This window comes from Neolamprologus multifasciatus, chromosome 10 (genome assembly GCF_963576455.1).
Source record: "Neolamprologus multifasciatus chromosome 10, fNeoMul1.2, whole genome shotgun sequence".
Taxonomy (NCBI): Eukaryota; Metazoa; Chordata; class Actinopteri; order Cichliformes; family Cichlidae; genus Neolamprologus; species Neolamprologus multifasciatus.
This window is the reverse complement of record NC_140448.1, coordinates 6,821,203-6,943,098: the sequence shown is the minus strand read 5'-3', so window position 1 is coordinate 6,943,098 and position 121,896 is coordinate 6,821,203. Positions and strand designations below refer to the sequence as shown.

Genomic DNA, 121,896 nt, shown 5'->3' with positions numbered 1-121,896 from the left:
AGAATTAATTAATGGCAGGACTTCTTTGAGCAGTTTTGTAGGAATGGGGTCTAAAAGACACGTTGATGGTTTGGAGAAAGTAATTATTGAAGTTAACTCAGAAAGATCAATTGGAGAAAAAGAGTCTAACTTAACATCAATGGTACTAAGAGTAGCTGTAGATAATATTACATTATTGGTATTTTTTTCTCTAATGATTAAAATGATAAAAATGTTATTAGTGAAGAAGTTCATGAAGTCATCACTAGTTAACGTTAAAGGGATGGTTGGCTCAACAGAGCTCTGACTGTTTGTCAGCCTGGCTACAGAGCTGAAGAGAAACCTGGGGTTGTTCTTATTTTCTTCAATCAGTGACGAATAGTAAGATGTTCTGGCTTTGCGGAGGGCTTTCTTATAAAGCAACAAATTATTTCTCCAGGCTAAATGATGATCCTCTAAATTTGTGACACGCCATTTCCTCTCCAGATTACGAGTCATCTGCTTTAGGGTACGTGTTTGAGAATTATACCACGGGGTTAGGTACTTCTGATTAGAGACCTTAGTTTTCACTGGAGCTACAGTATCCAGAGTCGTACGTAGTGAGGAGGTGAAATTATTAACAAGATAATCGACCTCTGTTGGAGTAGCGTTCAGATAGCTGCTCTGCTCTGTGTTGGTACAGGGCATTGAAGATGATAACAGTGGGTGGATTATATTCTTAAACTTAGTTACAGCGCTTTCAGAAAGACATCTACTTTGATAAAGTCTACTCTCCACTGCTGCGTAATCAATTATTGTAAATGTAAATGTTATCAGGAAATGATCAGACAGGAGAGGGTTTTCAGGAAACACTGTTAAATGTTCAGTTTCTATGCCATATGTTAAAACAAGATCTAGAGTGTGATTAAAGTGGTGGGTGGGTTCTTTTACATTTTGAGAGAAACCAATTGAGTCTAACAACAGATTAAATGCCATGTTGAGGCTGTCATTTTTAGCATCAACATGGATGTTAAAATCACCCACAATAATTATTTTATCTGAGCTCAGAACTAAATTAGATATAAAGTCTGAGAAATCAGAGAGAAACTCTGTGTAAGGCCCAGGTGGACGATAGATGATAACAAGTAAGACTGGTTTCTGAGTTTCACAGCTGGGGTGGACAATGTTAAGCATCAGGCTTTCAAATGAATTGAAGTCTGTCTTGGTCTTTCGTTTCGTTTCGGCTGCACCAGCTACAGGGGCCTGGCTAGCTATGGGTGCGAATCCGAGTCTCCAGTTCAGTAATCCTGGCCTCCAGAGCTGCAAATATGCTACATTTGTTACAAGTATCACTACTACAAAAGGAGGCTGAGGAGTAACTAAACATCTGACACAATGAGCAGGAAAGTGCAGGAGGGACAGGTGAAGAGGCAGTGCTGCTAGCGAGTCGGCTACAACCTAAGCTAAGCTAGCGAAACAGTAAAGACACGGTGAGTGAATACTTTGGCTATAAATTAGGTAGTGAGTACACAGAAAGTGTGCTTCGGAGGAAGCACGTGAAGATTATGCTACTTCAAAAACACCACTGTGTTTGAGCAGGAACAGGAAGTGATACTCTAGAGAGAGAGCGAACACCAAGTGACCTTCTTGTTGCTCCAAACTTCTCCAAGACTTTTAAGAGTGGGGTTAGAGCAGGTCATCTATTAATTAGAAAGTTGGAAGGTTGATCCCTGGCAGCTCAAGTTTTCATGCCAAATATCCTTAGGCAAGAAACTAACCACAAATTGCTCTCTGATACCTCCAGTGGAGTTGGACTGTTAGACAGAAAGCACTTAAGCATAGAACAAAGTGCTTGTGTGAACGTATGAATGAGGCATGTTGTATAAAGCGCTTTGAGTGATCAGACAGAGGAAAAAAGCGCTATATAATAACAAGCCTTAGCGTAGTCTTTAGTATTTAGGGTAGTAGCTCATTCTTTATGAATAGAGGCACCATTACCTCAAACACACTCATTGGTATAGAAATGCTTAATCATAGAATAACCTGTTAGCCCTGTAAAACCACATCCACTTAAAGAGTGCCTGGTCCCAGACCACCAAAAAAAGAGAACAATATAGTACCCAAATAGTAAAAACTGTGACTATTAAACATTAAGTCTTTCTCTCTTCTAAGTTCTTGTTAGTACATGAATTAATAAATGATAGACATACTGATTTACTCTGCCTTATGGAAACCTGGTTAGAGCAGGATGATTATGTGATGATTATGTTAGTTTAAATTAATCGACACTCCTGTGTTTAATCTAATTAGACAGAATTAGACTAAGTTTGTTTTTCTCAAATTGTAAAAGAACCCACCACTCTAGATCTTGTTCTGACATATTTAACAGTATTCCCCAAAAACACATCATCCAACATGCAATCAACATGAACCTACATGAAACTACAAGATTAGCATAGCAGTGAAGAAAATGACACAGCATTGATCAAACATCTGTTAACAACATCAACCAGTAGTCATGAGCACAAAGAAAATCTGCGCCTATAATCGGCACAGAGCTTGCAACAATCACAAAGTTCAACTGGAAGTCACGGTAATGAAAACAAACGGTCACCAACTTTTCACCAAATGTTTTGATGGGGGAGCCATTAGCCGCCGCTAGTAGCTGCACACAGCCCTTAGCTAGCCTGTCAGAACCAGCCGAGGGCAGGAGGGGAGCAGCCATTCCTGGTCACGTCTGCTACAGACCACTGGCGGGCTCATTTCCCTGGGTCTTAAATCTTCACTTTGGCGCCGAAACGTCGTGCCGTGATCCCAGCCACTGTCACTGAGCCAGAGGCCTCTGGGACAATCAGTGTGGGTGCCAGCCTGCACAGAAGCGGACAGTTGTCGGAGATAACCATGTGTGAAGAGGAACTCTATGTCATCCATCCCCAGTAAGCACAGCGTGTTCTCCATGAGCTTGAAAGTGGTACCATCACCTTAGCCTGAGAGAGAGGAGTTTCTTTTCTCTGTGTTGGAGTGGGAGTGGCGCCGCAGCAGCAGCGCCTTGAGAGCGGTGTATTTCCTTTGGCCAGGGGGATTCTGGAGGAGGGTCATTGGACAGCGGAGTCCAATGAGGCCAATGAGGCCACCACATGTTTGTCATGTCGTCAGATAAAATTCCATGAAGAGCAAACTGAGCTTCGACATGCACGAACCATGAAGGAGGGTCGTGAAGCCAAAAGTCCTGTACTTTAACTACCAAAGCAAACGCAGGTGCAGGCAGAGGTGGGAGTCTGGTCGCCACAGATGCTTCTGGGAAAGGGCCGGTTTCCTCTTCGGGCCTCAGCATGTTCGTCTCAGGGGTCACCAATGTGGAAGTACGTAAGGATGACACAAGACCTCATCACGTTTTACTCCAACTTTAATTTCAGCTTCACACAACTGAACTCACAAGGCAGCAAACACCTCCTACAACCCAAAAACATTACCCCTCCCTCTTCCCTTCTCGCTGGATGTGAGTGGAGTCCCCTGGTGGTCCCACACAAAGCAAACAAAAACAACTCTCAGACGGAAGTTTTTAGGTCCTGTGACTTATGCAAGCACTACTACATAGTTCTTTCTGCAGTGGATCTTGATCCAACTAAAAAATACAATATTTAACGTCCATGGCCACAAATTAGTTTGTGGCCAACAGTATTTTACAAACTGCAATCAGACTGTGTTGCAGGTATTTTTGCATTTTCATGTAAAAGTGAACAATGGTAAGAACTGGTCCATGAACCTGAATTAAAAATTTTCAATAAGTACCTCTGAGACTGTGCATCATATCCAAATCTGTAAAAACCTAAACTTTTGTCAGAAAGTAAAACTACAGGTGTTAACAGATGTATGTGAGATTGTTAGGTTGTTAAAAGTATACTGAAATATACTTTTAACAACCTAAAAATCTCTCTCTCAAACCTACAGAGGTGACTGTGTACAAATAAATGACACCAGAACAAAACTGTTTTTATATTGCAGAAATTCTTCAAGAGTTAAGTTGCTGAAAGTTTTTTGTCACAGTGTGAATGAAGTAAGTTGAGGAACTGGATTTTTCTTCTACACGGCTTGGAAGGCCCTGGTTTGAGCTGGTTTGATCCTAACAGCAGTGACTGGGTTTGGAGTGAGAGGTAGACATGGAAGTGGGTGCAAAAGATGTTCAGGGATCTTGGGAATCTTCTGATGGCATTCAGGTGGAGACTGTGGGAAAGCCTGGCAGTTCTCGTTAAGGGCAGCCACAGCAGGAACAAAGGCACGCTGACATTGAGGTCCCATGTTGTGCACCATGGACTGGGTGGAGGAGGTGCCCGAATGGGAACTGCCAGAGCGAGATGAGGAGAGGGAGTTGGGCTTCACTAGTTTGGATTTGGGGGCTTCTGCATCCTCCCTGAAATGAGAACATAGCTGCATGATTTACTGGCAGGACAAAACTGAAATTGATCATGAAAGTTTAGCTTTAGTAAAGTAGAAAGTATACTTTTAGTAGAAAAGTACCAGTCAAAAGTTTTAAAACACCCCAATTTTTCCAGTTTTTTATTGAACATTATGAAGTTTACTGTCACATTGCACTCTGTAATGAAGCATAGTACAAATAAGCAACTTGAGTCAAAAGAAAAAATTCATGGAATAAATTTGTAGACCAAAATGTGTTCTAAACCAGCGGTCCCCAACCTTTTTTGCGCCACGGACCAGTTTATGTCCACCAACATTTTCACTGACCGGACTTTAAGGTGTCATGGATAAATTCACCAAAATAAAACCAGTACCGGTACCAAAAAAATACGATTTATTCATAACACACGGGAAAAGACCCAGGGAAACCAAGTTAATGATAAAAATGATTTAAAAAAAGAATGATAAAAACCGATAAAAATGCCTAAAACCATAAATTTCACACCCAAGCCTCAAATCTCGCCGCCCAGTACCGAAAGACTCACGGGCCAGTACCGCTGTTCTAAAATTTTGACTCATCAGAGTGGCCTCCTTTGGCAGATATAACAGCTGAACACACTCGTGTTATTCTTTCTACAATAGAAATCAAATATCCTCCCATATCTGTAGCAGAAGTTCCCATAAATGTGGACCTTGTAGGTTGCTTTACTTTCACTCTTCTGTCCAGTTCATCTCAGACCAACTCAATGGGGTTTAAGTCTGGAGACTGTGCTGGACACTCCATGTTTTCAAGTTTTGGGTCATCATCTTGCTGTAGGATGAACTCCTGACCAGCTAGGTCCATACCAGAGGCTACTGCATGGCGCTGCAGAGTGCTGTGGTAGCTGTTTTGGTTCAGGGTGCCTCTCACTTTGTACAAGTTACCGACCCTGGATCCAGCAAAAAATATTGCTCTTGAACACCCTTAAGCTGTCGTGCTAGCAACATACCAGGTTTATCCCCAAACTCAAAATGCTTTTGTCGCAAATTCCAGAGTAAATTGCTGACTAGGCCACTCATAATGCCATTATATTCATATTTTAATTTCAGTATCTCTTTATAATCCATAGACGATTTAGAGGTTTGATACATTCTTTCCAGGACAGGAAAGCTATTGATTTCTGACAGATGTTTCTCTCTTTCTCTTTTAAGAGCTGAAGTGTAAGAAATTATCTCACCCCTCAAAACAGTCTTCAGTGCTTCCCATAAAGTACAGGGTGGGCCATTTATATGGATACACTGTAATAACATGGGAATGGTTGGTGATATTAAAGTCCTGTTTGTGGCACATTAGTATATGTGAGGTGGCAAACTCCTCAAGATGGGTGGTGACCATGGTGGCCATTTAGAAGTCGGCCATCTTGGATACAACTTTAGTTTTTTCAATAGGAAGAGGGCCATGTGACACATCAAACTTATTGGTAATGTCACAAGAAAAACAATGGTGTGCTAGTCACGTGGAGGATCTATCTAAGAAGGGGTCAAGATAACAGTTAAGGTCTCCAGCCACTATTATATTAGAATCGTTTTTATTAGTGATGGGATTTCCGGCTCTTTTTAGAGATCCGGCTCTTTCGGCTCACAACCGGCTCTTCAGGTTGTTTTGTTGTTTTAATTAATTTATTATTAACAACAATATAAAATTATGCACAAAAGGAATTACTAATGTAAAAAATAAAACGTGGTTTTATTTATATATGTTTATATATAAATATATACGGTGGCCCCTGGAGACAAAGCACGTACAAACTCCAAAACACATGTCTAGCGTTAACTGAACTTCCAAAACAGAGCTACCTAGATCACTTAAATTACACAATTGAAAGTATATGTGTATTGTTTGTGTATTTGTACACAAGCACTCAGATATATTCAAATAATTTAAGAAAAAATGTTCATTTACCTGTTACTACCACACACCAAATCTGGTCGTTGGTACTTCCTGGCTTGTAAATATACTTTTATTTATTCACTCCACATAAAATGTAATAAATAAATCATATAATACAAAAACCAACTATTCACATTTCAACTTTTAACTATTTAAATTTCCAGCTTTTCCCTTTTAAACAAATTTAAAGTGAAACAACACAAAACACTGAAAACCACAACACAATTAAATATAAATTAAAATATGAAAACAAAAAATATGCACATTCTCTGTCATATGGGCCTGCATGAATAAACTTTCTGAATCCTTTATCATCCGTATCATCCGGGCATTGTGATTCCTTTAAGTGAGGTTCACAATTTGCCCAGCAGCCGCAGTTTGGTTTACTAGGGGATAGATGCATGTCATTTTCGGGAGCAGCGGGGTGGGCGGGTGATAGGCGCTGGGGTATTGTTTTGTTTTGTGGCTCAGATGCGTGTATTCTATTTGTATTCTATTGCATTTACTTAACTAATATAATTATATATATAACTATGACACATTACCAGATGATCTTACTGAACTATGTGCTTTCTGGAAAAGCTGATCGGTGCCAGTTTGTATGCAAACTGTGGATTGACAGTTAGCATACAGATAAAGAAAACAAAACATTTTTTAAAAAGTCAGAAATTAGGAGCAACACAGTGCAGTCTGTTTGATAGTCCACAGCGTGAGGCACAACACAAACTAAAAGCTCGCTCACCTTATTACACAAAAAGAGAGAAAAAAAAGAAAAAAGAAGACATGCAATCACAGCTGATACGTAAGTTACTCCTTCTCTGTAGCACTATATTTCTAACGCTGGCGAGCCACCTCTGCTTGTTCTGGATCACTGAAAACCTCCGGAACATCCTCATCTTTCCAGTGCACACACAGCTTCGTTGGGTACCATAGCTGGAATTTAATTCCATCTTCTCTCAGGGCTTGCATCACATTCCGTGCTAGCTCACTACTTCGCTGGTGTAGTCTGGGAAGATCAGAACTTTATTCCCCTTGTACTCCATCGGTTGCATCCTGGCAAGGCATAGAATAAGCTCTTTCGTCTGAAAGTGATGTATTCGGGCGATGGTGGTATGCGGTTTCTCTCCCGCTGCCAGCCTAGGCCATAGGCATCGATGAGCGTGGTCGACCTTAAGTGGATGTGGGAAGTGTTGCTTACCCAATAATTGGGGATGAGGATGAGGTTGGAAATAAACTCCTTCGGCCTTCCTATCTTCTGAGCGCTGTTTTATGCCAACAATTTTTATATTAAGTCTCCGAGTACAGGCCTCCAAGTCCAATAGTTTGGGTTGAATCTTTACAAGCCTTGCCAGGTCCTCACATTTGGCTTCAAGCGTTCCCATTCACTATTCCCGGGGCGTTGACCGCTAATTTCCTGACCTCCCATGCGGTTCTGTAAGTCAGTCTGTACGGATAGCACCAACTGGAACTTGGCCTCAAAAGCATCAAACTGCTCATCAAGTTTTTCCAGGATTGATTCAGATATTGTCTTACATATTTCCTGGCATATCTTATACATTTCACTTTTGTCATCCGGAGTGACAACTTTAGGCTCAGCCAAAGCCCCGCTGGTGCAACTATCATTAGCATCAAGCTCGATGCTCGACCATTTGTCGATGGTCTTATTCTTGCCTAGGTTCGAGGCTTTCTTTGGCGGTGACATTTCAGATATGCTGGGCAACGATTAAGCCAAAGGTACAAGTCGATTATTTCAGCTCCTGAATGGTTTTATCATGGTATCTTGCGTTTTGTGGAAACTGGGGTGTTTCTGAGTGTCTTTGATGGTGAAGGAAACTGTACTCACTGACACCTTGACTTTCTTTGCAGTTTCTCTGTAGGACAGACCTACATTTATAAGTGTTATGATGGTCTGTCTCTATTCCATTGTTAATTGCATTTTTCTCACCATTTCCGTACAACACACTACTTTCTGCAGTACAGTACTGTTCAAGTGATGCTCACGAGGGTACATCAGTGTGCTCCACCACTGCTTTTATGCAGACAGAGGGGGCTGGAAGTAATCCAGAGAAGTTGGATCACCTGTAGGAATTAGTAGCACCAGCTTTCAAGGCTGGATCAACCTCCATTGTTGCAGAACAGATTTAAATTGTTAAAACCATGTTGTGTTCCCTGAAAAAGGCCATTTTTCTGAAATGTACATTATTTTTTAGTGTTGGGTAACCTTACCTTTTTTTAACCTCTGGCAGTTTGACACTTACCTTTGTACCATTTCAAGATATTCATTGGATTTGAATGACTTGAATTGCAATAAATAACTGGAAGAATTAGAGTGTTCTAAGTCTTCTGATCAGTAGTGAATACTTTCAACTTTCTTGTTCTGTAACTGGTTAATTAATAGAAAAATTCCACAACAGTCTGAATTATTGCAATTCAAACTAATACAATCAGTTTGTGTAAAAAGTGAGAAAAAGTAACTGCTGTTATAACCAATACAGCCATAAATTGAAACTATCATTTTGGGATTCATCTATTTGAAGTTTTAATTTCATGCAGAAACATTGATGGATCAGAAAGGCAGTCCTACAGGTATACAGGTAATACATACATATTTCAGTGATTCTGGTAATGAGATGGCTGAAACGATGAAATGAATGATTGTATAACGCGCAGCAATTATATTCATATATTGAATAAAACTGTAAAAGTAAAGTTTTTTGTCATGGGTAGTTATCATGTGCAAAGAAATATTCTAGGCATTGTCTACCTGATTTCATTGGGCGTCTCCTCTTCTTCGTTTTTTTCCATGTCCTTTTTGCAGAATACCAACCAGATGATGAGTAAGATAAGCAGAATGGCGAAGGACACACCAACCACTACACCTGCTACCACACCAATTCCCTTCACATCTACCAAAAATAACAAAAAACATTGATGTAAGACACACTATTATGTTATTGCTACAACCACCAATGCATCAAATTCACCATTGCTATTTTTCAGTTGCATGCAAGTTTAAATAAAATACTTGTCTCCCCCTCTTTATCATTTTCAGAGACCTATATAACACACCCCAGTATTATAAAAGCTAAAGCCAGATTAAAAAAAACCTAATTTATCCCTTCAGCTATTATATATTATAGCTATACTATAAAATAATTGAACCTTGAAAATCAATACATTTTAAAATTGTTTTAAATAATGTTATTCCAGAAGTTCCAAGTTGTCGATTTTAGTATTGTGCGAAAGTCTTGAGTCATCACTTTTTATTGTTCTTGAAAAGTTGGAAATATGTTCAGTGATTTACTGAAGTATGTGCAAATATAAATGCAAATACTTATTCTAAGGGGTGGTTGTGGCTCAGGAGGAAGAGTGCATTGTCTACCAATTGGAAAGTTTGTAGTTTGTTAAAGGCCTGCCACCTCTTTTGTCTTCCACTTGTCCAGTTTCCCTTAAATTATTTTAAAGACACACGGCACACCATATTGAGCTGTAACAGATTTTTGGCTGTCTTTTTAAATCACCTTGTTGTTGATTCAAGGTGTGTTTTGCACCAGGCTGCTAGTAACAAGGTGTCTAAAGATTCCATTTAAAATGGGTTCTTTGATAAATTGTTTGGCTGGCACTGGTTCTGTCCCCGTGTCTCTCTGGCTGGCTCACGCTGGCTACAGGTTTTGTTGTTGTTGTTCTTTTTTGTTTTTGTTTTCTTTGTCTCTCCTCCTCCTCTCTGCCTGGGTGGAGCTCGTTACGGGCTCTCGCTCTTGGCCCACGCACCTGTGTGATTGTCTCCACCTGCTGCTGATCTGGCTGATTTCCCCAGCTGCTATTTAAGGCAGTGGCACAGAGCAGCTCACCGCTGGAACATTGAACCTCCTGAGTTCGTGCTCTCGACATTATCAAAAGAATCCCCTGTGTGTATTTTGCTGTGGAACTAACGTTGAAATTCTGTGTGTAGACATCCCTCTTCTGGACCAAACCACGGGACCTGCCCGGGTGTGGCAGCGTGTGTAGAGTTTTGGAGCGAGTGCGGCTGAAGAGGAGTCCGTGTGTGCGGAGGAGCTGTGGCGGTGACTGTGTGGAAGAGGAAGCGTGTGTGGATTCCCCCCTTCTCTCCATGGAGCCCTGGCTGCAAGTCTGCTGATGGCTCCCCCCCCCCCCCCCCCCCCCCCCCAACTCACTGTGTGTGTGTGTGTGTGTGTATGTATATATATATATATATATATATATATATATATATATATATATATATATATATATATATCTATCACTGAGGTGATCCCTGTTGTAAATAAATAATGTCCTTTTGTTCTCAAAGAAAGAACTGTCTGCGCGTGAGTCCGTCCAGTAGCCATGACAGGTTCATCCCTAGAGTAGGGTACATTTTTTTTTTATACTTGAATGATTCAAGCATAAAACACAAAGGCTCAAAAAATATTAAACAGATATGCTCTCTTCCATTTGCACAATATCTAAAATGAGAAAAATCCAGTCTTAAAATGATGCTAAAAATCCTGTTCATCCAGTTAGATCTTCTAGACTGGATTACTTCTTCATTATTATCAGGTTGTTCTAAAAACTGACTGAAAAGCCGTCACTTGATCTAAAATGCTGCAGCAGGAGTACTGACAGCGACTAGAAAGAGAGAGCAGATTTCTCCTATATTGTCTGATGAGCTTGGAAAAGAACGAAACTGGACTTTTTAAAGTTTCTTGAAGACACTTCACCTCTCATCTGAAAGCTTCTTCAGTTCTAAAACCAAATGGTGGAAAGTCTCAGATATTTAAGCCCTAGTGGGGGTTGTCCATTAAGAAGGTCGTTGAACCACTATTGATGATGTGCCTTGTCACATGAGCCAAGATGTTAAAAAAGCTGTAAGTCATTAACAGCAGAGTTCATCAGCAGAACAAACCTTCCCTCACCCTATCATGTGACCCATTGAGATCAACTGACGCAAGATGTGAGTAGGGCTTGAGGCACCTTGGGAAGGGATCTCAAAACGGCATTGTAGGTGTCAAGCAGTTGGTGTGATAAGCCACCTCCTCTGTTGAAAGATGGCTGTTCACAGTGGACATAGAAGGCCTCTTTCACTTCTCTCTCAAACTATCTGTCTTCTCTGTCTAAAATGTGGACACTGACATCCTTGAAAGAGTGATCTTTATCCTTTAGATCGGGGTGTCCAAATCCAGGCCTCGAGGGCCGGTGTCCTGCAGGGTTTAGATCTCACCCTGGATCAACACTCCTGAATCAAATGATTAGTTCATTACCAGGCCTCCGGAGAACTTCAAGACATGTTGAGGAGGTCATGTAAATCAGATCTCACAGGTATAGGAATGCTTGGCACTATACAAGGCTTAAAGTACACTAGTAATGTTCCTTAGGAACTCAGTGCACTGGAAGACAATACTGGAGACCAGAGATGGACAGTAACACATAATCCAATTACTTTTTAATGTAAGGGATTGCTATTGCAAAAAGGTAATTAGATTACTGTTACTTTCCAACGTCCATGGCACCAACAGACACATGTGTAGATCAAGAATAGAAAACATGGAGCGCGGGATAGAGCAGCACCATGCAGCATTTAATGCTGGGAAATAATGACATTACTTTGAGTTTGACTCTTTAAAAAGTGACTAAGTAACTAATTACTTTATTCAAGTAACTTGAACAACACTGCTGGAGACCAACTCCAGGCTACTGCACAAGCCACTGTCAAGCGTGTAATATACGCAGGACAAATATGTCCCACAGATGACAGTGCTGACTCAAAGTCAGAGGGAGTACTGGGAGAGTTTATGTCCTGTGCCAGAACATTTCCCATGTGGCCACTGAGGGTTTTTTATTATGTTCAAATCAAAAGAGCTGCATTGCTAGTGGTATGAGGGAAAAGAAAGGATTGGTACAGCGGATCCGGGAAAGTACTGACAAGCGCTTAAGTAGTTCCAGGTTTTCTCACAATATTCATATTCACAATGGATGAAATTCATTTTTTACCTCAAATATCTACACACAATATCTCAAGAGGAAAAAGGGAAAATATAACATGTACATAAGTATTCACAGCCTTTGCACCTATAAAAAGGCTGTGAATACTAACTTGAAAAGACTTAAAATCTTTTGAGGCCTCAAGTCGAGGATTTTTGACGCCCCCCCCCCCCCCCCCCCTTTCCTGTTTCTGCCCATAGTTATTCCCTCATTGTCTTCAGTTGTGTTTTGATCCCTGTCTGCTCCAGTCTGCATGCCAAATGTTCTTGGGCAAGATACTAACCCCATGTTGCTCTCCGAAGTAGGATTTAGATAGAAAGCATTTACATAGAAAGAGCATAGAAAAGCACTGTTTAAGAATAAGTCCATTTGCATTACATTAAATTTTGAGGGAGGCTTTGTCACACCAAAGCCCCAGCCAATCTAAATTTAAACCACTAATGCAAGGTGATAGGGTGAACCAATGCACCACCTTTCCACTCAGAATCAACAACAAAACACGATCATATATGGAGTCTAGTGTTAATTGATGGATCTGATCAATAATGAGTGTAGAAAGCCCCTTCAAGTATGAGTTTACAATGCTAAAAGAAAAATGATCAATGATTTTAGGAAAATAACTGAGAATCCACTTAAGAAGCAGTGAACTTAAGGTTGAGAAGCACAGACAGACCACAAATTTTGAGAGATGTTGTGATCTGCAATTTAAAAGAATGTCACGTTCACCTACAGTTTCACTATAGCACTTCAGGCAGTGTGTATGAAAATAATTTGCAGATGAGCTCTACAATGACATGAAGAGGGGAAAACATTTTATTCTGCAAATCAAAAGCAACAATTTTTAACTGAACAGTGTTCAAAAAAAGTTCTTCACTCACAGTGTATCTTGACTTCCACTATACAGCTCTCTTCTCCCACATCATTGCTGGCTGTGCATTTGTAGAGTCCGGCATTGTCCTTGGTCAAATTCCTCAGTGCCACAATCTCTGGGGTTTTGAAATCTGATGTACCAAGAATGACAAGACAGCATCTAAGAGTGCACTACTGTTTTATGGTGTTGTTTGAAAAAGAGTTGATTTCTATTGAAATAAATTTACCTAAAGATGAGTTCACATAAAGAAATAGCCATTGTACAAATCTTTGCTGTTTTTAAAAAGTAAATACTTTTGACAGATTCTTTATGCAAGCTAAATGTACTTGGAAAAGATAAAAGGAGAACAGAATAACTTAGATTAGTCAGAAGTCTTAATTTCTTTAAGAGCTGAAACATGACTATGCAGTAAAACGAGTATGTAATCGGTTCTGTTTGTTTGTCTTTATGTTAGCATGCACAGCATCTAGTGTCCACAGTTTAGCATTTTTCAGATTGTGCATCATGGTGGATTTTTTGAAAATTGGTTGAAGGTCAGTAACACCAAATGTGAAAATCATTAAACAGTTTATATTACCTGCAATTTTTTATAAATCATCTTCAAATTCCAGAACAATACACCTGACCTTGGGGGACGTGAGTACCGAGGTTGGATAAACAAAGGTCAAAGTTGACCAGATCGAGGTATATCCCTGCCGGAGGTTTCTTCCTGTTAAAAGGGAGGTTTTCCTTCCCACTGTCGCCAAAGTGCTTGCTCAGAGGGGGTCATATGATTGTTGGGTTTTTCTCTGTATCTATGAAGCGTCTTAAGGCGACTTTTGTTGTGATTTGGCGCTATATAAATAAAATTTAATTGAATATATATTTTGGGCATGGAGAGAGCTGTACAACACACTTTTTATGTTTTCATTATGATGCCCTACCACATCACAATGATGTGTGTTTTGTTCTTTTTTGCTTCGTTTCAAGGTTTAAATGTTTGTTTTAAAAAGCCCTAGGTACATCTGACAGACTTACCTATCAGTGTCAGTGGAGGCAGCTTGTCTACATATTTGCCTTCGTCCTGTACTTTTTCCCATTTGTAATGGATAGGATCAGAGCCATCAGCGGACTTGCAGCTCATCTTAACATCACTGCCTTCCAAGAATTTGCCCTCCATCCAGCACTGTGGCTTAGATGGCTTCACTGTGGACAGACAGTCAGACAGACACACAGACATTCTCAAAATGCTGTTGAGTCATGTGGCAGGGTGTGGTTTGTGGCTCAGCTGCAGGGGAGGGGTGGAGCAGAGGGTTCAGGGTGCGGAGTCAGCCTCAGGTGTGAGGCTGACTCAAACCTGAGCTCCATCATCTAGTCATGCCTCCTCGATAAAAGATGTGCTGGGACCTGAGGTGGGATCTAGGGTACAAGCAGGGCAGATGAAAAGTTGTCCAGTTAAAAACAGTGCAAATAAAAACGTGTGCAACTGCAAACGCTGTTGGCGGGTACATCATTTCCAGAGTGGTGCCAAAACCCAGTGCCTCCACTGGCAGAACCAAGACCGGCCCAGCCAGTGGAGGCGCTGGCCTGGATGGTGGCTGAGCTGGCGGGTATGCAGTAGGAGCAGGAGGTGGTGTTTAGCCACCAGCTGGAACAACTGCAGGACCAATCTGAGCACTGGATGGGGCTTTTGGGAAGTCTGGTAGCTTGGGCTGGCCCCCGCCAGTGTCCCTCTACTGTATGGGGGAGGGAGACGACCCCCACCCCCCCCGCCTTCCTGGAGGTCTTTTGGGCCATGGCGGTGGTGTACCATTAGTTGGAGGAGGAGTAAGTGCTGATTCTGCTCCCGCTGCTGTCTGGCAAAGCCCATGCAGTGGCTCTCAGCCTGCCCGCGTGTGAGCAGCAGCTTCGCAGATGTCCAACAGGGCCTTGCACCACAGGACTATCGCTGGCGGTTCTAGGAGGGTCGGATGGGGCCGAAGGACTAGCCTTTCCCCTACGCTAGTCAACTCAGCGAGGCTGTGGCTGTAACCCAGGCCTGCTCAAGGGGAGGCTCGCATCATGGAGCAGGAGATCCTGGAACTGTTCATTGCGGGCTGCCCATGGAGACCACAGGATGGATCTGCTGCCATCGCCCAGGCAGCTTGAGCGCAACCGTGACCCTGACTGAAGGATTCCTCGATTTATCTCTGCACAGCTGGGGGAGGCGGCAGGGCAGCCCCCTATGCCACCTAGTAGCTGGCCTGTTCCAGCTCCAAGAAGGAGGCTCCGGGATGCTTCACCACCGCAGCTTGCAGCCTCTGAAGAGCAGCTGCATCTAAACACTCACTCGCTTCCCCCTGCCCTCTCCACAAGTTCCGGCTCCAACAGGCACTGCACCTAACCTGCCGGGAGCCACACGAGTGCCAGGGCAGTCATGTTGGAGGTGCGGTTGGCTAGGGCATGTCAGATGGAGGGGGGACAGGTGTTCCATGTCGCCAACCCTCCAACAACTTCCCTCAGTCCGAGAGGGACGTACAATGTGCCAGTAAGGTGCCAAGGGGGTATACGTGAGGCCTTGGTGGACAGACTCTGCTTGCAGACTCTGATTCACCAAGCCCTGATTCGACCCAGGGCATTGTTGGAGGCAGAGTGGGTGGAGGTTAGATGTGTACATGGGGATATTCACGAACATGCCATAGTGCAGCTTCAAATTCAATACAAGGGCAAAAAGCATAGAGTAAAGGTTGCAGTCAGCTCGTGCCTGAGGCATCCCTTAATTCTGGGAACGAATTGGCCGGGGTTTAATAACCTGTTGGAGCATTCTTTCACGTTTTTTTCAGTGCACTCTCTGAACACTTACATGGCACACTTGTTCTTGGAGGCGACCTCAACCTTGGACTAAATGAAGAAATGGATAGGCTCAATACAGCAGGAACTCAGCGTAATTGGCAGTCCACAAATATAATCAAACAGTTTATGAGCGACTTTGGTCTTTGCGATGCATGGCGCTCCCTTCACCCCACCAGTAAGGAATATACTTTCTTCTCACATGTTCATCACTCCTACTCTCGTCTGGATTATTTTTTGGTCAGCAGCTCACTGCTGAGTGACGTTTCAGACACTGAGATTCACCCTATAGCTGTCAGCGATCATGCTCCTGTATCTTTAACACTAATGCACAAGAATAATACTACGCCAAGTAAAAACTGGAGATTTAATACATCACTGCTTAAAGATGAAGACTTTATTAAACATTTTAAAAAAGACTGGACTTCATATTTAGACTTTAATGACACTCCTGGAACATCAGCTTCTATTCTATGGGAAGCAGGGAAAGCTGTGATGAGAGGTAAAATAATTTCTTTCTCATCACATAAAAAGAAAGAAGAAAACAAAAATATTCAGGAATTAGAAAAAACCATCAAATCCCTAGAAGAAGCCTACGCGTCCCACCAAGATCAGGAAACATTGAACAAAATACGCAAAACAAAACTAGAATTAAATGAGATAATTGTTAAAAAACAAAATTCTTAGTACAAAGACTACGCTTACAAAATTATGAACATGGTAATAAATCCGGTCAATTTCTAGCAAACCAGCTAAAAATAAATAAATAAAAAACAACTATGTGTGCTGTTCAAGATTCATCTGGGAACACAATATACAGTATGAACCAAAACAAATAAACAACATTTTCAGGGATTTCTATAAAACTTTATATTCACCACAAATAAACCCATCTAAAAACAAAATTGATCAGTTTTTGGACAACATAACTCCTCCAAAATTATTAGACGCTCAAGCAATGGCACTGGATTCGCCACTGACACCAGGTGAACTCCAGGAAGCTCTGATAAGTATGCCCAATAATAAGGCTCCAGGTCCAGATGGCTTTCCTGCAGAATTCTACAAAGAATTCTGGACCATTCTAGCACCAGTTTTTTACAGAACGTTGTTGGAAATCAAAGAAAAGGGCAGACTTCCATCAAATATGAATTCTGCAAACATTAATCTCCTGCTAAAACCAGGCAAAAAGACCCTGTAAATCCCTCAAGCTATCGTCAAATATCCCTTATACATGTAGACCACTTCCCCTATTTCTACGGGGTTTGGACTCAGTGGAGACCTTCAAAAAGCAGCTAAAGACATTTTTATTTCAAAAAGCTTTTAATTAGACCAGGGTTTTCATGGTGTATTTTATGACTGTATTATGTTTTTACCTTGTAAAGCACTTTGTGACATATGTCTGTGAAAGGTGCTATATAAATAAAGTTTACTTACTTACTTAGACCTTAAAAAAATCTGCAAAGCTCTCTCAAAGAGACTGGAGAAAATAACCCCCCTCTTAATTCATCCTGACCAAACTGGTTTTATAAAAGGTAGGCACTCATCAACAAATACGCGTAGATTACTTAATTTGATAGACTACTCATACAGTAAAAACATCGAAACTACAATATTTTCTTTAGATGCAGAGAAAGCGTTTGACAGAGTTAACTGGAAATTTCTATTTGCAACTTTACACAAATTTGGTTTTGGATCCTCTTTCATTAACTGGTTAAAAATATTATACAATTCCCCAACAGCTTGTGTCAAAACAAATGACCAGACATCCTCCAGCTTCTGTCTCCTGAGGGGCACCAGGCAGGGATGCCCACTTTCCCCTTCACTGTTTACAATTTTTATTGAACCACTAGCAGCAGCAATTAGGCAGAATTCAGTAATTAAGGGCATAAAATGTAAGAACGTGGAACATAAAATCAGCGTTTATATGGATGGTGTGTTACTTTTTCTCCAAAACTCACAAACCAAAATCTCTGGGGTAATTGCATTGATAAACTCTTTTGCAAGAATATCAGATTACTCAATTAACTGGTCAAAATCTACAGTCCTTCCGATTAATTGCTCCTTCCATAATTCTTCTTCTACACCACTGCAATCTGGAAATATAAAATATTTAGGTATTAATGTTTCTCCCAAGCTTGCAGATCTAACTAAATTAAACCATATCCCACTTTTAAAGAAGGTAGAAGGTCATCTGGCTAGATGGAAATGTCTACCCATATCACTCATGGGAAGGGTTGCCTCTATAAAAATGATGGTCTTACCAAAAATATATTATTTATTCTCAATGATCCCAACTAAACCACCACAAGATTGGTTCAGATCTCTAGATTCATATATGTCCAAATTCCTTTGGAAAGATAAACCCCCACGTATAAGCTTAAAAACACAAAAGACCAAGGATAAAGGAGGATTAGAACTACCTAACTTTCAGCACTACTTCTTAGCCAACAGGCTTCAGTTTATCTCAGAATGGCTAAAACATACCTTCTTAGATGAACCTTGGCTAGATGTAGAACAAGCACTTTGCAATAATCTAGAGATTTCAGACCTACCATTTATCAGCTCAAACATCCAACGACATGAATGCTTCAAAAGCATCAACATCAGCTCTTCTCTGACAGCATGGTGGGAGTTTCTGAAGTTGACAGTGTCTTCATTAATCCCATGCAAACGTACACCTATCTGGAACAACCCTGACATATTACAAAACAATAATATGATCAACTTTCCAGATTGGAGTGGTAAAGGAATCAAATATTTAGAACATATATTAGAAGGAACAGAATTTATTCCATTTGACAGACTAGTTACACAATATGGGATCAACAAGAAAAGATTTTTAGAATATCAACAAATTAAATCCATAGTAAAAAAGAAATTTAAACCGCGTCAAGTTGAACTACAAACACCACCAAGTGTGGTTCAATTTCTTACTCTTAAAACCCCCAAATTACTATCCAAAATATACAGAATGCTTTCTAAAACAGATGAATCAATATCACTTCCTATTGCAAAATGGGAAGCGGATTTATCAGTTAACTTAGACCAAAACTTCTGGTCTCAGATTTGCTTAAAAACCTTTCATCTAATTAGAAATCCCAGTCTTCAATTAATTCAATACAAAATACTACATAGAGTGCACTATACAGGTCATCGGATGTTCAAGATGGGCTTTATGTCTACCAACAACTGCTCACACTGTCAAACCAATACACCGGACAATTACATCCACGCTCTTTGGTTCTGTCCACCAGTTCAGAAGTTTTGGCGCGAGATATGTGAAGACTTATCAAAGTGTCTGAAATGTAACATTCCAACTTCCCCTTTAGTGTGTTTGTTGGGCAGCTTAGATAATGTCACTGCAGAAAAGAATATACCCCATATGATTTTCACTGCCCTATGCATAGCCAAGAAAACAGTCCTCATGAACTGGAAAAATAAAAATAATCTTAATTCTAACCAATATAGAAATTATCTATTAGATTACATTAGTCTTGATACAGCCTCTGCCACCACATCAGATCAATTGCTCTGGGCTCCTTTGATCAGCTCCATCACCTAATGGGGGTGGGGGGTCATAGTTTGGTCCCACCTTTGCTGTTGTGATTGGTGTGGGGGTAGGGACAGGCTTGGGGCATTGGGGGATTCCCCAGGAGCATCTTCCTTGGAGGGCTCAACCTGGGCCTATTAAGGGCTCGGTTGGCTCTTAGGTGACGGTTTCCTCGTGGCTGCGTGCAGCGGGGCTAGGGGAGGGTCTGTGCTGACGGACGTGGGTTACTGACCTGGTAGCCTGGCTGCCCCTGGGTGGGTCCGGGACAGGCGTGGGGTTCTGGGGGTGCTCCGTCTCTGGGCTGGGACCCTGGCTGGGCCTTGGGGGCTTGGTCCTGGTTGGTGTGTTGCCGGGGTTGTGGGTGGGTGGGTGTATGGGGGCCCAGTCCTGGCACAGGGTGCTGCCGGTGCATCAAGCCACCTGGGGGGCTCTTCAACTGGTGGGGGAGGCTGTTACATCTTGCAGGAGGTCTCCTGTCTTCACGAACTCACTCTGCAGGCGGAGGAGATATAGGAGGTGGAGGAAGATCTCAGCCTGGGCGTCTATTGTCTTGTTTAGTCTGGAAGATGAGTGGATGACGGGGTGGGTGCAGTTTTCTCTGTGGTGGGGTCGGGTGGGCCGTCCCGGGCTCTGTGGGGCCAGGCGGCGCTGCAGACCTGGGCCCCGGTCTGGATGGGCCTGGGCCCCCTTTCCCTGGCGGGTTGCAGAGTATGGGGGTGTCTACTGGGGTCAGCGAGGGAGCTGGCCCCAGGGAGGGGTCACTTGCCCCTCCTTTCCTTCCCTCCCCGTCTCCAGCTGCCTCCCTCTTCCCGCTCCACCACAATCACCCACACATGCAGGGCCTTGGGTTAAAGGTGTGTCACCAGGGTGCAGGGGAGGCATCCCCCCCCCCCCCCCCCCCCCCCCCCCCCCCCCCCCCCCCCCCCGTCCCCTGCTGGCTGCCTGTGCCTCAATTTTATCCCACAACTTAGACACTCACATTACTCACACTCTCATAACACATACATATAGGGTCTTGGGGGTGGGCACACTACACGGAATCCAAATTACCATCAGGGTGTACAACCTCACCCCTGGCGTCGTTGCCCACCTCTCAATTTTAAATGCATGTAGACATTGAGGGCTAGCAGGAGGGGCTATGTGCTTACCTGCTGCTCTCTGGCAGGTAGCTCCATGCCCTCCTGGGTTTTACATGCACCTTAGGACACACATGCATCAACACTACATATGAGCGGGCAGAGGGAGGTTTGGAGTCTTCACACACCCCCGTTCTCTGCAGCCTGCTGGAGCGGGGGGGGCTAGGAGGAGGAGTTGGGTGGGAGCATGAGGGTGGGAATGGATGTTTGTATCTGTGTGTGCCTGTATGTCTGTGTCTATATGTCAGGTTGGGTATCAGACGCCACCTCTCTGGGGACATCTCAGGCCCTCCAAGGTATGGAGGCCTATCTCCCCCCACCACTTCCCCTGCCAGTGGCAGACGCCCTCAGAAATCGGTGCGTTGGTGGTTCTTTGTGTCCAGGAATGGGCGTGCGGGTACACACCGGTTCACTCCTTGGTGGCTGCTTGTCGGGGCCTGGAGCCTGGGGCTCGCTCGGGCCACTTCGGGGGTGGGGTTCCCTCGGCCTCTCGGCCTGGGGCTCGGTCACTCTGGCACAGCTGGCTGCCGGCAGAGCTCACGGGCACGTCACTGCAACCCCTCCTGGCTTCTGCTCCGCGGCTGCTGAATGACCCCTCATCTGGGACTCTCCTCAGCTCTTTCTGGGACAGTGGTGCAGCTGCCCCTCTGTTGGTCTTCCTTGGTCTCTTGTGTTTTGAGGGCCTTTGGATGTCTGGAGTTTTGATCTCCTCCATACCTGCTTCATGCCCTGGAGGACGGGGCTGTGGCCCCCCCACACCCTCTAGCAGATCATTACATGAAGGAACCTTTTAAATACAAGCATGCTCATTCTCACAGGTGTACACACGGGTGCTCACACACACAAACTACACCCTTTTTGGCTCCTACCTCAAAGCACACTGTGCGCTGTTGATCTTACGTGCTGCACAATAATGTTTAATATTTAGTATTTACTGTTATATTCCCATAGATCATCGTGATGTTGTTTATTATATTGCTCTCTTTTTCGTCTGCTTGTTTTCTCTTTTTTTCTTTCTCAACAGGTGATCCAGGTGATTGATATATGTATTTTTTGTCTGCTTATTTTGTTGGTTTTTGTTTTTTGCCCTTTATCCCCGTCCCTCTTCTCCGTTGTTTTTCTTTCCCTCTTTCTTTCTCCCCTTTCTTTTCCCCAGTCAAGTCTTTTACTTGAGCATACGCTGTCGCCTGGGCACTGTGCAGCTTGGCTGTGAAGTATGTAAACACAGTGTATGCTTGAACGCTGAAGCCGTATCCCCTCTGTGTTTACATACTTCACAGCCAAGCTGCACAGTGCTCAGGCGACAGCGTATGCTTGAACGCTGAAGCCGTATCCCCTCTGTCAGAGGGGATACGTTGCTTTAATTAATTTATCATTAACAACAATATACAATTATGCACAAAAGAAATTACTAATGTAAAAAAAACATGGTTTTATTTATATATGTTTAGATATAAATATATACGGTGACCCCTAGAGACAAAACACGTACAAACTCCGAAGCACGTACAAACTCCATGGCACATAAAAATTCCAAAGCACGTAAAAACTCCAAAACAGAGCTACCTAGATCACTGAAATTACACAATTGAAAGCATATGTGTATTGTTTGTGTCTTTATACACAAACACTCATATATATTGAAATAATTAAAATAAAAATGTAATTTACCAAATTCGGTCGTTGGTACTTCCTGGCTTGCGTAGCCACTAGGTAACAAAAGCTCAACACTGCCCCTAGCATCCTGGAGCACTTCTGTTGTGCTTTGGAGTTTGTACATGTTTTGGAGGTTTCACGTGCTTTGGAATTTTTATGTGCTTCGGAATTTGTACGTGTTTTCAAATTTGCATGTGTTTTGGAGTTTGTATGTGCTTCAGAGTTTGTACTGTTTTGGAGTTTGTACACGCTTTGTCTCCAGTGGCCACCGTAAATATACTTTTATTTATTCACTCCACATAAAATGTAATAAACAAATTATAAAATACAAAACCCAACTATTTACATTTTCAGCTTTTTCCTTTGAAACAAATTTAAAGTGAAACTACACAAAACACTGCAAACCACAACATAATAAAATATAAATTAAAATATGCAAAACAAAAAGAAGATACACATTCTCTGTCATATATGCCTGCATGAATAAACGTTCTGAATCCTTAATCATCTGCAACTGAAAATAGTTGTGGATGATTACTATACCTTTCTAATATTGTCTCTTGTTGTCCCTGGCTCTCTTTCTCTCTCTTTCCCTCCTGCTCTGTTCCTGTGCTACTGCGAGTGTAACTACCGCCGAGTGAAGCGGAAAAAAAGTGCGAGAGAGAGGGTGAGAGAAAGAAGAAGAAAAAACACGGCTCCCAATAAGGAGCCAGCTCGCGTCGTTCACTTCAAAGAGTCAGCTCTAAGAATCGTTTCGTTCGTGACCGACACATCACTACTGTGTTGGCTATAGAAGCTGATGCTTGCATGCAATGCTGTGTTGCCAGCACGAACTAGACAGACCGTGCTTGGTTTTCTGAAAGAGCATTTAAATGGCCTGCCCCTCCCCCATGGCTGCCACTGCTGTGGACACCAGATAGGCAGGTCATGGGCTGGGTCCCCTCCCACACCTGTTGCTGATTCACTGCTGGTCCCTCCCACAACGTCCTTCCCATGGCTCCACCTCTGTGAGGCCCTGGTCAGTGGAGGTTGACTATCAGGTGGCGGATGTTGAAGAAGCTTCCATCCTCTCCTCCGCTGTTGCCCACCTGTTCCTGGGCTGCCCCCTGCTCGTCCCCAGGCACAGTGTTCGGTGAGATGGGTCCCTTCGGCTCTTGATTGGAGCATGCCGGGTGTGGGAATTAGCCCTTCCTGAGGTGCCATCTAGTAGAGTGGACCTCAAGGTTGATGCTATCACGCAGCCTCAGCACCTCCTGTCTCAGGTGCCGCTGCTGCCTGATTGGTCTGGTTGCAGGCACTTGTGTGCCCTGCCTCCCAGCATTTATAGTCCCCTGCCCGCAGTTGGTTGCTGCCGTGCATGGCGGGAGTAGTTGCCTTTGGCCCCTCCTCCAATAACACCCCCCCCCCCCGGACAATGTTGATTGTCAGGAGGTTTATATTTCTGACGCTTGGCTCCGGTCAGACAACCAGGATTGCCTGATGGGACTACCTGTCTACCCTGCGGCCACCTTGCTGTGAAGAAGCTGATGGGCCTATGCAGGCGTGTGGAGACGGCCATGTTCAGTTGAGGCGGGGAGGACGCGGAGCCTAGGCTCAGCTGTCCTCCAGCCGCCCTCCTCCCTCCTCCCTCCTGACATCCTTTGAGTTGGGCCTAGTGGCCAGCACTGCTGTAGGCTGTGTTCCCCTGGCGTATTGCCCGTGCTTCGCCGGTTTTATACGCCAGTCGGACCTCGCTGCGTCTGATGGATCGGCCAGCGGTTGACAGTTCTCCGGCCTGCGGCGCTGGCTCTCTGTCTGGCAGATTGCCCAAATGTTGTGGGTCTACATGGTCGGCAGGGCCGGCTTAGTGAGCTGACACCCCGACGAGCCATGTCCCTGGCTGCACTCCAGCTCTAGGCTGTCTTCCCACGGGTGCTCACAGACACAAACTACACCCTTTTTGGCTCCTACCTGCGCGCTGTCGATCCTACGTGCTGCAAAATAATATTCAATATTTAGTATTTACTGTTATATTCACATAGATCATCGTGATGATGTTGTTTATTATACTCTCTTCTCAATCGAGAATCTGTGACAAGATCTGAAAACTGCTGTTCAGAAACGCTGTCCATCTAATCTGACTGAGCTGGAGCTGTTTTGCAAAGAAGAATGGGCAAGAATTTTAGTCTGTAGATGAGCAAAGCTGGTAGAGACAGACCCTAAAAGACTGGCAGCTGGAATTGCAGCAAAAGGTGGTTCTAGAAAGTATTGACTCAGGGGGCTGAATAATTACGCACACCCCACTTTTCAGTTATTTATTTGTAAAAAAATGTTTGGAATCATGTATGATTTCGTTCCACTTCTCACGTGTACACCACTTTGTATCGATCTTTCATGTGGAATTCCAATAAAATTGATTCATGTTTGTGGCCGTAATGTGACAAAATGTGGAAAAGTTCAAGGGGGCCGAATACTTTTATTAATACAGCCACTGTATTAATCTCTGTCTCTCTTCCACAGCATGTCTTTATCCTCTCTTCCTTCTCTCATCACAGCAGATGGCCCCTCCCTGAGCCTGGTTTTGCCGGAGGTTTCTTCCTGTTAAAAGGGAGTTTTTCCTTCCCACTGTCACCAAAGTGCTTGCTCGATCTTGGGGCGATCGTGGCTCAAGACTTGGGAGTTCGCCTTGTAATCGGAAGGTTTCCGATTCGAGCCCCGGCTCGGACAGTCTTGGTCGTTGTGTCCTTGGGCAAAACACTTCACCTACCGCCTACTGGTATTGGCCAGAAGGGCCGATGGCGCGATATGGCAGCCTCGCTTCTGTCAGTCTGCCTTGGCTACAACTGTAGCTTGCCTCCACCAGTGTGTGAATGGGTGGATGACTGGGTGTGTAAAAGTGCTTTGGGGTCCCTAGGGGGGACTAGTAAAAGCGCTATACAAATACAGGCCATTTACCATTTACCATTTTGCTCATAGGGGGTCATATGATTGTTGGGTTTTTCTCTGTATGTATAAAGTGCTTTAAGGCAACTATTGTTGTGATTTGGCGCTGTATAATTAAAATGAATTGCATTGAATCCAATGCACAGAACTGTATAGACCCATCTTTCCTCACCATAAGAACTATGGGGCTCCACTAGACACTGTGTGACACTTCTGCCGCTACCATCTCCAGCCTAGCAGCGGATTCTTTCTCATCTATTTGTCTAGTTATCACAAAAGAGTGAGGATGGAGTAGTGGAACCTGCACCGATTTTTCAAAATAGTCAGGTTGTCCTATGCAACATACACATCTCTGGACTGCTACCAGGCCTGCCACATAATCTTAATCATCAGGCAAAGGTGAAAAATTGTTTTTTCAATATCCTTGTCATTTCCTAGGCTGTTGTCTTCACTCCTCAAGTCCAATATCTTGTTTGTTGCTGGCTCTATGTACTGTAGGCATTTCAATTTCCATTTTTAATTTCAAACCTATGGTTATATTTCTGCTTCTTTGCCCGGGCCAAGTTAGGGTTACCTAGAACCTTCTGTTGCTTCTTGGTCACCACATGGTCTCAGGGATCTGCTTTGTATCAGGGGAATTATGCGTGGCTTGCTGCGTCCCTCAAGTCCCCAACAATGTCTTTTGATTCAGCATCTAGAGAGTTCCTGATTATATTAGGGATGGGTACCACCTCACCTCAAGATTCAGCCACACCTACTTCCAGTGATGGCCAATCCATCTGACTTTGGCAATGGCATGATTCCAGGAGACAGCAATTCCTCTCATGCTAAAAGATACTTGAATCACATTGGCCACACAATGCACTTCTACATATGAATGGGTTCTTCTCTTTCAGTGACTAATTCCAGCCGAGTGGCCTATCTACCTCTATACCACTTTTTGTTATGGCTGGCTGTAGTCCTTGGCAATCCAGATACCAGCAATTCCAACCTCTTCTGAGTTACTCTTAGGTGTGAATCCTGATTTTTGAAGATGTAGTGATCTCCACTCCATTCACATATCTTTACTTCCTGATTTATGACAGGACTGTTAGTCCATATCACATAGTTTCCAGTCAAATCCTAACATGCAACCCACCAAAATGGATGAACAGCCCCTTTGGTTCCTGGTTTAGTTTGTTGGCCACTTTGATTCCTGGTTCCTTCTACCTTGGAATAGGCTAAACTGCTCTTCTTTTACTTGGACATCCCTCTTCTTTAACAAAATTGTCTCCAGTATGTCAAACTCATCAATTCAATTCAATTCAATTCAATTTTATTTATATAGCGCCAAATCACAACAAAAGTCGCCTCAAGGCGCTTCATAGATACAGACACAAACCCAACAATCATATGACCCCCTATGAGCAGCACTTTGGCGACAGTGGGAAGGAAAAACTCCCTTTTAACAGGAAGAAACCTCCGGCAGAACCAGGCTCAGGGAGGGGCGGGGCCATCTGCTGTGATTGGTTGGGGTGAGAGAAGGAAGACAGGATAAAGACATGCTGTGGAAGAGAGACAGAGATTAATAACAGATATGATTCAATGCAGAGAGGTCTGTTAACACATAGTGAGTGAGAAAGGTGACTGGAAAGGAAAAACTCAATGCATCATGGGAATCCCCCGGCAGCCTACGTCTATTGCAGCATAACTAAGGGAGGATTCAGGGTCACCTGGTCCAGCCCATCACAACACTGCAGTGTCCTTTTGATGGTCACGTGCCTTTATCCACACTCTCTGCCCTGCATGGAACTGGTCCCACCCAGTCTTTCACAAAAGTGCATTGATTTAGCTCCTCTATTTGGGTCTCGAGACCGGTCTCAAGACCACTTTTACGTGGTCTTGGTCTCGTCTTGGTCTCGACGGACTTTCGTCTTGGTCTCGACGGACTTTGGTCTTGGTCTTGTCTTGGTCTCGCTGTCTTGGTCTTGCTTTCTCAGATCAACATCGTCAGATGCCTGACTTACAACTGTATAAAACAAAAACTACACACAATATTCGAAGCACATAGCGCACAGTCGTAAATTCCCCCTAATTTTGGTATGATCCGAGCTCAGGCACTAGGCGACTGAGCACAGCACTTACGCATGTGAGCGAGGGGGGAGAAGCTGCTGCCTGCAAGTTTGCTGTAGGAGAAGCGCAGACAGAGGAGAGCTTAAGTTTGACCAGGTACCAAAGCAAGTCATTCGTACTGTACAAATAATGTAAATATGACGGTGTATCACAAAAGATTGATATCAAACTATCACTTGACCCATATTACATTACTTGCTCTTCAAGTGAATCAACAAATGGCGAAATGCGTGTAAATGGAGAGTCCTCTTCACACACTGAGGTTAATCATGGAGTTCCACAGGGTTCGGTGCTAGGACCAATTCTGTTTACATTATACATGCTTCCCCTAGGCAGCATCATTAGAAGACATAGCATACATTTTCACTGCTATGCAGATGACACCCAGCTCTATCTGTCCATGAAGCCAGATAACACACACCAATTAGTTAAACTGCAGGAATGTCTTAAAGACATAAAGACTTGGATGGCCACTAACTTTCTGCTTCTTAACTCAGATAAAACTGAGGTCATTGTACTCGGCGCTGAAAAGCTTAGAAATATGGTATCTAACCAGATTCTTACTCTGGATGGCATTACCTTGGCCTCCAGTAACACTGTGAGGAACCTTGGAGTCATTTTTGACCAGGATATGTCCTTCAACGCACATATTAAACAAATATGTAAGACTGCGTTCTTCCATTTGCGCAACATCTCTAAAATTAGAAATATCCTGTCTCAGAGTGACGCTGAAAAACTAGTTCATGCATTTATTACTTCCAGGCTAGACTACTGCAATTCATTATTATCAGGATGTCCAAAAAACTCACTGAAAAGCCTTCAGTTAATCCAAAATGCTGCAGCAAGAGTACTGACAGGGACTAGAAGGAGAGAGCATATTTCTCCTGTTTTGGCTTCCCTTCATTGGCTTCCTGTTAAATCCAGAATTGAATTCAAAATCCTGCTCCTCACATACAAGGTCTTAAATAATCAGGCCCCATCTTATCTTAATGACCTTGTAGTACCATATCACCCTATTAGAGCACTTCGCTCTCGCTCTGCAGGCCTACTTGTTGTTCCTAGAGTATTTAAAAGTAGAATGGGAGGGAGAGCCTTCAGTTTTCAGGCCCCTCTTCTGTGGAACCAGCTTCCAGTTTGGATTCAGGAGACAGACACTATCTCTACTTTTAAGATTAGGCTTAAAACCTTCCTTTTTGCTAAAGCATATAGTTAGGGCTGGACCAGGTGACCCTGAATCCTCCCTTAGTTATGCTGCAATAGATGTAGGCTGCCGGGGGATTCCCATGATGCATTGAGTTTTTCCTTTCCAGTCACCTTTCTCACTCACTATGTATTAACAGACCTCTCTGTATTGAATCGTATCTGTTATTAATCTCTGTCTCTCTTCCACAGCATGTCTTTATCCTGTCTTCCTTCTCTCACCCCAACCGGTCGCAGCAGATGGCCGCCCCTCCCTGAGCCTGGTTCTGCCGGAGGTTTCTTCCTGTTAAAAGGGAGTTTTTCCTTCCCACTGTCGCCAAAGTGCTTGCTCATAGGGGGTCATATGATTGTTGGGCTTTTCTCTGTATCTATGAAGCGCCTTGAGGCGACATTTGTTGTGATTTGGCGCTATATAAATAAAATTGAATTGAATTGAATTGAATTGAAATGAAAAGCCGAACAACAATGCTGTTTTTTTAGAGAGTCCATGAAGCTATGAAGTGCTCTGAGCACTCCAGTTTGCCTACAGGCCTAACAGATCTACAGATGACGCAATAGCAAGTGGACTTCACATTGCCCTCTCCAACCTGGACCAGAAAAACACATATGTGCATATGCTGTTCATTAACTCTAGCTCCGCCTTCAACACCATCATATCATCCAGACGCGTCCTGTCTGGAGCTGATGTTCAGTGACCTGAACATCAGCTCCTCCCTGTGCAGCTGGATCCTGGACTTCCTGACAGACATCCACACTCTCACTCAGCACAGGTGCCCCCGAGGGATGAGTGCTCAGCCCCCTGCTGTACACCCTGTTCACCCACGACTGTACAGAAACACACAGCTCCAACACCATCATATATTGCAGACGACACCACCATCATCGGCTGCATTTCTGATGGAGATGAGATGGCATACAAGGCAGAAGTGAGAGCCCTGACATCACGGTGCCGCGACAACAACCTGCTGTTTAACGTCAGCAAAACCAAGGAGCTCATCATGGATTACAGGAGACTGCAGAGAGGAGGCCACACCCCCATCCACATCGAAGGAGCACAGGTGGAGAGAGTCATCTGCTTCAGATTCCTGGGCACACCATGTTGGTGTGATCACAAGAGCAGCAAGACAGCGGTTCTTCTTCCTGCGGCGCCTGAGAAGATTCGGCATGAACCCCAGAATACTAACAAACTCTGCACCATTGAGAGTCTTCTGACTGGCTGCATCACCACCTGGTATGGAAGCTGTAACGCTCAGGACCAAAGCTCTGCAGAGGGTGGTGAGATCAGCACAGCATCAGCAGGACTGAACTGGCAGCCATGCAAGGTTTCCATAGACAGCGCTGCACGAGGAAGACCCAGCGGATCCTCTGTGATCCCAGCCACAGACTTTTCACACTCCTGCTGTCCATCCAGGCAGTTTAGGAGCATCCAGACCCACACTACCAGACACAGGGATAGTTTCTACCCACAAGCCATCCGGCTTTGGAACTGCTGACATTCTGCACACATCATTACACACTCACTATAGCTACTAGACTCTACACAGTGTCACTTTAACCACTTTAAATCCTCACTGCACAAGATTTTTGCAAAAAATGTAAATACCAAACAACTTTCTTAAATTCTCTTATTATTTAATGCTTAAGTATTTTGTTATTGTTATTATTATTGTTGTTGTTGTTATTTTCTTATTTAATATAACTGCACACTTTCATATGTTCATGTAAAGCTGAGGAGCACGAGCTAAATAATTTTATTGTGGGTAAATGTGGCTACGCTGTTTATCTTTATATGACAATAAAACTTGAAACTATTGTAGAATGACTTCTCTAATTCATAGGTTATGGATTTCATGGCACTTTATGTATATTCTACCTATATATCTCTAGTTTCTGTGAACCATAAGGGCTGTCTTCTACTTACCTAGCACTGTGAGACTGATGGTACTCCAGTGGTACCGTGGCCCAGTCTTGACTTTGCAGCTGTACTCTCCTGAGTCTGTCAGTGACAAGTCACTGATGAGCAGAGATGCGTCGCCTTTTAAGTACTCTCCAGCAAAAGCTACACGACCGCGTTGTCCTTCATTGGGGTCAAAAACTCTTCCAGAAAAGTAGGTAATCACCTGGTAGGAGGATGTGAAACAGGTGGGTAGTAATGGTAGTGGTTTTGTAACATCTCATGCAAGATAATGCATATATAGAGGAACAACAATGTCCAGTTTATCTACAACAATGAGCAAATATATATCAGAGAGAGAGTCAAACTATATGTGCTTAAGAATTTTAATATATATGTTTTTAATTATTTGAAAAAAAATTATTTAAAAATGGAAGAATGCTGATAAAACACTGCTTTGTTGAGCCTACTACCAATGTCAAGGACCCAATGTTGCCATTTCTTTGTTTGTTTGTTTGCCTGGAGTAGGGTTACACAAAAACTACCATACTGAATTTCATGAAATGTAGTGGACAGGTAGACCATGTGGAGAGGAAGAAATCCTTTTAAATGTTGGTGAGGATGAGGAAGGTTCTGGAAAAATATCAGGTTTTAATGCGTTTGATTGCAGAATTTGCATCATAGAACAGCGAGCTGTTGGCTATGAACAGATCTTTGAAATGCTCTTTATTTTCTGTCTGTGCATTTAACAAGGCAATGCAAAATACATTAATTGCAACAGCTATGGATAAATGCTGTTTTCCATTTGCAAAAGGTATGCACTCTTTTGTAGTTTTTTTATGTGCTACAAAATCACTGAAATAGTTTTATATAGAAAAACTACTATAACTACAACTTAACTCATACAACCTTTGTGTGAAACTTTTCATGATGCCTAGAAAACCTGTGCAACTGAAAAAATTCAAAGTAACTTAAATATTAAAATATTAATTAAAAAAATATTAATAAAAATAATATTTTACTAAAATAATAGTTTAAAATGACTATGAGACTATGGAAGAGAACAGGTAACAGTAGGTTTGTTGTTGTCGATCCACAATGGGCAGTGAACCTCATGCATTGAGAGACACATACCACTCTCTGCCTGTTGGTTGGCTTGAGGAGCAGCCACTCAATGTCCAGAGTGGGATGATCACCAACCCAGAAGTGATGGTGGCAGGGCAGCGTGGCATTGTCTCCAACAACCCTCTTCATCACTGTCTGGGCACATGTCATTAGCACACCCAGCAGAACTGTAGAGATACAGGCTTCTTCAAGATCATTGTTCACTGCATCATATCAACATAAATATAATAAATAATAAACATTCATGAATCCTAGACAGAGATGTGATTTGAAGATATAGACATTTAAAAGTGCTTGCATACTTTTTGTTCTTAGTCCTTATTGTAAAATCTGAAAATGAACAGGAGTGTCTATTCAAAGGAAATAGATGCTTTAGCAGTGTAGTTTTTGACTTACATTACATAGATATTTTAAAACTCATGTCATTCAGAAACTGGTCAAGTTATAATGATTTGTTGAAAACTTATAATTGGCTAGTCAAAGCTTTGGTTTTAATGTGAGATTTTAAGTGAGATCTGAATAACTATTCAGGCAGGTTCATTAACTCCACAAACATGGCCTCTATCAGCAGAGATGGGCAATAACGCGTTACAAGTAATGTGTTACTGTAATCCGATTACCTTTTTCGAGTAACGAGTAAAATAAGGGATTACTATTGCAAAAAAATTATTTAGATTACTGTTACTTTCCCGTAAGCACGCGTTACTAAAACCGTGATTTTTTTTTGCGAGAGTGTCTCATGACAGTGACGTAAGCGAGTGCGACATTCATGGCAACAGCTGTGTGCAGATCAACAATGGATAATATAACGAGTGCAGAGAGAGTATGAGCGTGCAGCGTTTAAAGCGTGGAAGTACTGACCTTACTTTGAGTTTGATTCCGTAAAAAGTGACAAAAACATTAGTGTCCGCTGCTCACTGCGTGGGAAGAAAACTTCTTTTTACAGCAAAGAAACCCCTAAATGTCCAAGCAAGCACCAAATACGCTGCCGCTGGAATGTGAAATTCACAGTAGTGATGTGTCAGTCGCGAACGAAACGGCTCTCAGAGCCGGATCTTTGAAGTGAACGACGCGAGCCGGCACCTTATTGGGAGCCGTGGGTTATTTTTTTCTTTCTCTCACCCTCTCTCTCGCACTTTTATTCTGCTTCACTCCGGGGGCGGTAGTTACACTCGCAGTAGCACAGGAACAGAGCGGGAGGGAAAGAGAGAAAAAGAGAGCCAGGGACAGCAAGAGGACAACATTAGAAAGGTATAGTAATCATCCACAACTATTTTCAGTTGCGGATGATTAAGAATTCAGAACGTTTATTCATGCAGGCCTATATGACAGAGAATGTGTATCTTCTTCTTGTTTTGCATATTTTAATTTATATATTTTATTGTGTTGTGGTTAGTGGCGTGTCCCCCCCCCCCCCCAATCAGACTGGCCACCCCCTAAGCTAAAACAATAAAATTCAATCAAATATCAAATGTACGATTATGTTTTCACAGTGAAGCTCAGATATCCGAGTGTAAGTGAATGCAGCATCGGCTTCTGTACTATGAGCATCACATTAGCAAAGGAAGGAGAGCCAAGCACGAAAGACGGCAGAGCAGAAAACAAATTTTCGGCGAAAGAAAAGGAGGAGAGAATAAATGTCCCGGTAAGTAATATTAAGTTTGCTGAGTTTAGTAAACTTTGCTGAAATTAGAATACCAAGGAAAAAATAACACTTGAAGAATTATTGCAGCCGTCAAATATTTCAGACAGTAGGCTACTGGGGGGAGCTAGCATAAGAGTTATGAGTTATAAGATATAATCCAAGTCGTAACATTGCTGTATGGAGCTGCAGATTTGGTTGCAGGTTAATACTGGCAGTGTCACCATGCCAGCTGACTGTATTTCATCATCAGCCAGTGTTGTTCTTTATACATCAATATTACTAAAGTTTACCATAAGGCAGCACTTACACTACACTGTGCGGTCTAGCTAATTTCTCTCCTTACTTATCCTATCTGCCAGCTCCATGTTATGAATAGAGTGTAAATCACCCCATGAAATGGCTGTGCCATGTTCAATGCAGGGATGTGCAGTTCTGGTTCTCAAGGCTGCCGTCCTCCCGGTTTCAGATGTTTCCATACTTCAACATAGCTGATTTAAAGAATCATTTACAGACTTGTGCACAGATTATCTTCTTTTTTTTAATAGGCAGATAAAGTTTTGCATTGGCATTGGCTAATTTGCCAATTGTTAAAAATGTTTGTATTTTAATATTCAAAAATGTTTTTGCCCAAAACATATGTGCGCTGTCCTTGAATGCTTAATAAACACTGACAAAGCACTGATTGTTTCTCTTGTACTTTATCAACACAGTATCTAAAAACCGTAGTGGTTACAATCTCATTCTAATAAGAGTTAAAAGCGCATTCGGTTATTAGGTTTACAGAGTTATTGAATTATGGTTAACGGTTGGTAGAACACAACAAAAATTTTCTAGACACACCACTGGTTGTGGTTTGCAGTGTTTTGTGAAGTTTCAATTTGCTTCAAAGGAAAAAGTTGAAATGTAAATAGTTGGGTTTTGTATTTTATAATTTGTTTATTACATTTTATGTGGAGTGAATAAATAAAAGTATATTTACGGTGGCCACTAGAGACAAAGCACGTACAAATTCCAAAACATGTACAAACTCTAAAACACAACAGAAGTGCTCCAGGATGCTAGGGGGCAGTGTTGAGCTTTTGTTACCTAGTGGCTACACAAGCCAGGAAGTACCAACGACCGGATTTGGTAAATTAATTTTTCTTTTAATTATTTGAATATATGTGTAGTGTTTGTGTATAAATACACAAACACTACACATATGCTTTCAATTGTGTAACTTAAGTGATCTAGGTAGCACTGTTTTGGAAGTTCAGTTAACGCTAGAAATGTGTTTTGGAGTTTGTGCGTGTTTTGTCTCTAGGGGCCACCGTATATATTTATATATAAACATATATAAATAAAACCACGGGGTTTTTTTTACATTAGTAATTCCTTTTGTGCATAATTTTATATTGTTGTTAATAATAAATTAATTAAAGCAACAAAACAACCTGAAGAGCCGGTTCTCTAAAAAGAGTCGGAAATCCCATCACTAAAGTTTAGCTAATCCACCGCCTCCTTTAATAATAACGATACTTGTAAGAAATTTATCCAGTTTGCAGCTCTGGGTACCAGGATGAATGAATTAGAGAACCAGCTCCACACCATTGGCCCTGGCCTCCACCAGGCTGCTGTAGTCAGAGTGAGTGAAGGTAGCTTAGCCACTATTAGCTGTATTAGCCAGCAAATGATGTTGAAAATCAGACCAGCTGAGTGACTATGAGCAGGAAGCATAGCCCTAAATAGAAGACCCTTGTACACCACCAGCCTCTGCACACTTTAAATGGATTTTCCCCACACAGCAACACACCAAGAAAAAACATGGCAACTCTATCGTGAGAAGCATAATGCTAGAGACATGACCGAGCATTGTTTATTGCCTTCCATGGGCCAGAGCAGGTGGCACTAAAGAAGCCCTGAAACTGTTGACGAAGAATCAACATAGATTATTTTGATAGATAGTTATGTTAAAATGATATTTCCCATCGGCAGTGATGCCAGAAGTCAAAGGTCATTAGAACATGTTTACCATGTTTAGCATACTGTATTCATCTTAAATCGCTGTCTGTTTTTTTATCTTGCCCTGTTTGGCACTTATTATATTATAACAAAAGGAAAGACACCCAGCTGAACTAAAATGATTCATGTAGCAAACAAAAACTGTTGTGAGCCGCCACCCTTATATCTCCTTTGGGCTTTTGGAGCCTTGAACCGACTTTTAAAAAATAATTAGAAAAAAAGCTCTATGCTGCTAAAAAATGAAAAATAGATATTTGCAAAATTCTGCCTAAATATGTATTTTACCTGGTTAATGTGTGTGGCGGGGCGTGGTCTGCAGTGCCGCTGCAGGGGAGGGGGACGCACCTGAGCGGCACCCCCAATCACGCCTCGCCGCCTTAACGTCTGCGCTATCTGTGCTGTTGTGTTGTTGTTGGTGTGTGTCGGGCTGTGAGCTGAAAAGCTACAGCCGGCTGTGTGCGTACAGCAACTGTGTGTGAAAAGTGGTCAGTAAAGAGATGTTGAAAAGCGTGTTCATGCAAACATCGTCGGGTCTGCCGTGGTATGTTTACAATAAGACTTCTGCTCCTGAACCTCTGCGCACAGCGTCGGCAAATCGGGGCTTTCACCTTTACAGGACTGTAAGCTGTCGTCTGTGAGGCGTGAGCGTGTTTGTTTTTAACATAGTTCACGGTGGAGCTACTGACATAATGTGGATCCGAAGATCCATAATTGACCTACCTGGGGTTGAAAGTCTCGATAAATGCACGGCGTTTCGGTGGGTACACCGGCTTCCGCGAGTGTGACGCTTATTTTGAGCGATAAAAAAAAAAAAATATATATAATTTTATTTTTATATTTCAATATCACAATCTTCCAATTTAGAACTACAAGTTAAAAAGTTAAAAAAGAACTAACATAAATAAAATACACTTCAGCTAAATACTTCTAATTTATTTTCCCAAACCACGCGGAGCCGCACTATAAGGACTAAAGAGCCGCATGCGGCCGACCCCTGCAATAGGACAATAGGAAAGATACTTTCTCTCCTCTAGGTGCAGTGCATTGTTGCCGCTCATCCAAAATGAGACGTCTTTGCAAACACCATTCTTCTCAAGCAGGCTCACGTTGCTCCACCCCCTCTTCCATAATCTGCTGTGATTGGTTGTCCTGCACTCATGTGACTGAGCCTTACTGAGCAGTAACACACTGTAGTGAGTCAGAAAGCTGAGCATCGTGTTGAAGTACTCTAAACGAAACACTGTAAACATGATGCATGTTTCTCTACTGTGGCCAAACCACCAACTTATATGAAGACTTAAAGGAGCTTGAAAAAAGAACTTTGTCCTTGAACAAGCAGCAAAAGAAATGAAGGGAGGAGGAAGGAAACCCCTGAAACAGACAAAAGTAACAAGGGAAAAAACTCAAATATAATTGAGTCTCTCAAGAAAACTGAATTACCATTAACTGATTAACAAAAAACCTCAAACTGTGCAGCAGTCAAGATCCATGCCCAGTCATTGCTACCAGCAGGTACTGACCGTAAGACCATATTGTAAACACACCAATGACTTTTACTCATCACTGCACATTTACTGGCAGGCTGCAAGGGGAAGCTGCAAGCTCCCAAGAGAGACACTGATGTCAAGCGATTCAGCTGTTTTGCATTATTTTAAAAGGAAGACATCTTTGGATGTGCAGGCATACTATTCCACCAAACTGACAGGACTAAAACTCAATTCTATTTTATTTATATAGCGCCAAATCACAACAACAGTCGCCTCAAGGCCGTGATGGCAACATCACTACTATGCATTGATACTGTCATAAATATGACCTTTAATTCAGCCGGCTGCATTTCCATCTTATCAGACTGAGACGTGGCTAGAACAGTTATGAGTAGCTCCTTCAGCAACAGTTTTCAACTTTTTAAATCCAGCTAGTGATTTTGTCTTCCACTGACATTGTTACGTCTTTTATTACCAACAAATTACAGTGTTCTTCATTAAAGACTCCTTTTCTTCTGCCTGTCAGCTCTGGCATTGTTACACTAAATATAAAAATAATAAAATTATCTAACAAGAGGAACCTGCAGAGAGCTTATAGAGCTCTTGTTGGTAAAGCAAATGTGTTTGGCACAACACAGCGTTCAGACCATGATCCTTCTTTTTAACATTGCTGCACATGACATGTTTGAATTCAAAAAGAGAGTTTAATATTTTGGAACAGTTAAGCGAGGCATTGTCTCAATTGTTGACGTTCAGTCTTCAGCTGAGCAACTTTCCAGCTGGCACCACGCATCCTCTCCGGGTCCCAACATCACTGAAGAAGGGGAGAGCATGAAATAAAGTGCAGCTGCCCTACCAACCTCCCCTGCACTGCTGCACCACCCCTCCCTTGCACTGCTGCACCACCCCTCCCCTGCAGTGGAGCCATAGACCACACACACACCTCCGCCACAAGCTCAGATTAAAAAAGTGTGGCTAACTTTGATATTGTATCTTTTACCATTTTAAACCTTTTATGCCCCTAACCTGGTATTCTTCCCCAAGATCCTTGAGGTCTACCGACCACATGCTTTTGGTTGTCCCAAGGTCGAGGTTAAAACACAGAGGAGACCGGGCATTTGCCATGACTGCTCCTAAATTATGGAACTCATTGCCCTTGCATATCTGGACCTCTCCAACACTGGAGACTTTCAAAACCCATCTAAAGACCCACTGTTTAAATCAGGATGAGTCTGTTTCTATTGTTCTTTCCATGATTCTATTTTCTCTTAATCTATATTCTATTTTATTTGGTATGTCTTCTGCTTTGACTGTGTTATTGTGCAGTACTTTGGTCAACAACTGTTGTTTTTAAAAGTAAAGTACCAAAATATAAATGAATAAACTTGAAACTTGAACTTGACTGTAGGAATTCAGGAGGCGAGACGTGAAAAGACAGACAAGTGTGTGCAAGTAAAGTAAGTGAGAGGAAAGAAGAGAGTCTTAAGAGCTTGAAAAAAGAAGGCTCCCGGACTTCTATGAGTTTGTGAAGATGTTTCACTACTCGTTCAAGAGACTTCAGTTTGGGCTGAGAACAATTTCTTACTCGACTAACATGAAAAAATAAATTAGACTAACCAACTAGTCTGAAAGCAAGAAACACTCAGGTGATGGAAAATTTCAGAAATTTGAAAGCATTTATCACATTTTTAAATAATGAACCATGCCTTAAATGTGTGGCACGTTGCATTGTGCATTATCAACAATACATGTTATCCTCCAGACACATGTTTTTTGTCCTAGTGTCAGTTCATGTGTTCATACTACTTCCTGTTTTATTTTGTTAGTCCTTGTCTCGTGTGCATTGTGTCCAAATTTTGCTCCCCCTGTCTCATTGTGCTGGGTCTTTAGCCCCTTTTCTACTAATATCTACTAGGACTGACTCGCCACGGATTGCCATGACTCGACTTGGATCGACTTGTTTTCCGTTACCACCTGATGTGCATGATCTTTGTCATAGGAATGCTGCCGAGGATTAATGTTGTGACGTCATTAGTATGCGACACGAACGCTACAACAAAAGTAGATGTCAAGATGATAATACCTGCTGCTCGCTCTGTGGCTTTTCCTCAGACTTGGGGACCATGGTGATGTTTTTTTCCCCTCATTGCCAGGTTTCTAAAATGCAGGTTTTGATTTTCATGAATGAGATGCTCTCGTGACTCATCGAGGGACGCCACTGACCAGCCAATCGGTGGTCTGCAGATCTCTAGAAATGTTTTTATTTTTGTATTCATGATTCTTTCAAGTTCAAGTTTGGTATGGTTTAGTATTGAGTTTGCCTCACTTAGTCTTAATCGTCTTAGTCGTGTCCCTGTTTCGTCTTCCTTACCTGTTCTTTGTCCTTGTGTTTCATCCTTGTCTCCTCAGCGTGTCACATGTTTTTTGTCCTAGTGTCAGTTCATGTGTTCATACTACTTTCTGTTTTATTTTGTTAGTCCTTGTCTCATGTGCATTGTGTCCAAATTTTGCTCCCCCTGTCTCGTTATGCCTGATTTGTCACTGCTGCGTTGCCGTGTGTCTCCACTTTTCCTATTCGCACTCAAGTGTATACATTGTGTCAGTTCCCCTTTGTCCTCGCTGGATCATCAGTTTGTCACTCTATGTTTGAGGCTCTCTCTGTGTTTGTTTTGCCAAGTTTAGTTTTCCTAGTAGTGAGCGTCCAGTCTCCTTTTGCTTTTTGTTTTGTATTTCAGTGTGCCGTGTTCAATTTCTTCAGAAGAAGTACTGGTTGTTTAACAAGATTCAATTTGCTTCGGCAGTTGGAATTACAAGTTTACAGCGCCGGACCTCTCTGTGAGAGCAGCCATCTGTCTTCACAGAAAGGATGACCCTGAATCGGGCCGTACAATTTTATGCAATATATATTCTACAATATATATAGTACTAAGAATCAAGCGTATTTTTATATATATATATATGTCATTTTATGGGATGCTCCTCCCTGTGCCCAAACTCCGCTGCAGGTCCCTAAGTCACATGATCACTGCGGCATCACTGAGAGTTAAAAACTGTCTAAATCCTTTCATCTTTAATAAAATGATCAGCGTTGCTGCTCTACCAGGTGTAACAATTAAGTTTCACATCCAGGCATCCATGAAAACAGGATTTATTAAATTTAACAGAGTTAGAAGTTAGCAGGAAGTTAGCTCGCTAGCTTCCATCTAAATATAATATAGCATGTCCTGACTGAGAGATTTCCAAAACAAATTCAAACGTACAGCTCTGCTATCCATTCTGACATAAATGGAGACAGAAAACTAAACAGCAGTGAATTTTGCTTACTTAAGTTTGGCTAGCTGGTATATAATGATGTGCTACGTGATCGCAAGCTACACAGCTATGTTAGCATAATATAAGCAGTGAAGCTGGACGATGAATGCTAACTTTTTTCCCCTCAATAAAAGTTAACGTGAGGATTCTCAATGGTTAGGAACAAATGCAATCGCATGGCAGGATGCTGTAAACAGACCAAACTTCAGTCAGGAGAACAACTGAGATAATCCATCCACAATACCAGGTTAGTCATTCATATACCTCTGCATGGGCTGGGCTGTTGTTACATCGGAAGGGTTTAAAAACTGAGCTTTAAAATGATTTGCGGTAATAAAAACCGAGAGAGGCCGACAGTGATCACTGACTGTTTTTAGGGGCTTGTTCAGATTAAATAGAACAAAATACAAAGCATTAAAACATGTTAAATCCACAACAGCCTTATTAAACGCAGAGTCATTTGGGCCCGGAAGCAGGGTTCATACATCATCACTTAAAGACCGGATTGGCTGGTGGTTGCAATGACCACGTCGGGCAGAGCCACTCACCCTTAAATTGCTTGCACTATTACGTAGTCGTTATTGAAGATAAGCACCTCTTTTCGCTTCAACCCGACAAGAATTGCTGTCTGGTGAGACACCTCAGTCATGCTACTCTGAAAACCGTGGTTACGCAAGTAACCTAAAGTTCTCTTTCCTAGCATTCCTTTCAGTGTCTCACTATGGGAAATGGAGACTCCTGTATTGTCAGACAAGTTTATCTCAAGCAGTCACAGAAATAGCCAGTGCTCACCTATCCAAGTGCCACGTACTACTTAGGCTATGCTTGAAGCGGAGACGTCCAGCCTGTAAAAAACGTATGAGACGAAGACTAGTTCGCTACTACACAGATGTTCTGAACTGGCACCCATCTCAAAAAGACCCACGACGATACCAGACCATGGGTCCGCTCCCTGATTCTAAGAGCTTGGAATGTGTGTTGCTCTCAGAGGGAGGAAACGTCAGTCTGCGCACCAGTGTGTGCAAGTGGCGTGAACGCAGTCCCACCTGACGATTGATGTAAGCCACCATGGTGGTATTGTCCATCCTCACAAGAATGTGATGTCCATGTAAAAACAGTAGGAATTAGCTTGACATGCAGACAACTGCAGGATGCAGCATTTTGTAGTTTGCTGTGAACAGTGCACAACCCACCTGTAAAATATAGTCTTTTAAACTTGACATTTTGGTTTCTGGTATCGTTGTTTGTATCATTTATTGTTTGCCCAAAATGTTTTAAAATTAAGACAAAGAAACAAAGAAAACTGTGTTCAATCACAAGCACAGGTATGGGGGCAAAAACGTAATTATTCAAAGACAAATTTCATTTTTGGAGTTTTGGGGGAGTTCTCGGATGGTATTGGTTCAGACTTGTGTGGGGCACAAGCACTCATATATATTAAAATAATTTAAAAAATTAATTTACCTGTTACTACCACACACCAAATCCGGTCGTTGGTACTTCCTGGCTTGTGTAGCCACTAGGTAACAAAAGCTCAAAACTGCCTAGCATCCTGGAGCACTTCTGTTGTGTTTTGTACGTGCTTCGGAGTTTGTACGTGATTTGAAGTTTGTATGTGCTTTGTCTGTAGGGGCCACCGTAAATATACTTTTATTTATTCACTCCACATAAAATGTAATAAATAAATCATATAATACAAAAACCAACTATTAACATTTCAACTTTTAACTATTTAAATTTTCAGCTTTTTCCTTTTAAACAAATTTAAAGTGAAACAACACAAAACACTGCAAACCACAACACAATTAAATATTAATATGAAAAAATATGAAAACAAAAAGAACATGCACATTCTCTGTCATATGGACCTGCATGAATAAACTTTCTGAATCCTTTATCATCTGCAACTGAAAATAGTTGTGGATGATTACTATACCTTTCTAATGTGACGTTGTTGTCCCTGGCTCTCTCTCTCTCCCTCCCGCTCTGTTCCTGTGTTACTGAGAGTAACTACCGCCCCTCCCCCCTCTGCCCAGCGTAAAGCACAAGGCTCGCGTGCGGAGTGAAGCGGGAAAAAGTGCGAGAGAGAGGGTGAGAGAAAGGAAAAAAAACACGGCTCGCGTCGTTCACTTCAAAGAGTCGGCTCTAAGAGCCGTTTCGTTCGCGACCGACACATCACTACTAAACATCTGACACACTGAACTGCTAATGATTCAGCTAAGCGCCAAGCTAATATACCTACGCAAGCTTGCAAATCCTTAAAGACACAATGAGTGCATATACTCTGTAGGTGATTCTGCAGTGTGTGCTTCTCTTATAGTCCATGAAGTTGTTATGTAAAGATTTGAAATTAAACAAACTACACATATTAAACTGCAGAAAAACACCACTGTGCACAGCAACGGGAACAGAAAGAGATACTAGCAGTGATCCAATTGCCACAGTACAATTTAGTTCTATTGAAACTTTTCAGGAGGCAGGGTTTAACAAGCACGGTAAATTAGACACATTTTGAAATTGAATGTCACTGAAATCAGAAGTCCCAATATACAGGATCAAACTGTATAACTGAGTTCTAACTAATTTGGGTAATCTGAGTTCTAACTAATGGCTTTCCCATTTACGGGCAAGCAGTAAATGGGAAAGCCATGTTCTGCTTCCATGTAATGCAATTCAGCATTGCAGAAAGGGTCCATGGTATAAAGCAGGGGTGTCCAACTCCAGGCCTCAAGGGCTGGTGTTCTGCAGGTTTTAGATGTGTCCTTGATCCAACACAGCTGATTTAAATGGCTGAATGACCTCCTCAACGGGGGTGTCCAAATTCCTGGGCTGCATCCTTCTGAGGCCGCATTTGTAGGCCGATTAATGTCACAGCGATGTGACGAAGGCTGTCCAAATTCGTAGACTCCCCCGAATGCAGCCGACAAATGCGTCCTCCTTTTCCCCGAATTTGAAGGATGGGTCGGGTGTGTCCTTTGTGGCCCACCATATCCCAGAATGCATAGCGCGGCCCAGCCAATTCCAGTTTTCAACAATGGTGGCTACTAAGTTTTAACCCTCTGGGGTCGACAGACGTGCCGGCGCGTCAAAATCACATGACCAATTTGAGATGACACAGCTACAATATGCAGCGACTCAGAGTCTCCATTTCAACCTGGGTCGAAAGTGCAGTCTTCAAACTATATACCAGTTTCGTGAATTGTGTCGATGGGCCACGTAAAACCAGAGTTATGATAAAAAATACACACGATGTTTTTTCTGAACAAAACAGTGGCGTTTACAGCGGGAAGAACGGTAAAAACGGCGTTTTCTACAGACAGCGCTAGCAAACACTCTCCACTTGCAAGTGAAAAAAGAAAAAGAAAAAACACCCCTTCCCTATTGGTGTTAAAGTTTACCATGTCAGCCAATCAAAAAAATGATATAGCAACATGTGACACTTGGTTGTTTATGGAGAAGGGGAAGTTTTTAGGAGTGACACCCGCGATGGAAAGCGGGCGAGCGAAAGAAAGAGAGAAAGCGAGTTTTCATATGTGAGACATTAGTGACGTTTAGCGTATTTGGAGGCTGTAGTTAGTGTGTTGTCTAGTTATTGTCTTGTATTGTGTGTCAGTTATACTGCTGAATGTCACATTTGCTAAAAAAAAAAAAGCCGTCAAAGGCAGATTCCAGTGTAAACGCTGTTCCCACATGGAAAACAGGACTGATGCACCTCCTGCTGTCAGACCTGCAGGGTTTAGGCCTGTGCTGTTCTCCTCTGTCTTATACTGAACACAGACTATATTTTTTGGACTGGCACAAATAATTTGTGTGCCTTCTTATTTGATGCAGCACAGCTGATTGTTCTGTAAATAGATTTAAATGGTTATATAAAAAACGCCTGAGGACATGGCTGCATTTTTAGGTAAATAATACCAAAACTTGTGCATAATTTTTAGAAATGTATGTACAAATGTATTTGCATTTCAAGTTATGAAAATGATTCGTTAAACATGTTTGTGGGTTTTACAGTAAAAAATAATAACTTTTTCCTACTCGGATTTTTAATTTTTTGTCTGAATTTAGATCAATTGTGCTAATATAGTATACCAAAAGGAAAAAATAACTCAAATTTCAAATATTTGAGGTTGTGCTGAAAATAATGATACCAAACAAGGCAAGATAAACAGTTTTTAAAGGTGAAATATAGAGGTAAAATCAAAAATAGTCAAAAACGGCCAATTATACCCTGGACCCCACAGGGTTAATATTACTCTTTTTACTCTTTCTGGGTCACAAAATACACTTTTAACATATTTTCAGGTGAGAATGTAGCTGTGTAAACTTCAAATATCTGCTCGGTTTATCAAGACATCACATGTTTGCAAAAGTGCTCCGACGTTTTCAGAGATGTCTGTTATCCACCAGCTCGATAGCTAGCCGGGAGCTCGAGGGTCACTAGAGCCGGCGAGAACACCCGGCGGATCATTAAACGTGATATATAAGTCACTTAGATAACCTAAAAATGTTATTGTTGGGCTTTTTTTAGTGTTTGATTTGTTCCTGAGTAAATCGGTTTGGCTGAGATTAAAGTTATTAGATTAGATAAAATAAAACTTTATTAATCCCCCGGGTGGGTTCCTCCGGGATTTTCACACAGCTGAATAAACAGAAAACTGATTAAACAGAAGTGTGAGATGGTCGAGAATTTACACCAGTGTCCTGTTATATTTTAGATAGCAAGGAGCAGACGGCTGAGTTTATTAAACTCCACTGAGACAGCGGTGATGCAAATCTGAAGGCTAGACCAGTTTCACAGCCGCTCGCTTTCTGTCTACCCGACCTTCTGAGGACCCAGCCCACGTAGACCGTGAAGGACGGGTCCTCAGGAGGATTTAGCCTATGAATTTGGACACCCCTAACATGTCTTGAAGTTCTCCAGAGGCCTGGTAATGAACTAATCATGTGATTCAGGTGTGCTGACCCAGGGTGAGGTCTAAAACCTGCAGGACACCGGCCCTCGAGGCCTGGAGTTGGACACCCCTGGCATGAAGCCTGTCAGAGAAGGTCTTCATTTTCAGATGTTTGTGTTTGTTACTGCTGTGATGACAAAGCAGCCTTTTATGCCCCATTCTTTTACACAACATGAGAAACAGGTTGGGAGGGTAACATATAATAACAAATGTTCCCTTTGTGCAAGTCTCAGGCCATTTCCCCAATTTCCATGAAACAAACTGGCCTAAATAAACCTAATGTAAGGCAATATCCTTACACATTTAGACAATATATCTTATTTAGATGATATATGGTGCATAGTACTGCCTATCATATATTATATACAACACTGGAAACTCAGGAAACACTGGGGACTTTTTGCACTTCCTCTTGTTTTGAAAGGACTTGTGTCCTAAATGCCAAACTTCGCACTGGGTGCTGTGGCATCACAAAGCTCCAATTTAAAGCAGAGAACCCATTAGCCTGAAGTGAAGTGTAGTTGCACTAATTAAAAATGATTTCAGTTGGACTGGAATGATTTAATTTATCACAACAAACCCACTATCTGTCAGCAAAAGAAGAGAAGGCCCACTGACAAAGAAGTTTTCTGGGCCTCATAGTCCTTCAGTAAGCAGGAAGGACTTGATGAATTTCTGTACAAATAAATAAAACTCTCACAACCTTTAGATGAAACATGGGAAGAAGACGCTGCAGGTGTAGCTAACTGTGAGCAGCATGGGCAGCACTAAAATACAAAAGAAAGAAAGCAATATTGACAATAGACAGACATGTTAGTAATGACACCAGGAACACTCTAGACTCAAGGGAAGCAGATTATAGGAGTAATTTTTTATTTTGCTCACGTGTCTGAATCAGGCACTGATGCCACACAGTCGCACCAGGTAAAGGGTCTCTGTGCTGGTCTATACACGTGTAACTCATAATACTGCACCGCGGTACTCCTACCACAGTAGGTGAATGAATTGATGGGGTTCTCCTACAAAGGAAGTGGAACTATTTGTAAAATCAGCTGGGATAGTCGTGCATTTTAATGCTAACCTACGTGTTTGCCCCACTTTCATCCGTGCTTTTATTATGTTTTGCAATCTCTCCGTTTATTGCCAACAATCCCATGCAAGATTGTAAGTGCAAAATATTTTAACTGTTCTAACCTGAAACAGCTTTAACATTTTCTCTGTGATAATTTTTCTTTTTGCAGAAGTATACTCATTTCTTCAATGAACATAACAGGTCACACACAACTTTTGTTGAACACAAACAAACCTGTCTGCATCTTTAAAGCATTCGTACTTATTGTGAACCACATTTTGGTGCAGTGACAACAGGTGAGAATGAGAAACAGACTCAGTTTTAGTCAACTGTTTGGCTTCTTAAGAGGGGATAAACTGAAGAAGCTGGGATCAACTTTTTAAGGTTGAGCCCAGCTTCTGCTGATAAAGGTCAGTCGCAGCAGCACCAGTAGGTGGAACGTGCTCGGGAACCTTTGCAGGACACACCCCACAGGACGGTTCATTTGGTATTCCTTTTCCTGCAAGACACAGTGTGTTTTTACAGTTGCATGAGTTAAAATTTACTTGGTGTAATCAACATAAACATAACTGCAAAAAATGTATTTAGAGTTTCATATATGATCTTGTCCTATTAGTGCAGTGCCCCTTCAGCTTATGTATCAGTTGATTAGATCTAGATGCAAATACTGAAAAACAAAAGGAAATATACATATAATAGCAAGATATAAGATAAGATAACTCTTTATTGTCATTGCACAGTCATACATAGTACAATAGTACAATGAAATTGGAAAACTGTCCTACGTCGGCACTACATATAACACAACACGACACGATATGACACAGCACAGTATATTAACTTAGTAATAAAAAAGAATAAGTGTATTTGAATTGCACACTGTTATTATTGCACATTAATTGTTATTGCACCTTGTTATAAATATAAATATTATTATTGTTACTGTTTTTACCGTTGTTAACCCCCCCAAAAAAGTCCAGGGAGGTATCCAGTCAGGTCAGCTGTTAGCATTGATCAGGGCTGTTGTCCTGTTGTAAAAGCTGTCCTTGAGTCTACGTGTTCAGGACCTCAGCAGCCTGAACCTCCTGCCAGACGGCAGCAGCTTAAACACCCGGTGTCCTGGGTATGTGCAGTCCTGTAGGATGCTGCGTGCCCTCTTGAGACAGCGAGTGCTGTACAGATCTGAAATCAGATCAAATTTGTGTGTGTAGACTGTCAAAATAAACATATGCAGCGTTCCAGATAGCTCGGAACTCAGATGTCCTGATGTTGCTGTCCTTCAGTTTCACTACATCGATCACTACGGCCGTCTTCTCATGTTTGTCTACCACCACTATGTCTGGTTGGTTAGCCACCACCATTTTGTCCGTCTGTATCTGGAAGTCCCACAGGATCTTAGCTCGGTCATTCTCCACCACCCTTGGGGGCGTCTCCCATTTTGACCTCGGGACTTCCAGGTTATACTCGGCACAGATGTTCCTGTACACTATGCCGGCCACTTGGTTATGGCGTTCCATGTATGCCTTGCCTGCTAGCATCTTGCACCCTGCTGTTATGTGCTGGATTGTCTCAGGGGCATCTTTACACAGCCTGCACCTGGGGTCTTGCCTGGTGTGATAGACCCCAGCCTCTATGGATCTTGTACTCAGAGCTTGTTCTTGTGCTGCCATGATTAGTGCCTCTGTGCTATCTTTCAGTCCAGCTTTGTCCAGCCACTGGTAGGATTTCTGGATATCAGCCACCTCCTCTATCTGCCGGTGGTACATACCGTGTAGGGGCCTGTCCTTCCATGATGGTTCCTCATCTCCCTCCTCTTTCTTGGGTTTCTGCTGCCTGAGGTATTTACTGAGCACGCTGTCAGTTGGGGCCATCTTCGTGATGTATTCTTGGATGTTCGTTGTCTCATCCTGGATTGTGGTGCTGACACTCACCAGTCCCCGGCCCCCTTCCTTCCGCTTAGCGTACAGCCTCAGGAAGCTGGACTTGGGGTGAAACCCTCCATGCATGGTCAGTAGTTTCCTTGTCTTGATGTCAGTGGCTTCTATCTCCTCCTTTGCCCAGGTTATTATCCCAGCAGGGTACCTGATCACGGGCAAGGCGTAGGTGTTGATAGATCGCATCTTCTGGTGTTGGCCAGAGGGGCCAATGGCGCGATATGGCAACCTCGCTTCTGTCAGTCTGCCCCAGGGCAGCTGTGGCTACAACTGTAGCTGCCTCCACCAGTGTGTGAATGTGAGAGTGAATGAATAGTGGGATTGTAAAGCGTTTTGGGTGCCTAGAAAAGTGCTATATAAATGCAATCCATTATTATTATTATTATTATTATTATTATCCTGTTCTTACCGTTCAGCTGACTCCTCAGGACTTGCCTGACCCTCTGCAGGTACTTGGTGGTTGCAGCTTTCCTAGCGGCCTCTTCATGGTTCCCATCCGCCTGCGGGATCCCCAGGTACTTGTAACTGTCCTCTATGTCTGCAACGTTGCCTTCTGGTAGTTTGATCCCCTCAGTTCTGACTACCTTTTCTCTCTTTGTTACCATCCGACTACACTTCTCCAATCCGAATAACATTCCAATGTCATTGCTGTATAGCCTGGTAGTGTGGATCAGTGAATTGATGTCTCGTTCACTCTTGGCATACAGCTTGATGTCATTCTGATGAACTCATCATGGGTTCCCTCTTTTGGCCCACGCGCTGGTAATTGATCACTCACCTGCAGCCTGTTAACCTGACTCTTCTAGCCACTACTTAAGGTGGCTGCTCAGTGTCTCTCGTTGCTGGATTGTTGTGCAACCTGTGTTAGTGTAGCCCCAGCTCTATTCTGCTCTCGTGTTCTTTGTGATCTCGTCATATTGTTTCTAACCACCTGTTTCTTTGTACATAGATCAGCAAAGAAGATGTGTTACGTGCGTGTGTTGTTGGTTTGTTTGTTTCTTAATGTGTGTATGCTAATTCACCTGTGCAGGGGCTTGGCTGTGATTGGTGGACGGAAGGCACGGCCTGATGTAACTGGCTCCGGCTCTGGACGTAATCCATAAAGGATGATTGAAGAGTCGCAAAAGGGGTGTGTGTGTGAAAACTTCCCGTGCACTTGCCGCAGGTCCAGAAAGGCGGATTTGCTTATTATAGCAAATTTTTTTGGTATTAAAGTGTCCTACAATGCCCGTAAAGCAGAGGTGAAGGTTGCTTTGTGTGCAGGTTTGGTGGAGAAGGGCATTCTCCCTTCCCCGAAGGCAGCTCTAAAGCAGCCTGGCAGGGGCGGCGTGGAGGTGGCTCCGGAGACTGAGCCGGAGCCGGATGCCAAAGGGCCTGCTAATGTGCTCACGGCTGAGGTGGAGCCTGGTGTGGCTGAGGTGGAGTCAGGAGTGGCTGAGGAGCCTCAGGCAGTAGGGTCTACGGAGGACCTCCGTTTGACCCTCCGTATTAGGGAGGTGGAGGTTCGCGCTAAGGAGCTTGAAGTGCAAGCTATGCACCTCCGTGTTAGAGCTTTGGAGTTGGAGCGCAAGCCCGCCGCTGCCTCCACACCTGTTTCCGCTGCCTCCACACCTGTCTCGAGTCGCCCTGACACATCCACAGTTACTTCAACAAGTTTTGACATCACCAAACATGTTACACTAGAACCTCCGTTTCGGGAGGCTGAGGTTGGTGCCTATTTCAGTGCTTTTGAGCGTATAGCAGCTACATTGAGTTGGCCTAAGGAGTTTTGGGCGCTGCTACTCCAGTGTAAGTTAATCGGCAAGGCTCAAGAGGTATGTACTAGCCTTTCCGTTAACGACAGCCTCCAATTAGATATTGTGAAAAAATCCATTCTGCGCGCGTATGAATTAGTTCCTGAGGCTTACCATCAGAAATTTCGTAAAAGTGAAAAGACCGCTGATCAAACGTTTGTGGAATTTGCCCATGCACATCGCTTGTTTGAACGCTGGATGCAAGCCAGCAAAGTGAAGGATATTGAGGGATTGAAGGAATTGGTACTTTTAGAAGAATTTAAGAAGTGTCTCCCGGATCAGTTAGTAGTTTATTTAAACAAGCAGAAAGTGACGTCCCTGGCAAAAGCAGCAGTTTTAGCGGACGAATTTACCCTCACACATAAAACCATTTTCTTACATGAGGCAGCACAAGAAGTGAGGGGAGGGCAGGAAAAGAGACAAAAACCTCTTAAACAGACCCGAAGGGTGAGACAGGAGGAAACTGGAAGGCGGGAATGTTTTTATTGCCGTGAGTCTGGTCACCTGATTGCCAGTTGTCCTGCACTGCGGAAGAAGGAGCAGCACAGATGGTCTAACGGACCTGTGGGGCTCATTAAGGTAGTTTCCCCACCTATATGTCCTGATCGGATACAGGGGTGTGACCCAGAAATGGAAGGAGAGTCACGTTTTAAACCATTTCTTTCCCAAGACTTCGTTTCGGTAACAGGTGAAGAGAAGGACAGGATCCCTATCGCTATTCTCCGAGACACCGGAGCACATCAATCTTTTATGTGAGATGATGTGTTGCCACTGTCGGATGAAACCGCCTGCCACACGGATGTGTTGGTGTGGGGAATTGAAATGCGTGTTCTACATGCGCCACTTCACAGCATATATTTACACTCACCAATTACAACCGGACCTGTGAAAGTCGCTGTACAACGACAGTTGCCATTTAAAGGTGTGTCATTTATTTTGGGCAAGGATTTGGCTGGGGGGAAAGTGTTCCCACCACCTGAAGTGGATACCCCTGTTGCTACCGCCTCAGATGTTACTGATCTAAAAGTGACAGTATTTCCCGTTTGTGCTGTTGCATGGGCGCAAGCGCGCAAATTTGCTGATGTCGTTATTATCGCAGATACATTTGTGGCTATGGAGCAAAAGCTTTCTGTAGGGGGGAAAGACGGTGTGAAAAAAAAATGCAGTGTGCTACATTTAATGCCGGAATTGGGCAGAGATGTGAATAAAGAATCCTTGATAAGCGCTCAGGAAAATGACAAGTCTTTAAGTTCCTGTTTTGCAGCCGTTGTTATGGCCGGGGAAAGCCCCCTCCCCCGTTTTTTCCTGCAGGATGGCGTGTTAATGAGGCGGAGGTCCTCAGATCAGAGTGGAACATCAAATGTTACACAGGTGGTGGTACCATCTCAGCATCGTGATCAGGTGCTAAGCTTAGCACATGATGCTGGCATGGCTGGGCACCTCGGAATAACTAAAACTTGCGTAATTTCATTTGGCCTGGCTTAAAAAAACATGTAGCTTCTTACTGTCGATCTTGTGCCACCTGCCAGTTGGTGGGCAAACCCAATAAACCCATTCCACCTGCGCCGTTATCTCCTATCCCTGTAATGAGTGAACCTTTTGAAAAAGTAATACTAGACTGTGTAGGACCGTTGCCGAGAACAAAAGCCGGCCATCAGTATATTCTTACGGTAATGTGCTCAGCAACGAGATTTGCGTACAGTGAAAGCCAAAGCAGTAATTAAAGCTTTGATCAAATTCTTTTCTGTGTTTGGGTTGCCGAAAATCATTCAAACTGACCAAGGCACCAACTTCATGTCCAGAGTCTTTGCACAGGTTGTTAAAGAACTACATGCCAAGCATGTTACATCTAGTCCATATCACCCCGAAAGTCAAGGTGCTTTGGATAGGTTCCACCAAACTCTTAAAGTTATGTTACGCAAGTTCTGTTTGGAGTCTGGTAGGGGGTGGGATGAGGGGTTGCCCCTATTGTTGTTTGCTCTTAGAGAGGCTAAACAGGAGTCCCTGGGATTTAGTCCCGCTGAGTTGGTTTTCGGACATGTGGTCCGAGGCTCTCTCTGACTTTTGAGGGAAAAATGGCTGTCGGAGACCCCGGAGGAGCCGTGTAGTGTTCTTAACTACGTGAGTCGGCTTCGAGACAGGCTTCGCCTAGCGTGGAAAATAGCCGGGGAAAACCTAAAGCAAGTGCAAACTAAAATGAAAGCTCGATTTGACAAAAAGTCTGTGGTTAGAAGTTTCCAACCAGGGGAGGAAGTGTTGATGTTATTGGGAAGTGTTGATGTTATTGCCCGTGGTGGGGTCCAGTTTACTAACGCAGTTCGCTGGTCCTTACAGTGTTGAATGTAAACAATAACCAACAATAACCACTGTGTGATTCGCACTCCAGATCGGCGGCGAAAAACCAGGGTTTGTCATGTGAATACGTTGAAACTATTCTATCCATGTGCACAAAATACAACAGCGCCCCCGGTGTGCGCGGTTGCCATCCTCCCCGCTTACAAACTGTCGGATGACGGATTATCTGGGAGGGATGATGCATTAGGTAGTGGGCATCTGAAAAACTCTTTAATTTTAAATGATCTTGAATCATTTGTTGCCGACTAACCTGAAACTGCTCGAACTGACATCATTACTCTGATAAAAAATAACTTGTCACTTTTCACTGATCACCCGCGCCAAACGACTGTCTTATGTCATGACATTGATGTGGAGGGGCATAAGCCAATTAAACAACATGCGTACCGGGTGAATCCATTGAAAAGGGAAATAATGCAGAGAGAAGTCAATTATCTCCTAGAGCATGGCTTAGCCGTTCCAAGTGCTAGCGCATGGAGCTCTCCATGTGTGTCAGTGCCCAAGTCTGACAATACTCCTCGATTCTGTACGGATTACCGAAAGGTGAATGCGGCCACTAAAGCAGACTCTTTCCCATTACCTAGGATGGATGACTGTGTTGATGGTGGGTGGGATCCGTTACTTATGTGACCAAACTGGATTTATTGAAGGGATATTGGCAGGTTTCTTTAACTGCTAAAGCATCTGAGATCTCTGCATTCGTTACCCCCGATCACTTCCTTCAGTATACAGTGATGCCCTTTGGCTTGCGTAATGCGCCAGCCACATTTCAGCACCTGATGGCTAAGGTTTTGGCTGGGGTCCCTAACTGTGATGCCTACGTAGATGATGTGGTCATTTATTCTGCTTCCTGGAGCGATCATCTCCAAACCCTCTTAACTATTTTTAAGCGTTTTGAGGAAGCATCGCTCACTGTAAATCTGACCAAATGTGAGTTCGGGAAAGCAACCATCACCTACCTTGGAAAGCAGATGGGTCAAGGGCGAGTGTGCCCCGTGACCGCGAAGGTAGAGGCTGTTATTGAGTTTCCGATTCCTCAAACAAGGAGGGGGTTACGCCGCTTCCTGGGAATGTGTGGCTACTACCGAAGTTTCTGTAAAAACTTTGCCTCCATAGTCGCTCCCCTGACTGACCTGGTCAGCCCGACCAAACCCTTCATATGGACTCTGGCGTGCCAAACTGCTTTTGAGTCAGTGAAAACTCTACTGTGCAGTGCCCCAGTTTTAGCAGCACCTAACTTTGAATCTCCTTTTAAGTTGGAGGTGGACGCCAGCACAACTGCAGCGGGTGCAGTTCTGCTGCAGGCAGATCAACACGGAGTGGACCGTCCGATCTGCTATTTCTCGAAGAAATTCAATAAACACCAAGTGAACTATAACACTAACTAATAATGCAATCACTAATAAGGAGGCAAGAGTGCAGCTGAAGTGTTAATAGTTATCATAATAAAGTGACTGAGATAGACAAATTTTCAGCTGGCAAATATATCTTCTTTTGATAAATTTGATCGGTGTAGTCAACCATCAATATTATTTCACATATCCAATTCAGGGTTGGGGGGTACAGACTCCTAGACCTAAAGTTGTGCTCCCCCCCACCCCCCCCAACTTTAGTGCTCTCTGTCAAAATTGACCAGTCTGTTTTAACAGCTCTTAAATTAGCATGACAAACATTTTTCACCAACAAATTCGGTTCAGTGGGTGGTTCAGTGGGTGGTTCAATGGGTCATTCAGTGGGCCATTCAGGAGTCAGAGGCCAAAGGGGGGGGGGGGGGGGGGGGGGGATTCCCATAAATTTTCTATGGCAGTCACTTTCGACCGGGAACATCCCACAGGACTAACGTTGCATATTAGCAACTCAGTTACATCTGTAATTGCACAAGACTGCAGACTACAGGTTTATTTGTACACGGTGGACTGACCAATGGGAAAGTTATTACTCACATGTGAAAACAATCAGGGCAATCACAAAGCATGAAGTAAAACTAAAGCACAGCATGTAAAAAACCACGCTTCAAAGTAAGGCAGGAAATGCACTATCAAGACTAACATCAAACAAAGGTAGAAGTGGAGGTCAAAGACGTGACAGCAAATCCCCAGCAGACCCCAAGCAGCTGGGGAAACCCCCCCCCCCCCCCCCCAAAAGCCCATCTCCATAGAGACTGTATCAGCTCCCAAACAGACAAAAAACAAAATTTCCTTCTCTCACTAGGAGAACCAAGGTTACACCGTAACCGTACGATGTCTTTCTGAAAGCGTTGTAACTAAGTTTAAGAATAAAATCCAGCCACTGTTATCATCGTCAATGCCCTGTACCAACACAGAGCAGAGCAGCTACCTGAACGCTACGCCAACAGAGGTCGATCATCTTGTTAATAATTTCACCTCCTCACTACGTACGACTCTGGATACTGTAGCTCCAGTGAAAACTAAGGTCTCTAATCAGAAGTACCTGACTCCGTGGTATAATTCTCAAACACGTAGCCTAAAGCAGATGACTCGTAATCTGGAGAGGAAATGGCGTGTCACAAATTTAGAGGATCATCATTTAGCCTGGAGAAATAGTTTGTTGCTTTATAAGAAAGCCCTCCGCAAAGCCAGAACAGCTTACTACTCATCACTGATTGAAGAAAATAAGAACAACCCCAGGTTTCTCTTCAGCACTGTAGCCAGGCTGACAAAAAGTCAGAGCTCTGTTGAGCCAACCATCCCTTTAACGTTAACTAGTGATGACTTCATGAACTTCTTCACAAATAACATTTTTATCATTAGAGAAAAAATTACCAATAATCATCCCACAGATGTAATATTATCTACAGCTACTCTTAGTACCATTGATGTTAAGTTAGACTCTTTTTCTCCAATCGATCTTTCTGAGTTAACTTCAATAATTACTTCCTCCAAACCATCAACGTGTCTTTTAGACCCCATTCCTACAAAACTGCTCAAAGAAGTCCTGCCATTGATTAATTCTTCAATCTTATATATGATCAACCTATCTCTAATAATCAGCTATGTACCACAGGCCTTCAAGCTGGCTGTAGTTAAACCTTTACTTAAAAAGCATCTCTAGACCCAGCAGTCTTAGCTAATTATAGGCCAATCTCCTTTTTGCTAAAGCATATAGTTAGGGCTGGACCAGGTGACCCTGAATCCCATGATGCATTGAGTTTTTCCTTTCCAGTCACCTTTCTCACTCACTATGTGTTAACAGACCTCTCTGCATTGAATCATATCTGTTATTAATCTCTGTCTCTCTTCCACAGCATGTCTTTATCCTGTCTTCCTTCTCTCACCCCAACCAATCACAGCAGATGGCCCCGCCCCTCCCTGAGCCTGGTTCTGCCGGAGGTTTCTTCCTGTTAAAAGGGAGTTTTTCCTTCCTACTGTCACCAAAGTGCTGCTCATAGGGATTCCTATGATTGTTGGGTTTTCTCTGTATCTATTATTGTACGATCTACTGTGCAATATAAAGCACCTTGAGGCGACTGTTGTTGTGATTTGGCACTATATAAATAAAATTGAATTGAATTGAATTAAAAGTTAGTAACTAAATTCCACAGGGTTCTGAGCTGGAACACATGTTCTTAATATGAACACTGAGGGACTGACACACACACACACACCTTCATACACCAAGTTACTTTTTGCACAATACTTTTCTATAGCACTGTTGTGTCTGCACTGTCTTGTGTACTTGTGTACTGTGTACAGCTTCATTCACTTCCGCCTACTTGCAAAGGGGAAGCCATTTCTCTGCTTCAGAGACTTTGAGAAAGCAATCCATGCCTTTATTTCACCTCGCCTCGACTTCTGCAACAGTCTCTACTCTGGTGTTACTTTGTCATTGTTATGTTATTGTATGGTTGATTGTCATTTATGCTTAGAAATATCTACTCATATATGCTTAGAGTTGTATAATCAATGTCATGTTGGTAGAGGTTTGATCCTTAATAGTCTGCAAAGGCTTGGTGTGCATTCCAGAGTGTTCTGGCATTCACACCTACATCCTGGGAGCATGGGGGAGGTCGCACCTTGTCTTATTGTTTTATGGTAGGATAAACGTAGCTACACATACAACGCACAGGCAAGGTACTCTTTGTGTGTATGTAGACGTCATATGTTAATGAACCTATGTATGTTCATGTGAGCTCAATAAAAGAACAATGTTATGGGGGAGCGGACGAGAGCGACTGGGGTCAAGCGAAGGAACGGCGCTTGTCGTGGTTCTCTCCCTCATGCATGAGTAACACGAAGAACTTTGCCTACTTGGTGTTCAATGCTTTAGCTGTGTAATTAAATTGTCTTGAACGTTACGAATAGGTTTATGTGCTAGACAGACCTAACAAGGCAGCAAGGCTTCTGACTGGCAAGTGGAAGCGAGAGCACACATCCACTATACTTGCCTCGCTACACTGGCTGCCAATAAGTTTTCGAATTGATTTTAAGATCTTGACACTTGTTTTTAAAACATTGCATGGACTAGCTCCTATATATCTTTCTGATCTTTTAAATTGGTATAGGGCTTTGGAGCGTGATGTCATGGGAGGGGGCGTGACTGCCGAGGCACCATTTTAGCAGGCCAAACAAAGGGCTAAAGGAGCGAAAGCATCAGCAAAGGTTCGCCCTTGCTGTGTTGTAAGTTGTTAGATCACATGATCGGGAAGGGAATAAGCTGGAAAATGGGCTCTCCTTTTATTCTTTACCCACTTGGAAGCAACGTGAGGGAGCTCATGTATCGGATGTTACCAAAAGAGGGCATCTAGTCTGGAGAGCAGCTGTGAGACGAGCTGATATCCAGTTCTCGACCATCCCCAGATATCTGTTGGTGCTCCAGACATTTTCATTCAGGTAAGATCTAAATAAGTTCATATTACTCTTTATAGCCTATTAGTTTTATCGGTCATAGCAAATTAGAACAAACATCCTACTGAGTGATTTTGTAGATATACGTTCTATAGAGTTCCTAATTGTTTTTCATTATTGCAGCAAACCAGCCAATGAAATGGTTAAAACAAGTCCTGACTGGGTTCCAACGCTACACATGGGGCACTACGAAATCCCTGCTTCAAACCACATGCTACATGCTAATCAGATTACTTCTTCCATGTGAGGGTGAACATGTGCCCCAGTGTGGTAGTAAAACCAGCGAAAATGCTCTTGTTAAATACTCTTAAAAGTCTTGTGCTGTATATGTAGTGTTAGAGTTTCAAAAGAGACAGTAAATTACAGAATGCTATAGTGGGTGATATTATTTAAATGTTGTCATGATTTTATGTAAACATTTTGTCATTTGTAAACTATACATGACATTGATTCTATATTGTTACTGATGTGATGTCCTATAAAGTGGTTTTAATTTAAAATAAAAAAAAGGCAAACATTTATTTGTTTCTTTATTCAACTTTTGAACAGTGTTACTTAGTAAGTACATATTCAGTAAATGCAAATTATTTACATGGCAATGCACTTCAGGCACAAATGTAGACCCCCTAAATACAACATTATGGGTTATTCAGAACAGAACTATGCTTAGAGAAATATTTTCCCATCAGTTGATCCAACTCCTCCATAGTAGCAGGTGGAATTTTTCTGTTTTGAGGACGGCTTCTTTTCCCTGTCACTACGGATGGTCTGTTTATGTTTTGATTGAGAGCCTTTTTCGGGGGCAGCTGAAGAGGAAGTCTATCTTATGGCCAACCACTGATCGTATCTTGGTCATATTACCCAGCAAAACCCAGCATGCAGGTTCATCTGTAACAGTCCTTGTGCCACAGATCTGCACTGTTGCTTCTACATTAAACAGAAGAGCAGCGACATGGCTGCAGGTCTCCACGACTCCGGCCTTACAGCTGCAGTGGGCGGCTTCAACCTTCCCTGTGATGCTCACAGTGACCTGTGGCTGCAATGCTGGTTCATTCAGTCTTTGAGAGTGCAGGACCTGAATCACACACAGACAACGTTCATTTAAAGACAAGAACTTTAATGAGCCCAGGCCAACACAAACGTGTTTTATCTACTTTCAAATCCATTTATCACAAATGTAACAAATAAAGTGTTTAGAAAGTTAGCACATACATGTAATTTTTTATCTTTTTATGTATTCATCTATAGAACGCTGCAAGTTATATTCTACATCTAACTTTTTTTTCTTTTTTTGGGGGGGGGGGGGGTAAATCTGTCAACAAAAAATGATGTAATCACTTTCAAGATGGAGAAAGTTTAGTTTAGTTTAGTTTAATTATTTATATAGCACATTTAATTACAACAGGAGCGTTGACCAAAGCCACAGCCACCCTGGGGCGCACTGACAGAGGCGAGGCTGCCGGACACTGGCGCCACCGGGCCCTCTGACCACCACCAGTAGGCAATGGGTGAAGTGTCTTGCCCAAGGACACAACGACCAAGACTGTCCAAGCCGGGGCTCGAACCAGCAACCTTCCGATTACAAGGTGAACTCACAACTCTTGAGCCATGATCGCCACGATGACTCTCATGCTGTATTAAAAGCCAGTAAATAAAAATGTGTTTTAAGATAAGATTTAAAAAGATTGACAGTGGGAGCCTGTCTGATGTGTAGGGGTAAATTATTCCACAGCTTAGGCGCTACGACTGCAAATGCTCAATCGCCTCTATGAACCAGCCTCGACCTTGGTACAGCTAAAAGCAAAAGATCACTTGATCTAAGAGATCTAAGGGGGTATAAGTCTGCAAGACGTCAGACAAATACCTGGGAGCCTGTCCATTCAGGGCTTTGCAAGTCAACAATAAAATTTTAAAATGAATTCTGAAGCAGACAGGGAGCTAATGAAGAGAGGCGAGCACCGGGGAAATGTGTTCACATCTTTTAGTACGTGTCAGAAGACGAGCTGCAGCCTTCTGGACCAACTGCAGCCTTGCCAGGCAGGTCTAGCTAACTCCAGCATATAAGGAGTTACAATAGTCCAGCTGGGATGTAATGAAAGCATGAATCGCCTGTTCAAAGTTTTTAAAAGGTAAAAATGAGATAAAAGCCTCAGTTTGAAGAAGGACCACTGTACGACTGAGCTAATCTGTTTTTCAAAGGTGAACTTGCTGTCAAATATAACCCCCAAATTTTTGGCATGTGATTTGACAAAAGGCTCAAGACTGTGCAGGTTAAAATTAGAGGTGCTGGGGTTGCCGCTTGGTCCAAAAATTAGCACTTCAGTTTTGTTCACATTGAAGTTAAGGAAGTTAGAGGCCATCAAAGATTTAACTTCACCGAGACACTGAAGTAAAGATCTAGTGAGGCAGGACTGTTTCCCTTCAGTTGAAGATAGATCTGAGTATCATCGGCATATGAATGAAAACAAATGTTACATTTTCTAAAAATTAGACCTAAAGGCAGCATATAAATGGAGAACAATATTGGCCCCAGTATAGATCCCTGGGGAACACCACAAGTAAGGGGAGCTGAGGAAGAGATAAAATCGCCAAAGCTCACAGAGAAGGTCCTGTCAGACAGGTATGACCTGAACCACTCTAATGGGGTGCCCTTTACACCACAACGCTCCAACCGTGAGATTAAGATGCTGTGGTCAACAGTATCGAAGGCAGCGGTCAGATCTAAACAGAGTCAGACGGCAGGCCGTGCACACTGGCGCCATCTTGATATTACGGATATCACGGAAAGCATAAAGTTCGACTTTTATGAATCACTTAATATGATAAGGAGATTCTGCAGGTCATTAATCAATGTATAAAACCAAAATAGAATATGTTTTTAGTGATACAGGACACAAACACGGAAGCAAGGTGTATAATTAGGATTATTTATAATAAATATGAATTAATTAGTGCAATTTCTTTAACCATATAGAATGACTACATTCTTCAGGACAAGGTCACATCAGTGCACTGAACTCATTAAGTTATCCATCTAACAGCCTCCACATGTTCTCACTGTAATTTCCCCTCATGAATGCACTAACTTGAATGTTCGGGGGGAAATCAAATGCATTTTACTCGCAGTACTCAAGCTGACTTACCTTTGTTTGAATGACGGCGAATTCACAACGTGGAGGCTTAAAAAAGCCAAATCTTGTACCCAATCATTGGTGAATTGGATGTGCGCCTCCAGACATTTATAATTGCAAAATTGGTTCGCTGTGTATTTGGTGACTCCACAGACAAGGTACAAAAATATAGCAGGCTAAGTCAATAGCGGTTGGTCTTCAGGGTTTCTACTCCACGGCCGTATTTCATACGGGTCCACATTTCCAATGCACGCTATTTTTTGCAAGTACCGTCTCTTCGCATCCGGACGCAATCTGCCTCTATAACGTCTGTAACGTTCTTTTGAGCTGCTTTTAAGTGTGGTTCGCAGCAATCTTCCTTCCAAACACAGTGTGTTTGTTTTGATTCGTGGCCTGCTAAAATGGTGGCGCGCTCCTATAATGCATTGCGGCGTGACAACTCCAAAGCCCTATACTCCGGCAAGACCTTTGAGGTCTGCGGACCAAATGCTTCTAATTGTCCCTCGGTCTAGATTAAAACACAGAGGAGATCGGGCTTTTGCTGCGACTGCTCCGAAACTGTGGAATAAACTGCCTTTACATATCGGGACCTCGCCAACACTGGATAGTTTTAAAACTCGTTTAAAGACCCATTTTTACTCTTTGTCTTAATTCTGTATGAGTCTGTCATTATTTTATTCTTATTATTTTCTTATCTTTTATTTTACTTTCCTTTTAAATTTTATCTGATTATTTTATTGTACAGTTCTTTGGTCAACAGTTGTGGTTTTTAAAAGTGCTATATAAATAAAATTGATTTGATTTGATTTTTGTTTTTTGCACATTTGCACTTTATGTAGTCCATGTTGATTGTCTGTTATATGTAGCACCATGATCTTGGAAGAACATTGTTTCCTTTAATAAATAATTTAATGTTATTAATTTAATTTAATTTAATTTAATTTAATTTAATTATTTAGAAAGAGGGACAATACATATTAATGAACATTTTAACAAATGTAAATATGCCAGATTATAGCCTTGGGCTAATTTCCATCTGCAGACCCTCTGGCAGGTTGGTCTTACACACAAGTTAGTAAAAACATAAAGAGACACTACTTACAGATCATGTGACAAGAACAAAAACAGTCATCACATCATATTAGAACAAACAATGACAAGAAGAATGGACAACAGAGAACAACAGAGAACAATAACGGAAACACATCAATTATATTGCACAAACCCCAGTATTACACATGCTCTGACTGTCCTGATATTGCACTGACCCGTTACACTAGAGTTGGATGTCTCGAGACCAAGACCGGTCTCCAGACCACTTTTACGTGGTCTTGGTCTCGACGGACTTTGGTCTCGGTCTTGTCTTGGTCTCGCTGTCTCGGTCTTGCTGTCTCAGATCGACATAGTGGTCGGGAGGTTTGGAGTCAACAGTATCCATGACACACAACGTAACGTTCGATAATGCGTCATGTGCAAAAGCATCAGCTCTAAGAGCCGTGCTTAGAGAGCGCGTTGTAGTGAATCAGAAGAGTCGACTCCCACTGAGCGAGAGCCGCTCCTCACTTAATTTCCTTTGGCTGCTCAGCTCTCACACAGTGGCTCAGCTATGCTCCAATCCCTCCATATTGTGGCCAATCACATGCGAGGATATAGGATAATATCATTGTGTGAAAAACAGAGAGGGTGAGAGACGCGACAGTCAAGTGGAGCATGCGTCTGTCCTCTCAGTGAGTGAGACAGTGGACAGCGGTGAGGAGGGCTGTGCGAGTGCATCGCAAAAACACATGAATATGCCCGACACCCGTAAACAAAGCATCCGGCTGCAGTTTAAAGACTTTTTTGTCTCGGTCTTGGTCTCGTCTCGACTCTGTCTTGGTCTCGCTACCCTCTGGTCTTGGTCTTGTCTTGGTCTCGCTACCCTCTGGTCTTGGTCTTGGTCTCGCTACCCTCTGGTCTTGGTCTTGTAAATGGTAAATGGACTGATTCTTATATAGCGCTTTTCTACTCTCCTGGAGTACTCAAAGCGCTCTATACAACATGCCTCATTCAGGCAATCACACCCATTCTCACAAGTACTTTATCTTCACTTAGTGCTTTTCTAACTACATTCACACACATTCATACTCCGATGGACGCATCGGAGAGCAAGTTGGGGTTAGTATCTTGCCCAAGGATACTTGACACGCAGACTGGAGGAGCCAGGGATCGAACCACCAACCTTCCGATCAGTAGGTGACCTGCTCTACCTCCTGAGCTACAGCCACCCCTTGGTCTTGGTTTAGGCTGTCATGACTTTAAGTCTACGTTACACTAATAGTTGTTTCCCTTTATCTAAGTAAGTAAGTAAGTAAGTAAAATTTATTTATATAGCGCTTTTCACAGATAAAAATCACAAAGTGCTTTACAACACAGGAAATGGGAATATAAAAACAATATAACAGTAAATAAAACAATGTAAAACAATAAAACTATAAAAACAGCATAAGAAGAAATTAATCAAATGCTTTTCTAAATAAAAATGTCTTCAGCTGTTTCTTAAAAGAATCAATGGAGTCCGTGCAGCGAAGAGACAGTGGGAGAGAATTCCACAACCGTGGTGCCACAGTCTGAAAGGCCCGATCACCACGAGTTTTAAAACGAGTGCGCGGTACCACCAGCAGTCTCTGATCTAATGACCTTAAAGCCCGAGAAGATGTATGTGGTTTCAGCAGGTCAGATAAATATTGAGGAGCTTGACCATGTAGGGCCCTAAAGGTTAGAAGTAAAATTTTAAAATGAAACCTAAAATTTATGGGCAACCAGTGAAGGGAGGCCAAGACTGGAGTGATATGTGATCTTCTCTTGGTGCCTGTTAAGAGTCGTGCTGCAGCATTCTGCACAGTCTGAAGACGATTTAAGGCTGATTTGTTAAAACAAGTAAAAAGGCCATTACAATAGTCTAAACGAGAAGAAATAAAAGCATGAATAATCATCTCAAGTTCAAGCTTTGATACCATTAGTCTGAGTTTAGAGATATTCCGTAAATGATAAAAACAGTTTCGGACCAGCTGCTTAGAATGCTGCTCGAGCGACATCGAGCTGTCAAACATGACACCGAGATTTCTAAGGCATGATTTTACAGAAGGGTCTAAGAAGCTGATATGCTGTCTAATTTCTGGGACCATGTGGTCTGGAGCAAGAATTAGAGTTTCTGTTTTATCAGAGTTTAGTTGGAGAAAATTGTCATATAACCATTTGTTGATTTCTGTCAGGCAATTACTTAAATTAGACAATTTATAAAACTCAGACATTTTGAAGGAACAGTATAGTTGGAACAGTATAGTGTATCTAATACACTAACTCTTTTTCACGTCCAATATAAAGCATGATTAATTATGATCACCACTGCACATGGTTGGAATGGCAGTGAAGCCACTTGACTTAACTAATATGCATCTTTACAAAACACCACACACTGGGTATCTGCTGGTTTGTAGAAGATACATCGTTACATTTGTTGACAATATCAGATATAACTGAGCTCAAATCAATTAATTCAATTCAATTTTAGATGCCGCCGAGTATGGCAGCCTCGTCGCGAGCTCCCCCAAGCAACAAGCCATTCTGGCTACCGAGGGAATTCACAGCAGTGATTATTACGGCTGTTTACATTCCCCCACAAGCCGACACTGACCGAGCACTCAGGGAACGGTACAGCGCGATCAGCAGTGAGGAAACCGCACACCCAGAGGCGGCGTTTATCACGACCGGGGACTTTAACAAGGGAAACCTGAAGAAAGTTTCACCAAAACTCCACCAACACATCCATTTCAACACTCGTGGAGACTGGCTACTTGACCACTGCTACACCTCTTTCCGGGATGCGTACAAAGCCCTCATCCACGCCCCATTCGGCCAATCAGATCACCGTTCCATCCTGATCCTGCCCGCCTACAGGCAGAAGCTGAAACAGGAAGCTCCAACCCTGAGGGCGGTGCACCATTGGTCGGACCAATCGGAGTCCACGCTGTGGGACTGTTTTGATCACGAGGACTGGCAAATGTTTCACGTGGCTGCTAATGACATCGATGAATCCACAGACTCAGTCTGCGGATTCATCAGGAAATGCGTGGAAGATGTCGTTCCATCCAGAACAGTTAAATCCTTCCCAAATCAAACACCCTGGATTAATAGCGATGTTCGCGCGGCACTGGTGGCACGGAGCGCCGCTTTTGCCTCCGCGAACACATCGGACTACAAGCACGCACATTACCAACTCCGGAAGACGATCAAAGCACCCAAACGTGAGCACAGGGTCAGGGTGGAGCAACAGTTTGACAACCCTCGGAGGATGTGGCAGGGACTGAACACAATCACAGACTTTAGAGGGAAAACCAGCACACCGCAGACCACGGCCTCAAGTCATGCGCGGCTCAGCCGGCTGGAGTGTTTACACACATCTTCAACCTTTCCCTCTCTCTGTCTGTAGTCCCAGCCTGCTTCAAAATGGCCACCATCGTCCCTGCACCCAAATCCTCCATCATCTCATCACTGAACGACTGGCGACCTGTAGCCCTGACCCCCATCGTGAGCAAATGCTTCGAGAAGCTGGTCAGGGACTTCGTTTGCTCTGCACTACCCGACTCACTGGACCCTCTACAGTTCGCATACCGCCACAACAGGTCCACTGATGATGCCATAGCCCTGACACTACACACTGCCCTGTCACACCTGGAGAAGAGAGACACGTATGTGAGAATGCTGTTTGTAGATACAGCTCAGCATTCAACACCATCGTTCCCTCGAAGCTGGACAGGAAACTGCAGGATTTGGACTCAGCAGCTCCCTCTGCAGCTGGATCCTTAACTTCCTGTCTGACAGACGCCAAGTGGTCAGGCTGGGCAGCATCACCTCATCCCCCATCACACTGAACACTGGTGCACGACAGGGGTGTGTACGGAGCCCTCTTCTGTACTCACTCTACACCTACGACTGCACAGCCACTAACAACTCCAACATCATTGTGAAGTTTGCGGACGACACTACAGTGGTGTTATCACCAACGGTGATGAGACAGCTTACAGGGAGGAGGTCAGCGCCCTGACCCACTGGTGTCAAGACAACCATCTCACCCTCAACGTCGCAAAGACAAAGGAGTTGATAGTGGACTTCCAGAGGTGCAGAGATGTACACTCCCCCATCACCATCAACGGCGCTGCTGTGGAGAGAGTGAGCAGCTTCCGCTTCCTTGGTGTACATCTGGCTGAGGATCTTACGTGGTCATCGTCGGATAATTGGAGGTGAGCTTCCCTCCAGGACATCTACAGGAAGCGGTGCCTGAGGAAAGCGGGGAGGATCATCAAGGACTCCAGTCACCCAGCCATAACTGTTCAGACTGCTTCCATCAGGAAGGAGGTTCTGCAGCATCCGGTCCCGAACCAGCAGACACCTCAACACCTCACCTTCACTTACCAGAACTTCAACATTATGCACTACATACTGTATATAAATGCCACTTGTTTTGCACATTTCCAACTACCAACCTCTGTATATTTTATTTTATTGTTTATTCTATTTAATTTTTAAAATATGCACACACACACACACACACACACACATAGATATACATATTTAGTATACACATTCAGTAATGCGCATACACTCTTATATTGTACATATATTTATTACTCTCAGTTTTAGCCATTCTTATATTTTGCTTGTTGTTATGTTATTGTACTTTACACACCTCTGCTGCTTGTGAAGCTTGCACACAAGAATTTCACTCGCATGTACTGTACCGGTGTACCTGCACATGTGATGTGACTATAAAAGTGATTTGATTTGACTTATGCAGCACTAAATCACAACAACAGTCTCTCCACAATAATACAGAGAAACCCCCAGCAATCAGATGAACTATGAGTAGGCAATGCATTACAGTGGGAAGAAAAAACTTTCTCTTAAGGGGAAGAAAGCTCCAGCAGAACCAGACTCAGGGAGGGGCGGCCACCTGCTGCGACTGGTTGGGGGAGATGGCTTAAGGAAATACAGAAGACTGTCTATTTGTAATTCTCTGTATATAAATTCAGACAAAAATAAAATCATTATATCTGCCTTTAAAAACTGTATAAATAAGTTCAGGCTCATTTCGATATGTTTTCATGTGGCCTGTAAGATGCATATCAAACATCCTGACTACTCTAAGTCCTTAATAACATATTAGCTTCTATTCACTGGCCACCCTTGAATGTGAAAAAATACTTTAAAAATCTTCTCCTCACTTACCAATAATTCATTACTGTACTTAAGAGCACTTTGCCCTAAAAGTGGAGCCTTATTTATTGTTCCTAGTTTCCAGACGCAGAATTGGAGGCAGAGCCCTCAGCTATGGATGTAAAAGCCCAACAAGGGGCATGGGTTGGAAATGAGCAGTAGCTTCACTTTAATTCACTGGTGGCATGGTGGTTTGCTCTGTCAGGCTACAGAGCAGTCCAAAGACTGTGGGGTTTGTGGGGTTAGGTTAACTGGTGATTCTAAATTCAAATGGTTGTCGGTCTCTCTGTGTAGCCCTGTGGCAGACTGGTGACCTGTCTGGGTCGTACTAAAGGGTTTTGCTTTGTATTCTATTGGAAATTGTAAAATACGTCCACACAGACCGAACAGTGTTTAAATCTGTGGGTGTAAATGGTAAATGGACGCTTTTCTACTGTCCCAGAGTACTCAAAGCACTCTATACTAGAGCTGCCAATATTAGTCGACTAGTCACGATTACGTCGGCTATCAAAATCGTCGACGACTGATTTAATAGTCGACGCGTCGTTTGAAGCTTTGTAAGATCCCAAAAGACGCAGGAATAAGTAGTAGGATTTAAGAGTGTAATAACGGACTGAAACAGAAGATGGCAGCACTGCATGTACAAGGATGCCAGCTGCCGTTAAACCCCGAAGAAGAAGAAGAAACTGTGTCCCAGAATTCATAGCGCACCCCTGCTCAGTTTCCAACAATGGCGGCAGCTAGTTAGTTTTAATATTACTCTTATTATTCTTTCTGGGTCACAAAATAAACGTTTAACATATTTTCAGGCGAGAATGTAGCTGTGTAAACCTCAAATATCTGCTCAGTTTATCAAGACACCACATATTTTCAAAAGCGCTCCGACGTTTTCGGAGACGTCTGTTACCCACTAGCTCGATAGCTAGCCGGGGGCTAGGCTAACTAGAGACATGAGAACACCGGACTCCCGGCTAATCGTTTTCAAACCCACCGCTGTCTTTCCCTACTCAGGTTAAACATGATATATAAGTCACTTAGATAACTTAAAAATGTTATTGTTTGGCTTTTTTAGTATTTTATTTGTTCCTGATTAAATCGGTTTGGCTGAGATTAAAGTTATAGTTTTTACACAGCTGAATAAACATCATGCAGACAGCTGATTATCAGAAGTGTGAGATGCTGGAGAATTTACTCCGGTGTCCTGTTATATTTTAGATAGCAAGGAGTTTATTAAACTTCACCAAAACAATCTGCAAATTTCATTAAAATTTAATAAACTACCATTTTGTCTTTATTTTTAGTTAGCACCTTAAACACTTAAAGCTGTAAGCTAATTATAGTTATATAAGAGCAGATGCTGCTGGTGCAATAAGCTGTACGTTTTACGTCCAATGGATGATGATCTGATTAGTCAACTATCAAAATAATCGTTTGTGGCAGCCCTACTACTCTATACAACAGGCCACATTCACCCATTCATACAAGCTGTTTCTTCTATGATTTTTTTAAATGCTGACTAACTAACATTCATACACATTCATACTCTGATGGATGCATCGCACAGCAACTTAGGCTTAATATCTTGCCCGAGGTTATTTGGCATGCAGACTGGGGATCAGCCAGGGATCGAACCACCTTCCGAACCCTCCTGACCTACAGCCACTCCGATGTGGCTGTGGAGAAATCATATTGGAATATTACTTTGGAAGTGAACTGTAACCTCAGTCCTCAGGGCAATAACATGGTTATATGTGGTTATACAATGCTGGAGTCATACAGAAGCCTCTTTCAGGTGGAGAGGACCCATCTGTCATGATGGAAATCAAACCCACAGCCATAAACAGACTTCCCCGTGGTTTTAAACCTTCCCTGAATGATCATTACTCTGAAAGCCATTCAGGGAAGGTTTAAATACTGGACCTGGAAAAATGGCCACAAGTGAGAAAAAAGAAAACAAACCTGTGACTGTCATTTTCATTCAGTGCTCTGAAATCTGATGGAAACTCATGAATGTGAGAAATCAGTTCATTAAAAACTATCATGTGGTGCAAACTTTTCAAATATATTGCAGACACATCTGTTCTTTGTTCCTAAGGCTATGTGGCTGCACTGCCGCTGAACAGGCTGATATGAACGGCACAGGTTGTTCAAAGTGTGCAGGTGCTGTCTAAGGCACATAGTGTTGGCAGGGAGAGCAAGAAGAGATGGACGAGGAGACGGGGTGAAGGGAAGTGAGACGACAGTGTCAAAGTGATTTCTGTCAGTTGGCTGAGGAGGCGCTCAGAGGGGACCAATCCCTGCTGCTGTACACAGCCAATTAAAACTCAGTGTTTACATACACGCATGCAGCCCCTTATCACTTCCACCAGGCAGGACCGTGTGTCCACCACCGACTGTGCTGGCACATAAACTCATGGCTGCATCAAGAAGGGAGCGATGATTAGAGCCAAGTCTAAACAAAGTTTACATTGATGTATTTAAGGTATACATTTACTCACATTTGTCACAGTTCTGGATGAACAAGACAAAACTGCCACTTCCTGCCACCTGACCTCCTTAGTCTGAGTGAAACAGGCCGTCTGTACTGGGCACATTAAACGTACAAAGATTCTGATTATCAAACGTGACGAGTGTCTGAGCGAGATGCACACTGAAGTCCCAAGGTGAATCTGGAGTGATGGAAAGAAGAGATGGCATGTGCATCGTTGCGGGCGGAGGGAGTGCGCTGCTCCCACATCCCAAAGAACAACAAATCCAAAGCTATTGGCCTATTTGAGTCTTTTGGCTGTCAAAGTCACCGATGACACACACTGCTGAGACACTCAACAAGAAGAAAAGGAGATGAGGGGGGGCAGCTGCCACAGATTTGAGGACAGAATACTGCAACACATCTCACCCTAACGTCTATCATCTCCACTCTTAACAGAGCCTTTGGCCTGCCACTGCTGATCTCTTTATCCAGACACAAGCAGAGGAACAAGGCCAAACTCACTGTTTGTGCAAATCAGCTCAATGTAAGCAGGTCGATAGTTCTCAGTACTCAACAGGAGGCAAAAAGGTGAGTTTCACTAAAGCCCTAACCCACTAAAACTGAAAGAGATGAATTCTTTTTGAGGACTGATGAGGGCGAGAGCTGGTTTACAGACAGCTTTTAGCTATCTTCATACTCCAACTGTACTGAATCCTAATACTACTACACGACCCACACATGGTGTCAGTGCACAAACAAACTGATGTGTCATGGTGGCTCCATCACATTTACTTAGCTGCACGACAGGCTGATGAAGTACAACAAGCTGTGCTTGCTGTGGCTCGTCTAACATTTTCCCATAATGCAAGTAATGAAGTGTCTCATCACCCACAGACAAGCACACCAATGGTGGTGCTGTTTCTCTCTCATGTGTTTTCTAAAACAGTAATGGTCAGCAGCACCTGCAGCAGCTGTTTACTCCACCTTCATATTTCTCATTAAATGCTAACATGCTTGGTAAGTCTCAGGCATTTCTGTCATAATGTGAAATTTGCACATAAATAGCTACACACACCCTACGAAGGTAAATCAGGATGTAATCAGCACCTAATTCAAACTTCAATCCATCGTTTTGTCTTCTTTGCTTGCCTAACACAGAACAGGCAGAGAAACAAGGACATAAAGTGAGAAAGAGCACGGAGAGTAACGATGCTCGTGATGCTCAAAAGACTGTCCAGCTGGAAATCTATGACAAATTCCTCTTGGCACAAAATGGCAGTCAGCTGGATGTGGGCAGTGGATACTGTGACAGTAAAAACTCCATCAACAACACTGCTGTCCAATGTTTTTATCAACATGAGCACTGACACACACACGTATATCCTGTGGAAGAACTCTGGTCTTACTCTGTCTGCAGGTGAAGCCACAGCTCAGGTGCAGGATTTTATTATATTCTCTAATAATATAAACGGGAATAATTCTGTCCTTCATAAAACAGTCTTCTTTTGTCATTTGGATAATAAGCAGAAGAAAATATAGAGCAGTCTGTGCTGCGTCTACTGTACTGAGGTATTTACGCCCTTATTTGTATGTGCACATTAATCCACAGAGGTGCTTTTCAAACAGTACCGCGAAAACTTTTTCAAAGCTTTGTGGGAGTGCAGCAAGAACCCGCAGTACGCACACACACACACACACACACACACGCACACACACACCACTGTGTGACATTTAAAGCAAAGCTTACCCACGAACAGACTGATCTGATGAGAAGCCGACATCCCTCCAAGGACAAATCCGAGCAGGGGAGCGCTCTACCGCGACCACAGCGAGACCCGGAGCCGCACCTCAACTGCACGCCACAGTCAGCATCGCCCTTCATCCGAGCGCAAAGCCCCGCGTCTGCTGACCTGTCTGCTCGTCAGCGTGCTGCTTCCTTGATGTCTTCCCGTCTGTGCGTCCTGCTGCGACTCCTGCAGCTAATCAAAAGCAGAGCTGCGGACGCGTGCAGATGCCCAGATCTGCACAAACATTTGAAATCGTCACTAAAATCACATTTTTATAGTCTGGCTGCTAACGTTGACCTAAACACTTTGGTTAACAGCCTTAGTTGTTGTTTTAGATTTTTTTTATTGACTTATTTTAGTTATTTGTGTGTTTTTCTACATTTTACTGCCTCATTGTTGTGGATTTTATTTATTTTATTATCATTTTACATCGTTAAGCCCTTTCTGCATCATGGACTGTTTGGAAATGTGCTATAAATAAACTGGACCTTCTGTTGCTGCTGTGACCTGCATTTTATACAATTATTATACAAGAATGTGATATTACATCTATATAAGGTCTAATAGATATTACAGACTACAAGTATAAAATCATTTTCAAAACTAGAAAAACTAATAGATGTTGCGATAACAACTAACAGCAACATCAGGGAGAAGAAACACAAGAATCTGGAGAAATACCAAGAGCTGAGCGAGGAGCTAGAGAAGATGCAGAGGGTGAAGGTAACGGTCGTATTTGGGCTCAGGTCTTCAGTACTGATGCCCCCCTTCTCCTGGATCTTTCTCTGTGTGCCTTTGGCTAGACATTGTTATATTACACATATGCTGAAATAAGAGAAATAATACTGATAGAAATTAATAAATAAACAGATAAAACAAACACACAAACAAGAGGAGCCAGAGAGAATTTATAGAGCTCATCTTGGAAAAACAAAAGTGTTTAGTAAGACATCACATTCGGATCATAATTGTGATTGCAAAAGCGTTGAACAAAATAAAAACAAAGTGTGTACTTTAATCTCACCTTGACTTTTTTTGTAAATGTTGGACCTACTTTAGCAAATTTAATTAGAAAAAATGACGACCCAGAATATGAAGTTTGGAAAGGAGAAAGTAGAGCGGTTAATTCTATGTTCTTAGCTGATATTACCATGAAAGAAATAGTAGCAATTGTAGAAAATTTTAGAAATAAAAAATCTTCTGACTGTGATGGTATAGACATGGTTATAATTAAAAAGACTTTAGATTGTATAAGTATTCCTCTACGCTATATTTTTAATCTCTCATTACAATCAGGAGTATTTCCTGACCGAATGAAAGTGGCAAAAGTGATACCCTTATATAAATCAGGAGATAAGCATAGTTTTAACAACTATAGGCCAGAGTCTCTTTTGTCACAGTTTTCAAAAGTGCTTGAAAAACGTTTTGTGCAAAGACTTGATAGTTTTATTGAAAAATATCAACTAATAAATGAAAATCAATTTGGATTTCGTAAAAATAGATCAACGGCATTAGCATTGTTGACTTTCATTGACGATATTTCATCTGCAACCCATAATAATAAATACACAGTTGGGGTATTTGTTGATTTAAAAAAAGCTTTTGACACGTTACAACATTATATTTTGATTTCTAAATTGTATAATTATATTGTGAGAGGAGTGGCATTGAATTGGTTAAGGAGTTATTTAGAAAATAGGTCGCAAAATTACATTATCTCGGCAACACCTCTGAAAGTCGCCAAAGTGCTGCTCATAGGGGGTCATATGATTGTTGGGTTTTTCTCTGTATCTATGAAGCGCCTTGAGGCAACTTTTGTTGTGATTTGGCGCTATATAAATAAAATTGAATTGAATTGAATTGAATTGAAAGATTGAAGATTGTATGTGGCGTTCCTCAAGGTTCTATTTTAGGACCTAAACTTTTTAATTTATATATTAATGATATCTGTGATGTATCAAAAAGGTTAAATTCTATTTTATTTGCAGATGACACACATTTTTATTGCTCTGGAGAGAATTTGAAAGATTTAGTTGAAATTATGGTTTCTGAGATGTTAAGATTTAAAAAATGGTTTGATGTAAATAAATTATCTTTGAATCTGACAAAAACGAAATTCATGATATTTGGCAATCGTGTAAAGGAGGATGAAGTCATTATGTCCATTGATGGAGAATTGATTGAAAGAGTTACTGAATTTCGCTTTTTGGGTGTAATAGTAGATGAAAATTTGACGTGGAAATCACATATTGAGTATCTTAGAAAGAAGATGGTTAAAAACATTTATATTTTGGGAAATGTAAGAGATTTATTAGACCACAAAACAATGCGCATTTTATATTTCTCATTGTTTTTTCCATACTTTAGTTACTGTGTCAAAGTCTGGGGGAATACATATGAGAATACTATAAAACCTTTAAACTTATTACAGAAGAAAGTGATACGGATGATTCATAACATTAAATATAGAGAACATACAAATAAATTATTTATAAAATCAAAATTATTAAAATTAGGAGATTTAGTGAAACTATTAATTATGTTTAAGGCTAAAAGTAATATTTTGCCTTCTAAGTTACAAAGAGTATTTTTAATGTGTTCGGGGGGAGAAGACAGCAGAAGGAAATGTTATTTTAAGCATCAGCTAGCTAGGACAACAAAGATTAATGAGTCCAACGGTTAGGAGTATACGACTGTGGGAGTCTCTTCATTATAATTTAAAGAGTTGTATAAATTTACATTGTTTTAAAAAGTGTTACATGTCTAAAACGATAACTCAATATGAAGAATGTGAATGAAATTGGAGTTAATTGAAAAAGGATCCATTATTTTTTGTTTCATTTATTTAAATTTTTATTTTTCTCCTTGTTACTATGTGGAGTGGTACATTCTGATTGTAAATTGTTGTTTGGTTTGAGTTAGGACTGGAAATAAGTGTTAATGTTCGTTTGTTCCTTGACTTTTGGTGCCCACTTGCAATATAAGTTGGATTGTAGATAGGGGGCGGGGTTTAATAAGAATATATTCTTCTGCCTGCTCCTTTTCGCACGCCATCAAACTGTTTAACTCCTCTCTGGAGGGGAGAGGGAGGGGAAACAGGAGGACAAAGGAGGGGGGAACAACTAAGCTGTAGTGCCTCTCCACTTCACTGTGCAATTACCTTTTGTGCAATACTTTTTGTTAATAATCAGCGGTGCAATAGACTCCATACTTGAAATGTGCAATTCACTTGTATTTTTATTTATTCCTATTTATTCTATTTATCCCCTTTGTATATTTTGTCTATATATGTCTTTGTATTTATATATGTGTGTATATATATATATATATAATATTCTTAACTCTGTAACTTCTGTCGGTGCTGTGCTTTTTGGAAAACAAATTTCCCAGAGGAACCTACCCGAGGGATTAATAAAGTTTTATCTTATCTTATCTTATCTTTTCACACGTGGTTGCAGTGCTTTACTGTCAGAAAGTGTAGTTGGTTTGTTTGAAAGAACTAACTGTGGAAACTGTTGACCAAGTGTGAAATAAATAAATTAATTTAATTTGATTTGATTTAATGTGAAGATATACAGAGGCAAAATTACAAAAATAGACCTTTCTATGTATGAGGGGAGACCACGAGAAAAGTACAAGATCTGAACCCAAGTCAGTGATGGTGCAGTTTTACTCCTCCTCACTTCCTCCATCACCATCTAGTACGCTGCTGTCTCTGCTATGGATGAAGGCAGACTGCTCTGTTTTGTCCGCTGCACTTAGAAGGTGGTGGGCTGCAATCTGCACACCTCCAGGACGCTGAGAAGTAATGAAGGTTTCTGCCAACCACTTACACCCAGACAGAGGTGGATCAAGTATCCAAAAATTGTACTCAAGTAAGAGTAGCATTACTTTAAAATATTATTACTCAAGTAACAGTGAAAAGCAGCCATCCAAAAACTTACTCAAGTAAGAGTAAAAAAGTAGTTGGCGAAAAGGCTACTCAAGTACTGAGTAACTGGTTGTAATGTCTAATTTATGTGTTTAGTTTGTTTAAATAAATGCTCAGACAAACAAAAATACATAAATGTACAAAATTCAGTGTTTTCAAATAGAAATTATGTAAAACCATTAACAAAATAAGACACAACAATTCTAACTTCCAGATTTCAGTTTTTCACAACAAAGCTTTTTTTAAGCAATACCCACAGTAAATACATTCACATTTACAGCAGCCTCAGAGAAATGGTTTTATTACGAGGCAACTTCAACATATCTATGTAGACACTGAAGCCGATGTGCCAGAATCTCAGACTAGGGCTGGATCTTTTAAATACAAGGAGGGATGAAGTAAATCAGAAACACAGGACACAGAAATGCAACAGGTATAATCAGGAAGTTTATTCCCAAGGCGGACAGCAGGAATATTAAAAAAAGCTGACTTTGACTGACAGCTTCTTGATGTGAGGAAAGCTACACAATAGATCCATATCTCCAGTGAATGGATATGACAGGTACCTCTCCAGCTCCCTGATTCTGGATTTCCTGACCCCATGGATCCCAAGAAGTCATCTTCATTAGGCTGCTGTTTGTGCTGACCTCACCCAACTCTGTGTCTAGGTGATGTCTGATGAAGGTCAGACCTGTGGAAACCCTAACCCCCATTGACGCACCCACTGAACTGAATTTGGTGGTGAAAACTGTTATGCTAATTTAAGAGCTGTTAAAATAGACCAGTCAGCTTTGACTGGGAACACTAAAGTATTGGGTCGGGATGAACGCGACCGGAGGGTTAAACTAGCACAAAAAACATTTTTCACCCCCAAATTCAGTTCAGTGGGTGGATTCCAGTTCATTTCCTATGGCAGTCACTTTTGTCTGGGAACACCACAGGTGTGACAATGTTGATTAAAACACTCAAAATTCAATGAAAGAGGTGATCATCACTTTTATATGTTCAAGTGCATAGTGTGGAGGATATCATTAGGCAATCAGATGTAAAACACAATATTTATGAGTGCTTTAAGTTGTGAATCGCATAGATTTGACCTGAAGATGACAGGAAGGGAAGAGAAACAAAGTCGTGCCAACATTACAGGTGTTTCTGCTGAAAAAACAAATTCCAGATTAAGTTCAAAACAAGAATGTATGCAAGGCTTAGCAGTGCTAGACAAGTATCACATGTGGAGTTCCCCAAGGTTCCATCTTGGGACCCCTTCTGTTTAACATTTACATGCTCCCACTGGCACAGATTATAAAGAACAACAAAATAAACTATCACAGCTATGCAGATGACACACAAATATATATCACAATGTCACCAGGAGACAGAGGCCCTGTACAGGCTCTTGGTAAATGCATTGAGGAAATTAATGACTGGTTGTGCCACAATTTTCTCCAGCTAAACAAAAACAAACTGAGGTAATAGTCTTTGGCGCCAAAGAAAAACGAACACAGGTCACCAGAGAACTTCAATCTGTACACCTAAAAACCACAAACCAGGCGAGAAATGTGGGTGCAGTGATGGATGCAGACCTAAACTTAGAAAAACACATTAAGACAATAACAAAATCAGCTTACTATCACCTCAAGAATATTTCAAGGATGAAAGATCTGATGTCTCAACAGGACCTGGAAAAACTAGTCCATGCATTCATCTTTAGTAGGCTTGATTACTGTAACAGCATCTTTACAGGTCTACCTAAAAATCAGTCAGACAACTACAGCTCATTCAGAGCTCTGCTGCTCGAGTCCTCAATAAGACCAACAAAGTGGACCACATCAGTCCAGCTCTGAGGTCTTTACACTGGCTGCCTGTCCGTCAGAGGATAGACTTTAAAGTTCTGATGCTGGTCTATAAAGCTCTGAATGGTTTAGGGCCAAAATACATCAGTGACCTCCTGACCCAGTATGAACCTTCCAGATCCCTCAGGTCATCTGGATCCGGTCTTTTATCAGTTCCCAGAGTCAGAACCAGACAGGGAGAAGCTGCATTCAGCTTTTACAATACAATACAACTTTATTTGTATAGCACATTTAAAAGACCAGCGGTACACCAAAGTGCTTTACAATAAAAACAGGAAAATTAAGACAATAAATAAAAGACTATTAACAAAGTACCACATATGTCATCAGGTTAAGGGCACTAATTATACAACAATAAAAGGGAATATAAGAACAAAGTTACTAAGAACAGATATAGCTAAAAGATAAAGTACATAAATAAGAAATTGAACCAAATACTGTATAAAACAGGGACGCTAACTAGATGGAAAAGCTATGTTGAATAAATGAGTTTTTAAATGGGATTTAAAAGATAAAACTGAGTCTGACGCACGGATAGCGATAGGAAGGTTGTTCCACAGATTCGGTGCAACCAGGGCAAAAGCACGGTCACCCCTAGATTTAAGTCTAGATCCAGGCTGAGCCAGGAGTAATTGGGTTGAAGACCTGAGGGCTCGCCCAGGGACATATAGACATATAGCTTTTATGCTCCTTATATCTGGAACAAACTCCCAGAAAGCCTCAGGTCAGCTGAACCACTCAGTTTATTTAAATCCAGGTTGAAGACTCACCTGTTCTCAGCTGCATTTGAATAAAACACCAAAGCTGCACTGTTTTACTTTTAAGCTTAAATTTCAAAACCTACATTTTAACTACTGATTTTATCTACTGTTCCTTTCTTCTTCTTTTTTTCATAAATCATGCTTTTTATTTGTTTTTGTTTTTTAATGTCTCTGTGAAGCACTTTGAATCACCTTGCTGTTGAATTGTGCTCTATAAATAAACCTGCCTTTCTCCATAGTGCACCAGAATCCATAAAAAAACAACTGTAAGTCCCATCATGTGTATTTCTGAACTTCTGCTGAAACATCTGCTCTACCCTCTGAATGACTGTGCTGCAGACTGACCAATGATGAACAGAATCTGAACAAATGACTGCATGTAATGGCCTCATGTCTTCTACCCACTGAACAGCTAACAGTATTGCGAGCATTTCTTCAGTGTACACGGAAAGTCCATTAATAATCCTTTTCCCTGTTCCCACCGTGAACTCCGGGACCACTACTGCTACACCAGTTTGACCGGTTGTGTTCTTTGAGGCGTCTGTATATATTTGAACATGATTATAATATTGGTCAATGTAAGCCTGTACCGCATGAGAGTTTAAAATAAATGCCTCATCCTTATTCTTCTTGTCCGACTATGTCAAGTCTACTGTGGCATCAGGAAGGAGGTATTGCTGGTAACGGTGCTCTTTGACTAATGTTTAACTGATCCAGTTTAAATTCTGTTGCTCGTCTTCCCACAATCCAGCCAAAGCTCTTTGTTTCCCTCAAAAGGCTCGGGCTGCTCAGCCCGCCATTTTATATCTGGTCATGTGACCACATGGCTACGTCTGACTGGTGAAAGAGTTACCGGTAGCTCCAGTGGCAGCATGATCCATTATTAGTAGTATTATCCAATGTGTGAAATTTTTTTTAAAGTAACAAATCGAATGTTGCCAAATGTCACGGAGTAAAAGTACCGTTTCTTCTAGTAAAAGTAAAAAGTATTGTGCAAAAACGGTACTTTAAAAGTACATATTTTTCAAAAACTTACTCAAGTAAATGTAACTCGTTACCACCCACCTCTGCACCCAGACATAAACTATTTGTGACACTCTCCTCTCAGGTTGTGCTCCATCAGAAGCAACACCTCATGACATAAGAGTAGTTTCTTTCTTTCTTTCAGAAGAAGAAACACGCCTATTTCCTCTCACCATAGTCCCATCCAGTGGCTGATGCCCCCACCCACTGGTGCGTTGGTGGTTCTCTGTGTCTGGGGCTGGGTGCTCATACAGGGGTGGTATGTGGTGGCTCACCCCTGGTGGCTCACCCCTGGAGGCTCACCCCTGGAGGCTCACCCCTGGAAACAGCATGATTCACAAGACTTTATTACAATTAAGCACAGAATTGTCAAGCAAACAAGAGTGTCCACTATATACTAAGGATTTCACAATATAACAAGGAAACACTATAAACTGAGAACTTAGGTCTCCTAGAGCAATGATACCAATGGGACACTGTGATCAAACACATTTAACATGAGCATGTAAATACATTTGGGAAACTCAGGAGTTAGGCAGGGAGGACGGGCACGAGGACCAGGTAATACCATCGGGAGTCTTAGCACGCTGCAAGAAACAGAGAAGTGTTTCAATAAGTCATTCCCAGATCTCCGGTTGGGGGAAAAAACAAAATCTGTTCGGTCTCACAGTTATGCAGGCGGAGGGCCGTTGTGAGGCAGACGTCAGAGGGTCCGGGTGAGCAGCCAGAATGCAGAGTTTGTAATCTGGAGATGGTGGTCAGAGGGCAGGCAGGCGAGCCGAGAGAACGTCTGCTGCGAGTAACTGACCCGGCGCGAGCAAACTAACGAACAGAAGATGGTGAATATTGTCCACGATGAGGAGCGGCAGTCGGCTGAAGGCTGTAGACGCCAAACACAGAGTTATGGCTTACTATGAAAAACTTCACTCAGAGCTATGACTGTGACAGTGCTAGGGTTAGCAGATCACTTGGCGAGCAGTAGTGATGAGCGCTGGTCTTAAATGCTGGCAGCATGATTACTCGCAGGTGTAGAGACATGCTGAGCGCGGCGACTCTGCCCAGGCGTGAAGACAGCAAACAGAGGTGAATATTTCCGCACTCACCCGGACCATGATGGAAAACGCTATGTCCAGGTGAACGCCTGCATGACTGAGCATGCATCAAGGTCATTTGAGTGGTTTGTCCACTCTGAGAATCGATACAGCTCCAGGGTATCTGTTCAAAATATTATATTTAGTCTGATGAGTGTGAAAACTACCTTTATACTCACTGAGTCAAATTAATTCAGACCATTTTTCTGAGCTCTTCTATGGTGTTTTCATGTAGGTCACAAACACATCCCCCTCCTTCCTCAAAGTGCTGCAAGCTGCTCATTATATAGAAGCAAACTGCATGAAAACCAAAGGTTTCCACTGAACTATGAGATGAGTCATCTCACGAGGGACTGTCACCACTTTATCTCGAGGTACATCACAGTTGAGAAGCTGTGTTATGCTACAGTAAGGTTCACATTTCTGTCAGTGCTCAAACGGTTTATTACTAAAGTTTAGGATGACTTTTAAAGAAAGCCAGTCCTCCTATTTGAATGCACTACTGACCCAACCAACAAGAATTTAAAAGGTGTCAGGTAACCATCCATTCACATCCCACGCTGACCCCACTCTTCAGCGAGGAAACTGGTCTGTCACCAAGGTACTGAAAAAATGGGAATTGGCAGGTCTTTGAATTTGTACAGACGAATTTAGTTAATGTTACACAAGTCTTTCATGTTTCTTTTATTTATTTCTATTTAAGTACCACTGAAGTACATTTACCTAATAAACAATACAGAAACTACTCATTTTTCTTGCATTGATTTAAAGGAACTAAATTTAAATACTAAAACCAGTGTAATCATGTTTGACCACCACTGACGCATCCAAGTAAGACGCTGAACAACATAATTTAAAGAGAGCACAATTGACCACACAGGTTCAGCCACACTCTGACATGGCGTCAGCAGGCGTACTGAGAGGGTAAGTGGATTAAATACATTTGCTTTAATTGGGGACGTTTCCACAGGATCATGGTGGTGCATGCTGTATGAAAAGTCATCTCTAATACATCTACATGGTGTTTTTTCCATTTTCTTTTACAGTGCTAGCTAATGTTGGTATTAGCTTTGTGGCTATAGCTAAAAAATAGTTTAACAAAGTGCACATAGTCGGGAGAAAGCAGCTACTGCCGGTCGGATTTGGAATTCATGTATGTGGCAGAGCACGCTGGCATTTTTGATGGCTCAGCAAGCTAATAAAGCACACTAGTGTTTGTGTTGCTCTTGTTAGTCATGGCTACTGGGCTAATGAGTTCGGCTGTAACAGTCAGACTTTAACAAGCTGCGTCACCGTGCCTGCTTACACAAATACACACACTCAAAAACAACTAATACAACAGATATCTGCTTGCAGAGTCAGCAACCCAAGAGAGTGTGGTCAATAAACAGTGGTCCTAATTGTCAAATTAAGTTCTGTATTATCATTGGATATCATTCCACCTAGATTGCTGAAAGATGTGTTTGACACTGTTGGTATATGTTTGCTTTCCATTGTAAATAGCAGTCTTCAGTCTGGGCCTGTTCCCCCTGACTTTAAACATGCAGTGGTGGAACCTATCCTTAAAAAGCAGAACCTGGACCCAACAGTTCTATCAACTTATAGACCAATCTCCAAATTGCTTTTTCTATCAAAAGTTCTGGAGAAATTGTCCGCCTCCAGCTACAGACCTTTTTAGATAATCACGGCATTGGTTAAATATTCCAGTCTGGTTTTAAAACGCATCATAGCACTGAAACTGCTCTTTTAAAAGTTTCTAATTAGCTTTTACAGACTCGGGAGATTCCACCATTTTAATATTACTAGATCTCAGTGCTGCTTTTGATACGGTGGATCATGGGATTCTTATCTCTCGGCTGCAACAATATGCCGGTATTAAAGGGACTGCATTGCAATGGTATAAATCTTACCTATTTAATCGTTCCTTCTCTGTTGGTTTGGGAGACACGTTATCCCCAAGGACCTCGCTGTTTTGTGGGGTCCCTCAGGCATCTATTTTTGGCCCAGTTCTCTTCTCAATTTACAAGCTTCCTATGGGCTCTATTTTTACAAAATATGGTATCTCCTTTCACTGTTATGCAGATGGTTCACAGATCTACCTCCCACTGAAACGCAAATCTGTGAACCCTCTGAAGACACTGTTCGATTGTCTGGAAGACATTAAGGCATGGATGACTTTAAATTTTTCTCAATCTAAATGAACGGAAAACTGAGATCATTGTCTTCGGCCCTAGTGACCATTACGACCTTGGCCCCTTAGAAAATTATAAAAAAAAAACGTTTGCGAGGAATTTAGGTGTGATTTTTGATAGTAATTTAACATTCGATAAACAGATAAATAATGTGATCAAGACCAGCTTCTTTCACCTCCGCTTACTTGCAAAGGTGAAGCCATTTCTCTGCTTCAGAGACTTTGAGAAAGCAATCCATGCCTTTATTTCATCTCGCCTCGACTTCTGCAGGTCTCTACTCTGGCGTCACTTCATCATCTATTGGCCGACTACAGCTGGTTCAAAATGCTGCAGCAAGGCTTCTGACTGGCAAGTGGAAGCGAGAGCACATATCCCCTATACTTGCCTCGCTACACTGGCTGCCAGTAAGTTTTCGAATTGATTTTAAGATCTTCACACCTGCTTGTAAAACATTGCATGAACTAGCTCCTATATATCTTTCTGATCTTTTAAATTGGTATACTCAGGCGAGATCTTTGAGGTCTGCGGACCAAATGCTTCTAATTGTCCCTCGGTCTAGATTAAAACACAGAGGAGATCAGGCTTTTGCTGCGACTGCTCTGAAACTGTGGAATAAACTGCCTTTACATATCATATCACCCATTTTTTCTCTTTGTCTTAATTCTGTATGAATCTGTCATTATTTTATTCTTATTATTTTCTTATCTTTTATCTTACTTTCCTTTTAAATTTTATCTGATTATTTTATTGTACAGTACTTTGGTCAACAGTTGTTGTTTGCTATACAAATAAAATTGATTGATTGATATTATGAATTTTCCAGTACCGTCCTGACCATTTTTTTTTTAAACTTTGTGTGGAACATTTGTGATTTCTCAAAACATTACATGTACAGTGGGTTGCAAAAGTATTCGGCCCCCTTGAACTTTCCCACATTTTGTCACATTACAGCCACAAACATGAATCAGTGTTATTGGACTTCCAGGTGAAAGACCAACACAAAGTGGTGAACACGTGAGAAGTGGAACGAAAATCAGACATGATTCCAAACATGTTTTACAAATAAATAACTGCAAAGTGGGGTGGGCCTACTTCACTCTTTAATTTCTCAAGACTGCAATTTCTGGCCGAAAATTATTAATTGTAAAAATAGATTTGATTTTGGAGTTGAATGTGTTTATCTAGTAATGCTGCCCGTCACTAAAACTTTTCCAAGGTTAAATAGTGTGAACTTTTTACCATATAAAATTAGTTCTTTCTTGAAAGCCACATTTTCCTGTTTGTTTCATGAAAAGTGGTGTTTATCCTCCTTCACGTCTAATGTTTGAGTGCAGTCACACTTACCTTCAGTGTGTGCTTGTGTTGCTGCTCAGATACACACTGCAGGACGTAGGAGGAGGGGATACCTAGATGGAGCTTCAGGTATGTATAATTTAGCTAACTGAACCTTATCTATTTTTAGATTAGTGCCACTCCTGCTCTCTGTGAGGAGAGTTAATTAAGTGCCTTTTCCCAGCTCTGCTTTAAATGAATGTGACTGCTGTGTGTATCTCAGTGAGGGTCACTGCATTTATCTGCTCATGTCTTTGTCCTTATTTGCTTTATAGTCATTTTTGTACCTGCTGTTTTACGTTTGCTGCTTTACACTGGTTATCTGATATATATAAAGCGCCTTGAGGCTCCTGTTGTTGTGATTTGGTGCTGTATAACTAAAACTGAATTGAATTATATTAGTATACAGAAATCATAAACTTCACATTTTTAAACCAAACAGGTTATTCGTTAGACAAATGCAGTTTTTCAGGAGCTTTTAATCTTTCCAATGACATATGTCCTGTGTTATTAAAGAGCCACAAAAACTGACAAGCTGTGATTTTTAACTGCCTGTGCAGCCTGTGTCTTTGTGCTAACCATAGTTGTTGCAAACTTCTTTGAGGGCTGTACTTTAACTTGTATTTTATCTTGATCTGTTGAATAACTTAAGTGAACAGGTATCGGGGAAAGTGAGTGAACATGGGAAGCCCGCAGCAGTCTACGGCTATTGCAACGTAACTAAAGAAGGATTCACGGTCACCTGATCAAGGCCTGACTACAAACCTTATCAAATATGAAATCTGGGGTTGGACATCATATTTTTTAGACTTTTAGGGCCAAGATCTTTTAGGGTCGGTCCTTAGTTGCACTGCACTGCAGCATGTGACAATTAAAAGCTACACTTTAGCTACTAGGAGTGACTCGTGGTCAAAGTAGCAATTTATTTGACTTGAATCTCTCCCTTCCTAAATTATGTCTCTCCTATTTATCTCGGTCACTTCCTCACTCTTTTTGGGACGCCCCCCCAGTTCTCTACAGGTGGTGCTAATAGCAGCCTGCTGTGAGAGCGAGGGCTTGCTGCTAGTTGTTTGTTGTTGCTACTCCTGTTTAAAGTGCAGCAGCAGCCCTCACAGCTAACATGTCAGCTCATTTGATTTTTTGTTTCTTTTTCTCTCGTAGTGTTTCAGCTCCACCTTTTCACAACTTCTGCCACACAAAACTCTGATGGCTTGTTGTGAAGTGCTTTGTGTGGTTAAAATGCTACTGTTGTAGAAAACTGCTAGTCTTTTCTAAAAAGTATTCACTTTTTAGAAAAGTGAATACTAAATACTAAAAAGTATTCATTCACGCTTAAGGTGGTGATTCTTAGGCCTAGTAAGTATAGTATTTTTAATATGTAAGTAATGAACATACAAAGCAGTCACACACATTTGTACAACCCATGTTTTTAACCTGTCATACACACTGCCACGGATGCATCGGGGCAATCTGATGTAGGGCTGTTCGATATAACGATATATATTGCATGATGATATAAAAACATCTGTCGTTTCATTTTACGCTATCGTTTGTTTCGTGGTGTCGCAAAATAAACTGTTTACGCCAATATTTTTTCATGGTTCTGATGTCACTGTAGTGGCTATATTAATTTATTAAAGTTCTCTCTTTCTCTTATATTTAATATAACCACACTACGGACGGACAAACGCCTGTTTTTATGTGTTGTCGTTAGCAACAACGACGGTAACACCATCGCGTGTCCGCTTGTTTATTTTCCACATAAACCTTTCACAATGAAGCTCAAGATCCTGTTGAGACTTTTCAAAATAAACTGAATCATGTGAAAGAGCAGATTATTTACGGATGAGAAGTAAAAAAGACGCCAGGTGCTAAAAAATAAACCTTAGACTCAAACGTTAGAACAGCACGCCGTGTAATAAATACTCACAAAGAAAACGGCGCCGTTACAACTTGTCTACAATGTGTCTAAAAATGTATCGTTTCATGCATTGGTTAAAACACCCGACTCCAGCTACACGACGCCCAGCTGGAAACACTTCACACAAGTCGAGCTGCCCGAGATTCACAGAATTTACAGAAAATGTTACATTTATGTGATTTATATCGTTATCGGACGATAGATGTTTTATATCAGGATGTGAGATTTTGGTCGTATCGCACAGCCCTACTCTGATGTTCACTACCTTGATTTTCCGATGAGCTGACTGACAGTAGGCACAATAAAGTTGTAACTGGAGGTAAAAGTGAAGGCAAATAAAGCAGTAATAAAGGTTGTTACATTCTTTTACTGATTAACTTTTGCATCTACTTTATTAAAGTGCAAAGTCAGCTGAGTGGCAGCATACATGTTTGCACAGCCACACAGGCTGTCCTTCTTTGTTAGGGTTTTGACACGTGCAGCCTCCGACCTTGTGATGGTGTCATGAGCTCGAGCTGCACAGCCTTCATTGTTTGTCCGTCTCTTCCATGAAACGAGCAGGGACAGTTACTGAATCAGTTGAGCAGTAGGCAGTATGTTCACAACACTTTGATTCATGGCATAGCCCGGGAGCCAGGTGAAGTGAAAATAGCTCCACTCACTGTTCATGTCAATGTATTCATTTGGGAAACTCAATAACTTCACATTTCTATCAGCTGGCCTGAGTCTGTGTATTATTTAATTTTAAAAGGCCATTAAAATACACAGAGACAGTAGTTGCCACAGGCAATTAAATGAAAGGAACATCTGCCAATATGAAGTAAACCGAGATAAGAGAGATTAAGTCAAGCAGGAACATCAAAGCACATAAATGCTCCAGCAAAACTCAAGTTTCCCATAAGAATGCCACATCAGTCAATTTTGTCTGTGAAGGTTCTCAGTCATCCAGGTCATCGTAGTCTAAGGAGCTTGCAAAGAAAAGCGTCTGGACTTCTTTAAGTTACTTGAAGACGTTTCACCTTCATCCGAGAAGCTTCTTCAGTTCTAAGGTCAAATGGTGGAGAGTCCCAGATATAAACCTAGTGGGAGTTTCCCCCCACAGAGGGACAAAAGGACCCCCTGATGATCCTCTAATCGCCTGAGCCAAGGTGTGAAACTGGGTGTGGGTCCCAATCAGCCAGAGTTTCAGGTGAGTTCATTGTGAAACCTGGCCCCACCTTATCATGTGATGTCCTGAGGTCAGATGGCCCAGGATGTGAGTGGGCGTTAAGGCGTCTGGGGAGGGAACTCAAAACTGGATTATAGATGGCAGAGAGTTGGTGTCGTAAACCACCGCCTCTGTTCAAAGATGGTCGCTCACAGTGGACATAGATGCTTCTTTCACTCCTCTTTCAAGCCATCTGTCCTCTCTGTCCAAAATGTGAACATTGGCATCCTCGAAAGAGTGACCTTTGACCTTTAGATGCAGATGGACTGCTGAGTCTTGTCCTGTGGAGGTGGCTCTTCCGTGTTGTGCCATGCGCTTGCGGCACAACATAGAAGAGCCACCTCCACAGGACAGGACGCCTTAAGCCCAGGATGTGAGTGGGCGTTAGTAATTCCTTTTGTCCATAATTTTGTATTGTTGTTGATAAATTAATTAAAGCAACAAAACAACCTGAAGAGCTGGTTGGCAGCCGAAAGAGACGGTTCTCTAAAAAGAGCCGGAAATCCCATCACTAATACCAAAGTATTTGAGACTCTGGCAGTTTGTTGGTCTGGACATCAACAATGATCTTAGAGAAGCAATTTCTGCTACCCATCAATCTGGCAGGAAGTTATACAGAAGAATACTGCAGCTTGGCAAACCAAACCCAGTATGACAGGTGGTAAAAAACACCACGCTGGAACAATGTCCTTTGGACAAGACCAAAGAGAATGGCTACAATGTAACGTAACAAATAAAGCCTTAGAGGCATTGATAGGATTGCTGTCTTTGAAGGATTTTGATATTACCTCAAAAATAAACACAAATTAAAATGAACATTTTAAAATGTCAACAAAAAACTAAAATGTAAAGAATTCGTGGCAGAGCTGCTTCATCACAGGTTTATATAATAGTACATACTGTGCACTGAATTTAAAGTCAGGTAACTTACTGGTCTTGATTTGAAGCATTTTCCATTTATTCAAAAGATTCTCTTACACTTTCAAAGACACTTCGTCTAAATCAGTTTAAACCAAGTTTTACTCTAACGCCACCCTGCTGTCCATTCTTTGCATATTGTGTATGAGCTTTGACTTACTGACTCAAACAAGTAACACATCATTTCCATTTACGTTGAACCCACGTCACCAGTCAGCAATGACACGACTTTTCAAACCTATATGGTGCCAGTTTAGCTCAGTAAGCAGACCACATGCTGCATGGGCTGGATTTGAATCTGGCCCTTTGCTGCCACCGTCCAACAAAGGCTCCAAACATATGATCAGAAAATAAAACTACTGTACTGTTAGAAATGTAACAGTATGAAGACGTTTGAGTTTGTTTCACGTCCGTCACTTCACTTAGATGTTAAATATTCCAACATGTCATTGCACTGCATTATCTACATCACATTCAAAATAAAGAACTTGAAATGGATAAACAAATATTTGGGTATTTTCTGTTATAGTTGCTCCCATTTCCTGCATCACGTGGTACATGACAGTAAGGAAACGAGGTTTTTCCACAGGTACAACCAGATTTATTTGGTTTCACTTTCAAAACAAGAACAATTGAAAATTGCATCAGACACAATCTACCAAAGATCACCATCATAAACCTGGAAAAAAGGATTTCTCCTGAAAAGAAAAACAAAAAACTGCTGCTTGCTTCTCTCAATGAAACCTTGAAATTTACCACTAACAATATTCTAACAAAGGATTATTGAGCATTCACAAGTGCACAAACGAAAACCGATGGCAATACGATAATAACACTGAAGACTATTCTCATTCTGTGCTAACTCGTACTGCTGCCTCCATTTTCAACAATCGTGCAGTTCTTCTCTGATGCTTTGAAGATGTTGGCTCTGTAGTACTGCAGCTCCTTGATGCTCTCCTGGATGTCCTCCAGCGCTCTAAAGAAGAAAACCTCCATTTTAACTTTACCATCGTGGATATTTCTACATTCACCTCCACATACACACTTCGTTCCAGGATTAAAACAAGATTCTGCAAAGGTGGCTCCCACCTAAAAGCTCAGCTCCACGCCCTGTGAAGGGCATCAAACACTTTGCAAATGAGCTCAGGCTGCGTGTTTGTTTAAACTTATATTTATGGTGGAAGATTTTAAAAAACATGAACTACTATTAACCATCAGAATGTCAGCTTCATGTCTAAAAAAGAGATATGAACAGCAAAGTGTGAAGATTAGGCTGTGGAGGCCTTTTACATTTTTGGACTGTGTAATAGTCCACTAACATCACATAATACACTGAAATTATTATTATTATTACAAAATAGAGCTGGGCGATATAAGATTTTTTCATATCACGATATGTTTTTTTCATTTCAGGCGATAACGATATTTATCACGATATAAGCCAAATAACTATATTTGTAAGATTTAAATGTGCCGTTGCTCACAAGTAAAATGTGAAATAATCAGCAGCTTGTTTGGATTTAAATATTTATTTCCCATAATAAGTTCAACAGGGTAGATGTACTTAATGAACATGAGACTTTTTCAGATAAATAAAGGCAAATATTGCAAACTACACAAAAGGCAGCCGCTAAAGCGTTTAAGTTTCAAAACAGAACAAACAAAACAGACTAAATTGTCAATTCCACTTAGAAACAAAATATTAATTCTAAAAATAAATCTTAGTTTGTTTTACAGAAGAACAAAATTGACTAACTTTTGTCAATATCAAATAAACTGAGAACTAAAAGAAATTCTCGATCTCTCCTTGTTGTATAGCTGAGCTTTTCAAACAGTGTTAACAGTTACTGTAGTCTGACAGAAGCCGAATGATGAATTAGCGCTTCCAGTCAGAGACTGAGCATGCACCGCTTTATTGTGTTTCCAGACTTGCTTTCGGCACATTTACAGTGCGCTGCTCTGTTTTTGTCAGACTTGAAACAGCAGAAATACCTTCACACTACAGAACTTCTGTGGCTCTTCCATTCAACAATCTCTCCGGCGTTGGAACCATCATCTGTTTTCTCTTCGGTAACCTTCGCTCACGCTCTCGGTTGATTTTTCTCTAGTCAGCACACTCATTTCCTCCATTACCCGGGCGGCACAGCGGCTGGCTGCTTCCCAAACAAATACACATGTGTGGCTTGGCACTTGTGCTGCACGTAACAAGTCACATGACGTGACGCTGCGGCTGTGATTGGTTCGGCTCTGCGCTACTTAATTTGGATTGGCTGTTCTTTTTTTTTTCTTTTTTCTTTTTGTTAAGAGGACAAGAGCGGTGAGGTCTATCGCAATAGTTTAATTTTTCTATCGAGAAAAAGTTATTTCACAATACACATCGTTATCGTTCTATCGCCCAGCTCTATTACAAAATAATATATCACAACAGTTCAGAGTAATGTGTTTGGGCCGTGACTCTTTTCAACAAGTAACGCACGAGGTTGCTTCCCCGTATAAAGTTTCATTATGTCCATGTTCCTTCATCACGATGGCCCAAGATGCATTTGATAATTACCACACAGCAATATGAATCTGTCCTTATGAGGACGTGTCTTTATTGTCCTCATGAAGAATGAACACCAGTGCTACCCTCACCCTCCTCACAGAGGCACCTGTGGTAGAAATGTCCTCTGTGCTGTTTCTTTGTTTGACTGCTGAGTTCAGGAAGTGTGCAACCTTAACAGGGGATCACATACTTTCCCCTCACTCTACAGGTTTTAGAGCAGCACACGCTCCCACAATGATGTCTTTTTTCATATTTCCATATTTCAGCAGGACCAAGCTAAACCCAACACAGCATCTGTAACTAGCTTTACACCAGGGGGTTCAACTCCAGGCCTCGAGGCCTTATCACCCTGCATATCACCCTGAGGAAGAAAAAAGTTGGCTGTGCACTATTCTGTTCAACATCTCATTCAAGATCTTCAATAACCAGGTGCAATCTTCACTCTCTTACAGAGAGCTCATGCTCTCGCTCTGCAGGCCTACTTGTTGTTCCTAGAGTATTTAAAAGTAGAATGGGAGGCAGAGCCTTCAGTTTTCAGGCCCCTCTTCTGTGGAACCAGCTTCCAGTTTGGATTCAGGAGACAGACACTATCTCTACTTTCAAGATTAGGCTTCAAACTTTCCTTTTTGCTAAAGCATATAGTTAGGGCTGGACCAGGTGACCCTGAATCCTCCCTTAGTTATGCTGCAATAGACGTAGGCTGCCGGGGATTCCCATGATGCACTGGGTGTTTCTTCTTCTCTCACTATGTGTTAACAGACCTCTCTGCACTGAATCACACTTGTTATTAATCTCTGTCTCTCTTCCACAGCATGTCTTTATCCTGTCTTCGTCGCCTCGCCCCCAACCGGAGGTTCTGCTGAAGGTTTCTTCCTGTTAAAAGGGAGTTTTTCCTTCCCGATGTCAACTGTTTTCTGATTGTTGGGGTTCTCTGCATTACTGTAGGGCCTACCTTACAATCTAAAGCACCTTGAGGCGACTGTTGTTAGGTTTTGATGCTGCATAAATAAAACTGAAGGCCGTTTCATATATATGTTGATATCTTTTTCTTTACCTGTGTGTTGCTTTCTTGTGAGGCACCGTTTTGTATTCTTCTGGAAACCAGCGTCTGAAAGTGTTTATAGAAAGAAAGTCAATTTCTTTTTTACTACTGATTACTGATACATTTATGATTTTTATGTATGGGATGAAAATGCCATGCAACCTTTCTTTGCTATGATGTGCAGCGGTGCATTAACTGCAGTAAACGGTTCTCACAACGTTAGTTCACATCAAAGGGAGAAACCACGTGAGTGAGTGCGGCTTGTCTCTGGCAAACATGTAAACTCTAAAATACCTGAGCCATGAATCTGTGGGCATTCATCTCTATAAAGGGTTTGATTAGGAAATGGAAATATACATTCATGTTTATGGGTGTAGTCCCCCCCACCCCACCCACACTCCCTGTGACCAACAGTGTTTAACCGTGGCTCTCCACATGAAGACGCCACCCTGAGAGACAGATGTGGCAGATTATTCTGAGGTCAGCTCCTAAAGTCACCTGCCTGCTGAGCTCCTTGATGGTGCTCACGTCGATGATTCTGTAGTGAAGGTGGTGCATGAACTGTGGCATATACTTGTCCAGGAACCTCTTATCCGCATGCACAGAGTTACCTGTAGAACAACCAATCACAAGCATGACTCCTCGAGCCAATCACTGACACCAGCACATGTGCTGCTGCTACACACATGATCTGCAGTGTAGTCTGAGCTTTGAGTCCAGTATGAGTGAAGCAGAAGAAACAGATCACCGACACCTGACTCGGTCCTTTCACACTCAGCATGTTAATCACTTTCATGAGCTCACTGTGCATTATCTAACACAGGGTGGGGAGCTCCAGGCCTCCAGGGGTGTCCTGCAGGTTTAAATGGCTAAATGACCTCCTCGACATGTCTTCAAGTTCTCCAGAGGCCTGGTGATGAACATCTGATCCAGGGTGAGAACCTGCAGGTGCTCGAGGCCTGCAGTTCCCCACCCCTGATCTAATTAGAGTAATCACAGCTAAGGAAAGCTAAGCTGACGATTGGCTCTCCTCGAGCTCCTGTAGCTTCACCGGAGAGTCATTACAGAGATGCTAGGCATAATCACCCACACAGTACCACAGACAGACATGCAGAATCATGACTTTGTGCCCAGGTCACGAACAGAAAGATCAGAGTTTACCAGCGAGGGGACATTGTCCAGGTGGTGTGTGCTGTCTGACAAAGGACAGGAACTCATACTCTGCTTGTTCCAGGGTGATTTTACTGTCCCGTACAGCCTGGGTCAGTCCTGACTGAGACACAAGTACACCAGACTTTGTTACTTCACTTTAAAACACGCCTCATCGTTCAAACAACACAACAGTAAAGTGGAAAAGCAGGCATGTGAGCACAAACACTAACATCTGAACTGCTGTCTGGGTTTCTCTCAGTGTTGCACAACCTGAGGTTACAATGACATTAACTTCTGGGGAGATTGGTAACTGCACCTCCCTGAATCTTTCTCCCTGTGAAATGATGAACTTTAAATGATTTCGCACCAACTGTTTCTGTAAGATCATTGCTGATGTCCAGACCAGCAAATTGTCAAAACTTCTGATTAATCAGTCCATTGATTAGCAGCACCTGGTGCTACTTAACCTCTGCTGAAGCAGCAAAGGGAGACTTCATTATTCACACACTGTGTACATTCTGGTTTAACGTTAGTCTGACATGGTGTCACATGTCATGCTCTTGTGCAAAGCTGCATTTATCTCATTTAAGAGCTACAGAGGATCAGAAGATTTTGTTTTGGGTCCGGATACGTCAAACCTTGGAGTTAAGTATGTGGACTGAATGATAGTAAAGTTCATGCACTGGTAACCTGGTCCTTAAGTGATGACGTATGAACCCTGCTTCAGTCCAAACAACTGTGTTTATTAAGGCTGTTGTGTTTTAACATGTTTTAATGTTTTGCATCATGTTCTGTTTAATCTGAACAAGCCCCTAAAAACAGTCAGTGATCACTGTCGGCCTCTCTCGGTTTTTAAACCTTACGATGTAACTCCAGCCCCTGCAGCAGTATATGAATGACTAACCTCGTATTGTGGATGGATTATCTCAGTTGTTCTCCTGACTGAAGTTTGGTCTGTTTACAGCATCCTGCCATGCGACTGCATTTGTCCCTAACCATCAGGAACCTTCACGTTAACTTTTATCCAGTGGAATAAAGTTAGCTTCATCCTCCAGCTTCACTGTGTTTATGCTAACATAGCTGTGTAGCTAGCGATCACGTAGCACATCATTATATAGCAGCTAGTCCAACTTCAGTAACCCTACAAACGTCACTGCTGTTTAGTTTTCTGTCTTCATTTATGTTGGAAGTGACAGCAGAGCTGTACGTTTGGATTCTTTCAGAAATCTCTCAGTCAGAACATGCTATATCATGTTTAGCTAACTAGCGAGCTAACTTCCTGCTAACTTCTAACTCTGTTAAATTTAATAACTTCCGTTTTCATGGATGCCTGGATGTTAAACTTCATTGTTACACCTGGTAAAGCAGCAACGCTGATCATTTTATTACAGATGAAAGAATTTAGAAAGTTTTTAACTCTCAGTGATGCTGCAGTGATCGTTTGACTTTGGGACCTGAAGGGGAGTTTGGACCCGGACACAGCTAATGACGTCAGACTTAAACGCCCGATTGGGGGAAAAGGTTATTTTTGAAATGACAATGATGTGTCCAGTGTACTGTGGGAGATACGACACGTCCCACAGTACACTGGTCACCTCTTACCTTATGTCAACTTAAGGACCACCCTAAGGTAAGAGGTTAATCTTTTTAATGGGTTCGTGTTACGTTGTCAGCCTAATGATGGCCACCTTCATTCACATCAACATCTCTTTGAATCTCGAGAATTTCAGTGAAACAATATCAAAGCAAGTTTAAGAGTTGGAATCTCAAGCAGAGCCTTCATGTTCTGAATTGGTCCTACAGGCAAACGGCAGGTCTCACCTGTACAGTTACCTGTGAGCCTGTGAGAAACTGGAACATGAAAAGGACTTCAGTAATGTGACAAGTAATAAACTTGATTTGCTTTACCAGAACCTTCATTTCAGTTTAGGTGAGTGAACATTTTAGATTTTATTAATTGACACTAACCCAGGGATTGACCCAGGGAGCATTCAAATGGCACAGTGCAGCCAGCAGAAAGAACGTACGTCTGCACAATCTCTACATGACTAAGAAGAGACTGATTCATAAGAGTGTAGGAGCCGGGAACATTCGTGCTCACGCTATGGTTGTAAGGAGCTGCATGTTCCCATTAGCATTCTAGATTAGTTTGTTTTCTTGCAGAGGTGCTTTCCAGCACAGACTTTTGACAGACGTGTAGAAAAACAATTTGTATTTCTGCTTTACTGGTACGAGCCCCTGAACAAACGCCAGCTTACCTTTCCGTGATGCTCCTTACACCACTCTGACATCCCTTCCAGTAGCTCGTCGGGCTGCTTAATGATCAAGTTTGGCCCCTGGAGAAAAACAACAGCTGCCTTGAACTTGTATGACAGAGAGAAGAGCAGAGGCTCCAGTGTTCACGTTCACTTTACCTCAGCCAGGATGTTCAGGTGTGAGTCTGTAATAAGGCAGGCCATTTCAATGATTTGGTCCTTTTCCACGTCCAGCCCTGTCATCTACACACACAGAGGTAGGTGTCATTATAAGCAGCACAGACAGATTGAGAACAGCAGCTCAAGTCTGCACACCCGTGTGCCATGTTCCTGCGTGGACTGCCTACAGCTCGTTGGACACTTCACACAACTATTCCAGCATCCAGCGCTATACGCGCCATCTAGTGCCACAGCTTACCGTTACACTCAACGGCTAAGCAAAGCGTTTAGTGATTGTAGCAATAACCACAGTTCCCACGACGTGACTCACCTCCAGGTCCACCCACACCATTCTCTGGGACATGCCCGTGGCTGTCATGCTGCCTCTTGTTGATGCCTGACCTGCGGCTGGTGCTAACAGCGGACTTCCTGTCCGGCTAAGCGCTGCCCTTCCGAGAGACCGCGCGAACAGACTCTTGCTGAATGTAGCGAGCGCCCATGCCGAGCACACCGGCATGCTGAGCCCACTTCCGGTCTTATTTGCCATAAGAAAACTTTTCAAACAGAGCCTTCAGCAACGAACTGCTGCATTACTGCCACCTGCTGGTGTGGATGTACGTGTACAGCTATCACTACTGAAGTCCAGGTGCTTGGAGTCTGCCTGCCTGTCGGTTCTTGCACTCTGGCTACGATCAGCTGAAATCGTGCCGCAGTCTGTAGCGTGGATGCGGACATTTATTTCATTTTTACTGCACAGAAGTAGTGATGTGACGTTCTGTATCGAGGCTTCAAAGCTTGTGTCGAGTAATGGAGGGGGCGTTTCCGCGATGCGCGTATCGAGGCTCGCTTCATTTATGGGAGGAGCTGAAAATGATGACGTCCGAAGGCTCGCTGCCCGGCTGTACCACGTGACTGGTTCAGGACGTGGTTCGAACTTTGCCGCGAGCTATGACAGCGAAACCCCTCAGACTTCATTCAAAAATGTAGGTGTTTGATGGAGAGTTGCAGTTAGTGAGAGTTTGGAGACAGTTTGGAGGTTTATGAGAGGAAGTCAGGAGAGAATGGAGCCAGCTAAGAAGAGGAGCATGTCCTCCCCTGTGTGGGAACATTGTGATTTTATTCCTCCCAACAAGGTGTGTAAATTTCTACAGAAGATGTATTTTCATAATACTGATGGTGCAATACAATTTATGTTAAGCTGTCTGTACTTTTGTACAAGGTGAAGTGTTTGCTATGTGCCAGGGAGCTGGGATATCACAACAACACCTCATCCATGCTGAGGCACTACAGAGCTTTGCATGAGAATAAGGGGAACACCGATTGTGGAGCAAGACCAGGTGAGCCATCAAATGCCATGATAATATAGCATGCAGTAATGTTACTAAATGATATAACAATATTATACAATGCAATAAGTTGCGTGTGTGATATTTATATTTGTGCTTTGTTTTTGTTGTCTTTCCTCAGGAGAACAATCTCAAATAGATGAAGACCTGGTTACCATGGTGATTGAGGACTCCCAGCCATTTAGCATTGTGGAGGACAAAGGATTTAAAAGATTTGTTAAATCATTAAATGTTTTAAATGTTCTCCCCACTAAAAAGGTCATAAAAGCAGTGAAAATTTAGTTTTTACAGAATAAAATGTGAACAGGCAGGACTGACGCCTCAGTGTGTAGCTGTCCATACCTCAACGTTACAAAAGCACAACCACTGTCCACAACCCAACCACACCTCACAGTAAATAATCATTTCTATTTTAAGCATTTCCAAATAATAATTTCCATACTGCCAGTATAAATATACACAGTATACTGCATCACTACAATATACATGTTTTACACACTCCTTTTGTTGTTGACATTTACAGGCTGTGTGCAAAAGGCCACACTCTTCAAATTCATGCCAACTAATATTGTTACGTCCAGTAGGTGTCCTACTAGAGCAAATGAAGCTTCAAGACACTTTGTGCTGGGGTGAACCAATTGGATGAAAAGCTTCAGTGCTTCATGAAGCTTCATCTGCCCATCAGTAATCTCACCTGCTCCTCACCTGAGCCTTCTTCGTTTCCTTTTTAGAAACTCTTCTTCATGGTTGAACTGTTTTGGCTAACTAATCAATACCACGTTAACAATTTGTTGTTGGGCTTTTTTCACACTGGTGTGATGAAGTATGAATGTAAACACATGCTAAACATCTGGTTAAAAACACAAACCTACAACCTGCCCTGTGTGAAAACATTACCTGCGGTGTATCACGTCTTTAGAAAGCCGAACAGCCACACCCAGGCGTGATTATTACCACACCTGTGCTCAATCAAAAAATCACTTACATAAGAGCTGCCTGACAAAGTGCAATAGACCAAAAGATCCTCAGAAGTCAGGCTTCCTGCTGTGATCCAAGAACATTCTGGAACAAATGAGAAACAAAGTACCTGAGCCCTCTCAGTCTAGGAAAGGTTATAAAGCCATTTCTAAAGTTGTGGGACTCCAGCAACCCACAGTGGGAGCCATTATCCAGAAAGGTGGATGAACCAGCAGTGAACCTTTCCAGGAGCTGCCGGCCGACCAAACTTAACCCAAGAGTGCGTCCACGAGGTCACAAAAGACCCCAGGACAACATCCAAAGACCTGCAGGCCTCACTTGCTTCCCTTAAGGTCAGTTTTCATGACTCCACCATAAGAGCCTGGGAAAAATGGCCAGCATGCAGAGGTCCAAGATGAACACCACTGCTGAGGAAAGGAACATAAAGGCTTTCAGTTTTCCTAGAAAACATCTTGATGATGCCCAGGGCGTTTGGGAAAATACTGTGGACTGGTCAGACAAAAGGTGAACTTTTTGCAAGGTGTGTGTCAAAGGTTTTGGAGTGCCTTAGTTACAGTCCTGACCTGAATCCAACTGAGATGCTGTGGCATGAAAAGACAGTTCTGCTCAAAAATCCTCCAATTCTGCAAAAATGAGACAGTTTCTCATCAGCGCTGTCAAAGACTCATTGTTATCATAAATGCTTGATTGCCGTTGTTGCTGCTGAGGGTGGCCCAACCAGTTATCATGTTTAGGGGGCATCACTTTTTCACAAAGGACCATGTAGGTTTGGATTATTTACCCCTCAAACAAAAACACCTTCATTTAGAAACAGCATTTTGTTTACTTGTGTTCTCTTTGTCTAATATTTACATTTGTTTGATGATCTGAAACACTGACGTGTGACACACAAAGAATGAGGAAGGAGGGGCACACTTTCACGCCAATGAACTCACAATGTGCAAACAAATAAAGTTAATAACTTTAATAAATACTATTGTTCATACATGAATATAAAATCTGTGAAACTATAACCAAAGCATTTTAACAGGAACTTGGATTTATGAATGACAAACGGCTTTGATTTGCTGGTTGTTAATGTCTTCATCAAAGGTTCAATAAATACTTCATATTCTAACTTTCTTCATATAACTACAATCTTTTAACTTCAGCTTCCTTCCTTCTCTCACTCTGTGTACAGATGACAAGTTTAATTTTCTAAAAGTATTCAGACATCACCAGCTTTTGCAGTGCGAGAGGAAACAGCAGGCACAAACTGCTGCTGCACATCGCAGCCCTCTGGACAGTCATTCAGCTCCACCGATACAAGTCTGCATCAACAATGCGGATTGAACCGTCATATGTGGTGTTCATCATATTGACGCAGACCGCGTGCACACTGATCATCGGTCGACTTCATCACGTCCTCCAGCTGATGGACCACGACAGCTTCAGCCGAGCCGCTGGTAGCTTGTTAGCACGATGAAGCATGACGTGGACAGAGTCGTTTGCGTAAACGCTGGCAGGAGAATATGAAGAACATGAACACTCACTGTGAATGACTGACTTTATTAAAGGACTGCAAACGCGACACCGAGACGTTCAAACTAGATGTAAACAATGCTCCATTAGATCACCTGGATTATAGTTAGGGCAGTCATCCGGTCGGACAGGTGGCAAAATGCAAGAACCCGAAGAAGAAATCGAGCTGATTTTCGCATAGATGGCGGTAATGCGCCCCGCCGCTTGTCACTACCGACCACTGAAACCAAAGAAGAAGAGCTGCGCGTTAGCTTCTCGGCTGTGGACGCAGTAATGCTCCCGAGTTGGTTTCAGTTGAGCCACCATGGGCGCTCGGCGCGCAGCCTAACATGCTCATAACGCTGTGCTACGTCTACATGTGGGTGCGCTTTCACAGGTGCTACTCCGCGCTGATCCGGAGCGGTCTGTCCCGGCTGAACGGCAGCAGCTTCAGCTTCAGCCTGTGCTCGCGCCGCGGTGCGCGCGTGCGTTCAGGCTCGCTTCAGCTCGAGGACAACGTGTTTCTTCAGCGGGGAGATAAGGCCGTGTATGTTAGCGAGCCTCAGGTTGGTCACCGGACACACGCTTACGTCATACCGTGGAGAGCGAGTACTTCCTGCTTTAAAGTCTTACAGCTTACCGCAGCTAAACGGATGGAGAGCTGCGAGTTAGGCTGGCGTTCACTCGGTGATACTGTGTGTGTGTGCGTGTGTGTGCAGCAACAACAACACAAAACTCATTGTGCCACTGGTGTCCCACTGTAGTGTTATTGGTGTCCCACTGTAGTGTCTCACTGTAGTGTTATTAGTGTCCCACTGTGGTGTCTCACTGTAGTGTTATTGGTGTCCCACTGTGGTGTCTCACTGTAGTGTTATTGGTGTCCCACTGTGGTGTCTCACTGTAGTGTTATTGGTGTCCCACTGTGGTGTTATTGGTGTCCCACTGTGGTGTCTCACTGTAGTGTTATTGGTGTCCCACTGTGGTGTTATTGGTGTCCCACTGTGGTGTCCCACTGTAGTGTTATTGGTGTCCCACTGTAGTGTCTCACTGTAGTGTTATTGGTGTCTCACTGTAGTGTCTCACTGTAGTGTTATTGGTGTCCCACTGTAGTGTCTCACTGTAGTGTTATTGGTGTCCCACTGTGGTGTCTCACTGTAGTGTTATTGGTGTCCCACTGTAGTGTTATTGGTGTCCCACTGTGGTGTTACTGGTGTCCCACTGTGGTGTCTCACTGTAGTGTTATTGGTGTCTCACTGTAGTGTTATTGGTGTCCCACTGTGGTGTCTCACTGTAGTGTTATTGGTGTCTCACTGTAGTGTTATTGGTGTCCCACTGTGGTGTCTCACTGTAGTGTTATTGGTGTCTCACTGTAGTGTTATTGGTGTCTCACTGTAGTGTTATTGGTGTCCCACTGTAGTGTTATTGGTGTCCCACTGTAGTCTCACTGTAGTTCCATTGTTGTCTCACCGTAGTGTCCCACTGTAGTGTTATTGGTGTCCCACTGTGGTGTTACTGGTGTCCCACTGTGGTGTCTCACTGTAGTGTTATTGGTGTCTCACTGTAGTGTTATTGGTGTCTCACTGTAGTGTTATTGGTGTCCCACTGTAGTGTCTCACTGTAGTGTTATTGGTGTCTCACTGTAGTGTTATTGGTGTCCCACTGTAGTGTCTCTGGTGTCTCTCTGGTGTCTGTGAGCTGTGCGCGGCTGTGCTCTATACAATGTGCTTATGCTGCTCTGAGTCTATGGCCAGACCCTGGTGTAGCGCTACATCCTACTTCATTGGCTTGATTGCCAGGATTTGAACTTCCAGAGTAGTGCCAGAATGACAGAATAACAGGCAGTTATGCAGCTGTGTGACTGGGTAACAGCAGCATCTGTCAGAATAAACACATGACAGAAAACTACAAACAAGTTCAAGAAAACTGAAATAGAGACACATTTTCAAATACATGTGGCATACAGTCACGGGCACTTTTAATAGGTACAGCTGTTAAAGAGCCTGTGCTCCAGTCACATGGCAGCATGCAGATGTGGTGTACCGCTGCCTGAAGTTCAAAGCAATGTTTACTGGGTGCTCCCCACAGTCACCTTTCTGCCAGGAAAGCAGCTGAAGCAGCTCACACTGAGAGTGCAGGGCACTGCTGACTGAGACCATCAGACACACCAGCTGTCAGCTGGAAAAGTGCAGTAAGCGACTCATTCACGGGAGTTGGCTTGGCTATATTCCAGTTTATTCTGACAGCAAGACTGGTTCAGTAGTTTTTTTGTTTGTGGGCTGTAACATTCGTAGACTGGGACGTGGCTCATTTGGTGTTTGCTGTTTTCCTTCAGCCTGCCTGCTGGATTTAGATAAAAAAGCTACGACTCTAATTATAAATCAGAGACTAATTATTCTGAACACTTGTGTCACTCCAGTCTCAGCTCATAAATCATCATGACCTGAAATTTAATGTTAGAAGTGTCCAACATGCATAAACAACATTAAACTAATTCACTCCGTATCATTTGCAGTTTGAATGTTTGTCTTTTTGTGAATCTGTCTCAAATTACAAGATCTATCTGATGGAGAAATCCCTCATCTTTGGAAAAGAGAGTTTATTACAGAGGAATGTCTCTTTCCAAAATAAAAGCTACACTATACGCTTCTTCTGGGCTATATTCTCAGCAGCATATTAAACATATCAGGTCCCCATAAGGAGAATCATGTGCTAACGGCTGTCTAAATGACTCGGTAAGGTTTGTAGCATGCGTGCTTGTTGTTTTTGTCTGCTTCCACTTGTCTTTGCACGAGGATGATGTCGGAGTAAATGTGCAGTCATATTCGTTGTGTTCCCACTAGTGCTGTCAGCGTTAATCTGAAATGACGTTAACGCCACAACACGGCAAATCTCCGTTAACGAGCTACCCCGGATCGCCCCGTGCGGGGCTGGACGGCGCTTTGCAGTTTTTTATTTGTAACAAATGTTTGGAATCATGTATGATTGTCGTTCCACTTCTCACGTGTTCACCACTTTGTGTTGGTCTTTCACCTGGAAGTCCAATAAAATTGATTCATGTTTGTGGCTGTAATGTGACAAAATGTGGAAAAGTTCAAGGGGGCCGAATACTTTTGCAACCACTGTGTATTAGTAAAGGTCAGTCTGCCATGTCAGCTTTGTTGATGAACCCACTGATAGTACCCTCTGGGCCCTTTCATGAGTTCCCAGTCTCCAGGCCACTGGTTCCATTATCAGACAGATCCCTGGATCATTGGGTAGGATGTTGCACAGACTTTGCTGCACAGTGCATTGCTGGTGTGACCCACAGTCACGCACCTCAGGTCTGGCCTGCGAGCCTGAGTAATGTAGCAGAATAAATGGAGCATGGTGAAATGCTGAGCAGGGTTAGGATCAGAATGCACCCTCGTATGAAAACAGAACGAGGTGATTGTAACTACCACCCGTGTCTGGCACGAGCATGGGAAGAGTGAATACAGAGGAACAGGTCAGCTGTTACAGTATGAGGGACTCGTCTTTGCATCGGAGCTTTAACAGCTGGTCGTACTGAGGCCATTCCCACAAAGAAATAACATCTTAGCCCAACACTTTCATATTTCACATTGTACACCACGCTGATACCATACTTGATAATGACTATTGTTACTAACTACTTTGTGTTACACTTTGTAGTGTTTGAACTTGTCGTCTGTTCTGTACTTTTCCAGGTATGTGAGGACCTCAGCCAGTGGACTGTTCTCCTGCGGTCCTCTACCGTTTGTGCTCCACGAATAGACAATATTTTCTTCATCATAGAAGCTACAGAACATAAAGTGGGCTCTCCTTCTCATCGGCCGTCTAATAAGAAAGTAAGCAATGTGCTTTCTTAACTTCTGTTCTCATTATGAAGCAACAAGCTTGTATGTATATGAATGAAACACTGACTGGGTGACTGGCTCCAGCACAGCTCAGGACAGATGTCTAAGAAGAGACAGTCCTGGGAACAGCAAAGATGCTGCACAGGAACCTCCCAGCCTCTGGTGGAGGACCCGAGCATGAGGGTTAAAGACAAATGTCAAAATTTAAAAATAATGAAATTAATAAAATTTGGATTTTGTTTGGTAAGCTCAGGAAAAAAAGGTGGAGGTATCTGCTCATTTATTCAATAGTTTCTCTTGATTGCAGCTTTTCTGCAGTGTAAAACAAAACTTCATCCTCTGCCCCTGACTGATTGGACGATGTAATAATGACACTAATAACAGGAGAGTTGCTCCAGGAAAAGAAGCCCAATAGTGCCCTCTACTGGAGATGTTCATCAGTTACTACACCTTATAACTTTTCAATAAAAGTTAAAAGGTCCCATGTCAGGCTAATTTACAGGCAAGATTCAAACAACAGCAAAAATGCTCCATTTCTTTCAAAGAAACTCATAATTTAAACGCCATGTTTGTCCTCGCCATTGCTCACCAAGAGACCATAACAACGTTTAGTGTCCAAATAAGTAAACCTACAGTGGTTGCAAAAGTATTCGGCCCCCTTGAACTTTCCCATATTTTGTCCCATTACAGCCACAAACATGAATCTATTTTATTGGAATTCCAGGTGAAAGACCAACACAAAGTGGTGCACACGTGAACAGCGTTTGTGAACAGCAGTTTTCAGATCTTGCCACAGATTCTCGATTGGATTTAGACACCAGACAGGTCAGGGATAAAGTTATTGAGACATTTAAAGCAGGCTTAGGCTACACAAAGATTTGCCAAGCCTTGAACATCCACGGAGCTCTGTTCAAGCCATCATTCAGAAATGGAAGGAGTATGGCACAACTGTAAACCTACCAAGACAAGGCCGTCCACCTAAACTCACAGGCCAAACAAGGAGAGCGCTGATCAGAAATGCAGCCAAGAGGCCCATGGTGACTCTGGACGAGCTGCAGAGATCTACGGCTCAGGTGGGGAATCTGTCCACAGGACAACTATTAGTCGTGCACTGCACAAAGTTGGCCTTTATGGAAGAGTGGCAAGAAGAAAGCCATTGTTAACAGAAACCATAAGAAGTCCCGTTTGCAGTTTGCCACAGCAAACATGTGGGGGACACAGCAAACATGTGGGGGACACAGCAAACATGTGGGGGGACACGGCAAACATGTGGGGGGACACGGCAAACATGTGGGGGACGCAGCAAACATGTGGGGGACGCAGCAAACATGTGGGGGACACGGCAAACATGTGGGGGGACACGGCAAACATGTGGGGGACACAGCAAACATGTGGGGGACACAGCAAACATGTGGAAGAAGCTGCTCTGGTCAGATGAGACCAACATGCAAAACGCTCTGTGTGGAAAACTAACACTGCACATCACTCTGAACACACCATCCCCACTGTCAGATATGGTGGTGGCAGCATCATGCTCTGGGGGGGCTTCTCTTCAGCAGGGACAGGGAAGCTGGTCAGAGTTGATGGGAAGATGGATGGAGCCAAATACAGGGCAATCTTGGAAGAAAACCTCTTGGAGTCTGCAAAAGACTTGAGGCTGGGGCGGAGGTTCAGCTTCCAGCAGGACAACGACCCTGAACATAAAGCCAGGGCAACAATGGGACGGTTTAAAACCAAACATATCCATGTGTTAGACCGGCCCAGTCAAAGTCCAGATCTGAATCCAATCCAGAATCTGTGGCAAGATCTGAAAACTGCTGTTCACAAATGCTGTCCATCTAATCTGACTGAGCTGGAGCTGTTTCAAAGAAGAATGGGCAAAGATTTCAGTCTGTAGATGTGCAAAGCTGGTAGAGACAGACCCTAAAAGACTGGCAGCTGCAACTGCAGCAAAAGGTGGTTCTACAAAGTATTGACTCAGGGGGCTGAATAATTACACACACCCCACTTTGCAGTTATTTATTTGTAACAAATGTTTGGAATCATGTATGATTTTGGTTCCACTTCTCACGTGTGCACCACTTTGTGTTGGTCTTTCACGTGGAATTCCAAAACATTGATTCATGTTTGTGTCTGTAATGTGACAAAATGTGGGAAAGTTCAAGGGGGCCGAATACTTTTGCAACCACTGTACTTCACTTTGTCACATTCAGAAAGTTCCCTTAATCGTAGCTGAGGGCTTAAGCTTATGTGAATGCTGATTTTTGTCAGTGACGTGGTTCTAAAGTGATAATAATTTTCTTTTAAATGGCTTAAACACATTGGCTGGTTGTCACTTTTGTCCTAATGAGCTGGCTCTTATTTTATGCTTGTTCCAACAGAAAGAAAAACAGCTGAATGTAGAGTTGGCTGTGCTTTAATACAGAACTATGAAGAGCATCGGCCATACGTAACGTTAGCCACATTAGCTACCCACCATGCTAATGGGACAATCCTATTGTTGTAATGTTGCCGTCACAAAGTAATTCACCAGGTCTTTGTGCTTAAGTGTGTTTGTAACACAAGCGTCTGTAGCTAGCATGCAGGTGCTGACGTGACCTCAGTGTAAATGAGGCCGTTGTTTCCTTGTTGGAGCCTTTGTGCCTCTTTAAAACACTACACTGAATGAACCGGCACAAATGCAGAATGTGGATAATACTGGTTTTGGTGGTTATGATGGTTTTCATATTTAGTATTTTAGCAATGTCAAATGTAGCACACAGAAAAATATGCATTTATTTAAATATGGGATGAAGTACATGTTCTGGTTTGTGCTGATGGAGCCTTTATGCTGTTGGGATGATGCTCTGGTTGTTATTAGCTTTTATGAAGTGAGGTGAAAATAGACACATGACCATCATTACAGGCTTATTGTTTCTGTACTGATCCCTCCTGAACACCAGGTGATGATGTAGGCGGGGCATGCTGAACGCTAACACGTGTCACTGTGTGTTGTGTGCTGTGTGCAGGTGCTGAAGTTGTCCGACTGCTGTGTCCCTGTGGCGTGTTGCCCTGGCCAGCCGTTCAGGGCAGTCGCTCGAGCCAGCGTGGAGAGCTACAGCCAGCTCGGGATAGCTTTCATAGAAGATCGCCTGCAGCTGGACAATGGACTTACGCCCTCAAAGATAGTCCGTATGTGGTCTTCAAGTAGATTTTCTACGATGTTTTTGTTACACGGTATCCCACCCCACAGTTCCTTACTCTGTCTCGTTTGCATTGAGTATTATGTTGAGCAGCATGATTAATAAAGTCCAACGAAAACAGCACGTGGAAAATTTCCTGTGCCAACATCTTCATCTTGTCACCGTAGAGAAAGCGACGAGGATCGTACTGAAATTCTGTTGGTCGGGTTTTGCTCCACCCCTCTACCAAGCGTCCTAATATACTTCCCGAGGTCGTGTTCATGTAGTACTGCAGTGATGACGTTCAGAAGGAGAATAAACTTTCTTATTGTTAGTTTACGTTTCCAAGATCAAAAGGTAGAAGCGTGTTCTCACCACCATCTCACCCTGTAGTGTCTGAAGTAGCTTTTTAAACTCAGCCTTGCATCCAGCAGCAGCAGGAAAGTGCTTTCACTCACAAAACCTCATATACAACGTTGAGCTTACAGCTATAGAGCTGCACAGTTTAAACTTAAACTGTCTCGTGACCCATTGAAGAGTTACAGACATTTTTTGACTGTTTTCAGGAGCTCAGGTTTAAATAATGTCACAAACATATTTTCTGTCTGTGAGGAAGTTGTGACCTGTAACTGCCCGACATGTGGAACTCTACACTAGGGCTGCACGATTAATCGTTAGAAAATCGCGATCTCGATTCATACTTATGTGCGATCTCATTTCCAAATGACAACGATTTCAAAAAAAAAAAAAAAGACGACGATTGTACCGCATTTTGATCCGGGACGTAATCTGCATGACAACAAGCGCTCACTCTTCCTGCTCAACAAATGACGAGGGCGGAGCTTATACCACGTGATACAGAAGCTGGCTGCTAAAATCAGCAGGGAAAAAACAAGGAGAGCACGTCAGGGATGACGAGAAAGTGACAGGAGAAAATCCGTCCCGGTCAACCACCCAAACATCAATAACGGGAACCTTATACAGCGCTTCCCTATACCCGTCGACCTCCCGCAGGCACAGAGAAATTACGGAGGCTGTTACTTATCACCTGACCAAAGATATGGCTCCATCAACACTGTGCAAAACGAGGGATTTAGGAGAACGATCAACACCCTAGACAAACGCTACACAGTGCCGTCCCGCAACTATTTTTCTATTGTTGCACTACCTGCTCTACACACACAGTGTCGAGCAACGGTGGAGACGGAAGTTCAAGCAGTACAACATTTTGCGGCAACAACAAAATGTGAGACAGTTGTTGTTTTTATGTTTATTTGTTGTTTTTATGTTCAGTCTCAACTGTTACGAAGTTGATGTGCAGTTAATAAGTGCAAGAAATATATATACTGGAAAAGAAAATCGTGAGAGAATCGTGATTCTCATTTTATGCAAAATCGTGCAGCCCTACTCTACAGCCACCGAGCTTCTTACCCCATCATGACATGAGCTGTAGCTCCAGAGGTAGAGCAGGTCGTATACTAACTGGAAGGTTGCTGGTTCGATCCCTGGTTGGCAAACATGCCAAATATCCTTCGGAAAGTTGCCAGGTTGCTCTCTGATGCTTCTATCGAAGAATGAATGTGTGTGATTGTTACATAGAAAGATGGATAAGATAATTCTTTATTGTCATTGCACAGTCATCCATAGTACGATAGTGAAATGAGATCGGAAAATTGTCCCACGTCGGCACTACGTACAACACAAAACGACACAACACAGAAACTTGTGTAATAAAAATAAGAAGAATAAGCGTATGTGTATTGCACATTGTTATTAATGCTTGTGTGTGTGTGTATGTGTATGTGTATGTATTTATTTATTCATTCAGTGCTTCTTTTCCCTGCTGTATTTGTGTACAGGGTTAAGCTTTTATATCAGGGGTGTCCAACTCCAGGCCTCGAGGGCCGGTGTCCTGCAGGTTTTAGATCTCACCCTGGGTCATCACACCTGAACCACATGATTAGTTCATTACCAGGCCTCTGGCGAACTTGAAGCCATTTAAATCAGCTGTGTTGGATCAAGGACACATCTAAAACCTGCACCGGCCCTCAAGGCCTGGACTTCCCCACCCCTGCTTTATACCTCTGTGGTGCAGCACAGCTGAAATGAAAGGTTCCAGCAGCTCTGAGCTGTTTGTTCTCCGATGCTGCTGGATACAAGAACTGCACCAAAGAGCCTACATTGTTACTGTTTTACTGTTCAGTAGTTTAGTGGTTGACAGAAACAGTTGTTTGAAGTTTGAATACAAAGATAGATCAGCAGATGGCTCTGATGTTTTTGTGGTGTGGTTGTATTTCCACAGCTGTCCTCCTGCAAGAATCCACTCTGAGTGCACTGCTGGACCAGCAGTGTCCACAGAGCCCACAGTCGTCACTGCTTCCCTGCACCACTGGAGAGCCCACAGCTCGCCACCATCATCTGCAGTGCCGTAAAGGCAGCTTCCTTCTCATCCCAGAGGTAAAGAGGAGGTTAGAGGACCGGCGAGGGTCAGAGCCGCTCCGCAGCTCCCAGGATTTGGAATCTCTCGGTGACTTGGAGGAACACTCCCTGGGGAATCATCACCACATGGAGGGCCACGGACACCACCTGCATCTGTCCAGCTGCCACGAATGTCTGGAACTGGAGAACAGTACTATACTCTCTGTCAAATATGCCTCCGCTGAGAATATTCCAGACCTACCGGATGATAACTCGGTTGGAAACGAGTGTCTCGATGAACTTGAAAATGATTCCCGAGAGTTTTTTGGTCAAAGCGGTGGCAAACTCCCAAATGTTCTCGTCTACACGGGGGGCTGTCAGGAACGTTTTCAGACGGTTCGCCAGCTTTTATCAGAATGTATAAACACGGAAAGTAACATCATATATCCGCTCCAGCCAGAGCAGGCGCTGAATGATCCCTGGCTGGAAAACACAAGACTCCTGGTGCTGGCAGAAGAGGAAACCCTAAGTCCCCAGCTTCAGACCCGCTTTCTCACCTACCTGAGCCAGGGGGGCAAGGTCCTCGGGCTCGCTTCTTCTCTGTGCCCTGCAGGACTCTGCCTGGAAGTCAGGCAGAGCCAGTGCATGCAGGTCAACAAGCTGAATTTCACCAAGGAAGACAGCACAGAGCTGAATCTGAGTATACTGGCGAGTGGGAAAGTCTACATCAGGGATCCTCGGGGGGGAGGAGAAGTTGAACTGTGGGGGGAGCTGAAAGGGGATGTCCCCCATAAGAAGGATATGGTTATTGTACGACTGACCCACGGAGGGGACAGTGGAGAAGCTGTCCTTTGTCAGGTAAACCCATGTAAAGCATGCTATTCATTGTCCTTGGGGACAATGAATAGCATGCTTTTATTGAGGCCCGCAGTAGTGCTAACTAGGGCTGCCACAAACAATTATTTTGAGTCGACTAGTCACCGATTATTTTTGCGATTAGTCGACTAATCAGATCATCATCCATTGGACATAAAACGTACAGCTTATTGCACCAGCAGCATCTGCTCTTATATAACTATCATTAGCTTACAGCTTTAAGTGTTTCAGGTCTGTGCTAACTAAAAATAAAGACAAGATGATAGTTTATTAAATTTTAATGAAATTTGCAGATTGTTTCGGTGAAGTTTAATAAACTCCTTGCTATCTAAAATATAACAGGACACCGGAGTAAATTCTCGAGCATCTCACACTTCTGATAATCAGCTGTCTGCTTGACGTTTATTCAGCTATGTAAAAACTATAACTTTAATCTCAGCCAAACCGATTTACTCAGGAACAAATAAAATACTAAAAAAAACAAACAATAACATTTTTAAGTTATCTAAGTGACTTATATATCATGTTTACCTGAGTAGTGAAAGACGGCGGTGGGTTTGAAAACGATGAGCGGGAGTCCGGTGTTCTCACGGCTCTAGTGAGCCTAGCCCCCGGCTAGCTATGGAGCTAGTGGGTAACAGACGTCTCCGAAAACGTCGGAGCGCTTTTGAAAATATGTGGTGTCTTGATAAACTGAGCAGATATTTGAGGTTTACACAGCTACATTCTCGCCTGAAAATATGTTCAACGTTTATTTTGTGACCCAGAAAGAATAATAAGAGTAATATTAAAACTAACTAGCTGGAAACTAAACTCATTGTTGGAAACTGAGCTGGGCTGCGCTATGAATTCTGGGACACAGCTTCTTCTTCTTCGGGGTTTAACGGCAGCTGGCATCCTTGTACATGCAGTGCTGCCATCTTCTGTTTCAGTCCGTTATTACACTCTTAAATCCTACTACTTATTCCTGCGTCTTTTGTGATCTTACAAAGCTTCAAACGACACGTCGACTATTAAATCAGTCGTGATGATTTTAATAGTCGACTAATCGTGACTAGTCGACTAATCGTGGCAGCCCTAGTGCTAACACATGTGGGACAGTGAACCTGCATGCTGTTGTATTTCTGTAGTGTCAGATCAAAGCAACAGTTGCCTCACACATAAAGACCATGTGATGTTAGAGAGAAAAGCCCAACATTCAGGCGACCCCACGTCCAAGGACTTGGCGGCAGTTGGAAAATCTCTTAACAGGAAGAAAGAGGTTCAGATGTATGAGGTCTCAGTGACTGACATGAGTGTGAGTGGCTCAGTGGGTACGCCCCACCACAGGAGTGCAGCAGCCTGGATTCAACTCTGATGTTTGCTCTTTCTCCTGATTTTCCATCTTCAGTGCTGCACTGTCCAATAGAGGCAGAAATGCCTTCAGGTGAAGGATAATTGCATCATGGGATGTTTCCAGCAGTCTGAGCCTATAGCAGCAGATCTAAGAGATCAGCTGATCTAGCAGTCTCCCTGTAGCACACGATTCCTTTATTAATGGCAGTAAATTACCTGCCACAGCAGCCTGAATCTTCTATAATCCAGGAACTGTTCTGTCCTCGTTTTGCAGTCGGGTCTAGAAATATTATCATTATTATTATTATCATTATTTATGCATTCTGAATGAATCCAGGTGCTGGCAGTGGGTATGTGGTACTGCTAACTGTTGGGCTAGTAAATGAAGCCCGGTGTCATATGATGTCCAGATTACAAGCAGATTTATTAGGTGCAAATATTTGCAGTATAAAATAAATAATACTCATTTTTGCTGCCACATCAATGTTTCCTGCATCCTCTGATGTTTTTACTTAAACATGTATATCTGCAGGTCCACTTTGAAATTGCTCCCAACTCTCAGAATTTGCCATTGGACGCTTTTGATGAGCTGAAGGTCAACAATGCGTCGCGGTATGAAGTCCTGACAGAAATCCTCACCTCTCTAGGCCTCAAATGTGAACCAAGTCAGACTCCAAGTCCAAGTGCGGTACACCTGCTCGCGACCTCTCAGGTAAGATACTCAGCGTTCTTGTGTTCAAGACTAAGAACAGCTTCATGTCCTATTGGCTCATCTCTCCATGTGAAATAGGTTCAGTGAGTGCCTCCCACCTGAAGTACAGTAGCTTTGCTTCATTAAATGTGCTACATTTTAAATATGAAGTACTATAGTTACTGTAAGTTACAGGGTCAGGATACAGTTACTCTCTCTTCTTTTTCTGGCATTTTGAGACCTCATAACTTGTTGAGTAAAGGAGCTAGCCCACATAATTTTGGGGACTGAGCCTTTGTTAAGTTACATCACGTTTTCTATCACTTTGATTAAATTGTATTAATGCTCATTCTAATGAATCATAGTTTTTTAATAACATGGTAAAGGTGTCCTTTGTTACGTCCGTAGCGCAACATCAAGCTCAAACACGGGTATCCCCGCCCCGGTTCCCAAAGCCACAAACCCAGTAGCCAATTCAAAGTTAAGGTGAGCTTTATTGCTCCACCAGCTTAAACTCCGGGGTGAACCATGGCCAGAATAACCAACAAAACGAGCTGTTCCAAAGTGCTACCTGAACCCTGTGTGAAAACTGGACCAAACCCAAACTCTAAAAGTTAATAAACTGCACGTTCAGTTAGCTGTGTATCTGAGGCACCCACGTTGATGTAGTTCCTGCATTATACTAGTGTAGATCCAGGATCAACATTGCAACTGACCTACCACACTGCAAAACTATGACATCATAACAATGTGGGGAAAAAGGCAAATAAGATGCGTTTGTTTAATCTGAAGGAGCAATAGTAGAAGGTAACTCTCGTCTGGTAGACTTCTGTGGAGGGACGGTGCTGCCAGCAGGGCGGGCTTGCCAGAACATGTTAAATCTACCAAGATTGTCCATTACATGTTTGACACAGCGTTTATTCCGTTTGGCAATATTACAGCAGCAACAAGCTAACACAGATCATCTGTGATCATGTGCTGATCATTCGATCTATGATTCGTGCTGAATAATTAGAAAATGTCTTTGACGCAGAAGGAACCTCGTCTAACAGATGAAGCTGATCTGTGCTGTCGTCTGCTGCAGCTTCTTTCAACCACTCACCATCCAACATGGTGACCTTTGAAAGTTCACCTAAGAGGCTCCTTTTAAGGTTTGAATATGGAATTGTGGGCACATGTAGGGTGCACAGCTGAACTCTGCGTCCATTGTTAAGTGCCATCAGGTCCTTAAATAGTGACAGCTGTGTCCACATCCTTGGGATGGTGTTGGAGTCCACCTGTGGTTGTCTCTAATTCCAGGCCATACGTGTCGAACTGTTCAGTGCTGCCCAAAGTAAGGAGCTTCAAGTATCCTGTGGTTCTGGAGTCTTCGTAGGAAGATGGAGCATGGATTGGTGCAGGCTCTGCAGTAATGGCACATTTGCCAGACTGTAAATGGACCGGTTCTTGTATATCACATTTCTACTCTTTATATAGAAATGTTTCTCAGTGTTTAGCCTGTATCCAATGGCTTAATCCCTCAGAGTGCCGGTGAGATGTTGGTAAGTCAGCTGATTGGAAGGGTGTAACTTGGTTTACTGCAGTAATCTGAACTGTCCATCAAAGTGACCAATCACATTAGGACCCTGCTCCTTTTAGGCTCCGCCCTCCAGACTGTCAAAAACCAGTTGGATCCAGTGCAGGATTGAGGTTGGAGAGCGCAGCGTTACCACAGAGTGCTAATCTGCTACAGCCCTGATAAACAGTGTTGTGTGAATGATGGCTAACTCACAGCGGCTGAGATATTTACTCAAAAGTAATTTCATTTTTTTAATATAAATATAATACGTTAGTTTATTTAATTTGATTGGTCTCCTGGCTCATAGTGAGGAGGACACTTGGGCTCTTCGTCCAGGCCAAAAAAAGGTGACACATCTGAATTACAGATCCTCAGTTCACAGTTAATCTGCAGGCTTCCTCTGCTCTTTATTGACTTCGGTGAACTTTCCCATTGTTCTGTGTGTGTGTGTGTGTGAGAGAGAGAGTGAGAGAGAGAGAACAATTTGGTGCTGGGAGTTTTTAATTTATTTTTAACCCCTAGGGGGCGTTGAAGGCCCACATTGCTCAGTAGCAGGAGCCCTTCTTCACAGCAGCTCTATGACTGAGTGTCACATTTTAAAAGAAATTGGCTGTAGCCAATACAGACACTGCAGGGAGGCAGAGCAGGTCACCTACCGATCGGGAGGTCGGTGGTTCGATCCCTGGCTCCTCCAGTCTGCATGTCAAGTATCCCTGGGCAAGATGCTAACCCCGAGTTGCTCTCCGATGCATCGGTCTGTGGATGTGTGTGAGTGTCGTCAGAAAACACTCGGGTTACAGAAAGTGCTTGTGTGAATGGGTGTGATTGGGTGAATGTGGCATGTTGTATAGAGCGCTTTGAGTACTCCGTGAGAGTAGAAAAAGTGCTCTATAAGAATCAGTCCATGTATTTGGTCTGCAGTACACCATTCATTTTGCCTTAAATGGGCAAAGTCATCTTCCCTCTCTTATCCATATCTCATACATTATCAACTACTCACATTAAACCACTGGTATGATAACAATAAAGCTAATTTATTTCATTGTTTCTTTATTTAAAAATGCTGCCAAGCTAACATTCATACTATTGGTTTGCATCACATCGATGCTGTGGTCACTGCGGTGGCACTACCTTTGATTAAAAGCTGCTCCTGCAGCCACTTTGAGCGGTGATGAGCTGGGTTTGAACACTCAAGTTTGGTTTTTTTATATATATATATATATATATATATATATATATATATATATATATGTGTATATTAGGGGTGCAACGATACTCGTATCGATATTGAACCGTTCGATACAGTGCTTTCGGTTCGGTACGCATATGTATCGAACAATACAACATTTTTAATTTATTTTATCAACTTTCCTTCTGACGATGCTGTCTGTGTTGAGCGCTCAGTGGATCTGCGCTCGACAGTGCAGCCTAGGCGGAGTAGTCGAACGCAGATTCACTGAGCGCAGCGCAAGCTAGGAGACAGAAGCTAAGCTCGTTGCAACATGGCAAATTGAACCTCCCCCACCCTCATTCAGATCTGGCGTTTGGAACTATTTTGGTTTTCATGTGACGTATGACCCTGAAGGTAAGCGCGTCATGGACTAAAGTAAAACAGTATGTCGGATGTGCCAGCAATGCTCAATTACATGGGTGGGAACTAGTGACCGCGGTAAAGTGAGCCGTCATTTGTGAGCCGCGGTCAAGCCAGCCGCCTCTTATCCGCCGCATAAATTTCCTTGCGCTTTTACACCAGTCTTTACGGTAGCGCCTTTTCGCTTTATATCCCGATTGAGAGCCTAGACCCGCGCACACGCGCACGCGCGCGCACACATTACGATGGAACAGCCCAATACAGTCAATACAATTATGTCTATTACAAAAATTCATTAAAAATCATCCTTAGTAGTTGAGGTCCAACTTTCAACAGATTCCTTCTCTGGGAAGCCTACTGTACCTGTGTGCCAAGTTTCATCCAGATTTACTGTAGAATTCCTCAGAAATTAAAGGACATTTATATTCAATGCAATACAGTCAATACACTACAATTATGTCTATTACAAAAATTCATTAAAAATCATCCTTAGTAGTTGAGGTCCAACTGTCAACACATCCCTCCTCTGGGACACCTACTGTACCTGTGTGCCAAGTTTCATCCAGATTTACTGTAGAATTCCTCAGAAATTAAAGGAAACTTATATTCAATGCAATACAGTCAATACACTACAATTATGTCAAATTTCAAAAATTCATTAAAAATCATCCTTAGTAGTTGAGGTCCAACTTTCAACAGATTCCTTCTCTGGGAAGCCTACTGTACCTGTGTCCCAAGTTTCATCCAGATTTACTGTAGAATTCCTCAGAAATTAAAGGAAACTTATATTCAATGCAATACATTCAATACACTACAATTATGTCAAATTTCAAAGATTCATTAAAAATCATCCTTAGTAGTTGAGGTCCAACTTTCAACAGATTCCTTCTCTGGGAAGCCTACTGTACCTGTGTGCCAAGTTTCATCCAGATTTACTGTAAAATTCCTCAGAAATTAAAGGACATTTATATTCAATGCAATACAGTCAATACACTACAATTATGTCAATTACAAAAATTCATTAAAAATCATCCTTAGTAGTTGAGGTCCAACTTTCAACAGATTCCTTCTCTGGGAAGCCTACTGTACCTGTGTGCCAAGTTTCATCCAGATTTACTGTAAAATTCCTCAGAAATTAAAGGACATTTATATTCAATGCAATACAGTCAATACACTACAATTATGTCTATTACAAAAATTCATTAAAAATCATCCTTAGTAGTTGAGGTCCAACTGTCAACACATCCCTCCTCTGGGACACCTACTGTACCTGTGTGCCAAGTTTCATCCAGATTTACTGTAGAATTCCTCAGAAATTAAAGGAAACTTATATTCAATGCAATACAGTCAATACACTACAATTATGTCTATTACAAAAAATCATTAAAAATCATCCTTAGTAGTTGAGGTCCAACTTTCAACACATCCCTCCTCTGGGACACCTACTGTACCTGTGTGCCAAGTTTCATCCAGATTTACTGTAGAATTCCTCAGAAATTAAAGGAAACTTATATTCAATGCAATACAGTCAATACACTACAATTATGTCAAATTTCAAAATTCATTAAAAATCATCCTTAGTAGTTGAGGTCCAACTTTCAACAGATTCCTTCTCTGGGACACCTACTGTACCTGTGTGCCAAGGTTCATCCAGATTTACTGTAAAATTCCTCAGAAATTAAAGGAAACTTATATTCAATGCAATACAGTCAATACACTACAATTATGTCTATTACAAAAAATCATTAAAAATCATCCTTAGTAGTTGAGGTCCAACTTTCAACACATCCCTCCTCTGGGACACCTACTGTACCTGTGTGCCAAGTTTCATCCAGATTTACTGTAGAATTCCTCAGAAATTAAAGGAAACTTATATTCAATGCAATACAGTCAATACACTACAATTATGTCAAATTTCAAAATTCATTAAAAATCATCCTTAGTAGTTGAGGTCCAACTTTCAACAGATTCCTTCTCTGGGACACCTACTGTACCTGTGTGCCAAGGTTCATCCAGATTTACTGTAAAATTCCTCAGAAATTAAAGGAAACTTATATTCAATGCAATACAGTCAATACACTACAATTATGTCAAATTTCAAAAATTCATTAAAAATCATCCTTAGTAGTTGAGGTCCAACTTTCAACAGATTCCTTCTCTGGGAAGCCTACTGTACCTGTGTCCCAAGTTTCATCCAGATTTACTGTCGAATTCCTCAGAAATTAAAGGAAACTTATATTCAATGCAATACAGTCAATACACTACAATTATGTCTATTTCAAAAATTCATTAAAAATCATCCTTAGTAGTTGAGGTCCAACTTTCAACAGATTCCTTCTCTGGGACACCTACTGTACCTGTGTGCCAAGTTTCATCCAGATTTACTGTAAGATTCCTCAGAAATTAAAGGACATGTATATTGAATTCAATACACTTACTTAAATATTGCATCATATTCAAAAATTCATTAAAAATCATCCATAATAGTTGATGTCCAACTTTCAACACCGTCTTACTCTGGGCGACCTACGGTATCTCTGGGCCAAGTTACATCTCAATTCACTGTAATCTTTATCAAAAATTGAAAGAACAATTATATGTCAATGCTGGCTGTGTGCCTTTCAAAGTGACACTAAATAACAGAACTCAGGCACATCAGGGAATAATCCAAAAGGCGGATTTATTAAACAAAAACAACATACAAAATATCCCTAACCCATACTACATAACCTAAAAAGAAACAAAGGGACACTTAGAAGCACAAGAAAACAATACTATACTGAAAGGGCAAGAGACACAGCCCAAACATAATCCACAACTAAAACGCCAAAAGAACAAGTCATCCCACATAGCAGACGGGTGTTGCCTGGATCTAGTGTGAAGCCGGCACTGCTGGCTGACTTCTGGCATGGTAAGATGGCACTGTTTATGTGATGGCATGCTACATCTGGCCTGATTGGGTGAATGTGACATGTTGTATAGAGCACTTTGAGTAATATGGGTGAGTAAAAAGGCGCTATATAAGAATCAGTCCATTCACTGTCTGAACAGAGTTTTGTCATGACAGTTTATTTGATTGTCTTCACTGACTCGCTTTGAAATCCAGATTTTAATTTTGGAATATTAAGTGTACTTGTGGTTCCTATAGAATTTTAAGGTTGAACAGGAATCATCTCTCAGGCCTCTCTTCTGTGGATGCAGCTCACATCATTCTGTACAATACGATAATTTTTAATTCTACAACTGTTTATAACCTGCATATTTCACATTTGTGTATAGCTGTATATCTCATATTTCTGTATAGTTTTTTTAATTTCATATTCTGTATAGTTTTTCATGTTTATATCCTGTTCATAGCCTGTACATACTTATAGTTATAGCATATTCATAACATACCTTCATACCGTGTACATTATAACATACCATAATAGACCCATTTCTGTAATATACTTACATACCTATATTATTGCTAATATATATTGTAATATATCTATATCACGGCTAAAGCACTTCTTGATGGATGCAAACTGCATTTCGTTGCCTTGTACCTGTGACATGTGCAATGACAATAAGGTTGAATTCTATTCTATTCTATATTAATTCAGAAGACAAACACCCGTCTCTGCTTTTGAGATTAGCATTAAAACCCTCAGTTTTGACAAATAATACAGTTAGAGTGGATCAGGTGACCCTGAATCTTCCCTTATTTGTGCTGCAATAAGCCTAGGCTCTTGTGGGCTTCCCATCATGTATGAATTTTTTCCTTCTTTGCTCTTTCTGTGTTTATACACCTCTCTGCATTTAATCATTAGTTAGTATGTATCTCTTGCACAGTATGTTGTTCTGTCTCCTTTTCATCAACCTCAGCCAGTCACAGTAGATGGCTGTCTCTCCTTGAGCCTGTTTCTGCCAGATGTCTCTACCTCTTCAAATGGAGTTTTTCCTTCCCACTCACACTAAATGTTAGCTCATATGGGGTACTTAAATTGTTGGGGCTTTCTTTGTATTATTGTTGTGTTTTTAACCAGCAACATAAAGTGTCTTTAGGTGACTGTTGTTGTGGTTTGGTGCTGTATAAATATAATAGAATAGAATCGAATAGAATAATGTACTTCAGACCGGGAGATTGGCAAAATGTATAAATAGGATGGTGATTAGGGGAATTGGAGACAGCTGTGTAACACAGCAGGGATACATTGGGAATAAGAAGACAATGGAAGTAAGACTCAACACAAGAAAGAGACAAGAGGCCACCAAACTAAAACACAGACTAAGACACACGAGCTTGACACAGACAAAACCAGAAACAGACATGAAGACAAGACTGGCTTTAACACTAGAGTGTTTTCACAAGTGTTCCATCCACTTGTGGAATGCTTAAAAAGAACTACACTTAAAAGCAATATGGAACTGAAAACAAAAGAATACATAATGTAAACATATCATCAAATAATCCAGGACTCACAAACAATGATATGATGAACAGAACTATAAAGAACAAAACTGAGAAATGCTTGGTAAACTGACCAAGGACTATGTCATCATGTCAATTTTTTAATATCATAGTTAATGTGTCCTGATTTGTAGATAGTGCCACCTGACAATTACCAGGAAATCCAACTGGGTGACAAGCCAGAGTTGTTTGCCTACACACCCACTGACTAGAAAAAAGGTCCAGGACTCTTCAAGCTGGGATACAGGCATCAAAGACAAAGATGTAACCAGATAGAAAGTCATCAGGAAGGCATTGCCTGTTGTTGCTGCTGCTGTCAGACTTTTTAATTCATCCACTTGTGTCAGACACATATTGAACAGGAATAAACATGACTCACTGCACTCTCTCACTTTGTATGCCACAATGTTTGCTTAGACACCTGTATGCTTATATTGTTTATTATATCCCAGAAACATTAATCTTAAAACTTGTGTTCCTATGTCTATATATAAGTTTATTTTCATATCTCTATATTAATCTATTTATAGCTCCATTCCCTCACTTCATTTTATACAATTGCTTTGTTCCTGCATGAGAGCTATTTAAAATGGTTTCACACAAAGTGCCTCCAGATGAATACAGAGTAGTTTTGGACAGCAGAGGCTGGAGAATGGTATTGCTCTCTGTGTGAAAAATAACTACTTATTTGAAATGAAGATGAATGTATGTTGTCAAGGCAAAAAAAAGATTTTTCTTTTAAACAGTACATTGCATAATGAGAGTTGGCAGTTCGTCTTGTCACCGGAAGGTTGCTGGTTCGAGCCCCAGCTCCCACAGTCTCGGTCGTTGTGTCAGAAAAGCGGCAGAGCTACGCCAGAATGCTCTTTGTGGACTACAGCTCAGCCTTTAATGCAATCATCCCAGACATCCTCTGCTGACCTTCCACCACTCGCCCATTGAGAGCCTACTAACTTACTGCATCCGAGGATGGTACGGCAGCTGCACTAAGGCGGATAGCGAGTCAGTGAAGACAATCAAATATGCTGTCATGACAAAACTCTGTTCAGACAGTGAATGGACTGATTCTTATATAGCGCCTTTTTACTCACCCATATTACTCAAAGTGCTCTATACAACATGTCACATTCACCCAATCAGGCCAGATGTAGCATGCCATCACATAAACAGTGCCATCTTACCATGCCAGAAGTCAGCCAGCAGTGCCGGCTTCACACCAGATCCAGGCAACACCCGTCTGCTATGTGGGATGACTTGTTCTTTTGGCGTTTTAGTTGTGGATTATGTTTGGGCTGTGTCTCTTGCCCTTTCAGTATAGTATTGTTTTCTTGTGCTTCTAAGTGTCCCTTTGTTTCTTTTTAGGTTATGTAGTATGGGTTAGGGATATTTTGTATGTTGTTTTTGTTTAATAAATCCGCCTTTTGGATTATTCCCTGATGTGCCTGAGTTCTGTTATTTAGTGTCACTTTGAAAGGCACACAGCCAGCATTGACATATAATTGTTCTTTCAATTTTTGATAAAGATTACAGTGAATTGAGATGTAACTTGGCCCAGAGATACCGTAGGTCGCCCAGAGTAAGACGGTGTTGAAAGTTGGACATCAACTATTATGGATGATTTTTAATGAATTTTTGAATATGATGCAATATTTAAGTAAGTGTATTGAATTCAATATACATGTCCTTTAATTTCTGAGGAATCTTACAGTAAATCTGGATGAAACTTGGCACACAGGTACAGTAGGTGTCCCAGAGAAGGAATCTGTTGAAAGTTGGACCTCAACTACTAAGGATGATTTTTAATGAATTTTTGAAATAGACATAATTGTAGTGTATTGACTGTATTGCATTGAATATAAGTTTCCTTTAATTTCTGAGGAATTCGACAGTAAATCTGGATGAAACTTGGGACACAGGTACAGTAGGCTTCCCAGAGAAGGAATCTGTTGAAAGTTGGACCTCAACTACTAAGGATGATTTTTAATGAATTTTTGAAATTTGACATAATTGTAGTGTATTGACTGTATTGCATTGAATATAAGTTTCCTTTAATTTCTGAGGAATTTTACAGTAAATCTGGATGAACCTTGGCACACAGGTACAGTAGGTGTCCCAGAGGAGGAATCTGTTGAAAGTTGGACCTCAACTACTAAGGATGATTTTTAATGAATTTTGAAATTTGACATAATTGTAGTGTATTGACTGTATTGCATTGAATATAAGTTTCCTTTAATTTCTGAGGAATTCTACAGTAAATCTGGATGAAACTTGGCACACAGGTACAGTAGGTGTCCCAGAGGAGGGATGTGTTGAAAGTTGGACCTCAACTACTAAGGATGATTTTTAATGATTTTTTGTAATAGACATAATTGTAGTGTATTGACTGTATTGCATTGAATATAAGTTTCCTTTCATTTCTGAGGAATTCGACAGTAAATCTGGATGAAACTTGGGACACAGGTACAGTAGGCTTCCCAGAGAAGGAATCTGTTGAAAGTTGGACCTCAACTACTAAGGATGATTTTTAATGAATTTTTGAAATTTGACATAATTGTAGTGTATTGACTGTATTGCATTGAATATAAGTTTCCTTTAATTTCTGAGGAATTCTACAGTAAATCTGGATGAAACTTGGCACACAGGTACAGTAGGTGTCCCAGAGACGGAATCTGTTGAAAGGTGGACCTCAACTACTAAGGATGATTTTTAATGAATTTTTGAAATTTGACATAATTGTAGTGTATTGACTGTATTGCATTGAATATAAATGTCCTTTAATTTCTGAGGAATTCTACAGTAAATCTGGATGAAACTTGGCACACAGGTACAGTAGGTGTCCCAGAGGAGGGATGTGTTGAAAGTTGGACCTCAACTACTAAGGATGATTTTTAATGAATTTTTGAAATGTACATAATTGTAGTGTATTGACTGTATTGCATTGAATATAAATGTCCTTTAATTTCTGAGGAATTTTACAGTAAATCTGGATGAAACTTGGCACACAGGTACAGTACGTGTCCCAGAGGAGGGATGTGTTGAAAGTTGGACCTCAACTACTAAGGATGATTTTTAATGAATTTTTGAAATTTGACATAATTGTAGTGTATTGACTGTATTGCATTGAATATAAATGTCCTTTATTTTCTGAGGAATTTTACAGTAAATCTGGATGAACCTTGGCACACAGGTACAGTAGGTGTCCCAGAGAAGGAATGTGTTGAAAGGTGAACCTCAACTACTAAGGATGATTTTTAATGAATTTTTGAAATGTACATAATTGTAGTGTATTGACTGTATTGCATTGAATATAAATGTCCTTTAATTTCTGAGGAATTTTACAGTAAATCTGGATGACACTTGGCACACAGGTACAGTAGATGTCCCAGAGGAGGGATGTGTTGAAAGTTGGACCTCAACTACTAAGGATGATTTTTAATGAATTTTTGAAATTTGACATAATTGTAGTGTATTGACTGTATTGCATTGAATATAAATGTCCTTTAATTTCTGAGGAATTCTACAGTAAATCTGGATGAAACTTGGCACACAGGTACAGTAGGCTTCCCAGAGAAGGAATCTGTTGAAAGTTGGACCTCAACTACTAAGGATGATTTTTAATGAATTTTTGAAATTTGACATAATTGTAGTGTATTGACTGTATTGCATTGAATATAAGTTTCCTTTAATTTCTGAGGAATTCTACAGTAAATCTGGATGAAACTTGGCACACAGGTACAGTAGGTGTCCCAGAGGAGGGATGTGTTGAAAGTTGGACCTCAACTACTAAGGATGATTTTTAATGAATTTTTGAAATTTGACATAATTGTAGTGTATTGACTGTATTGCATTGAATATAAATGTCCTTTAATTTCTGAGGAATTCTACAGTAAATCTGGATGAAACTTGGCACACAGGTACAGTAGGTGTCCCAGAGGAGGGATGTGTTGAAAGTTGGACCTCAACTACTAAGGATGATTTTTAATGAATTTTTGAAATGTACATAATTGTAGTGTATTGACTGTACTGCATTGAATATAAATGTCCTTTAATTTCTGAGGAATTTTACAGTAAATCTGGATGAAACTTGGCACACAGGTACAGTAGGTGTCCCAGAGGAGGGATGTGTTGAAAGTTGGA

The 121,896-nt window shown here is 42.2% G+C and overlaps 3 protein-coding genes and 1 long non-coding RNA gene across 6 annotated transcripts in view; 1 reads left to right on the top strand and 3 right to left on the bottom strand.

The window, feature by feature from the left end:
* Positions 1-214: 214 nt before the first annotated feature.
* LOC146509486 (CXADR-like membrane protein) lies at positions 215-70,922 on the bottom strand. Its single transcript, XM_085173655.1, has 7 exons — positions 70,577-70,922; positions 31,570-31,727; positions 30,463-30,661; positions 14,175-14,342; positions 13,165-13,287; positions 9,069-9,210; positions 215-4,369 (listed from the first exon to the last, which is right to left on the bottom strand). Exons 1-7 carry the CDS (start codon positions 70,608-70,610, stop codon positions 4,042-4,044), a joined length of 1,152 nt encoding a protein of 383 aa, XP_085029781.1. The 5' UTR covers positions 70,611-70,922; the 3' UTR covers positions 215-4,041.
* Positions 22,006-28,989, bottom strand: LOC146509487 (uncharacterized). Its single transcript, XR_014876285.1, has 2 exons — positions 23,794-28,989; positions 22,006-23,460 (listed from the first exon to the last, which is right to left on the bottom strand). It is a non-coding gene; the product is annotated as an uncharacterized LOC146509487 (long non-coding RNA).
* Positions 70,923-85,710: 14,788 nt separating the features above from the next.
* rexo2 (RNA exonuclease 2) lies at positions 85,711-94,560 on the bottom strand. 2 transcript variants are annotated; one of them, XM_085173657.1, is made up of 7 exons: positions 94,330-94,560; positions 93,999-94,082; positions 93,843-93,920; positions 91,594-91,705; positions 90,931-91,043; positions 90,445-90,498; positions 85,711-87,821 (listed from the first exon to the last, which is right to left on the bottom strand). In XM_085173657.1, the coding sequence occupies exons 1-7, from the start codon at positions 94,543-94,545 to the stop codon at positions 87,729-87,731; spliced, it is 750 nt and encodes a 249-aa protein (XP_085029783.1). In that variant the 5' UTR covers positions 94,546-94,560; the 3' UTR covers positions 85,711-87,728. The 2 variants fall into 2 exon arrangements, with proteins under 2 accessions (XP_085029783.1, XP_085029782.1); XM_085173656.1 differs by having other exon boundaries at positions 90,935-91,043.
* Positions 94,561-97,304: 2,744 nt separating this feature from the next.
* hlcs (holocarboxylase synthetase (biotin-(proprionyl-CoA-carboxylase (ATP-hydrolysing)) ligase)) overlaps positions 97,305-121,896 on the top strand; it is a 60,601-nt gene continuing 36,009 nt past the window's right edge. For both annotated transcript variants that reach the window (XM_085173648.1, XM_085173647.1), the window contains exons 1-5: positions 97,305-98,388; positions 101,527-101,667; positions 104,685-104,847; positions 107,140-108,113; positions 109,999-110,178. In XM_085173648.1, coding sequence (XP_085029774.1) covers positions 98,173-98,388; positions 101,527-101,667; positions 104,685-104,847; positions 107,140-108,113; positions 109,999-110,178 — 1,674 coding nt within the window. In that variant the 5' untranslated portion in view covers positions 97,305-98,172. The remainder of the gene's footprint in view (positions 98,389-101,526; positions 101,668-104,684; positions 104,848-107,139; positions 108,114-109,998; positions 110,179-121,896) is intronic.

Excerpts from the sequence above, each read along its gene's own strand:
- LOC146509486 (XM_085173655.1), bottom strand. The coding sequence starts at position 70,610 with ATGTCGGCTTCTCATCAGATCAGTCTGTTCGTGG. Across the intron at positions 14,343-30,462 it reads CATCAGTCTCACAGTGCTAG|TGAAGCCATCTAAGCCACAG; the intron begins GTAAGTAGAAGA and ends GTCTGTCCACAG. Across the intron at positions 9,211-13,164 it reads AGTGGAAGTCAAGATACACT|ATGTGAAGGGAATTGGTGTG; the intron begins GTGAGTGAAGAA and ends TATTTTTGGTAG.
- rexo2 (XM_085173656.1), bottom strand. The coding sequence starts at position 94,545 with ATGGCAAATAAGACCGGAAGTGGGCTCAGCATGCCGGTGTGCTCGGCA. Across the intron at positions 93,921-93,998 it reads ACCTGAACATCCTGGCTGAG|GGGCCAAACTTGATCATTAA; the intron begins GTAAAGTGAACG and ends GTTTTTCTCCAG. Across the intron at positions 91,044-91,593 it reads TGGACAATGTCCCCTCGCTG|GTAACTCTGTGCATGCGGAT; the intron begins GTAAACTCTGAT and ends GTTGTTCTACAG.